Here is a 119,073-nt window from a genome sequence, read left to right as displayed (position 1 = left end):
GTGGTGATACTGTGCACATGACCGTGAATGATTAGCCCAGCATCTGCGTAACTTTGACGTGTGTGGACACCTGTGTGTGTTGTGGGCTCTTCCTCCTTGATTCGGTTATAATCCACCCACAGGAAGACCCAGTCTTCCGTCTTCTGCATGTGGCAGAGACCCAGCCAGTTGGCTGAATGCCCTTTTGTGACCCACCTTTTCCTTGGTGCAGAGTAGGAGTATTTGGGGTCCGGGCTCTCAAGAATCAACCTTAGTGGCACAGTATCTGGGTCTGGGCTGGGGCAGCTCTGGGGAAGTTGTCCCACCCCACATCTTAAGATAAGCTAAGTAGTTTCTCTAACCATTCCCAGCCCTCCAGCGAGATGGGGGACAATCTGATTTAATGTCACCTGAGATTTTAGATTTTAGATTTCTGCAGCTGTCATTATTGGGAGCCAGGGTATAATTACACAGGGTCAGCAGAAAAGAGTCAGGTGTTTGCAGGACAATGCTTTTCCCCATTGCCATCAAATAACTATCTCCTTTGTTCTGATCTTTAAAGTTCCCAGACTCCTCTGAATCACCCTGCTGGCCCCGTCGGCATATTAAAGGGCAATGGCTCTGATAAAGCTGAATGCTGCAGAATGTGGCTCGTCCTGTTTCCTGGGGAACAGGTGGCTCTGGAGAGCTTACTGAGTTTGTGGGTTCCTGGGGGAGAGCCCCCATCTCCTCTCACTCCCTTTCCTCCTAGGTCCCACACCCAGGGAGTCTGAATCAGTGGTTGCGAAGGGCTCTGCATCACAGACCACTGGCCCAGAAGGGACAAGAGAGGCCACTTGCTTCTACCTCCTCATTTTAGCCGAGCACATGCTTTAAACAGGAGGCACGGAATTATTTACTGGGCACATTTTTTTTAGATGAGGAGACTGAGTTGCAAGAGTGTTAAGGGCCTTGTTCAAGGTCATGCGGTGAGCTCGTGTCTGGACTGGTGGTGTCTGTATAAAAACATTTGGGAAACCACTCTGTTGGGGATTCGTTATCAACTTGTAGGAGGCAACAAAGACTAGTCATTAGATCTTAACAGTTTTGGGATGATGGAGAAATAGACATGTGTACATGCCTTCACCTTCAGGGGGTCCACGGCCCTCAGGGAAAAGACCACTGACACAGAGAATGGGGGGAAATGAGGTTCCCAAGCTGTTGGGGTTTGATGTTGGTCTTCAGCCCTTTTTCCTTTTGAGTCTGGGTCCTGGGTCATCTTAGCCTAAACCCAGGACTCTTCCAACAACCCACTCACTGTGACTTTGGTGAAGTTGTTTCCCCTCTGAAGCTTCATGACCTCACCTGAACACTGAGGGTCTCTTAAATGCCACATCTGGCTCTTGTATTCAGTGATGCAAAAGTCCCCTCTAGCTCCTACCGTAATTCGTGGTTGCTGGGGCCCCAGCTGGAGGATGGGCTTCAGAATCTTGCCGCCGAAGGTATTTGTCTTCCTCTCCTAACCCCCTCCCTCTCCCTCGGACTCGCTGCCTCACACAGCAGATGGCAAGCAGCTCTTGCCACAGCAGGTGCCGGCCTTGGTTCTTCCGCATCCTGGCTTTCTGAGGTCAGCTGCCCCCGCCGGGGGCTTTGCGTGTGTCGTTTCACTCAGTCACTCCTCTCCAAACCCTGGAAGGACTTTTCTTTTTAAGGTGAAGGGACTGAGCCCCCTTCTCCCATTGCAGTGACACAGCCTCCGGGGCTACGCAGCTGGGCGTGTGGCGCTCACTTCGGACCCACTCCTGTGGGTTGACGAGCCGCTCCCTTCACCACGCTGCCTTCCCAGGCGAGGCACCTGCTGGGAGGCAGGCTGCGCTTCCGGGCTGAGGCCCGGGGGGGGGGGGGGGGGCAGGGTCTGCATCTTGTGGCTTGAGGGAAAGTGACCAAGGCCTGCTGCCTTTCTCTCAGCCCCAGGCCACCCGCATTCAGCCTGTTCCCCTCTCCCCACCTCCGAATTCTGGGGAGGACGCCATGTGGCGAGGGGAGGGAGTACAGTCGACAGGGGCAATCCCCTCCTCTTTGGAAGGTGCCTCCAAAGCCGCTGAGCAGCCCCTCATTTACTATTATTGAATGTCTGCTCTGTGTGCCAGGCCGTCTCTATTCTATTTTCTTTCCCCTAAAGGAGGCACTGGGGATTGAACCAGGAACCCATGCACACCAAGCACAGGCTCAGCCGCTGAGCTGCGCCCCCCGCCCCGAGGCTGTCTCTGTTCTCAAAGAGCTTGCGGTCCCGTGTAAAGGGCTAACCAGCACATGGAGTGCTGAGTGACACAGGGGACGAAGGCATGGGAGCTCTAAGACCACAGAAAGGGGTGGAAGGTGAGGGGAGCTCCTCAGGGCAGGGGACCCCTGAGTTGGGCTCAGGGATGAGGACTTGCCCAAGTGGGTCATTCAGAGGAGGATCAAGGGAAGCAGGAAGGATGATGGAGGAGAAACAAGCCTAAAGTCACGAAGGCCGGAAGCTGTCTGCTGTGAGCCGGGGGACGCCGGCAGTTACAGCTGTGAAACTCTAGGAGGAGACAGAGAAGTGGTGAGGTAAAGCTGGAGGAGGAGGCAGGATCAGCTCCTGAAGAAGTTTATGTGACAGGTTAAGTCATTCGAGCTGTTCTCTAGGCAAAGAGGCGCCCTTAAGGGTTTTGGGTGAGAGAGTGACATGCTTAGATTTGAGTCTCAGTAAGACTTCCCTGGCCAGCTTCCTCTGGAGGGAGGAAGGGGAGCTTGAAGCTTCCGAAGCCGGTTAGGAGGTTCTGAGCAGTGAGGTGAGAGAGGATGAGGGCTTGTCTGCTGGAAAAACCATGAATCCTCAGTCTGAACAGAATTTCCTCTGGGCCTGGGAGACGGCAGGGAGCGCTGGAGGTGAGATGTCTGACATTTCCTGCACCTGGAAGACAGATGCATCTGAAAATACCCCACTAGGAATTTTACGATCAGTTTGGTTCTTAGAATCTGTCTATTTTTGGCAACTTACTTTCTGTATTTATTGATCCATCTGTGAGCAGCAGCAGATGTGACTTCACTCACAGAGCCTCCCAGGAGCTGCCTGTGCTCGTGTCCCTGGCTGGAATATGTGGTCACGTGGAAGCCGGACAGGAAATTAGCACAGGTTAACAGCTGGTTGTTTCCTGCCATCTCCCCGGTTCCACCCACGTTGGCGGGGGGAATTCACGGACATGATCTCTAAGATCTAGCTCCAGAGCCTCCCCTCGGAGCTTCGAAGCAAGACATCCCTGTGTGCTGCGCCTGACCTTTCAGAGCACTGGCCTGCTGTGCAGCCAGTTGCCTCCAGCCAGCCTCACTGGGGAGGGACAGAAGTCCTCTTCCAAGCTGTACGCTCCCTCATTCTCAAGAATGCACGATGCAAGGGGGTCTACGGTAGAGTGTCCTCTTGCTGCTGTCCTCATGGACCCTCAAAACGGCTTTCCCATGGAAGGAGAAGGCTTGAGGCTTGGCCCTGCCCCTCACGTTATCCGTGAGCCATCGCCTCGTGGTGCCACCCTCCAGATGTTGCTTATTTATTTACACACCCCTCTCCCTTCTGGGGCAGGGCCCTGCTGAGCGCCGCCGGGGCTGGCCAGGGGTAATTATGACATTCTGCAGGGAGGTGGCTTACTCATCACGTTCCAGCCATCTTCCCCCAAATTGCCTTTGATCCAGCTATTTGCTGGGCAGGTAGCCATTAAGAGATGTCTATCTTTGGTTTCATTTACATGGGAGAAAAGAACTAAATTGGCAAATGGATGGTCCCGTGTTCTCAGAGTTGGCCACCACTCAGTCTGTGCCGAGTCCTCGGCGCTTCCTGGGCGAGTGCCAGACCCTCACCCACCCGGCCGTGGAGCCGCTTGGTGGGGGGCCTACCCTACACCGGGAGGGCAGGTGCCCAAGGCGGGGTGCCTGCTACAGGCTCGTGCTCAGGTAGAGGAAGATGTTCTTCCTTCTTTTCCTTGTTTTTTTTTTTTGTTGTTGTTCATTGAACAAATGAAAGAACTTCTTGGGGGGGGGCTCTCTGTAATATTCATGATTATATCATTTTTTTTCCATTACGAAAGAAATAAGCCTATTAATAAAAATCCAGGAGATAAAAATTCTCCTCTTGTTATCTATAACTCCATTGTCCTAAAATGGCTGGAATGTTGACAGATTTCCTTCTATTGTTATTCATTATTATTCACAGAAGTTTTTGGTTAAACACAGTTGTTTATGCCACGCATTCAATTGGGGTCTTACTTTTTTATGTTTTAGTTACATTTAATACGTTTTAATGGTTATGTACTGTTGCATCAAATAGTAGGTCCAAATTTATTTAACCAAATATTCATGTTAGATATTTAAATTGTCTCTAAGTCACACTGTGATCATCAGCTTTGTTATAGCTTCTTTTCCTCTATTTTGGAATTATTTTTCTTTGCATAGATTCCAAGATGTGGAGCAGTTGGGTTAAAGGGTTGAATCATTTCACACTTTTGATACATATTTCCATGTTCCTCAAGTGATTTTCCAAAAGTGTTTTGTCTGTCTCTACTCTCACCAACAGTGGCACACTCTTAGCTCAGGTTCTGGGTTTGTTATTTAAAAGTGATCATTAAACAGATAAAAAAGGATGTCACATTATTTTTCTATCTTCTTTCTCTCTCCCCCCCTTTTTTTCCCATTTTTTTAAAATGGGGGCACTGGGGATTGAACCCAGGACCTCACACATGCTAAGCATGTGCTCTACCACTGAGCTATACCCTCCCCCCTCTTCTTTTTGATTCCTAGGGAGGTGGAGGAGTTTCCCACCTGCTATCAGCAGTTGACCACAGCTCCTGCATGTCTTAAAGCAGGCTTCCAGAGGTTCCCAGCATCCAGGAGACACCTCTCTGCAGGGCCCTAGAGTGTGGGTGCCAGGCTCTCATTCTTCCCAGGAGACCCTAAGACCCCCCAGGCTCCTCATGGCAGAGAAAGCAACCAGTAGTTTTCACATCTGGAAAATGAGGGGTTGCACCTCAAAGGCCATGTTTAGCTCTTGGGTCCTAAAAGCCCTTCTGCAACCAGCTGATTATATGACCTTGATCTGGTTGGGGGTGGGGGGGCTCCAGCTGTCTTTTCTTGGGCTTTTTTTGAACTGTCGGTATCTACTGTGTGCCCTTTGCTGTCCTGAACCATTTGCCAGACTCAGAAGGATGGGAAGCTGTTTATGGGCCATGAGTCCACAGGGACTCCCTCAGATGTGGCCTCTTTCATTACCTCTGTGACAGCAAAGCATCCTAAACCTACTTCTGTTTGAAGTTTGTGGGCTGTAATGCTGAGCTGGGTTTTCGGAAAGAACCAATCAAGTTTCTTTCCTGGAAATAACAGGCGTGCCTCGTGCTCAACTCATCCACAAGCTTAGCCTGCGCCCGGCCTAGGACCTGGCCACCTGGAGGGGACCCTCAGGGGCAGAGGGCCCCATCATGAAGAGGAGTGGAGACTGGGGAGACGAGGGAGACTGAAATGGTGGCAGTAAGCCCGCCCTCCCAGGCCCTGAAGGCTTGCTTCCTACGGTTGTCTCTTTAACTCTCCGTGCCCTCTCCGTATCCTAACATCCTGCCCAGCAGTATGAGCTAAGTTCCGCTTTGTGAATTAAGCCACCCTGACTCCCTGTAGCTACATGTAAATAACCCCCACTGACACATCCGCTGTGAATCCTTTTTCTGTTCATTTCTAATTAAGGTCCTCCCAGATTTATCCTTTTCTATTTTTTGTACTTCAGTATTTCTTTTGAAATTTTTTAGATTCGCAGAAGGTTGCAAAAACAGAGATCCCATGTCCCCTTCGCTGGAATTCCCTCAGTGGTGACATGCTGCATAACTTTAGTCCTGGATCAAAACCAGCCAGCTGACATTGGTATAATCCACAACTCCTCTTTTATTTTTTATTTTTTAAAAGGATGCCTAGCTGTGCTTACAGGTGTAAGATAGAACCTGACTATTGCACTCAGGAGATTTACAGCCTGACGAGGAATAGAAGAACAGGGCAATTAAGTTCAGGTGTGGTGTGCCACCCCTGGGCAGGTGCCGTGTGCTCCCCTCACTGAGCGCTATGTTCCAGCAAACCAGGTACTTGGCTTTTGTTAGCTCCTTAAGCCACACAACAACCAGATAACACCAGTGCAATGGGCATTTTCATTCCTTTTACAGAGAGAAGGAAACTAGGGCTCAGAGAAGTTAACCAACTTGCTTAAGGTCACAGTTTTTGGAAAGCAGAGCTAGAGTTTAAACCCAGGCAGCCTATGTTCAGGGTGTTCTGCCCAAGCATTATGCAGTGGGGCTAATAGCCAAGGGTAGAATTCTTTTCCTAAGCCTTCCTGGACCTTTCCCCAACATCCCCCTCTTCCCCCCCTCGAGCTCACTGGGTTCCTGGGGTTAGCCTCTTCAGCGGCCCCATTCCTGGCTCTCAGGCTGTGCTCTAGCAAGGGCGTGTTCCCTAGGTGCATCTTCAAGAGATGTCACATCTCTCTACGCAGCAGGGGTCAGAAGTGCAGCTGTCTTCCAAGGTTGTTGAGTGTGCAGGGCTGGGGTCCTAGCCTTACTCTCAGGGGATTGCTTCTTGGTGGTATAAAGCTGGAAAACAACAAACACACTGAAAACTGCCAAGAAACCAGGAGAAGAAAGTCTTGCACAGCAGAGGAACACGTTTACTTGTCAGTTCATGGCTTCAGTTCTCAGCCCCGTGCTGGTGAGCACGGCGGCGGTGGTGGGGTTAGCGGGCTGGGTGGCGTCTTCAGCGCCTCACTCTGGGGGAGGGCAGGGCGGCGGGCATTTAGGAGGACAGGGCTTGGCACATGGCTTGGGGGGAGAGGAAGCTGGGCACGGGCATGACGGCGGAGGGCATGGCGGGTGGCACGGCAGGGGGCAGGGCGGGGGGCAGGGCGGGGGGCACGGGGGGCACGGGGGGCACTTTGGTGGTGCTGGGCACTTTTCTCGTGGGCACTTTTCAGTGCACCGTTGCAGCAGCCTCTTTAAACAGCTGGGCTGGCATTTAGTCTCACACTTTTGTTCACACCTGGGGTCACAGTGCTTGGGCTCATTCTTGGGTTCACTAGGTTTATTTTTATCATCACTCGACATTCCTTCTTGATTTTCTGAGCCCTGCAAAGAAATACGTGACAGGTTGTATGTGGGAGACCACTCTGCAAAGTGGGAGAGGACCAGTACAGCCTCCCACTCACAGCCCCTGCCCTGCCCGTCCTTGTTCTTAAGAAAGCCCTTCCCGGGATGCGTTCAGGCCCTAGACCAAATTGTCACCTAAGGACTGTCCTCTCGTCCTTGCAGTGCATCAGTGACAGCATTTCCTGATCTTTCCACCCTTACTATGCTTCCTTTTTATTTACTCCTGTCCCCATCCCATAGCACCTAGCAGGAATTCTTAACCTAGGGTCCTGGGACCACCCCTCCACCCAGTCATAAGAACCATATTTAACCATATGTTTATCAAAATAGTTGGCATCTTCTGTAAGCTGATGTATTTTATTTCATTCATTTAAAAACATTATTCTGAAGAGTCCATAAGTTTGATCAGAGTTCTAAAGGCATCCATGGTGTGATAAAGGTTTTTTTTTTTTTTTTTTTTAAGGTTTATTTATTTATTTTTAGAGGAGGTGCTGGGGATTGAACCCAGGACCTCATGCATGTTAAGCATGTGCTCTACCACTTGATCTAATTACCCTCCCCCTTGATAAAGATTTTAAACAACTCCCGTAAAGCCACTTCCCCATCCCTCTGGAGATGGAATGGGAGGGCATATTAGTGAGCTTGGGGACCCAGGACACTATTGTCAATTTTGTGTCCTGCCTAAGCACTGAAAACCTTGAGAATTGCTTTCTTTACTCGAGGACTGAGGATGGGAAGAGCTGAATCCCCACCATGGCTGGGCTCCCATGGACCACTCTAGGAACTCCTGCCCCAGTGATCAGGGTAAGGGAGAAGACAGGAGAAGACGAGATGAACTGGAAAATTCTAACTTCTCTGAAAATATGAATATTGGAGCTACACAATATGAGTTTAAAGAGGAATTGTTTCTTCTGCTCTGTTGAGTTTTGCCTTCAGCTAGGTCTTTCTCTAGAGACAGTTTGACTTCTAGATACGGAGAGGGCTGTTTAGTCTCTGCCGGTACTTGCAAGTTGGATCTAACTGGTACATCTTTGATTTCCTTTAACAATATAAAATTTTATCTAATTTTGTTTTAAAATTAGTATAGCTCTCTGGAGAGACAGATCATTACACTGGACTCCAAAATGGTTAAGAGTCTGCACTGGAAAAGAGGGGTAGCCAATTCCTGTTACTAAAAATGAGAGGGAACTTTCACCCAAACAGAGCCATCATCTCAGCCCTACTCAATGCCTGGGGTGCTGTCGGTCACCCCCTGGAAAGCAGAGGTAAAAGAAGGGGCATTTCCATTTGTCCAAATGCAACTCACCCCTTTGTGTTGGTATTGAACTTGACAAGTAGTCGAGTGAGGTGGATGTTACGGCTGTGCTCGGGAAGGTGGATTCTCCTTCTGGTTCCTCTGTCCAGCTCTGAGGAAGCCCAGGTAAGGGGCGAAGGAGGAACCCCCTTGTGACCTCATCACTGCATCATCAAGTAGCGATTGTTGTGTGACTCCAGAGCTCCCAGCTCAGATCAAGCCCTTGAACATGAGAATAGGCTATGATTAGCATCCCCTTTGCTGTCTCGCCCTCTCCTTGGGTCCCTCAAAATTCATGCCAGTGAAATCAGGCTACAGTGAAGGGTTCTGAACTTTAAGGTTAGGGAGGCTCATTGCTGCTAGGAGCAGAAAAGCTCTGTTAACACGTGGCCTTTCTCTCCTCCCCCAGCCTCCCAAATTTTAATTCCTTTGAACTGGTCCCTTTTTCATCGTTCTTGGAGAGCTTGGGTTGATCACAGCCATTTTTGACTCTCTGGTCCTCTGTTTTTAACATGAGATTCTGAATCCTCTTTTCTGCACCTCACACTCTCTGGCCCAAGTCCAAGGATTATTTTGGCACCTTTTCTCAATGTCTCTGTCTGTAATTCACTGTTTGCTGGGCTCTGTGATTATATTTTCAATCAGGGAGTGGCCACCCCTTGATATCCAAGGTAAATGTTGCCTATAATAAAGAAATTGAGTTTGATGGTCCTGACCAGTCCTGACCTGTTGGGTTAAGCCCAGATCCTGTCTTAGAGTAAGAAAGATTTGCCTCTGAGAACGTTCCTTCCTTGGTTTTTCCAGCACCGGGCCAGTGGGTCTTTGTGATTGCAATAGGGGTGTTTCTGGGTGATACTATGAGTGGGAAAGGCAACTGGGGCACAGGGTGCCTTGAACTCTGGTCCAGGACATTCGTCTTGGCCATCATTCCCTGATGAACCATGAGTGACTTTGGTTAAAACTGTGATACGATCATGTCTAAGGTGTTGAAAGATATTTCTGACAGCAAAGTGTGGGATGGATCGGAGGAGGGAGTGGTGGAGTGAAAGTTGAACTTGTCTGTTTAAAAGAAATAAAAATCTCTAAGCGTGAAGGAAGGCGGTGGTGGTGGGAGAAAGAGGGTGCCAGAGAGGCAAATTTATGGGACTGGTTTGTGGAAAGTTAAGAAGAAAATTAAGAAAGAGGACTCCCACGTGCTATTGTGAATGGGCACTGAGGAGGCAGAACAGGTGTTAGGAGAAGATGAGTTTGAGTCTGAGCGTGTTGAATGTGTTTGCAGCGGGGCATCTTGAATGGTGACTGGAAAGACGGTTCTGGCCTTGGTGCCACTGGGCAGACCTGAGACCTTGAGTTCACTTCAGTCCAACACCCGTTCACTGAGTGGATGGGAATGAGCTGGTCCAGAGAGGGGGCTGGAGGAGAGAAGAGAGACAGTGCTGGGAGGATGGGGAGTCCCAAGGCATGGTTTATTTGTATTCCCAGTGGACAAAGAATACCATAGACAATTGAAACCCAAATGAACCTGAATAAAAGGGGAGGGTGGGCCAGAGGTGAGCCCCCTGCCCCAGGATTACTGGTGTTAGACCCATTGTCTTGGTGCAACCCATTCCTCTCATTTTCTTTCCTCCGTCTTTTTGTTCATGAGCTCCATCTCTTCAAAGGTGCTGAGAAGCAGTTCCCACACTCATCTCAGGAGTCCCAGCTCCACCTGCTGTTCACATCTGGACCGAAGCTAGCAATCTGGATATGGAGAAGGGAAGTCACTTGTGACAGTGATGTCAAAGGATGCAGTGATTTCCGCTGGCTGTTGTCTGGCTGTTGTCACCTTCCTCTCTCTCCTTTCTCCCCTCTCCTATTTCTTGCTTAAGAAATTCCCACTGAATAATGAAAGTATATCATTCATTGGACAGTCACCAGGACATTTGTCCATCATCTTCTCATTCCTTAACACCCTTCTTTAAAGGATTACATTTAGTATGACAGCTATCAGCGTACTTTTGGCTTAGGGTTTGGAGACAGTAATAGCAGGACTTAGAAAAAGAAGAAGTTGCCTTTGGCCCATTTCAGACTCTGAAATCAACCAGTGGGGACATTCCTGGGCACCAGGAATGGAATCTACAGCCTAGGAACCTACAGTCAACTGGGAGAAAGGGAGATGCGTGGTGTTTGGGGAAGTCCTGCCACCCTTCCTGGTCCTGCTGGAGGTAAAAATTAGTTCTTTCCTCTCTTCCATACCTACCCTTGGTTGTTCTTAAAATCTGTTACCCTTCAGGTATATTTTTCAGTTGACTATGGCTTGATTTTTACCTTCATGGAAGTAAGAGATTCTATTGCGTGGCTGGTGGGAAAATAAAAATTGAGGTATTTGTGGACTATGATTAGATTCAAAGTTCTGTAATCACAGAATATGATTTGCTCCTAAGGAAGGTCCTGCCTGTGTCATGTAGGAACTCGGGGATGGAGCCCAGATCAGAAATCACGGAATCGTCCTCCACTCTGCTTTGCTCTCTACCTTCCACGTTCTGTACATCACCCCAGCACGACCCCTGCCCTGTGATGCACGCTCTTGTCAGATGCAGTCTGGTGGCCTGTGTGGCACACGTCTGTCCCCACCACCCAGCAGACCGCTGGGGGGGCTTCTCTAGAGAACCTCAGTCTTCTCTTCATCTCCAGGTCTTATCAGTTCCGGATGCTTCACTGGTGCTAATCAGCGTCTGTTGAAAGCACAGAACTTGATTTAGCAGGGTAGCTTCACGACAGGCATACATAACGCCTCCGATAGGCTGAGGCTGAAGCCCGCGGAGGACTGCCTTTGCGTTTCCTTCCTGTGGTGCCATACTGCCCTTGGCTCAGGGACCCCGCAGGCCTGCCCCACTGTGACTCTCCAGACCAGTGGTTCCCAAAGGGTAGTGTGGAGATTCTGGGGGTTCCCGAGATGCTTTTAGTGGGGTCTGAGTGTCAAAAAAGTTTCATAATAATAACATGTTATTTGATTTTCTCACTCTCATTTCTCCACGAGTCTGCAGTAGAAATGACAGCAGAGACTGCATGGCATGTGATGCGGTGACATCGTCCATCTGACAGCTAGTCAGCGTCTCCTTGTGTATAACACGCGTTACAAAATTTCTCAGTTTTAAGTTTTAATGCAAGAAACATCAGTAGATAAAATCTACAAGAACAAAAGCTCTTTGGGCTCCTCGTTAACTTTAAGAGTGTAAATTCTTCCCAAGACCAAGCGGTGTGAGACCCGGGGCAGTGGATGCCTCCCTGGGGCCCCTCCCCTCCCTGACAGGCTCTGCACAGGCCAGGCTGGCAATTCTGGCCCCAGGTACCGATCCACACGTACCTCTCTGGACCTCGCAGAGCCCAGCTCATGCGCCACCCTGCCTGCGCCCGGCACTGACGGTGTCTCCCTTGTCGACAGTCTCCGCCTCCTCTGTGTGGCGAGTCCTTGTCAAGAAGGAGGCAGGCAATGCGAGTGGTTGTGGACCTGGGAGATGGCTGGCCCTTTGGGACATTGAGAATGGGTGACCGGAGAGGAAAAGGGGACCTGCTGGCTTGTGCAATGTCCCCTGTGTCCTCCTGTGGCCCCTGATCTCCAGGGTCCTCCCAACGACTTCCCACTCAGTCCCCACTTCCCCCCTCTGGCCCTGATTTGTCCCTCTGTGTCTTCTCTCCCAGCCCCAGCAAGAGAGCAGAGATGTGGCCAATCAGGAGAAAAGATTTTTTTTTTTTATTGAGAAGCAGGGAGGAAGGAACATTAAAGGGCTTGGAGTACTTTTAATGGGCTCAGAGTCTAGAGGGTGGGTGAACTTGGTTGGGAGTTGTGGAGAGTATTTGGGAAGAAATACAAACAGAAGAACTCACTGCCTTCACTGAGGAGCATGGAGCTGTGCTCTGAAGAACGCTGGAGAAATTTCTATCGGTTTAGCCAGTATTTTTTTGTTTGTTTTAATTTTTCAACTGCGTTTACTCCTCGAAACCTTCGTAAAGTTGTTGCATCCCAGGAAGGCCGACTGCTGAACAAGGAAATCTGTGTCCTTGTAATGATCTCATATGACCAGCAGGAGGCAGCATGGTAGAGGAGATAGCAGCTGGACAGTCTGGCCTCGTCCTGACCACAGCAGTGGCAGAGAAGGGCAAGAACTGGTCTGACCCTCAGGGAAGAGCTTGGGAACATACATGTCTGTCTACACCATGCAGTCTCCTGGGAGAGGAGCACGGAGGAGTCGTTGATTTGGGAGGAAAACCCAATATACTGTGATGATATCTTTCTTCTTGCGTCTGAAGAGAGGCAGCGGCTTCTAAGCTGTCTGTGTTCCCAGCAGGTGCAGGCAGAGAGGGGATGGCGGGGGGCAAGGGTGTGCGGTATCTTCATGATCAGGTGGTGGAGGGCACTTCGGAGGTGTCACTGCTGCTTCGGCAGGTACTCCTGCTGCCTGGGGGGGCACTTCACAGGGGGGCACTTCTGCTGGCTGGGCCCCCCCGGGGGACACGGCTTGGGAGGGCAGGGCTCAGGGACCTGGGGAGGGCAGGGCACAGGGACTTTGGGAGGGGGCGGGCAGGGGACTTTGCATTGCTGCTGCTGCTGCTGCTGAGACATTTTCCTTAGATTGACGATAAACTGAAAGAAGGAAAAAAACCCTTTAGAATGAGACAACATCAGTGGAGAAGGTTATTTCCAAGTTAACACGAGAGACAAGCACTGTCTCTCATTACTTATTTCTCTTTTTTTTTTAAACAATTTTTAATTGAGTTATGGTCATTTTACAATGTTGTGTCAAATTCCAGTGTAGAGCACAATTTTTCAGTTATACATGAACATACATACATTCATTGTCGCATTCTTTTTCGCTGTGAGCTACCACATGATCCTGTATATATTTCCCTGTGCTGTACAGTATAATCTTGTTTATCTATTCTACATTTTGAAATCTCAGTCTGTCCCTTCCTACCCCCCGCCCCCTTGGCAACCACAGTTTGTATTCTATGTTTGTGAGTCTGTTTCTGTTTTGTATTTATGTTCATTACTTATTTCCTTAATAGGAATGCTATGGCCATCTTATTTCACTCCCTCCTGAAACCACCCACCCTACAGAAGTCCCCATAGACCACAGTGGCCAAAAAAGAGAATTTTCTTAGGAGCTGCCCCACAGGTGCCAGTGCCTCTCTGTCTGCTCCACCTGGAAGTAGGTGCCTGGACTGTACCCTGTCCTTTAAATGGAGCATCTTTGCTCTGCTGGGAGTTGTGGGAAAGAATGAGTTTGGAAAGTGTGCTTGAAATAAAAGGTAAGATGCCTTTAGAGGAATCAGCTTGAAGAAAAGAAGTTTAGGGGGGACAATAAAGCATCTGCTAAATTTTATAAGACCAGTTGATGCAAAGAGACCAAACTGGAGAAGTTAGATGACATTTCTTCCAGGTATGATGGAACATTTTCTTGCCCTGAGACTGTCTGTATTGGTTGCTGAAGCATTTCTTCCCCTGACTTTGCCCTTTTTTGGCAATGTGTCTAGCCCTCCCGTATCATTCCTGACTATTTTAAACTTGACCCACTGCTTCTACAAGGAGAATTAATGTCCCTTTGTGTTGGCTGTCTTAAGAGTTAGAACCCAGAGCAGAGACAGAGTCGGTAGGAACCCCCAGCCAGGCACCCAGCTTAGACCCTCACTGCATAAATCCTCGTGCTCAGGCCTGTGGTAGAAAGCTTGACTTTAAAACAAGAGAAAGATTCAAGGAGGAGCATAAGAAAGAACAAAGACTGGGGATGTTGAGAGCTAAGTTCTGGCTTCAGCTTTGCCAACATCCATTAGGCCAAGCTGGAGCTTTTCCCTCTATACCTTCAATCACATAATCTCAAATTATTTCCTATTTTAGAACAACAAACTTTTCCTATAAAAGGCCAGAGAGTAAGTATTTTAGGCTTTTCAGGCCAGTCTTCGTCACAACTCTTCAACTCTGCCATTGCCGTGCAGAAGCAGGCATAGACAGTATGTAAACAGATGGGCCTGACTGTGTTCCAATAAAACTTTATTTACAAAGACAGGTGGGCTGAGCTCTGCCTGCGGGCTCTAGTTTGCTGACACCTGATTTAGACCCTGACTTTCTGCCTCGTGTTCCATCCCACTTCTCTCTGCTCATGGTCTCTCCCACCGGGTCTTTCTTTTCTGGTCTGTTTTATCTGTTCCCATTGCTGTTCCTGATCGTCTGTCTTTTCCTTCCCACCTCACCCCATAGCTCTCCACAATCTTCTCATTCCCTCCAATGGGAACCTATCGACGGCCTCCCTGAGGGCTTCCTCGCCCTCAGCACAGAGCCTCCCCACTCACCTGCCTCTCCGGGCTGTTGGGCTGTTCGAGGCCTCTGGGATTCAAGTGGTGTGGTGAAGCTCGGAGCAGGGTCCTTTTATCCTGGGCTCGGCTGGCAGCAGGAAACAAAGGGGTTTCCCCACCACTTCCTGATGTCCTGGTGTCTCACTCAGTTCTTGAAAACACTTGCCAAATCCCCTCTTTGCACTCAAAACTCTAGTTTGGCAGCTTTTGGGTGAATAAGAGCATTTCTATTTTCTCGGAAAGGATTTAGTATGTGAGTGTGATGGGTGGGGCAGAGGGATATAGGGATAAATGCGTTTCCTTCAAATGTACGTGCTACTTCAGTAGAGTTTGGGTGAACATGAGGAGACAAGAGGAAAGGAAACTCTGGGCTGGAACGCCCGGAGATAGAGTCCTAAGGACGCCAGGATTGGACACTAATGCACGTCATAATCCATCCTAGAGTCTCTGCCCCACCTTTCATACAAAGTAAATGAAGTTACATCCACACCACACACATCACCTCTATCACTGATGTTTGTGGTCAAATGAAGTTAAGATCATTTACCCAAAGACCACTGAGCACCTACCAGGGGCCAGGTCTGTGAGTAGGGAAGGATACAATAATGACTAAGACCCAGTGCAGGCCCAGGAAGAACTCAGTCCAGTGGGAGACAGATGTGAGCACGCGGAGAGAAGGGGCAGTGCAGGATGGCTGGTGTTGGATTAGCACACCACACATTTGCTCCCTGGGAGGTTCTGTGGAAGAGGAGTCTCCTGTACAGGAGATTCTTTCCCCTTCTAGAACTGTCCTGAGCTCTGGAGCGTGATTTATCCCTTCTTCACCTGCTTCATATCATCCTGCCTCCAATGATCATCCATGAATTCATATTGCACTCTCTTCTCCCCTTCATCAGGACCCTCCGTTATATCCCGTATTTCCAAAGAATGAAATGCGAACCTCTTGTTGGTCATTGACCTTCCTTATTGGTCCTAGGAGGCTCCTTCTCTGCAATAGCCAATGACCTCAGAGTCCTGGGCACCATCTTTCCCCACCTGGTAGCTCAGGATTTTTTTGTGGTAATGAGAAAATCTCAACAGTGTGGGCAGAAAAATGGGTGCCTCAAACAGAGTCTAAATCCTTAAGTAATTTAGCTTATTCTACACCCCAAATTTTAGCAAAGACCCCCTTGTTAATGGAAAATGTAATGAAAGTATTGTTAGAACAAGGCATGGGTCAGGTGGCAGGAAACTATACATCTTGTGAACAGCAGGAGTCCTAGGGGCAAGCAAAAAAAGCAGGAGCCTTCGGGCTGACAGGAACCCACACATCTTGTGAACGAGAGGGGTCTTAGAGGTAGACAAAGAAAGGTGGGAATCTCTGGCTTCTGAAAATAACCTTTTGCTCATTATGCCCTCCTTACAATAAAATTAGCCTTGCAGATAAGAAGTACCCACCACATACCAATGCCATGACACTTCCAGTCAAGACCAAGGAAGGACAAAAACTCCCCCTCTCCTCAGGAAGTTGAAGCTGGGTTGAAAATGAGGAAATATAATCCCAATCTCCTTCCTTCTCAATGAATATTCCACCCAGTCATTTTTGGGGGATCATTTATCTTTAAAATCTTTTATAATTGACGTCTAGTTGATTTACAATGTTAGTTTCAGGTGTACAGCAAAGTGATTCAGTTACACACATACATTCATATATATTTTTTCTTTTCAGATTCTTTTCCATTATGTATTATTACAAGAGATTTAATATAATTCCCTGTGCTATATAGTAGGTCCTAGTTTATCAGTTTTATATGTAATAGTGTGTGTCCATTAATCCCCAATTCTTAATTTATCCCTCCTATACCCAGTCATTTTTTTCACCCCAAATAACCAGCTTTCCAAAGAAACTGTCTACTCACCTAAGCTTGCCTGCTCTCCCCTTGAGAGTATACATCACTGAATAAATCCTCGCTTTGCTTTCTTGACCTCCATGTCTTGCCTCTGACTTATTTCTGTGACAAGACAAGAAGCTACTCTCTGGCAACCGTATGGACATTTTAACAGTATTAATTATTCCAACCCATGAACATAGAAGGTTTTCCACTTACTGGTACCCGAGTTTGCAGACAGAGCCAAAGCATAGGCAACCTAGTGCTCTTATTTTTGGTAGAATTTGACAAGCTTACTTAAAAATGAAATTTTAAAATTTGGTTCTATTGAATGCATTCAGGAATTTCAACACATTTTTGTTGGTGGCACTTGATGAGGTTACTTTAAAATTCATATAGAAAGACAAATGACTAAGACTATTCTAGAAGTTCTTAAAATATAACAAATTTAGCTACCAGATATCAATACCACAGTAATTAAGACAGTGTGGTATTACTGTAAGGACAGACACATGGACCAACGGAACAGGATGGAGACTCCAGAAACAGACTCACAGATACACAGCCACTTGGCTTATGACAGAGGGTGCTCTTCAGTGCAGTGGGGAAAGGGTGGTCCTTTCAACAAGTGGTACTCAGATCACTTTGCTATTCCTATGGGTCTAAAAAAATATATCTTGACTCCAAACAAAAATTAGTTCTGGGTGGATTATCTACATTTGAATGGTAAAATGACAGAACTTTAAAAAAAGGGAGAGCATATCTTCATAATCTTGTCAACAGCAAAAATTCCTCAAACAAGGGCTAAACAGCATAATTATAAGGAGGAAAATGACCAATTAGATTTCATTAAGATTAAGAATTTCTGGTTGTTAAAAGCCACCACTGTGATGGCAAAAAGGCAAGCCACAGAGGTGGAGAAGCTATTTGTGATACATATATCTCACAAAGGACTTGTATCCAGAACACACACACACACAGATAGACACAGACACATAGACACACAGACACACACACACACTGTTTCTCTTTCTCGTATAGATCAACAGGCAAACAAGAAACAAAAATAGAAAAATGTCCAAGCAACTTGAACAGGCAGTTGATGGAAGAGTATTTCCAAATTTCCAATACACATGTAATAAAGTGCTCAACCTAATCAGTCGCAAAAGAGATAAAAATTGAAATCACAATGTATTACCTACACATCACCACTGAAAAGGCTACTGTGTAAAGGACATCGACAAGATTGCTTAGAGTGTGGAACTATGAAAACTTTCATATACCGTTGGTTGGAGTAAACGTTGTATAGAGTTTTTGGAAAAACTACTAGTATCCACTAGAGCTGGACATTCTATCCTCCGATCCAGTCATTATGCTCCTAGGTGTGTGCCCAACGGAAGTATATACAGATAGTAACAATACATGAACACGGATGTTCACAGTAGCATCATTTAAAAAAACTTGGTTCTTGTTTCAGCAGCACATATACTAAAATTGGAAAGATGAAACAGGTTTAAATTGGAAACTTCTAAAATGCCAGCCAACAATCAAGTGGCTACATAAATAGTGGTGTATCCCGGCCAAGAAAGACTAGACAGCAATGACATGAATTACAACCACAATCTGCGGTTACGCCCTGGGAAGTGAAATGAATCTCACAAATACAGTTCTGAGGGGAGAAATTCAGGCAATAAAGAATTTCTACAGTGTGATTTCCTTTTTAATAATTTCAAAACAAGAAAATCAAATCTGTGGCGTTAGATGTCAGGACAGCGGTGGTATTTGGGGGTGGGTAGTGACCGGGAGGGGACACAGCAAGATGGGCTGCCGGGCTGCTGGTGACGTGCTATGTCTTCACCTGTATACTGGCTACATGGTGGTCCAGCTAGTGAAAGTTTATTGAGTTGTATACTTAAACTTTGTGGTATTTTGTGAATTCATCCTTCAAATTTAGTTCAAGTGAAAGGTTACTTTAAAGAAAAGGAGAGCAATGGAAATGCCAAGATCCCTGCAAGGTGGTCAATGAGGAAAGAGAGAGATGATGAGGACAGCAGGGTAGGCAGATATTGTAAATAACTTCACAACAATAAAGTCTACAACTTATAGGAAAAGCATAAATTCCTTGAAAATACAAGTAACAGAAACTGACACATAAAAAAATTTTGAATATCCTGCAAATGATCTTTCGATGTGTCACCTTGGCTAGGCTACCATCCCTAGTTATTCAAACTCTAATCCAGGTGTTGCTGTGAAGGTGGATGTGATTAATGTTCATAATTAATTGACTTTGAGTAAGGGAGAACACCCTAGATAATCTAGTTGGTCTGATTCAACAGCAGGAAGACCTGAAGAGTAAAGCTGGAGCATCTCTGAAGAAACTCTACGTGTGTACAGTAGCTTTGGCCCGTGACAGACAGTTCCAGCCTGCCATTCCCGGCAGCCAGCTCTATGGATTTTGGACTTGCCTAGCTGGGCCCCACAGTCATCATATAAACCAAGTCCTTGCAATATATCTCTTAATGTATATCTCCTACTGAATCTGTTCCTCTGGTTGAACCCTGATTAATACAATCCTTATAATCATTAGAGAAATTTAACTCATAGTTTAAAACCTCCCCATTTAGAAAATGGCAGGTTGAATTTGGTTAACTAGTGAATCATACCAAACACTTAAAGGAGAGAAATGTTAATCATACATCATATTTTCAGAAGACAGAGAAAGAAGGAGCAAATAGTCACCACGTCTTTTTGGTGGTAGCATAGCTCTGACACTGAAATTCGACAAGAACATTACACAGAGGAAAACGTTTCATGGGACTGGATATGTGTGGGCAGCCAGACATTGGTGGGAGTGCAAAATGGCACAGCCAACTCAGAAATCAATCTAGCAGTTTCTTGAAGTATTACACATCCATCTGTGCTATCACCAAGAAGCTTCATTTCTAAACATTTAAGAGAGCTAAAAACATGTGTCCACAAAAGGCCTGTACATAAATATTCATAGTTGCTTTGTTGAAGTAGAGCCAAACTGAAACAACCCAAAATGTTCAACATACAAATGGATGGGCAAATTGTAGATAATTCACACCGTGGAATACTGCCTAGCAATTGAAAAAAAAAAAACCCTAAAGAAACTACCAATAAAAGCAATAGCATGATGAATATCAAAACATCACGTTTAGCAAAAGAAGCCAAGCACAGAAGAGTGTAATCTGCACGATTCTGTTTGCATGAAGGTCCAGAATAAGCAGAGCTAACCCGCGGCGACAGAAATCTGGACGGTGGATGCCTTTGACAGGGGATTAAATAGGAAGGGGCACTGGAAGTGTTCTGTATCCTCTTTGTGCTTGGATGCTACAAGGGCTATCGGTTATGATAGGCTCATGGTATCTGTCTGCTTAACTCATTGCCTGAGTTCTGAAATTGTTCTCCTAGATGTCTGCATACTTGAATTTTGTCATCCACATTGGCCATAGTGAAAAGATGTGTGATTGCTTTACTTTTTCACTTTTCCTCGCAGTGGCCATAAGAACTGGCTGTATAAAATCTGAGTTGGCATCCTTGACCATCAGTAAGTGCTTTCTCAGAAGACTCCGGCGGTGCTGGAAAAAGCAGTCTCCTTATACTCATACAGACAAGGGTATGTTCTTTCTCCTTCACGGTTGTTCTTCCAGGTGAGGAGAAAAAAGTTAGTATCTGGATAGCCGCCAATGTGGAGTTTTCTTTGAAAGTCAGGAGTTAGTTTTTGGGAATTGATAGGAATCAGAATTGCTGGGAAAAGACTTGATATTTGCTCCAGACCCGCTGCCTCTGAGGCTGAGAGGTCTCAGGTCAGTCCTCGTCATGCCATTGGGATCTTCTGGGGACAAGAGCAGCTTGGACAGAAAGATGGATGGAGTGATTCTGTGTGGCCAGATGTGGAGATGGGCGATAGTTAAGACTGATAAGCAGACATAGATGGATAGATAAATGTATGTGTGGGTGATAAACTAACAGAGTACAGAGGACATTCAAGCAAGAATTTTAAGTTTGTGTATTCTTTGTTCCAACTGCTGAACTGAGGTCTAGAAATATAAAACACTGTGCCTTGGGGTCGCACAGTGGATGCTGGAACCCAGTAATCTGGTTGATAGTGCCCTAGCCTTTCTGTGACACTGTCAACTCTCATCTCATTGCATGGCCAAGTGTAAGTTTCCAGGGGGGAAGAGACGTGGAGAAGAGTCATTCCACAAATATTTATTGAGGGCCTCATATGTCCTGAGGACGGTTAGGTGCCGAGCATACAGCAGTGAGCAATACATGAAGCTTAAATCCATCAAGGGGAATAGACCTGAAGCAAACAGTTACATGAATAGTTCTTTAATTTCAATGATTATATGTGTTATGAAAGAATGGTTCAGGATCGTAAGAGCACAGAAAAGGAGGCGCCAACCTCATCTAAAATAATAAACCCGAGTTAGCCTGAACCCGATACAGTGTGTGAAAGTTAGCCAGGGAAAGGCAGCCCCTGGCGGAGAGACCAGCACGTGTGGTGGGTCGGAGGGAAGGAACCTGGCATACGAGGAGCAGACAGGCCAGTGTGACCGGAGCTAGGAAGCCAAGCCATGGGAGCATGCTGCAGGCCATGCTTCGTGGGACCAGATATGTGGGAGCAGCCAGGCAATCAAAGCCTTACAGGCCAGTGGGCACAAGGTCAGGTATTTTTAAGTGCAACAGGAAGCCACTGAAGGAGATCAAACAAACAGTACAGTCCCGTTTGTAGTTTTGAAAGACCGTTCTGGCTGCAGTGCTGTGAGTGGCTTCTAGGGCACCGGGAGTTGAAGACCAGCTGAGACGCTCTTACAGTTACAGGTGGAATTGTTAGGCTCACAGTATTAGCTCCCATCATTCTAATAATTCCCTGCATCTGGTACCCATAATAATGTCTCAGTAGTCAAAATTATACCACAGCTGATAAATACAGTTAGGTCTGCCTTTCTTGGATGTAGCCTCCTGAAATATTTAGTGTTTCATTTTTGTTTTTAAATAAGCATCCAGGTAATTTCCAGCTAGCAAAACTGAGCCTCCTGATAGATGTTTCAAACATGTCACTGATGTTGCCAGATGTCCTTTCAACTTGCCTGGATATAAATCCAATACTAATGTGGGCTTGTGGCAAATATATGCAATTTCCCCCCTTGCTTTCCAATACCCTCTAAATACCTTTACTATGTATGGGCTATTTTATGAATTTATGCATTCCTTCTCCCTGAAGTGGAACCCAGAAAATAAGTCTCACGGTCTCCTTGACAGCCAAGATGCAGTCATGTGACCTGGGCTCTACCAATCAGAACTTGCTCCAGAAAGAAGCAGTGGGAAGAGAGTCTCCTTGTAGAATACATTTTGCTGGCAAGGGTGGTGGCTTTCTTGCCTTTGGCTGAAGATGCAAGGGTGTGTTCCTGGCATAAATGTTGCATTGGTGGAGCCGTGGCGGTGGTGGCAGCAGCTTCCTCACCAGGCCGGTTCTGTGGTGTGGTTTTGGACACTGTTCCTTGATACTTAGCTTCAAACCTGGTTCTTTAGCCCTCCCAGCAGTTCTGCAGTCCACCCAATAGGCTTTTTTGGTAAGCTCTTTTTCTGCTTAGTTCACCAGAGTGAGCTTCTGTTGCTTCTAATTAATATCCTCAGCTGATATAAACCTAGAAGTTATTAATTACATAATGTAAAGCCTCTTTTAAATTTCCCTGAAATGACATCATGGAATCGAGGTTCTCAGAAGTATAGCTGAACAGGAAAAACAGGGCTGATCAAAGATTCTGTTTATTTTTAGCTTGCATAGGGTTATGACAAACATTTATCAACAAATAAGAAAAATGTATGTCTCTATAATAGTCCAAAGAAACTATTTCACAGGGCCATCACATAGGTGAATTTCTGAACCCATCAACTAAAAATCGAAATATAGCAAAATGAAAATCATACACAATCTGAATTACTGAGTGAATCTTTCCTGCCCCATTTGTGTATGTCAGTTTTTCAGGGATTCGGGATTCAGGAGAGTTCAGGACGATGTTGGTGTCTAGTCTGTTACCTGAAGCTGTAGCACATAGTCACGGGACAGACTTAAATACTGAGAGCTAGAACACAGGGCTGGAAAGTCGGGGGACCTGGGAAGGGAGAGGAGAGGGCACTGGGCAGATGTAGAGAGGGGAGTGGTGGTCCCTGGGTATTTCTCAGACCACCACTGTGCGCTGGGTGACATGTTTGCCTTGTTGCATTGTCTGGTAGGGAAAACTGCACTTAAAGACCATAAATGAGTGGAAGGAAATTACTACTTCACTCTGTGTGCCAGGGAGATGGGACGCCCACCTGTCGGTAACTGTGAAGTTGAGAAGTTGCTATTTAGCAGAAATCAATACAAAAGGATTTCCAGTTAATGTCCAGCATTTTGGTGCATGGTACTTGAGCCCTAGCCAGTGGAAAAAGTGAGCGATTACCCACTAAAGAAGTGTCCAGAGTGGTGGTAGGCTCAGTAGAGTGGGAGTGGCAGGTGGGATGAATGTTAGCATGTGTGGTGGAGTTTCAGGGACTGAGCAGGTGCTTGGTGTGATCGCTAAAGTCAGTGCACCCCAAGTTCCCCAGTGTCAGCCTGAGCTGTCACGGGGAGGTGAGTGGGTTCTAAAGGCACCTGTCCCCTGAGCCACACTGCCAGAGTATAAGAAAAAGTGGAACTAGAAACAGGTGATGATAAGTCTCTTTGAGAAATATGATCACTAGGAACAGTGTTGAAAGCCATAATAATTCATAACATTAATTTAGCAATAATTCATGGCAAAAATGTTCTCAAATAGAATGGTAGTTTATAATAATGACCAAATTATGAGTAACTTGACATAAACATTTTCCTGAACTTATGTCTGTTTCCCTGACACTCACATTGTCACTTAGCTACATAGATTAATTAAAATAACAGATATATTAGTCCTTTGAGTGGTTCTTTGGAGACTGGATATTTTCAGAAGTGGGACAGGGGTTCAAAATGTATGTTTGCTCTTCAAAAGTTGAAGAAGCAGAAGGAAGTCATTTGGGAGTAACTCTTGTGGGCGGGAGCAGCACAACATGATGGGAGAAATACGGGGACAGTTTACTCCTGGTGCCGGCCCGGAGGCTGTGGCTTACAGACCTGAAAGGCAGAAGGTCTTGGAGTTCCTGGTAAATTCCAAATAGCCACAGGGGTGCAGGCTTGCACCAAGCTTTTAGCTTGTCTGTGGTCTAGTTGGAGGAATGCAGAGTGAAAATAGGGCCCCAGGAGTCTCTGTTGGAGGAATATTCATGTCTCAATTACAATTAGTAAAAACAAATTAAGGAGAAAATTTTCAATGTCACAGAAACTCTTTAGTGATATTAAAATGAGCATTGAGACTAAAGGGGAGTAGACCAAAGAGGAATGTACCACAGGTGTGGCCTGGAGAAGTGTTTAGGATGGGGCCAGACGGCAAGATATACGGGCCAGGAGAGCTAAAAGGAGGCTTATGATGTGGACAGTCTGAGATGATGTGAGGAGGGTAACAGCCCCATTTAGTCAAGCACCCCATTAGTTGCCAGTTAGAGAACTTCTCTATCCTCAAACTAGGACAAGGTCCTGAGAGGGCCAGGTTGGGTAAGGGCCCCAGTTAAGGCGAATTTCTCACTAAGCTTGTGCCCCGGAGGAGGGGCTCTTGGTGCGGGGTGATTCCGGTAACAGCGTACATGTCAAGTCCTTTTCAGAGTTTCAGGTGAATTGATTTGAGTTGTGTGGTACTTGGAGCTGCCCCGACTTGGGCTGTTCTATTTTTCATTAGACTTCTCTGCAATGCAGCGTCCATCTCAGTTCCCCGTCAGCTTTGGGGAAGCCAGAATCTGATTGGTGGGATGTGGTGGTGGGGGGGGTCCTGTTGTGCTTCAGGTGCGCCAGAGTGTTTTGATTTAATCAGGAGGCCCAACTGTGTCTGAGGTCATTCCTTTGGTCACTGGAAGTTGCAGCGGATGATAATGTTTTTCCTTTTACTTCCTTTTTTGGGAGAATCGTATTAAAGTTCACAGGAGAAAAGAAATGAAAGGAAAAGGAAAATGAATGAGAGACAAAAGACTCTCCCCTTTCCCATGATATGATTTTAAAAACAAGTTGGGGTGTTTCCTTCACTTAAGGAGACACAGGAAGCTGACATTGTCTTCTCTTAGGACAGCTTCTCTCGTGTCAGTAGGCCTTTTTCTCCCACGTATGCTTGATGGCAACGTGTACAGAAGGACTGATTGCATCAGTTGCAGTGGAAGAGGCAACAACCCCAGACAATAAGATGACTGTAGAGGGACGCTCCTACGCACAGAGAAGCCAAAGCCCTTGTGACAAACTGTGTAATTACCCTTCTGATTTCCAAGGATCTGTTTTGATTTCTTAACACCTTCTTTATGGCTGTCCGGATTCCACACCCTCCCCCTGAGACACGGCAGTCCTGAGAACCACCGCCTGCCTTCTCCTCGAGAGTCCTGAACCATGCCCACCTCCCAGTGCCCAGCTGTGCGGTGCCAGCAGAAGGGCCCTTCTGTGCAGTGACCCTCGTCCTGCCGGAATAAAGGCCCACCAGGATCACATTCCGTCCTCCAGACTTTCAAGACCATGAAACAAGAACAAACGTGTCACACTCTATGGGTTCTGAATCCTTCCATTGTGTCTTTTTTATATTCTTACTAATCTTTACCCCTGCTCTGCCTGGAATAATATGTGACAAAACAGTGGCTTTTCTGAAGTGGGTGTGCTGGGTCTCTCTGGCCAAGAATGACCTTTGATTCCAAGCTTCCGAATGCCTCAGAAAGAGAAGCAAGATCAAACCCTACTGTGCGCCTTCTGTCTATGACATAGGCGGGATTTCCACTCCCTAAGCTGTGTGCATCATGAATAAAGGCTGTATTTCATGGTCAAATGTAAATTCAGTTTCTTTCTTTTTTGTCGTTTAAAAAAACTTGCTTTTGGTAACTGAAGTTGGTCAGTGTTTTTGTTGTGGGGGAGAGTGTAGGGGGTGTGTGTGTGTGTGTGTGTGTGTGAACCTTTTATCTCTCCCCATTTGACCCAGAGTTTTAGGCTTTTACAATAAATGTTACATGAATTTTGTTTAAACTAGATCTGATATAATGGATAAGAAGAATAAATTTTCATTGCTTTAGATTCACGTCCTACTACTTACATCCATTGTGACTCCCGTTGAAATATTTTAAACTGCTGTTTTGATTACTTTAAAAGTTATAAAGGTAATCAAGATTTTTGTTGCCTCTAGAAAAAGTTTTTTTTACAACAAATTTTGATTTTATTTAAAAATTATGGCTTAAGTAAAATCTGTAAAACCTGAGTAAGCTTCTGGAACAAAAATCATTAATGAAAAATTCTTAATGTTCTAGATCTCTTTTTTTCCCTCTCTACTCAGTTTAAAAAAACTTTATTCATTGTGTTTCTTTTTGATATTGAGTTCTATGAGCTTTTTATGTATTTTGGACATTAACCGCTTATCAGACATATCCTTTGCAAATATCTTCTTCCATTCAGTACGTTGTCTTTTCATTTTGTTGATGATTTCCTTCATTGTGCAAAAGCTTTTTTTTTTTTTTTTGTATTGAAGTACAGTCAACTACAATGTGTCAATCTCTGGTGTACAGCACAATGACCCAGTCATGCATATACATACATATATTCGTTTTCAAATTTTTTTCCAATAAAGATTATTATAAGATATTGAACATAGCTCCCTGTGCTATAGAAAAGAAACTTTTAAAAATCAATTTATATATATAGTAGCTAACATTTACAAATCTCAAACTCCCAAATTTATTCCTGCAAAAGCTTTTAAGTGTGATTAGGTCCCATTTGTTTATTTTTGCTTTTGTTTCACTTGCCTGAGGAGACAGATCCAAAAAATGTTGCTAAAACTATATTGTCTTCTAGGAGTTTTATGGTTTCCAGTCTTACATTTAGGTCTCTCATCCATTTTGAGTCAATTTTTGCATATGGTGTGAGGAAATGTTCTAATTTCATTCTTTTGAATGTAGCTGTCCAGTTTCCCCAACACCACTTATTGAAGAGACTGTCTTTTACCCACTGCATATTTTTGCCTCCTTTGCCATAGATTAATTGACCATATGTGCATGGGTTTATTTTTGGGGTCTCTATTCTGTTCCACTGATCTATGTGTCTCTTGTTGTGCCAGTACCACACTGTAGTTTTGTAGTATGACCTTAATAGCCAGGGAGCATGATGCCTCCAGCTTTGTTTTTTTCTCAAGATTGCTTTGTCTATTTGGTGTCTCTTGTGATTTAATACAAATTTGGGTTATTTGTTCCAGTTCAGTGAAAGCTGCCAAGAGTATTTTGATAGGGATAGCATTAAATCTGAAGATCACTATAAGTAGTGTGGGCATTTAAAGAATACTAATTCTCCTAATCCATGAACATGGGATATCTTTCCATTTCTTTGTATTGTCTTCAATTTCCTTCATCAATGTGTTACAATTTTCAGAGTACAGGTCTTTCACTACCTTGGTTAAGTTTATTCCTAGGCATTTTACTCTTTTTGATGCAGTTTTAAACAGCATTATTGATTGTTTCTCTTTCTGATAGTCCATTATTTGTCTATAGAAAAGCAAGATTTCTGTATATTCTTTTACTGAACTCATTTATTAGTTCTAATAGTTTTATAGTGGAGATTTTAGGGTTTTCTATGTATAGTATCCCATCATCTGCAAATAGAACAGTTTTACTTCTTCCCTTCCAATTTGGATGTTATTTGTTTGTTTGTTTGTTTGTTTGTCTGTTTACTTATTCATTCATTTATGTCTGATTGCAGTGGCTACAATTCCAATGCTATGCTAAATATAAATGGTGAGAGTCTTGTCTTGTTCCTGGTTTTAGAAGAAAAGTTTTCAGTTTTTCACCATTGACCGTGATGTTAGCTGTGGTTTTGTCATAAATGGCCTTTATTATGTTGAGATGTATTCCCTCTATACCACCTTTGTTGAGAATTTTTTTTCATGAATGTGTGTTGAATTTTGTCAAATCCTCTTTCTGCATCTATTGAGATGATCATGTGATTTTATCCTTCCTTTTGTTAATGTAGTGTATCATATTGATTGATTTGTGAATATTGAACCATCTTTGCATACTTGAAATAAATCTCACTTGACAATGTAGTATGATCCTTTTTATATACTTTTATTTCACTTTGGAAATATTTTGTTGAGGATTTTTACATCTATGTTCTTTAGTGATATTGGCCTGTAATTTTCCTTTTCTGTAGTGTCTTTGTCTGGTTTTAGGATCAGGGTAATGGTGGCCTCATAAAATGAGTTCGGAAATATTCCCTCCTCTTCAAATCTTGGAATAGTTTGAGAAGAATAGGTATTAACTCTTCTTTATATATTTGGTAGAACTCCCCTGTGAAGCTGTCTGATCCTGTTTTGTTTTGGGAGATTTTTTGATTACTGGTTCAATTTAAATACTAGTAAGTGGTCTGTAAAGATTATTCATTTCGTAGTGATTCAGTCTTGGAATATTGTATGCTTCTAGGGATTTATTCATTTATTCTAGATTGTCCAATTTGTTGGCATATACCTGTTCACAGTATTCTCTTATAATTGTTTGCATTTCCATGGTATTGATTGTTTATTGAAACTTTACACAATGCTTCTAAGTAGCATGATGGAAAGGCAGGTGAGAAGACCTGAAAATTTCCCTCAGTCCATTTTAGAAGAAGAAAGCAGACTTGGGTTAGCAAGCCACCGATCAAGGGGAAATGCATTATAAGAAGGATCCGCGATAAAGAGAAAGGTGTCACCAGGTAGCCAGGCTCTTTTCAACCCATTCTGTACAACAAAATGGCAATCAGCTCACGTGGACCAGGGCAGGTAGGCAATTCAAGGAAGGTGAGAACATCAGTCATCGTTCTTAATCAAGAAAGAGAGACTTTGACCACCACTTATAACAGCCCCCACCCCAATTCTCCCACTGCCGTAAGTCACTGAAACTGAGGGCTAAGGTAGGACTCTGTGAGTCAGGAGAACTTAATCCAGTGGGGAGATCCTGGAGCAGGGCATTTCCTGTTTTCAGAATCCCAGTCAAGCCAGGTGTGGATGGATTTGCATTTTGGTTGGGAAATTACTGGACCAGGCCAGCTTTAGTCAGCTCCACTTCCCCCTGGGCGGGGCAGCAAGCCCCAATAAAAAGGTCCTCTGCGCCACAGCTGCCATCCTCCTGGTGCTCCAGTCCCCGTCGACTTTGGAGAAACTGGTGAGTCTGACTCTTAAGTTCAGCTGTGTTCTTGTGCTCCTAAATGTTGAGTTCGATCTGAAGACAGCAAATTTGGTGGGTCCAAGGTCATGATCATGGGTTTGCTGCTACTTGGTTGATGGAAAACTGGAATCTGGGCACAGTGCTATGACTGGGATTCTGGTACAGAGTTCAACTTCCTTTATGGAAAAAAGAAGTTAGTAGGAAATCTTTGACATGATGAAGAGGTGAGAAAAAAACCCAAAGTATTTTTCTTCTATTTAATACCCCTCTGCTGTGATTTCAAAGGCTTATGCTGTAGAAGGTGTGAGGCCCGTGTATTCGTCCTGCTGGCCCTTTGCTCTGTGTGTGAGTCAGCCTGGTGGGACCTCAGGAGAGACAAGGATGACAGGAACTGCCTGTGGCTTGCCCAGGATTTCAGAACTTGTGATGGCCTTTCTTGAAGATTTTGTTTCATACAAATAATATTGCTTAACATTCTTTCACACAGAGGTATTTTCTTTGGAAAAATTGTGTGAGAAAAGAGAATGTTTTCTCTGGGCAGGTGAAACAATTTGCTAAAGAGGGAAAAGCCAGAAATTCACTAAAAGGGATTGAAGAGATTCAAGGAGAGTCTTAGAGAGTCGAGAGGAACTACCTCGGGGTGCTGATGAGCCTTAGCTTTGCTCTCCGTAGCAGTTCCTTCTGGTGAACACTGTCGTATAATTTCTTTCAGATTGGAAGACTCCAGAAAGATGTCTTACCAACAGCAGCAGTGCAAGCAGCCCTGCCAGCCACCTCCTGTGTGCCCGCCACCTAAGTGCCCAGAGCCCTGCCCGCCACCTAAGTGCCCAGAGCCCTGCCCGCCACCTAAGTGCCCTGAGCCCCGCCCGCCCCAGCCCTGCCAGCAGAAGTGCCCCCCGGTGCCGCCGCCCCAGCCCTGCCAGCAGAAGTGCCCACCCAAGAGCAAGTAGCGGCTTCAGCACTCACGGGATCAGGAAAGGAGAAGGCCGACCGGCCCATCCGGGTCCTTCCGCAGCTCCACCTTCGTCTTCCCTTCAAGGCCCATCGTGGATACAGAAGCAGCTTCTCCACCCTTCCCCTGGAATATGCCCGTGGTGATGCCTGACGGACGGAGGCGTCCCTCCGGGGCCTGCTGTCCTGCCGCCCCCCCCGGGAGGCAGCCGAGAGGGCGTCACAGCGCTGCAGGAGCAAGAGCGGCGGCTCCCTCCCGGGCGCCGGCAGAGGGTCCCGGCTGCCTCCTGTGTCCCTGCGTCCCCTGGGCCGTTGTTCCTTATCCTCCGCTTCCTGAATAAAGCACAGCTCTTCTCTGCGGTGGAATGAATGGTTCCTTCTTTTAAGACCTGCATTGAGCAATGTCATATCGTCATTTTGCTTTATTTCTATTTTTCTTTGATCCCAAGTTTCAGGCTCTCACGATCAGTGTTATCTGAATTTTGAATCATGTCAAAGATTATTTCTATGTAATTTTAAATCCATGTTGTTTTCCTTCATTACTGTCTGATTGATTAGAGGAAGAAATAATTTACCTCCTCAGGATTTCAGCCCTTCATGGCAATGGCGAAAACTGTATTACATTGAAAAATTGTCCTAGGAAAAAAAATTAAATGAATGTGTGTAAGGTAGTTGGCACGATGCCGCACACAAAATTGGCACTTGGTGAGACAGCAGACCATCACTGTCTCCACCCTCACCCCCGTCACCGCTACCACCATGGCTGCTCCGGCAGGAACCTGGCTCACACATAACCGTATAGGAAAGAAGACGATTCTTAAACTCTATGACCTTTTCATATCTCTTTCTTCTTTTTCTTTTCTAATTAACCTAGTTCTTAATGTGACGTTTTAGATGAAGAGCTTTTGGGAATTAGTGGAATACGCTGCATAAAATTGCAGTTGTTCTTAAAACGTGGATAGTAAGAAGGGAAATAAAATGGGTCCTTACAAGGCAAAGTGCTGCCTCCTCTCCATGTGAACCACCTGCTCTTCTTAAATCAGTCTTATTTTATTTTTCCACCTCTGAAGTTACTCTCTCGTTTGTTTTGGCCTCATATGAAGAGCACTGGGGTTTACAGTGTTTATGCAGATTCGCAAACTTACTGTTGCTCTGTGGCTTGTTTTCTAAGTGCTTAACCTGCCAGTCAAGTAAGCTGCTTAAAGAGGGATGTGTCCTTTAGGTCTATCTTGTGGTCCCAGGTGGCCACAAACAAAATAGTTAATTCAGATTCTGCACATACACGCACATACATACATAGATAAATATAACATTATTTTTAAAAGCAAGAAAGTCTTCATGCTAAATTGTGCTACACCAGAACACACAGAAGATTAAGATCTTTCTCTCAACATTCTTCGCTCACAAAGCTAGAAGTCAAGCTCTCCAAGATGATACAACTGCAGATGGAAAAATATTCCTTGATTACTGCTCAGCTTTTATCAGACTGTGACTCAAGTGAAAAATCATCTCTGATACTTGGGAGTTGCTTCGTAGTGTTATTTGAACTGATACAGAAATTAGTTCCTTGGGGCGGGGTGCTACTGTAACAAATCTTAAATACACAGGATTGGCTTAGGTGTCTGGAGGTGGTTGTCAAAAAAAAAAAAAAAACCTGAAATTGGAAATTTTAAATGTGGAAATTCAATGGCAAAATTTTGCTATAACAGTAATTTGGGAGGCAGACCAAATGTTGGTTATTTGTTGTATTCAACAGGGTATTTCAATAGACATATGTTCAAGAAGTAACTGGTTTGCAGGCCAGAAGTGAAACAAAATTGAGAAAGAAAAATATAGCCCAGAAATTCAAAACCTCCCCAATTAGAAAACTCCCCACTTGTAAACCCCAAAGAGCAAGGCATGAGATTTGACATGGTTTTGAACGACATTGGCAGTGGAGCCATCCATGCCTTGGCCTTTCTCTGAGGGAAATTTTTGTATTATTAATGCTATCTCTTTAATTATGAGAGGTATGCAAATTTCCTACTTATTCATGAACCCATTCCCATAATTTCCGAATGGGGATTTATACATTTCATCTGTGTTATCTAATTCGTTACTGTACAGAGTTGATGTTCACAGTATTCACTTATAATCCTTTTCAGTTTCTGTAAAGAGAGCAGTGATATCTCCTCTTCTTTGCTGATTTCAATGATTCGAGTCTTCTTTCTTTTTGTCTCGGTCAGTCTAGCTATAGGGTTGTCAGTTTTGCTGAGCTTTTCCAAGAACCAACTCTTGTTATTTGTATTCCTTCATTTGTTTTTCTATTTTTCAATTTGTTTATTTCTGCTCTAATGTATAATATATCCATTTTTCTCCTTGCTTTTCTTTGTCTTAAACGTCAATAAGTTTATTGATTTTAAATCTTTGATTTTGGGTGGGGTGGAGCAAGGAATCATGTCTTTATTAGGAAAGTCAGCAGATTGAGAAGATGGGAGACTAATGTCCTGAAGACCCATCCTCTCATCTCTTTTGATATAGATGTTTCCAGCCATGACTTTCTTTCTATGCTCTGCATTGCCTGTATCTCATAAGTTTTTGGATGTAGTGTTTTCATTTTCATTCCTCCCACAGTGTTTTCTAATTTTACTCGTTATTGCTTCTTTGAGCGACTGGTTATTTAGGAATGTGCTGTCAAACTCACAGAAACAGAGAGTAGAATGGTGGTTAGTAGGGGCTGAGGGCTGGGGCAAAGATGGAGATGCTGGTCAAAAGTGTACAAGCCTTCGGTTACAAGATGAATAAGCCCTGGGGACCTAACGTACAGCGCAGTGACTCTGGTGAATAACACTGTGTTGTGCGCTTGAAACACACTAAGAGAGCAAAACACAAGCATCATCACCACACACTACATGGTAACGATGTGAGGTGACTGATGCATTAATTAACCCGATTGTGGTCATCATTTCAAAAAGTATCCATATGTCAAACCATCACATTATACACCTTAAATATGCACAATTTTATTTGTCAGTTATACCTCAATAAAGCTGGAGGGGAAGAGATGAAAGAGAATAACCATCATACAAAAGAGTGACAGGGTTTGAGAATCTCTGTATGTCTTCTCCTCCTTGCATTTACTAGCTTCTGGTACTATACTCTGAGAGAGTCGCTTACCCGTTATTCTCTGTGTCCTTTGTATCCATCCCACAGAGGTTATTTCTTTTTAGTTACCTAGACTGACCACACTAAACTGATTAATGTGGAAAAGTGGGGAAATAAATCAGGAAAATTGTTTCTATTCTTGAAAACTCAGTAAGTCTTTTTAGTGTTGGTACTTAGTTTATTGAGTCATCAACTTCCCCCAAACTTATGAGGCACCTGATATATTTCATTTATGTGCTAGTAACCACAGGTCCTTTCCCAGAAGTAATTTTCAGGACTGATTTATTTTGATGTCTTTCCCTCTTAACAAAATAGTGATACCTTCAGGACTCAGGCACCATAGGTGGAATGACTACAACTTCTGTCTCTTTTCTATGTTATTACAGTCAACTGAAAGTGGACTTAAAGTTCAAAACCACTCAAAATAACATCCCTTGCTCTTTGGGGTTTGCAAGTGGTGAGTTTTCTAACCCAGTAAGGTTTTGAATTTCTAGGCTATATATTTTCTTTTTTTTTTTTTTTTTAACATTTTTTATTGGTTTATAATCATTTTATGATGTTGTGTCAAATTCCAGTGTTCAGCACAATTTTTCAGTTATTCATGGACATATACACACTCATTGTCACATTTTTTCTCTGTGAGTTATCATAACATTTTGTGTATATTTCCCTGTGCTATACAGTGTAGTCTATTCTACAATTTTGAAATCCCAGTCTATCCCTTCCCACCCTCCACCCCCCTGGTAACCACAAGTCTGTATTCTCTGTCTGTGAGTCTATTTCTGTCCTGTATTTACGCTTTGTTTTTGTTTGTTTGTTTGTTTTTGTTTTTGTTTTTTAGATTCCACATATGAGCGATCTCATATGGTATTTTTCTTTCTCTTTCTGGCTTACTTCACTTAGAATGACATTCTCCAGGAGCATCCATGTTGCTGCAAATGGCATTATGTTGTTGGTTTTTATGGCTGAGTAGTATTCCATTGTATAAATATACCACTTCTTCTTTATCCAGTCACCTGTTGATGGACATTTAGGCTGTTTCCATGTTTTGGCTATTATAAATAGTGCTGCTATGAACATTGGGGTGCAGGTGTCATCCTGAAGTAGATTTCCTTCTGGATACAAGCCCAGGAGTGGGATTCCTGGGTCATATGGTAAGTCTATTCCTAGTCTTTTGAGGAATCTCCACACTGTTTTCCATAGTGGCTGCACCAAACTGCATTCCCACCAGCAGTGTAGGTGGGTTCCCCTTTCTCCACAGCCTCTCCAGCATTTGTCATTTGTGGATTTTTGAATGACGGCCATTCTGACTGTTGTGAGGTGATACCTCATTGTAGTTTTGATTTGCATTTCTCTGATAATTAGTGATATGGAGCATTTTTTCATGTGTTTTTTGATCATTTGTATGTCTTCCTTGGAGAATTGCTTGTTTAGGTCTTCTGCCCATTTTTGGATTGGGTTGTTTATTTTTTTCTTATTGAGTCGTATGAGCTGCTTATATATTCTGGAGATCAAGCCTTTGTCGGTTTCACTTGCAAAAATTTTCTCCCATTCCGTAGGTTTTCTTCTTGTTTTATTTCTGGTTTCCTTTGCTGTGCAGAAGCTTGTAAGTTTCATTAGGTCCCATTTGTTTATTCTTGCTTTTATTTCTTCTAGGAGAAAATTTTTTAAATGTATGCCAGATAATGTTTTGCCTATGTTTTCCTCTAGGAGGTTTATTGTATCTTGTCTTATGTTTAAGTCTTTAATCCATTTTGAGTTGATTTTTGTATATGGTGTAAGGGAGTGTTCTAGCTTCATTGTTTTACATGCTGCTGTCCAGTTTTCCCAACACCATTTGCTGAAGAGACTGTCTTTATTCCAATGTATATTCTTGCCTCCTTTGTCAAAGATGAGTTGACCAAAAGTTTGTGGGTTCATTTCTGGGCTCTCTATTCTGTTCCATTGGTCTATATGTCTGTTTTGGTACCAATACCATGCTGTCTTGATGACTGTAGCTCTATAGTATTGTCTGAAGTCTGGGAGAGTTATTCCTCCAGCCTCTTTCTTTCTCTTCAGTAATGCTTTGGCAATTCTAGGTCTTTGATGGTTCCATATGAATTTTATTATGATTTTTTCTAGTTCTGTGAAATATGTCCTGGGTAATTGGATAGGGATTGCATTAAATCTGTAGATTGCCTTGGGCAGTGTGACCATTTTAACAATATTGATTCTTCCAATCCAAGAGCATGGAATATCTTTCCATTTTTTAAATTCTTCTTTAATTTCCTTCATCAATGGTTTATAGTTTTCTGTGTATAATTCTTTCACCTCCTTGGTTAGATTTATTCCCAGATATTTTATTACTTTGGGTGCTATTTTAAAGGGGATTGTTTCTTTACTTTCTTCTTCTGTTGATTTATCGTTAGTGTAAAGAAATGCAACTGATTTTTGAATGTTAATTTTGTAACCTGCTACCTTGCTGAATTCTTCAATCAGCTCTAGTAGCTTTTGTGTGGACCTTTTAGGGTTTTCTATATATAGTAACATGTCATCAGCATATAATGACACTTTTACCTCTTCTTTCCCAATTTGGATCCCTTTTATTTCTTTCTCTTGCCTGACTGCTGTGGCTAGAACTTCCAGGACTATGTTGAATAGGAGTGGTGATAGTGGGCATCCTTGTTTTGTCCCAGATTTTAGTGGGAAGCTTTTGAGTTTTTCACCATTGAGTACTATGCTGGCTGTAGGTTTGTCATATATAGCTTTTATTATGTTGAGATATGTTCCCTCTATACCCACTTTGGCGAGAGTTTTTATCATAAATGGGTGTTGAATAGGCTATATATTTTCTCCTCATTTTTTTTTCATTTATGGCCTGCAAATCAGAAAATTATTTCCAGAATATATGTCTATTGAAATACTCTGTTGAACACAACAAACAGCCAACATTTGGTCTTCCTCCCAAATTTCCATTAGAGCAAATGTTTTGTCATTGAAAAACATGTATTACCATGCTTACGATTTCCAGTATCAGTTTTTTCCAACCACTTCAAGACTCCTAAGCCAATGCTGCATATTTAAGATTTGTTCAGTAGCACCTCCCCTTGAGGAACTAATTTCTATATCCGGGCAAATAGCTCCAGCCACAGTAAAAGGCTCCCGAATACCAGTGCTTGTTTTCACACATGTCACAGTCTGATAAAAGCTGAGCAGTAATGGAGGAGTCATTTTCCACCTGCAGTTCTATCACTTTGGAATCCTTTACTCCTAGCTTTGGGAGTGAAGAATGCGGAAAGAAAAAGATCCTCTTAATTTTAAGTGGGTTAAGTGTAGTATGATTTAACATGAAGACTTTGTTGTTTTTTGAAATAATCTTATATTTTTGGGTGTGTGCGTTTGTGTGCTTGTGTGTGTGTATGTGTGTGTCTGTGCGGGATCTGAATTAACTATTTTGTTTGTGGCCACCTGGGACCACAAGATAGACCTAAAGGACACATCCCTCTTTAAGCAGCTTACTTGACTGGCAGGTTAAGCACTTAGAAAACAAGCCACAGAGCAACAGTAAGTTTGCGAATCTGCATAAACACTGTAAACCCCAGTGCTCTTCATATGAGGCCAAAACAAACGAGAGAGTAACTTCAGAGGTGGAAAAATAAAATAAGACTGATTTAAGAAGAGCAGGTGGTTCACATGGAGAGGAGGCAGCACTTTGCCTTGTAAGGACCCATTTTATTTCCCTTCTTACTATCCACGTTTTAAGAACAACTGCAATTTTATGCAGCGTATTCCACTAATTCCCAAAAGCTCTTCATCTAAAACGTCACATTAAGAACTAGGTTAATTAGAAAAGAAAAAGAAGAAAGAGATATGAAAAGGTCATAGAGTTTAAGAATCGTCTTCTTTCCTATACGGTTATGTGTGAGCCAGGTTCCTGCCGGAGCAGCCATGGTGGTAGCGGTGACGGGGGTGAGGGTGGAGACAGTGATGGTCTGCTGTCTCACCAAGTGCCAATTTTGTGTGCGGCATCGTGCCAACTACCTTACACACATTCATTTAATTTTTTTTCCTAGGACAATTTTTCAATGTAATACAGTTTTCGCCATTGCCATGAAGGGCTGAAATCCTGAGGAGGTAAATTATTTCTTCCTCTAATCAATCAGACAGTAATGAAGGAAAACAACATGGATTTAAAATTACATAGAAATAATCTTTGACATGATTCAAAATTCAGATAACACTGATCGTGAGAGCCTGAAACTTGGGATCAAAGAAAAATAGAAATAAAGCAAAATGACGATATGACATTGCTCAATGCAGGTCTTAAAAGAAGGAACCATTCATTCCACCGCAGAGAAGAGCTGTGCTTTATTCAGGAAGTGGAGGATAAGGAACAACGGCCCAGGGGACGCAGGGACACAGGAGGCAGCCGGGACCCTCTGCCGGCGCCCGGGAGGGAGCCGCCGCTCTTGCTCCTGCAGCGCTGTGACGCCCTCTCGGCTGCCTCCCGGGGGGGGGGGGGCGGCAGGACAGCAGGCCCCGGAGGGACGCCTCCGTCCGTCAGGCATCACCACGGGCATATTCCAGGGGAAGGGTGGAGAAGCTGCTTCTGTATCCACGATGGGCCTTGAAGGGAAGACGAAGGTGGAGCTGCGGAAGGACCCGGATGGGCCGGTCGGCCTTCTCCTTTCCTGATCCCGTGAGTGCTGAAGCCGCTACTTGCTCTTGGGTGGGCACTTCTGCTGGCAGGGCTGGGGCGGCGGCACCGGGGGGCACTTCTGCTGGCAGGGCTGGGGCGGGCGGGGCTCAGGGCACTTAGGTGGCGGGCAGGGCTCTGGGCACTTAGGTGGCGGGCAGGGCTCTGGGCACTTAGGTGGCGGGCACACAGGAGGTGGCTGGCAGGGCTGCTTGCACTGCTGCTGTTGGTAAGACATCTTTCTGGAGTCTTCCAATCTGAAAGAAATTATACGACAGTGTTCACCAGAAGGAACTGCTACGGAGAGCAAAGCTAAGGCTCATCAGCACCCCGAGGTAGTTCCTCTCGACTCTCTAAGACTCTCCTTGAATCTCTTCAATCCCTTTTAGTGAATTTCTGGCTTTTCCCTCTTTAGCAAATTGTTTCACCTGCCCAGAGAAAACATTCTCTTTTCTCACACAATTTTTCCAAAGAAAATACCTCTGTGTGAAAGAATGTTAAGCAATATTATTTGTATGAAACAAAATCTTCAAGAAAGGCCATCACAAGTTCTGAAATCCTGGGCAAGCCACAGGCAGTTCCTGTCATCCTTGTCTCTCCTGAGGTCCCACCAGGCTGACTCACACACAGAGCAAAGGGCCAGCAGGACGAATACACGGGCCTCACACCTTCTACAGCATAAGCCTTTGAAATCACAGCAGAGGGGTATTAAATAGAAGAAAAATACTTTGGGTTTTTTTCTCACCTCTTCATCATGTCAAAGATTTCCTACTAACTTCTTTTTTCCATAAAGGAAGTTGAACTCTGTACCAGAATCCCAGTCATAGCACTGTGCCCAGATTCCAGTTTTCCATCAACCAAGTAGCAGCAAACCCATGATCATGACCTTGGACCCACCAAATTTGCTGTCTTCAGATCGAACTCAACATTTAGGAGCACAAGAACACAGCTGAACTTAAGAGTCAGACTCACCAGTTTCTCCAAAGTCGACGGGGACTGGAGCACCAGGAGGATGGCAGCTGTGGCGCAGAGGACCTTTTTATTGGGGCTTGCTGCCCCGCCCAGGGGGAAGTGGAGCTGACTAAAGCTGGCCTGGTCCAGTAATTTCCCAACCAAAATGCAAATCCATCCACACCTGGCTTGACTGGGATTCTGAAAACAGGAAATGCCCTGCTCCAGGATCTCCCCACTGGATTAAGTTCTCCTGACTCACAGAGTCCTACCTTAGCCCTCAGTTTCAGTGACTTACGGCAGTGGGAGAATTGGGGTGGGGGCTGTTATAAGTGGTGGTCAAAGTCTCTCTTTCTTGATTAAGAACGATGACTGATGTTCTCACCTTCCTTGAATTGCCTACCTGCCCTGGTCCACGTGAGCTGATTGCCATTTTGTTGTACAGAATGGGTTGAAAAGAGCCTGGCTACCTGGTGACACCTTTCTCTTTATCGCGGATCCTTCTTATAATGCATTTCCCCTTGATCGGTGGCTTGCTAACCCAAGTCTGCTTTCTTCTTCTAAAATGGACTGAGGGAAATTTTCAGGTCTTCTCACCTGCCTTTCCATCATGATACTTAGAAACATTCTGTAAAACGGTGACCTCTAGGGCCGTCCTTTCACTGCTTTGCTCCTTCAAGTAAAGTAGATCCTTGTGGCCTTTATAAATCTGCTCCACCTCAGGCCAAGGGGCTCCATAGGAGCACAGCCTCACCTAGTGTAATTCCAGTGTTCTGGGAGCTCAAACATAGACCTGTAACGGAAAGTAAGCTTCTTGTTCACAACTCCCCAACATGACAAACTCCCTGCTCCTGCATAATTTCTCCCAACTGACTTCTTTCTATTCCTTCACCTTTTAAGAAATGTCAAGTTAAGATTGTTCAAATTTTCTGTCTTCCTGCACTTTTCAAATTATTGAGAAATCCAGTCTAAATAGCAATACCATTCAAACAATTTTCTAGGTATTTAATATTCATAAATTACTTAAAAACATTTTGACATAGAATCTAATGGTAAATTCAAGAGAAAGCTAAAAGTACTTAATTATTAATTCAGCCTTTGGAGTTAATTACCATTCATTTACAACATCTTAAACATTAATAATAATTTTTAATAATTTTAATTTATATTCAGGATTTTCCGTAATGGTCACAGAGGAATATAAGTCAAATAAACCTCTTTCTTATTTCACTTTCTTCATAAAATTTGTGGGTGTGCTGGCAGGAAGTTTTGATGGTTAACATGTGGGTCAACTTGACCGGCACATGTTGCCCAGATATTTGGTCAAACATTATTCTCGGGATTTATCTAAGGATGTTTTGGATGAGGTTAATATTGAAATCAGTAGACTGAGTAAAGGAGGTTGCTTTCTGTAAGGTGGATACACATCATCCTATCAGTTGAAGGCCTGGGTAGAACAAAAGGCTGGCCTTCCCCTTGGAAGAAATAATTGCCCTGCATGATGGCTTCCCAGCAGGATTTTAGCTCTGCAGATTTTGGACTTGCCAGCATTCACATTCTCTCTGTCTCTGTCTCTCTCTGTCTCTGTTTCTGTCTCTCTCTATGTATATATAATTTAAACATTTCATCTACCATTTCATGCCCATGATTGCTTATGGGCAATTAAATTAAAAATGGCAAAAGTTAGTATCAGGTGAATTTAAAGTAAAAAATATTAAGATTACATGATACAGGTGATGAGCAATTATGACAAATATAATGGGCCTTTTTGCAATAACTAAAGTTCAGGAAACAATGCCCTAGTATGTTCTCCAACCCTGGAGAAAGATTTTATTTCTGCCTTTTCAGAGATTCACCTTGCAAAATTTCTTCTACAGTTCCTCCATTCAGCCCTTGACCTGACCTATCCTCTTTTCTCTACTGTCCCCTTGGGCACTGAAGCTTTTCTTCATGGGCCCTGTCTGGTTTAGGAATAAAGCTAAAATGCTGGCTTTATGTGACTGTGGAACGTGGGGACACACTTTTAATGGAATCTGGATGTTGCATCTCATCTGACCCCAACACTCCCCTAAACTGCAGTTATGTGCTTGAAATTCCTTTATCAGGAAGTAAATCCTTTTTATTCATAAGTAAAAACCAGGTTTAAATTGCATGAAACCAAAAATAAATGTAAGATATCATTTAAGACTCACAGCATCACACATAAGTGATTGTGAGTAGTTTGGGGGAGGGGAGAGAGGATCAGAGCACTGAAGTTCTGGAATCTCGGTGAAAGATGAAGTTAGGGCTGATCTTATATATTTACTATCTTCTACTCTTTCCAAACATGCTTCGGTCTTTAAAAGACAGTAATTTTTAAAATTTATTTTCATGTTTATTCTCCATCTTCTCCTTCAGCTCCCACAATCTGCCATGTCGTCCTCTCACTCCCCAGTCTATATCTCTTAACTGTGCAGTTTGATTCATTGACATGATGCCAATACATTGAGTGACTAAGCCTTTCATATCTTGTCAAAGTCTTCGTGCAGCCAGTAGGGCTGATTAACTGTTATAAATTAAACCTTTAAAGTGATGTTATTAAAGCCTCCTCCCTTGTCTTGGCCCAATAATCAGGAAGCTTTCAAGATTGTGGTTTCATAAATGGGAAAGGAAGAGGAAGAGGAAAATGAGACGAGGAAGAGGAAGAGGGGACACTCAAAACCTCTGGAACAGTCACCAGCTCTGCTCCAGAGATGGAAGGATTACAGTGTCAACCTAGCATCACATTCTGCCAGTTAGACAAGCGGGGTTCCCAGCACTGTCATTGCCGCTGTCAGTAAGGAAGGGCTTTAGACCAGGATTACCACTTGCCTTGACCATCCCGGAACAGCCATCACTACAGCACCTCAGACCAGGTGTCTAAAGCAGTGTCATCACAAATGGCCCCTATAGACTATTTCAGTTGCCATTGTGTACTAATTATTTGAGTACGGTTAGAACACATGTTTTGTACCCAGTACGTGAGGACCCATATGGTAGTTATGGGGTTAGACAAGTAGCAGTCACACCTAGACGTGGTATCTCCTGAGTATTCCATGAGGACTTGCATAGGCGCTCTCCTCTCAAGGCGGGACCACTCCTCAGCGTAATTTAGATCCACCATGATATGCCTATGTCTTTAATCCCATCAAACCCATCATCTTTTCCTATTCTGTTTATTTGCTTTGCATCCATAACAAAAAAGATGATATTTATACTGCTACATGTTGTCCATTACAACTGAACATAATAGTCCAACATAACTGAAATCTCTAAGCATTCAGTCATCAAGATTTATAGTTATGTAGTGATCAGTCTGCAGGGAATTATATGCTACATTGTTAGATGGCCCCATAGGAGTAGTTCCTGGTAATTCCACCCCCAATAATATCTTTGGCAGTACGTGTATCCTGGAAAACAAGCGTCAGAAAACACTGGCACATTACTACAGTTCTGCTCGGTCGTTAATAATTGGTACAGCTCACCATCATACTGTGTAGTCAAAATATCTTCCAGATGATGCCACTCAGGTTTTAAAAATTCTGTTTAATTTTATAAAGTTCCAAAAGCAGGGGTAGTCTCAGCTAACACATGGTCGCACCCTCTCGAGCATCTGGTATAATTGCTAAGAGAAAATCACCTGTTTTTTTTTTTTTTTTGGTCTGAGCCTCTCTCAAGGAAGCAAGGTAATGTTGGATTTTCCTCTTTGCATAATATATTTATTCAGTCTTCTGTCCTCTGCTACTATTTCTCCTTCTGTCCTTCTGCCACTGATTTGAACCTAAACTTTTTCGCCTTTGGAAAGGGATATTAAGTTCAGCTGCTGTGCTGGTCCAGATTGCCAAGAGCAATACCAGTCTGGCAAGTGCCTTCCCCTCAGCCCATTCTCATTCACTCAGGGCAAGGTTACCTAGGTACAGGACGAGAGAACTAGTTCAAACAGCAGACAATGCAGCTGCACTCACTGTCAACCCCAGTTTTGCCAGATGGGTAGAGGCACAATCCATCTAAGACACTGGACAAAATATCTCTCCTGCAACAAACAATAGCTGTGAGTAGTCAGGCCAGAAGGATGCTGCTGCTTCCGGCAACTGTTACAGAACCCTGTACAACTCTGAATTTGGCCTTGGATAACATTACAAATGAAATGTCCCTTAATTCCTGGAACTCATTTGTGAAGCTTCAGCCCTAATGGAAAGTGACATCCAAATGGCCAGTGTTCGGGTAGAATGCCCAAGGAGGAACTTTATGAAAGGCTGGAGAAGTGGCTCAGCAGACAAGGTAGCATGCCACAATCAGCACCCTTCCTAAAGCTTTGGAAGCACCAGGAGAAAGAAACACAAAGGAGACAACTGGGCCCTAACTTATAGCCTCGGGCGTGTGTATGTATCAAGAACGCGGGTCAGGGAGCCTTGACTAAGTGCGTCAAAATAGAAGCGTCACTTCAGGACACTAGGACCCCTCTGATGATCACTGCTCTTTGTGGTTAGAAGTGGGAAGGCTAGGAAGGACTTGAGTAGAAGTGTTAATTATATGAGGCCCATGGGTCAAATCATGAGTGTGTGCCTGTTTACAATGGATATGTCTCCTTGTGTGCGGGTGTCTCTATGTGTTGGGTATCTGTAAGGTAAAAATGAGAGAATAAAACCAGAATAACGGGTTCAAGTATGTAGGAGTGATGTTTTCGCGTTTTTTTTTTTTTTTTTTTTTTTGATGTTGTTGTTGAATAACAGGAGCCTTGGGGACAGGGTTCTCAGGATGAGAGGTGGCTTGGAGCAGGCATAACTGAGTCCAGGGCCAGAGAAGAGCCCTGCTCCAGGCATGGCTGCCCAAAGTGACAGGCTCTGGCCTCTACTGCACAACAGCTGCTGGCGTTCCAGGGGAGGCCCTAGATGCAATCACACCCTGATGGAAGCACAGGGTACCAGCAGGAGACAGAGGACATCTACACCAACTTCTCTCTGTCTCCAGGTCCCACTCATGAAGGGATAGCAGGGAATGGGGCACAGTCACCCAATGACACAAACAGCCAGGAGTGTGCTTAACAGTGTTTTAGTAGTGGCAGAAAAGGAGACATACATTTCTTTCCATCCAGGTTCCCCCTTCAGATGAACCCTGAGCAACTGAGGACCAGCAAAGCTGCTAAGGTCTTCTGCATAATTCAGAGCTCAGAGGTCTCTTCAGAGTGTGTAAGGAAAACCTTATAGCACATATTTTTAGGATGCAGGTAAGAGAGAGGCTGTGACTGAGGGTGAGAAAATACTGAAGACAAGGTCTACACAATGAAGACACAGAATCAGAAGGGAAGAAGGTATTCGGCATCTGGCGGGGGCTCCTGAAGAGCAAGGATGTGGACCACGTTACTTCTGGCCGGTCTTCTTCTGGGTTGTGTCTGGAATGACTGGTGGGGGGCATGGCTCTGCTACATCGGGTTTTCCAGGCTGAGGAACCGTGGGGTAGACTGGCTTAGGATTTTTGGTGTCATATGGCTCAACTATGGTGAGATGGCTTGGCTCTGGAACCTTGGTGCTGCCCGGCTGTGGAGCTTTGGGGCGGCATGGCTCCTCGGTTATGGGGACAAATGGTTCTTGAGGAGGAGGCGGCTGGCAGGGCTGCTTCACCTGCTGCTCCTGAGGCTGAGGGGGTGGGTTGCAGGGCTGCTTCTGCTGGTAGGAACTCATGCTTCCAAGGAGGCTGGACCTGGAGACAGAAAAGCTGACTCAGTGTTTTGGTAAAACAAGGAGGAAGCCAAGTCTAATGACAAATGTCTTGTTTCATGCACCTTCAGAAATAAGAGCTTCTCTTCTCTTTATTTTTGTTTCCCTGAATTTGAGATCAAAGGAAACTTGGGGGGTTCCTGTCCACTTTCAAGAGGAGGAGCGGCACGCTGCCTTATTCTGCTCCAGGGGCGGGGAGCCTCTCTCCCTGTGCTTCCTCTCCTCCTGGTGACTCTGAAGACCTACATTAGCAACATCACGCCAGGCTGCTAGGATTGGTCCAAGTCCCAGGTTTTCAATCATTTGAAAGGGGGATCAGGTTCAAAGCCTGGAGTCTACCCTCTGATGTCCACCATGCAGAGTGCCTCAGCTCCCGCAGGAAAACCCCTGAGCCCATGTGCTTCCACCTAAGAGCCTCTGTTCACATCGTCTTCTCTGTGCACACTTTCTGGAAGGCTTTCCATTTTGTTACTGCTTGTCCACACATGCTCACCCCTCATGGCTCTCCTCCCAGAGGCTCTCTGCCAGATTCTAAGTCATTTTCTCATCTTGTCACAGCACAGTACCTGCCTCGCCCTCTCCACTAATTACTTTACATGTAGCATGTTTGCAAATTTCACCTATGTATCATGTTCTCTGATGGATTGTAGGTTCCTGGAGTAAAGAAAAACATATCTTTTGAATCTGCATTGCCAATGCAGTGCCTTCAACATTGCATATTCTCAATATTAATTAGAGAGGGTACTAAAGTGTCACCGAAAGTGCCCTGGACATGGGCTGTAGTCTATATCCTCCTGCTAACTGAAAAGATGATCAACAGAAACCACTCCCCTTTTCTGACCCCAAGTCCCACAGCTGTAATCTAAAGTGAGAAGTCAAAAAGAGCTGTCGTCACCTTAAACACAAATTATTTCGCATTTGAAATAAATATACCGCAGCATGGCAAAGAGATCCCAACCAAAATAAAACGCCCTTGGGCAAATATTAAGAAAATCCCAGTGGGGAGTCTCACCTGGTATGCAGAGCAGTTCGAGCTGTCTGGCCTCTCGGGTCTGGTTAGGCGTCTCTGGCCAGCTGGCGTTTTATGCAGAATAAGAGGAAGCGGGATTTGGGGGCGGCTAATCTATCTTCATTCCAGCTTTTGTAATGAAAACCTCTGGCTTAACTGGTTTTTGGTTTTTTTTTTGCTATTTATTGTTTGACAATGATGTCATTTGTGTCTGTCCTCACTGTCTACCCTTTGTGGTGTGGTTGCTACGGGCAACAGGATTCTTGGGTGGCAATGAGTTAACTCAGGGAGAAGTTCCAGGCTTCTGGGACCAGAAATAACCATGCTTCTTGGACAGGACCCTAATGTTTAGCTCCAAGTAAGTGTGTTGAGCATTTTTGTTTCCTCAGTGGGTGAGGAGATGAACACTAGGTATTACTGGTCCTACTGGAGGCCCCGGGGATGGAGGCAATATGTGAGTCGCTGATACCCCATCTCTCAGTGGACTCAGGCCTGGAAGAGGAAAGGAGAGGACCAGCTGCCTCCTTTGGAAGCGCATCACTCTGGAGAGACCCTTGATGTGCGATGTTCGCCACAGCGAGCAGATGCTACTGGGGAGGACAGGCAGGATTGGCTGCATCTGTCCAACATGATGGCACAGCCCTGAAGATCCTGCTTCTCATGGAATCTCTCTTCTCTGGAGTGACAAAGAACAAGAAAGCTCTCCTTCTCTGAGTTCACACTCCAGTCACATCCTCTGATTAGGATAAGATGAAACAGAGGTCACCAACCCAAAACTGACCTCAATGCACAGTCTCTTATTAGGTGTGGCCCCTGGGAAATCCAAACACCCTTAGAACTCAGGAATGTGAACAGCTCCTCCCTTCCCACTGCTCTACCTCTGTTTCCTCCCATGAACCCGAATCCCAGGCACAGCCACCACCAGGATCCCCTTGCACCAGTTCTCCAAAGCCCTGGTTGCCCTGTAACCTCACGCAATGTCTATTAGATGCTCAGGTAATGAGCAATGATCATTTTCCCTGCTAGATGTATAGATGCAGACAGGGGAGGGCGAAAGGAAAGGATGAAGGAAGGAGGGAAAGAGGAAGGGAGGGAAAGAAGGAAGAAATGAAGGGAGGAAATAAGGAAGGAAGGAAGTGGGGAGAGAGAGAGAAGAATAGCATTATTTTAGAAAGATGTCCATAAACGGCTTTGACAACCATAAAGTGACTTCTTGGAAATGATTCACTATCTCATGACAGGCTTCACAGTCTGAGCTGAGAAGGTGAAGGTTCGTCATGCTCTTCCCCTGCTCCCTTCCCCACCCATCTTCTTCCCTCCCTGCTACTGTTTGACCAGCCACATCCCTCTGGGGTGGGGCCAGTGCCACTGTCACACCTAAGCTCTAGCTTCCAGCATCACATTGGCTGTCCTCTCAGGTTGGTCAGGGTCCCTCCCTTTCTTGAAACTACCTCTCAAGGCCCCTGACACAGGGATGTTCGACCCCCGGTCCTGCTGCTCCTCCGGGGATTCTAATCTCCAGAGAAACCTGCTTCCTGCTCCTCTGTATGAATCCGTGTCTTTCTTGCGTCCTAAACTGACTATGGACCTGTGTTCCAGAAGAAATCTCTTTCTCACTGCCTGTCTCCCTTCTTTGGTGGGCTCTCCTTTGCTCTGTCTTAACCTTTGTTTATTCACCCTAACAAAATACTCTCTTCAGCCACCAGAACTTCTGGTTTACCCCAGCGCCGCTGCTCCAGTCTGGACGAGCACACGCACTGGCTGGGTGCTGAGCCTCTTTCTGTCCTTCGGAGAAGCTTGGTTTCTTCACCAGCGCTGTGTGCACTGCGGAAACTGACTCTTAGACAGGACGCGAGTCACATCGCTTCTGATGGAGACGCCCACCTCCAGAGGTATCTCGATCTTTTCTGCTGGACCCCTTTCCAGGTGGCAGGAGGCTGCTACTCTTCCCACATCAATGGCCTGGACCTTGCTTGGGGCCTGTCTATGGGTGGTTGTTGGTGCTCTAAACCCTCTCCAAGTCTCCTGGTCTTGCTCTTTTGCCAGCCACGATTATATGGAATTCCCACACAGTCCCTTGGACTCTGCCTTTCCTTCCTTGATCCTCGGTTCCAGGATGCAACAGCATGAGGGTGTCTGTGGAAATTTTGAGTTTATTTGTAGATATGCAGACTCGGATAGTTAATGCTTGACAGCCACGCCTCACCACTGGAGTATGTGAGTTGACAGATAATGCTTCCCTCATTCATCTGCAGAGGAAATCTTTCTGAAATCCATTTTTTTCATATTTAATATGTATAATTAGGTGAGCTTGGACATATGCAAACACCCATGACATCATCTCCATAATAAAAAGATAAACATACCCAATAGCTCCCAGCATCTCCTTCTCTCTCTCTCTCCCTCTCGTGGTGAGAACACTTACCTGTTCTCCTAAATTTTAAATACACTAACCATATTGTTAACTATAGGCATAATGTTGCACAGATGATTTGTAGAATTTATTGCTCTAGCATAACTGTAACTTTATATCCATTGACTAACGACTTTCCATTTCCCCCACCCACACCCATGAAAACCACCATTGCGTTGTCTGCTTCTATGAGTTTGACTCTTTTATATGCCTTCTATAAATGGAGTCATACAGTATTTGTCCTCATGTGACTGGCTTATTTCACTTAGCATAATGTTCTCCAGTTTCACCCATATTGTTGCAAATGGCAAGATTTCCTTCATTTTAAAGGCCAAATAGTATGCCATTTTGTTTAGATTCTGTATTTTCTTTGTCCATTAATCTGCTAACGGACACTTGTGTTGTTTCCATATCTTGCTACTATGAATAGTGCTGCAATGGACATGGGAGTGCCACTGTCTCCTAGAGATGTGGATCTAAAGTCTTTGGGATAAATACCCACAAACGGGAAGGCTGGATCATATGGTAGTTGTATTTATTTTTTTGAGGAATCTCCATACTTTTAAACAGCTGCTCATTTCCCCCCCAACAGTGTACGAGGGTTCCAATTTCTCCATAACCTTATCAATATATATCCTTTGTTCTTTTAATAATAAGCATATAGAACCACAAAGGAGCCAGGATTGCCAAAATGATCTTGAGAAAGAAGAACAAAGGTGAAGGCATCACACCTCCTGATTCCAAAGTATGTTACAAAGCAACAATAATGAAAACAGTATGGCACTGGCATAAATACAGATGTACAAACCAATGGAACAAAATAGAGAGCCCAGAAATAAATCCATACATATACAGTCAACTGATCTTTGACCAGCATGCTAAGAACACATACGTAGAAAAAATAGTCTCATCAACAAACAACTTTGGGAAAACTGGTTATCCACATGCAAAAAAAAAAATAAAATTGGACATCTACCTTTTACCATTTATAAAAATCAACTCAAAATTGATTAAAGACTTACATGAGACCTGAAACTATAAAACTCCTATAAAAAACATAGAAGGAAACATTTGTGACACTGGTATTGACAATGATTTCATGGATATGAAACCAAAAGCACAGGCAACAAAAGCAAAAGTCATCATGCAAGGCTACACCAAACTAAAAAGCTTCTGCACAGCAAAGAAAGCAATCAACAGAGTGAAAAGGCAGCCTACAGAATAGAAACCATATATCTGATAATGGGTTAATTTCCTAAACATATAAGGAGCTCCTACAATTCAACAGCCAAAAAATAACCCAATTAAAAAGTAAGCAAAGGGCTTGAACAGACATTTCTCTGAAGAAGACATACAAATGGCCAACAGGTCTGTGAAAAGACACTCAACATCATTAATTATCAGGCAAATGCAAATCAAAAAATTACTATTCACAAAAATGCCCTTGGTGGTTGTCTACTCTGTAACATATTCATTGTAACAGATTGTCGTTCCTTTTGCCTGCTTTCATCCCTCCTTGATCCTTTCTTCTTTCTCCCTAGGATTACATTTGCAAAGAAGGAATTAGTTGCATGTGACTTTGCTGTAGACTCTGTTCTAGGGGGATCCAGGCTGGGATGTGCCATGAAACATATACTCTATCTGAGTTGCAGAAAGAGAAACACAACTGCCCAGTGATGTAAACCAGTGCTTAGGTCAGAGAAATCATGTGATAGGTCAGCATAGGAAACTCAGAATTGATCTAAGGCCCATTTTTGAAGGCTCTGGAAGTAACTCTGAAACTAGGCTGCTCAGTAGAGGAGCCACTAACCAGATGTGGCTGTTTAAATTTATATGTAGGCATTTGGGCTCCGGATTGTGGAACAGCAAATGTCGATTGAATGCAATAAATAACCCCAGGATTCAAATTCTAAGTTGTGTTCAGAAGGATGTATCACTATGGCACACAGTGAAACTAAAGTGCTTTAGAAAGTGATCCGATACTGTGCTGGGAGAACATAACCTGACATCTGCCGTGGGTTTTCTTGGTGGAAAAGAAAAAGACTTGAATATCAAGAATTCCAACTCACCCAATCATCCAACACAGATTGAGTTTAAAATTTCAAAAGGGTGGCAGTTATGAAGAATAGCCTTTTATAGGGTCGGGCAGCCCCAGTCATAGGGAAGTGGGACGGCTGGGCTGTTATTTCCCAACTAACACACAAGCCGTCTGAAATTCCCAAAAGGACTGGGCAGCCACGCTGCTACGTGGGGCAGAGGCTCAGAACTGGGGGCCCTGCTGCACCTGGCAGTTAGAATGGCAGTGGCAACTGAGTGTCCACAGAGTGAGGTTCAGAATATTCCCTTCAAATCCACAGCATCATCCCCTGATGAGGGTAGAACCCGCTCAGCATCTCAGCAGACATCAAATAAGCTCCTCCCATTTGGCAGGCACTTGTCTCTGCAGAGGTGTGGGCGTGACCAGAACGGAAGAGTGTTGAACATACAGCAGAAAAGAGACAAAAGGTGAAACGAGACTGGGAAGGGCAACAATGCAGAGAATCCAGTGCATTATGTAGGGAGCCGCCGGGAGCTGCTGGCAAAGTGGCTGCCATAGACTTTCAGGAAAGAGGCTCTTCTGAGTCAAAAATGGGAGGAAACAGCCGGCACTCCAGTGGGAACTCCCTTATCACACAGCCCTCATCTAAACCAGCCCTCTTTTTCCTTCAGCACTCGTGGAGCTGCTAGTACAGGGGAACGTCAGGAAACCAAGATACACCCAGGAAGAGAGCCAGGTGTGCATTTCTTTATCTGCACAGGTGAGAGCTGCACCCGGGCTGTGAACCTGCAGTTAACCGACCTGGGTCTAGTCTGTGCCCCAAGTTCCTCACGCAAAAGCACAGCCTGCCTTCTAGTGCCGTCTGGCGTCCTTGGGCTGGGTGGGTGGCGTCGTGCCTACAAAGAGGAAAGGGGCGGGAGGAAGAGGAGGCACTGAGACTGGGAGAACTCCTTCTCCGCCAGGTAACCTATTTAACCCTTGGTGGTCGTAGGTTCAAAGTGAGTGGACAAGACTGGAATCGTTGGTTGTCAGCGGCGTGGATGGAGTGGTGCTCTGGGGGGCGGGGGTTCCCCCAAAGATTTCGAATTCTGTGGGGGTTTATGTGTGAGATCATTAAAGAAAAAAGATGTTTAACTACACCTTCTTTCCCCTGTTTTTGGGCTGCTGGCCCAGAAACTGCTGCAGGGTTTTAGGAAGGTTCTGGAGAAAAATGTTTCCTCTAGCTCATCAATATCTTCGTGTGCTTCAGTTTTTCTAAACATGTAAAATAAGTGTTAAAAATAAATATAACTTCAATTTATGGTTTAGAAAATGTTTAAAAATTTTCGGGGGACTCGGTTGACTTTTTTTGATTGAAGTACAGTTGACATGCAGTGTTAGCTTCAGGTGTACAGCGATTCAGCTTTTGTGTGTATGTTACAAATTGATCACTACAGTAAGTCTAGTCACCACCGTCACCATGAGGAGTTGTTGCAATATTACCGGCTACATTCGCCCTGCTGTTCATTCCATCCCTGTGATTTATTTTATACCTGGCAGTTTGTATCTTTTAATTCCCTTCACCTATTTTGCCCATCCCCCAAACCCTCCCCTCTGGTGACCACCAACTTGTTCTCTGTATTTAGGAATCTGGTTCTGTTTTCTTGTTTGTTTTGTTTCTGCTTTTTTTTTTTTTTCTTTCAGATTCCACATATAAGTGAAACCACATGGTATTTGTCTTTCTCTGTCTGACGTATCTCACTTTGCATAATGCCCTCTATGTCCATCCATGTTGTTGCAAATGGCAAGATTTCATTCTTAGTATGGCTGAGTAACATTCCATTGTATACATACATCTTCTCTATCTTTTCATCTGTCGATGGACATTTAGGTTGCATTTTATATCTTAATGACCTGCTCTCCCTCAGCTTCATGCTGATTTTTTTTGGTCTCATCAATATTAATCTCTTTTCCTTCTGTTATCTACCTAAAGTTTTCTTTTTTGTTTGTTACATTTGCTTTTATGTTCTGCTCCAAGAGGTACCCCGTATGTGTGTGTGGAGAGAAACGGAGGGAGAGAGAGAGAATAAGTGCGTGTGTGCTTTTGTGTCTGTGTATTTGTGTGAATGTATGTTTATATGGGAAAGAGGGTGAAGATCGCTTCTCTCAGGCTCCTTCTAGGGCAGACACTGTAGATGCTATTCCATTCCTGCTACCGCGTTGGAGTCTTCACATTGGGGATTCAGTGAAAGAAAGAAAGAAAGAAAGAGAGAGAGAAAAAAAAAAAAAAGACTTGGTTGATTAAGACAGTGTGTGTGTGTCTATGTGTTGTGTGATTTGGAGATCTGTGTGTGTGTGTGTAGGAGGGGGTAGGTGGGTATGTGTAGACGTGGATGTGTGTGTGTGAGTGTTTAAGTCCTTGGCTGGGGCATCAGGAAGGATGAGAGAAGAACAGATAATCATATTGGAACATGTTCAAGCTCTATTTCTTTGTAATAATAATAAAGAAATAAACTGAACAGAATAAAGGTGATTTGGGGGCAAAGGCTCAGAGTCAGAGGTGGCATGAAGCAGACACCACCTATACCCAGATAAGAATAATTTACTCAAGGGCAAAAAGAAAGCCCCGCTCTGGCTCAGGCTGCCCGAGGTAACAGGCCCTGGTGGCCTTGCCTGCTGTCCCATTGCCAGCCCAGCGATGCCTGTGAGCACAGCTTGCACACGCACGCACACACACACGTTCCCAGTGCCCAGGTCAGGCACTTTCTGACTACAGCCCTCGCTGTGCGCAGTTCCTGCTTCACGTGAAAGAACCACAAAGAAAGCTGAGTTGGCCAATGACACACACAGCCAGGTATGAGTTAAAAGTGATTTAATGAGGGCGGAGCAGGGAAGATTCACTTGACTCCCCCAACCCCAACCTCCCTCCTTAGATGAGCCCTGAGCAGCCACAACGCTAGCTCAGCCAGTGAGACTTGCAGCCTTATCCAGAGGCTCAGGAGCCCTCCAGACTGAGTTAAAGGGCACAAAGAGGGAAAGATTATGACTCAGGGTGACAGCAGGCTAATTGCGAATGGGACGCATAAGCAGGATGGGAGGAGGGACGATGTGTCAGGTGGTGGGCTCCTCAAGGGCTTGGCTGTGGACCACGTTACTTCTGCTTGGTCTTCTGCTGAGCTGGCCCCGGAATGACCGTTGGGGGACATGGCTCTGGAGTTATGGGGTGGCAGGGCCCCGGAGCTATGGGTTGGCAGGGCTCCGGAACCTTGGGATGGCAGGGCTCCGGAACCTTGGGGTGGCAGGGCTCCGGAACCGTGGGGTGGCATGGCTCCTTGGTTTTGGGGACACATGGTTCCTGGGGTGGAGGCTGGCAGGGCTGCTTCACCTGCTGCTGCTGAAGCTGGGGGGGTGGGATGCAGGGCTGCTTCTGCTGGTGGGAACTCATGCTTCCAAGGAGGCTGGACCTGGAGACAGAAAAGCTGACTCAGTGATTTGATCCAACAGAGAAGAAACCAAGTTAAATGCCAGATAGATTTCATTTCAGGCCCATTTAGATAAGATGGTCTCTCCTCTCCCCTAGCTGTTTCCCACTACATGAGAGTAAAATATGCCTTGATATTTCTGGGTCTTTCAAGAGGAGGAACTTAAAGGCAATTCGTTCTGCTCCATTTCAGTGGGGTTGGTTCCTTGGCTCTCTCCTATCCCCAGACCTGTCACATCCCTCACTGACAAGGACCCAAGAACACATATTAAGTCTTTTGGAAAGTGATATTGTAGAGACAACTGCCTTGTACACACCCTTACAGGATGCCTCTGTTTGAATCTAAGCTCCTACGACTTCACTCTGGCCTTTGTTCACACAGTCCTCTCCAAAATGCTTTCCTTCCCACCTCTGCTTGTCCGAATAGCCTTCCACCATAGCTCGCAATGTGCGCGGTCCCTGGGAGCTCCCCAAACTGCCCCCGCCCTTCCCCGCCCCCCTCTCTCTCACCAGTCACTGTCCACCTTGCATTTCATCTGTGTGTGTTCATGCATTAGCTTGCCCGCTAGGTTGTAAGTTTATTCAGTAAGTTCTGTAACCATCTAAGGTGCCTACCATGCCTAGCAGAGAGCTTTAAATATAATAAATATTCAGAAAAGTCCATCTTATGAATTAAAAATTTTATAAGCATCATAAGCCGAGAGAACAGTGGTGTTGCTGAGTGTGCCCTGGGCCCGGGGTCTAGTTGCAACTCTGCTACTCACTTACTGTGGGAACTCGCACAGGTCTGTCCCCTTCCCCGACCCCCAGTTCCACAGCTGTCCACTGAGGTCACCAACTTCACCAGCTCTAAGCTCCTTTCAAACCCAAACCATGTTAAATTTAAAATAAGGCTACCCCTGTATCCTCTCCCTCCAATTAATACCCTGCTTCAGCCCTCTTACGCGTATTTGTCCATTTTCCCAAAACTGAAAACACGAAGAATTTCAAATTGATTCCAATCAGAGACTCACCTGGTACACAGAGAACGGGTTGTCTAGCTGCTCCGGTCTGATGTGAAGTCCACGGCCAGCTGGCTTTTTATACAATGAATGAGCCCTGCCTCAAGGAAATGCAATCACCCTGGGCCCCTCTGTTTTCATTCCTTACCTGTCAGACATGATTCACCCCACTCCCCTCAATTACCCGTTGGCTCAGCTTTTGTGATGAAAACCACCCACTTGATATTTTTTGGCACCGGCTGTCTGACAATGATGTCATCTGGGCCCAGTTCCCACTGCCACCCTTCCCCTTAGACGCAGGTGTAGAGCTTGCTTTGGGGGAGGGGTGAGCCACAGGCTTGCTTCCTGGGGGGTTTAAAGGGTTCACCCCGGAGGGAGAGCTGAGTCCTTCGGTGGTCTTGCTACCTTTCTGCTCTTTTTCCTTGAGATGGTCATTCTTTGTGTCCTGTGGGATAGAATACGTTTGGGCATGTGAGCTAGTGGGAAGGGAAGGGATGCAGAGGAGCCGAGCTGGGCATGAGTTGTCAGGTAGATGCTATGGGATAACAGAACTGACTGATTATAGACTCCTGGTGTGCGACATCCTAGCCCCTTACACCCAAGTCCCCCATCTTTCTCCTAACTCCGCGGAACGACGTACATTCGGAATTACTTAATTATCACCCCCCAACCCCACCCTTCCCCGACTGCTTGTTAATCTGGGTAAACCTGCTTTGCTTTCACCAACCACACCTTCACCCCTCTCCTACTTCAGAGACTTTTCAAAAGCTAATTCCATTTCTGGGATAACCTTTTCCCTCCACTCCACCCAGCCTCCTGGCTGTGGCCCTTCCTCCTTTCCTAACCCGACTGTGTACCACCCGCACCTGAAAACCTGGGAGCTTTTCTAACCACCATCACCCCAGGCCCACCCCGTGGGGCCCTCAGGGATGAATCGTCCCCAACCTCTTGCCCACTTCCAACTCCAGACCCAGCTCCTGAGGGTTTTCTTCCTCTCTCTGGCTCCCTGTCTTTTGGGGGCTTTCTGAGCATCAGAGCTGCACCTGTTCAAAACAACACTTACTGTGGGGACTTACTGTGCTCCTGTGGTAATATTTGTATCCTCATTCATTCAACAAACATTCATGACGTCCTTAATACATGCCAGTCATGTCTCATGCTAGGAGCCATCCCAATATGAAGACCACTTCCACTCAACAGAGCCGGAACTCCCCAGGGTGAGGAACACAGCCGAACTCAGAGACACTAGTTTAATGGCTCAGAAACCCTCACTCATTCCAGGGTCTTCAAGAGACAACTGAGGAGTTTGAGGCCACGAGAGGTGAAATAACGCACCCAGGATCCAACAGCAACGCACCCACCAGCGTGAAGAGGAATTCCACACAGAAATCCTCCGTTCACCTTTGTCTGAACCTCCCCCTCCTCCTGACGCCTACAGAGGAAATTGAGCCCCGGCAGGAGAGAGATTAAAGGTGGAGAGCGGAGCTCAGCCTCCCTGGGTGAGGGCTCGGGGCACTCACAGTCTTGGGGAAGCTTTCCGTGAGTGGTGATGTGAGAAGCCAGAGAAAGCCTTGCCTTTTGGGTAAAACCTTAATATTTGCTAAGATAACTCCTCTTAAGTAGGAATAAAGCTGCTGAATGTTTCAGATGGCTCTGGGGGTAGACAGAAGGTATCTCCAGCACCGCTAAAAATAGGAAGGGGCTTGGGTTAGTGTAGGTGAAGTAAGGGACTCATTCAGTTTAGGGTCACTCCCTGGACCAGGCTCTGAGAGAGGAAGGGAAAGGCTGATGTGCTAAGATGCCTGTTTTGAACCAGAGTTGCTTTCTCTTTGGAGGAGGTCCCAGGGTGGCATGGTGACAAGCCTGGGTCCCCTGAGCCGTGATGGCGTTATGGATGGCAGAACGTGAGCATCCTCTGAGCATCTGCCCAGGTACGCCTTTCCTCCATCATGGTTGGAACCGTGAGAGTCTCCTTGCCATGGGCTTCCCTTTCCTGGGGACAGAAGAACAGGGATTCCCTGAGTCCTTAACACCAGCAATTTCCTCTAATCAACATAACATGAACCTGAAGTCACTGTTTCAGAGCTGCCCTTCAAACACAATGTGCTACTAGGTGTGGCCTTTGGAAGATCTCAATCACCCTTGCGCCCAGGTGTGTGGAGAATTCCTCTTTCCCTGGCCCCTCAGCACACACCTAAATGTTTGCAGAGCACTTGCTGGTGCCACAGGTGGTCACCTCGTATGACCTTGAGTCCTGGATGAACCTCCCACCGTGTCACCAGAGCCATTGGTCCACATCCATCCTTACACAGTGCCTGATATGTAATAGCTGCTCGTTGAGTTGCTAATTATAGAATGAATGAATGAATGCATGGGTGAATGAATGAATGAATGGCATTATTTGTAAAGAGAAGCCCAGAGATTTCTGGGAAGTGTTGTCTTTCGGGATAAGTTGAGAGGAGGAGTGAGGGTTCAGCAAAGGACAGATGTCTTCCCCATCCCTCTGCTTCACGGTCGGCCAGTTTAATGACCTGCCTCCCTCTGGGCTGCTGGCCGCGCCATCACCACAGCCGAGCTCCAAGCTTCCCGCCTCACGTTAGCTCCCCTCTAGGCTTGGGACCAGGACCCTTTCTTCACCCAAACTCACTCCTGAGAGCCCCGGACAGAGGGAGCTCCAGGCAGAACCTGAGGCTGCATCTGGCAGGATTCTCAGCCCCGAGGAAACTGCTTCCTGCTCCCTGCCGTGGGGTGTCACCCAGCCTGTCCCTAGCCCTGGAGAATCTGAGCCCAGCTCTGAAGCTGGGGTACTTGTGCCCTCCATGGGCCTTGGCCCTGCATGTAAAGGAATTTTATGTCCTGGCACCCAGTACCCCACCCTGGCTGGACTCACCTGCCTGCCTTCACCTGTACCTCCTGACTCCACCCAACCCCGCTCTGGTTCCTGACTCCAGAACTTTCCCTCGATCCCTGACATCCACATCCTTCTCCTGGTTTGTTTCTCTGAAGCTCACTCAGCGGTTGGTGTTAAGTCTGTTCTTTGCTTCAGAGAAGCTCTGTTTCTTCACCGTCAGGGTTGGGTTAGCCCGTGAGTCTGGCCCCACAAACTCCCCACACAAAGAAAGGGGAAGCCAGGTGGCTTCTGACGGTAGGTACATTTCCCAGAATTTCTCAGTCTGTCATAGTAGCCCCTCCTTAAAACACAAGCGGCTGCTGCTTTTCCCAAGTCAAGGCCTGGCTCCCTCTGGACCGACTGTGGATCCTCCACTCGCTCTGAGCGGGCCTCTGTGCATCCCTCACGTGCAGAACGGGGAAGAGGACAGCGCTGAGCCTACTTCCTGACTGAGGTCACTCCCTCCCCCTTTACTTCCCCAAGGCCCAGAGCTTGCAGAGACTGTCATGCCGAATTCAAATTCCAGTCATTTTGCCATAGGAACCAATATATAAAATATGGTAACATGTGAAAACAAGCAGTATTAAGTTTTGCTGTCGCCATCCCCCAATCACCACGAGGATCCTCAGAGACCAGAATTTTGGCTGCTGCCCATTTCAGGTCACAATGGTTAAAGGAAAACAAAATCTCTATAACACAGTGTCCCCTATCTGAAAAAGAAGACGAGAAGGACCAGATCCCAGGGTTTAGAAGCCTCCCGAACATTTTGGTCCAGTAGGCAGGAGAAGAGATGGTTACACGCAGGGATGCAGAGGTGGAGAGAGCACAAACGTCCTAGCGCTGGAGAACCTCTACCCAACCCTGTCCCGCTGAAGGCAAGAGACAGATGGGGTTGTTGCAGCGAAGTGTGTTACAGCTCAGTTGTGACAGCTCAGTTGTGACAGCAACCTGGATCCAGGCGAGAGACCAAGCAGCACTTGCAGGGTTAGAAAACTCAAGTTTATTACGCCAGCAAGCCCAGAGGAGTTAACACTCCAAGCTCTGGACCCTGTCTGTAGGTTTACACAGGCTTTTATAGGCTGCCAGTCTAGACTTTGCAACATTTTGTAACATCATATGCAAATAAGATATAACAAAGATGACTAATTAGGAACAAGCTTGCTAGAAATGGACCAATCAGGAGTGAGCTCCATGCAAATGAAGCACTACAAATGGATCAATGAGGAATTAGCTCAGGGAACAAATAGAATCTTAGGGGTAAGTTTTGCTTTCCTAGAAGCAAGCCATTTCAGAGTTTAAAAAGCGAAATAATGCTGCAGGGCCAGGGAACCAAATGGTGCTGGCAGGAGGGTAGTGGCCCTGCCTGGGGGTCCTGCCGTCTTTTTTCATGGGGCTTCCCACCTCAGGATGGGGAAGGGACTCAGTCCAGTCTTCACAGCCTCGTTAGCAGCAGAATCAGACAGAAGCCTTTCTTCCTAAGAAGAAAGCATGTCCCTTGGCCTCCCTCTTTTCTTTTCCCAGTCCCTGATGGGATGGACGAAAATTTAAATCTGGCTTCTCTTACTTGGATCATGTAGAAAAGAAAGGACCTAGGCTTAGAGTCCCGCACAGTTGTAAAGCCTTTTCACCCATATTAGTTGGATGACCTTGAGCGAGTTACCTAAACTTTCTGCACTTTAATGTCCTATTTTTTTTAAATTTAAGTATAGTTGATTTACAATGTTGTGTTAGTTTCTGGTGTACAGCATAGTGACTCAGTTATATATATGTATATATACATTCTTTTTCATTATATGTTATTGCAAGTTATTGAATATAGCTCCCTGTGCTGTACAGTAGGACCTTGTTGTTTATCTACTTTATATGTAGCAGTGTGTATCTGCTAATCACAAACTCCTAATTTATCCTTCCCCTGCTTTCCCCTTTGGTATCCATAAATTTGTTTCCTATGTCTGAGTTACTTTCTGTTTTGTAAGTAAGTTCATTTGTGTCATTTTTTTTAGATTCCACATATAAGTGATGTCATATGATATTTGTCTTTCTCTGTCTGACTTACTTCACTTAGTATGACCGTCTAGGTCCATCCATGTTGTTATAAATGGCATAATTTCATTAAATGTCCTATTCTTTAAAATAGGAACTTTAAGTTGTATGTCACAAGATTGTTGTAAAGATGAGATGAAAATATTCTTCAAACACTTTTAGAATGAATGGGCTAAAAATATTATTCATAATCAGTCTTACTAATTTGTCTCATTCTTTCCTCCCCCTTTGAGTCTGATGAATCTTTTTTGTATTGTCTGTGTGTTTCCCTTTTGCTGCTCACAGCGTGTGTGTGTGCGTGTGTGTGTGTCTGTTTGCCTGCGTGTGTATGGACCCAAGGGCAGGGTGCCCTTCTCGAGGGAGCAATGTGCTTGGGTTTTACGATTGCTTTATCCCTCCTCATTTTTTCCTCTACACTGTCAGATGTTCATGTTTGTCAGATAATACCTCGAGTTACTGGGCATTAGCAATGACTTCATGGTCCATGCTTTATATGAGTCGGATGGCAGCGGGTGACTAAAGTTGCTGGTGATCAGGCAATGACCAGGGCATGCCCTAGATAAGGAAACTGAAGCAGAAAAATGTTAAGTAACTCTCTCAAGAGGTCATAAAGTTAGGATGTGCTGGGATACAGTCCCTTAACAACTTTGCCATATTGCTTGTCAATACTAGTGGGGGGTTCCATATGCTGGTCTACTCTTAGAAGGAGGAGAGGGAGGAGGAGGAAGAGAAGGAAGAGGAGGAGGGGAGAGAGGAGGAGGAGAGGAGAAGGAAGAGGAGGAGGAGAGGGAGGTGAAGGAGTCCCAGCTGGGTCCTGACATTCTCACACAGCTGAACTGATCAATTGGAGATAGAGTTCTTCTGGGTATGGATGATCAAAGACACACACACACACACACACACATATATTTTTTAATTGAGGGTATTGAATTTCAAAATGGAATCTCAGATGGTTCAGACTACTGTCCTAGATAAATGCTCCCTCACTGATCGCTCATTGCCCCTCGGGCTGTTGAAGGGGCAGAGCGATAACCACATGACTAAACATACTTGGACAGAGAGTCCAAAACCCCATCGCGGGTGGCTGCTATTTGTAGTTGTTGGTCCCCTCTTGTTTATTCAGCTATGCCTGCTTCATCACTGACCCACTTCTTAAAGCAAGTGCCTCCAGAGTGCAGGGTGACCTTTATAGATTTTGGAAACATGAAGTCCCAGGTTCACATTCTAGCTCTGCTCCTTACCGGCTGTGTGTGTGTGTGTGATATTGAGAAAGTTTCTTAATAATAATTGCTTCCATTTGATTAGCACCACAAAGTGTTAGACTTTGTTCTATGCACTTGACGCTAATCTGCACACTATCACTGCAAGGAACGGGTCCTTAAATCCATTCTACAGACATGGAAGCTGAAGCACAAAGACTGTCATCTGACCAAGTTTATGTGGCAAATAGGTGGTGGGGCAAAGAGGCAAATCCAGCATTTGACTCTGAGACCTTAAGAATCTGTTTATCTTACCTGTGAGTTAGGAATGATAAGATGGGCTGCCAGGGCTGCTATTAAACGTGATTACCTATGCAAAACAACTACTGTAGTGACGAGGGCACTGCAGATGGATGCGAGATATCCAGGACCGTGCTTCTCCTGAGGGTCTGAAGCACATCTATTATTAGACTCATCTCCAGTGACTCAGAACATTCCATAATCTTCTTGATTTGTGAAGTAGTCAGTCAGTCATTTATTTAACACATATTTGCTGAATGACAACCACATGTCAAGCATGAAGTCCTAGCCTTGCCAAAGTCTGGTGGAGAAACAGGCATTGTTCTGTGAGCTTCTGGGACTCAATACCCATCAATGAGGAGTGCTCCCCTGATGGAGGCTGACTTGAGCATAAGACACGGAAGAAACCTAAACGTTCATTGACAGATGACTGGGTAAAGAAGTTGTGGTATATATATATATATATATATACAATGGAATATTTCTCTGCCATAAAAAAGAATAAAATAATGCCACTTGCAGCAACATGGATGGACCTAGAGATCATCATTCTAAGTGAAGTAAGCCAGAAAGAGTAAGAAAAGTACCATAGGATATCACTCATATGTGGAATTTAAAAAAAGAAAAAAGAAGACACTAATGAACTCATCTGCAAAACAGAAACAGACTTTCAGACATAGTAAACAGTCTTATGGTTACCGGGGGAAAGAGGGTGGGAAGGGATAAATTTGGGAGTCTGAGATTTGCAAGTGTTAACCACTATATATAAAAATAGATAAAAAACAAATTTCTCCTGTAGAGCACAGGGAACTATATTCAATGTCTTGTGATAACTTTTAATGAAAAAGAATATGAATATATGTATGTATATGAAATGAAATACATGTATGAATAGGAAAACGAATATATGTATGTGTGTGCGTGACTGGGAAATTGTGCTGTACACCAGCAATTGACACATTGTAACTGACTATACTTCAATTAAAAATAAATAGATAAATTAAGACAGTGGGTAAAAAAGAATCACTTGGGATGCTTGTTAAAGATACAGTGACAACTCCTTCATCCTACTATAATAGAAACAGATAGGGGAGGCCTGAGGCTCTGTGTCTCTAAAGTGTTCACCAAGTGCTTTTTATGATCAGGTAAGTTGGGAAACACTAGATTGTAAACCCAGTGGCTTTTCTACCTTGATTGCAACTTACAGACAGAATCTGGTATCTTAAAAAAAAAAATCCCCAAGTGGGCTCCACTCGAGATTTATTTAATCAGTTGATTTTTGATTTTTTAAAAAGTCCTCAGATACCACCAGGTTTGAAAGTCACTGCTCCAGCAGGTTGTCTCAACTAGAACCTGAATCCAGACAAGGAGCCTCAGTCCCATGACCCCTCCAGGTGGAAGGAGGTTCAGGTGGGCGCTGATTTGCCTGGGCACGTGTTCATGTTGATGCAGCTGGATGCCCATGGAGGTGAGTGTTTGGCCTGAGGATACTGGGAACCTTGGGAAGCAATTAAGTCCCATCCCAGGAAGGCTAACTACTTCCACATACCCTTGAATTCCCACCCTCCCTCCAGGGAATCATCAGAAGACAGACCCAGGCGGGCTTATCTGGGCTGATCCTGGAGCCAGCGGCCTCAAGCCAGGAGCTGGTCCTGTGTCACCTGCCTGGACACCGCCACCTGCATGGTATAGAGACTTTTTGGTGGTGTAAGAAAAGCAAAACTCTGCCACCACTCATGTTTTTAGCTGGGACTCAAAAAAAAAAAAAAAAAAAAGACAGATGAACAAAAGGAAATCAAACCATTTATTAATGCCCGTAGCACACATCCGAGGAGAGAAACCTAAAAAAAGAGCTCAAAGCAGGACTGCGGTTTACACAGCATCTTCCACAAGGAACAAGACATTTGTAGAGAAATGACAGGACAGAGGAAAGCAGCTTTAGGCTTCCAAGGGCAGCAAACTGTGGGAAGGTAAATATGTGGGTGGGAACTGATGGAGGAAGCTTGGTTTGCAGATGCCTCTGGTGCCATCCCAGTCTGATAAGATTCTAGCTCTAGCAGAGGAATTTATATCCTGCTTTTAGGCAGAAAGGGGGGATTTTTTTTTTCCTGTTTGCTGTTTCTTAATCGCCTTCAGCTCAAAATAATTTTTATGTCAAAGAAGCATATTTTGGGGTGACATATTCTGATTTCCTTCAGTGGATTAGAGGTCCATGCTTCCTACCTCCAAGGAGCCTCTGGCAGGGCCAAATTATGACCTTTGGAGTCCCAAAGTGCTAAAAATGATGGGTTTCTGTCCTCCCTCTCCTGCTCACTAGAAATAAACCTTTATTTTTCAAAATCACCTAAAATGCACAGTTGTCACTTCTTTTTACATTCTCTGATTACCACAGTCTGAAATGGTTTATGAAATCTGACCTTTCATTTGTTTGTTCTTTCATTTATCCATTCTGTCATTTTCTGGGCATCTCTGCCGCCCGGATCACATGGACTCCGCTTACTAATGTTGTGGGACAGTGTGTGTGTGGGGGTGCTGTGACATGGTGACATGCAGGTTGGTAAAAGAATTTACCAGAGATAAAGTATGGGAGTAGAAAGGAGTTTATTAGGGGTGCACTGCCATGGACCACAGCGGGCCACACAGACGAGAGGTGCCTGCTGAGCCCAGAGGGCCGGTTCCTAGGCGTTTGTAAAGTCAGGTGGCAGGGCGCCTGACCGGCTTGTGTACAAGGCTCTGACTGGCTGTAGGTGAGGTAAGAGGTTTAGGGTCTGTGAGGGGTGGTGGGGTTTATGACTCTGGTAAGGTGGGCTGAAGCAAGCCAGCCTGAGCTGTTGTGAGATTTGGCATTACCTAGGGCTGTTTGTTTGTTGGGGAAACATGCCCAGTAGAAAAAGTACTTTGTGTTTTAAGGATCAGAGGCAGACGTCTGAGAGCCCAGGAATGGGGTCGCTGGACTGTGAAGGACGTCGGCCGGCCCCACACTCCCCACTCCACTTGCCCAGAACACTCTCTCCGCCCCAGAGGCAGAACAGTGTGGTCACAAACTGGGGCAGCTCTTTCCCCTGCCACCTCCTCTTCAGGCCAGGAGCCCCTTGGAAGCGAAGTGCCCAGTCCTGGGTGTCTGCATGGGAGCTGTTCTGACACTCAGTTCCTTTGGAGAAAGGGACAGGGCTTCTGTAGTCAGACTGGACCACACTGAACCTCAGCATCTCCATGTCCTGGCTGTATGACTGCATCCAGTCAATTAGGTCCCAAGCCTTGGTTTTCTCATATGTGAAATGCTGTGATGGCTTAATAACAATCATCTGCAGAATGTCTTTGAGAATTGGTGACAATGTCCACAAGTGTCTGTGTATATTATATGCTCAATAAATGCTTGGTCTTGTCATCATCGTTTACCACTGGGGGGTTAACTGCCAAAACATTCGTCTCAGGACCCTCCTCTGCCTAGAGAGGGGCCAGATGGAAGTCTTTTTACTGCCTCAGAAATCTATGCTAATTGTAAACTGCCTCTTTCCTGGCCTGGTGAGCTCTCTGGACTGGGAAAGCAGAGACGTGGGTTCCACTTCTGGCTCCACAGCAAAATAAACCTGTGACTTCGAGCAAGTCCCTTCACCTCAGTCCTTTGTCCATAAAATGAGAAGTTGGGTTGGATTCCTTCTTCCTTCACCCTGTGACGCGACCTTATAAAAGCCCCCAACAGCTGGCCCTTGGGGCTCATGCGGGCACCTCTCGTCTGTGTGGCCCGCTGTGGGCTATGGCAGTGCACCCCTAATAAACTCCTTTTCTACTGTCATACTTTGTCTCTGGGGAATTCTTTTACCAATCCGCATGTCACCATGCCACCGACCCGCCCCCCTTCTGTCCCACAACAGTGAGGAGGGACAGAGAGGAGAGATGGCGGTGAGCCCTCCCTCCCCTCCTGCAGCATTTAGAGTCCTTGTAAGTATACTTTCTTGTCCTCAGAAGAACAGAAATATGATTTGGATCTTAGTGACTTGCTGTGAAAGGTGTACATAGCAAACTGTCTTCCCTGATGCGAAACTACTCGCTGATTCATTCTTTACTGAGAATAACTTTAACACAGAGGCTGTGCTCCAGGAAGGAGGTAATAGGCTGATAATCTCAGAAGAGTGGACAGACCTCCGAGTTCCTCCTTAAGATTCATGGAGGTTAAGAGGACGTAGCCCCTGTAAAATGCCCTGATTATCACCTTTTCTGTTCCATCCAATTTTTTTTATAAAACCTTAAGATACCAAACCCCAAGACAGGCTCACAGTCTTTAAGGCATGAGCTGGCTGGGACTCCCTTTGCCGGGCAAAGCAGTAAGGCTGCTTTGTCCTTTGTTCCCAAGACTCTGCCTCCGAGTTTGAATTTGCTTTTCGGGGTGCAGAGGCCGATTTCTCGGTAACATTGTGGACGGAGTTTGAAGACATGATAGGGTAGGAAATCTATGAAGTCTAGGAAGGATCAGAAAAATCATTTGTCAAGTCGATTAGGGAGGAAACATAACTTAAAGAATTTGGAAGTGTATTTTACTGGAAAGTTCAGGCAGCTCAATGAATTTTCACAAAGTGGCAGCATCCGTTTCCATAGGACCCAGACAAAGACACAGAACCCGACAAGCCCCCTGCTGCAGCCTTCATCTCACGTCCAGGCACTCTGACTCTGTATAAATGGTACAATTCAGTACATGCTTTTAACGTCTACTTTCTTCCCCTTAAGACTGTGTGTATGAGATTTGCCCAAGCCATGTAATGCAGCGTGTCTAATCTCATGGTCGCGGGGTATCTCATTGTATGAATGTACTACAGTTAATTTCTCCGTTCTGCTGTTAATGGGATTTAGGATATTGTCGACACGGACTTAATACAAATCCTGCTGCCATGAACCTTTTCGTATGTGTGTCTCAGCAGCACATGCACACGTTTCTGTTGTGCACACGCCGAAGGGTGAGCCTGCTGGGATGGCGATGCGAATGCTCAGCTTTAGAAAATACCGTCCGGCAGTTTCCCAAAGTGGCTGCCCAGTTTATTCTCCCGTCAGCAGGGAAGGAGGGTTCCTGCTTATCCACGTCCTCACCAGAACCTGGTATTGTCCGTGTCTTTGATTTTAGCCAGTGTGTTGCACTGTGTAGTGGCATCACATTTTCATTCTAATTTGAATTTCCCTGATAACTAGTGTTCAGTGCCTTTTTAAATGTTTATTGGTCATTTGAACATTCTCGTTCATGAAGTACCTGCTTGAGTCTTTGCCCATTTTTCTAGTAGGTTGTCTGTAGTTTTTACTGGTTTGAGGAGTCCTTTATATATTCTGAATATAATGCTTTATCTATTAAATATATGTGTATGTATGTGTATATATGTGTATAAAATTTTCCCAGTCTGTGTCTTTTAATAGTCTCCTTGGGTGAATTGAAGTCCTTAGTTTTAATGTAACCCAATTTATTAACTTTTTTTTATAGGTGACACTTTTGTGCTGTTTAGGAAATCTTTGCTTACTCCAAGGTTTGGTGTTTTCTTCTAAAATCATGTATTTTCTAACTTTCAAATTCAGATCTACAATTTATCAGGGACTATTTTTGTGAATGCATAACGTGGGTTAACATGTACTGGTTCTGTGAGAATGTCCGTTTGACCCATCACCATTTATTTGCTAAATATTATGGGTGAGTGATAAGTGAGTGAGTGAGTGTGAGTTAATGAATAAATAATAAATACATGAAAATTCCATTTGTACATGTTTGCAGAAGTGCTTTGTAGCACTCGCACGTCATTTATGTATGTTTTGTCTGCTTTTTCAGTATGACAACTTCCAATAGGCAAAATCGCATCCAGCAAGTAGGCTAGGGATTTCTAGTGGTAGGAGCTCAACTTTTCCACACTTCATCCTTCCTTAGACACAGTTAGCTGGCAGGAGGCTTCCAGACTCTTGTCAGCTAGTCAGGCTTTCTCTCCCCTCCTTTACCCAAGATGTCAGGGTCTGACAACCCCCATCATTAATTGCTGGAGACCAGTGAAGTCCCTGGGGATGACTCCTGGGCATGTGTGTACTCGCAAACCCGCTCCCCCAAACATCCCCTCAGAACCAATGAATGCATCCCAGACTGGGGCCAGGACACAGACAATGATGTGAAGCACAGATTCATTAGGGGAGGACACAGGAAAGAAGCTCGGGGAGGGAATCCTAGCTGTGACCAAAGGGGAGGCTGGCGAGGATGAGGCCTCGCTCATGTCCACCCAGGAGAGCATCAGAGTGGGACAGAGAAGAAGACAGGGCACAAGGGGGTGCATGTGATGAGGGGCTCAGTGGGAGGAAATCCTGACAGTGCTTCGTTGGGCAGGAGGAGGCAGGAGAGGAGGGCAAATCCTGGGGCTGGGGGAGGAGAAGCAGGAGGAGGAGGAGCTACATCTGGTAGCCCGGATGGTGGGCCTGTGGTATCTCAGTCCATCCTTACTTCTGTTTACTCTTGGGGGCCTGCTGGGCTGAGGGACACTTCGGCTGGGCTGGGATGGCTGCGCCCTTGGGTGGGCATTGCTTCTTGGCCTTGGGAGCACACGGGTTCTTGGTTTGGGGTGCACATGTCTCCTGACATTTGACAGGGGGTGGCTGACAGGGCTGCTTCACCTGCTGCTGCTGGGCCGTCTGGGGCGGGCGCCGGCGCTGCTCTTGCCACTGGGAAGACGTGGCGGCAGGACAGCTGAGCCTAGAAGAAGCCTGGGCACAGACACCATGAGAAGGGTTTTCTCCGTCTCCTCTCCCTCCTGACTCCTAAAGAGTGTTTTCTCCAGCAGCCAAGGATGTGCTAAGTGGTTAGCAGCCCTGAGCTGATTAATGGGTGGATTCACATGCACTTACTGGGATCTTTCTTTCTCTTTCCTCCTTTACCTCGGCTGCTCTGATTTCCTAGCTTCCTTCACCCTCGCACGGACTCCTGACCCAACTGAATGCATCATTTTTTTAATCTTAGTCTTAACAGGAAATAAGATGAGGTTCTGAGTCAAGGTGACCCAGATATTTTACCAGATCAAGGCATGAGATCTTGGCTGATGGGTTGGCAATGCCAACTGTCTACCTTGGGAAGGGCACACAATGGGCGTGGGAAAAGGTGGAAAGGCACGAGGAAGGGGGAAGGAGCAGTCTGTATTAGAGAGAAGCATCGTGGTGTAGAAGTGATGGGGCTGGGGAGAGCTGGTCCTGGGACCCCAGAGGCCTGAGTTCTAATCCTGGTGCTATCCCTGACTTAACCTTGGGGTGCTAGGGCAACTCCTTTTTTTCCTTTTTTTAAATGGTAAGGCAGGTTATTTACTGTAGCTGTGGGATAGTGGTTCTAACCCTCCAAGGAGAACTGGGGAACTGAAGGCCAACTAGATCACTGGAGGCCAGGGATGGCAGGAGGATGGTTTACCAAGAGGCAGCTTGGTTCAGAGGAAAGAGCACTGGCCAGGGAGGCACAGGTGTGGGTTCCAGAGCCAAACCTGCCGCCCACCTGCCAGGCACACCCCTGGGCCACCTGACATCTCTGGACCTCCATGCCTTTATTTGGAGGATGTTGATCTGGAAAGTCTCTGAGGCCTTCCCGGCTCTGACGTGTGTCTCTGGTTTTCTTTGTAGGCATCATTCCTGGTCTTCTAAGCTTGTACTTATAAATGGCAAGTACAGGCCCCAGCTGGCAGTTCTGACAGTGAGGCTGCACAGTGTAAAACACAATATTCATTGTACCCGTTTCTGTAAAGCTAAAAGCAGAGGTTGAGAAAGCTCGCTGGCAGGGCTGACAAGGCAGGAAGGGTGCAAAAGGCTTCGGAGGAGGCACAGGATTGCTATAAAATGCTACAGCTCTAAATGTCTCCCCTCAGTGAGAAAACCCCTCAAACCCAGAGTCAGGAAATTAGTCACACGTAGCATTGGTGCGGAATGGAGACTGAGTTTCCTGAGTAACAATTAGTGTGACATTTCCTTAATTGTCACGAGGCTTATGTCGTTTCTCTGATCACCCAGAGAGGATCTTGGCCTAGCGGCTCAAGGCAGATCAAAGAGCAGGAGAGGGCCCAGCAGATCCCAGGAGGACAAATGAATTACCACTTACCGGAGGCGCAAACCAGACCCTAGAAGAGGAGGCTGAACATAGGTCCATGTCAGCTACTCCTGGCCACCTTATCAGGGCCCCTAACCTGCCCCAGGCGCTTGGCACAGCCCTGATCACCACCTCCCAGGGGACTCCTCACCCACGTCTCCCACCGGCTCTTCCTCCGGAGACTCGCCTCACTGGCCTGTTTTGAAGAAAACCACCCACCAGCTATCCCAGCATTGCAGGTCCCAGTCTTCCGGAGCTGACTCCATCCACCTAAGGCGTTTGCTCAAGAGCTTGAAAGCTTTTCAAAACAGAACAAATCTGAAGCTCTGTTTGCAGACTTGGAGTTATCAGAGACATTGAGGAAGGAAGAAGAGGAGGGGGAATGTGGGCTTGGGGCACTTCCAACAAAAGCAGGAACATCACCTTTTCTGCTACTGCTGCGGTTTCCTGAGCGATCACGGTGCCCTGAGGTCAGCCTCGAGCCCATTGTTTCAGTTTCCCATTGTAGCTCCTATAAGGTGATGCCATGGTTACAGGTAGAAGGATGGGAATGGCGCCCCCAGGCTCAATCTCTGTGGCGGTGTTGTGTCCCACCTGCCCACCGGGAGTCAGACTGCCGTGGGTATTAGTGGTGGTGAAAGAGGGTTGGGTAGAATTTGGCCTCTGGGGTAGAGTTTCCAGATAATAAAAGACACCCAGTTAAATTTGAATTTAAGATAAACAGAATTTTTTCAGTATTAAGTATGTCCCCAGTATCGCATGAGACATACTACAAAATTCCTTGTTGCTTATCTGAAATTTAAATATAACTAGGTAGGCTGAATTTATTTGCTAAATCTGGCAACTTGACTCCAGGACTTATTCAGTTGGGAGGGAGGAGCCCTGGTCCTGCACTCGGCCTCCTAGCCCCTGGGATGGGGAAACACAGGATTTGGGGGCCACTGCCTCAAACCTCAGGATCCTGTCAACTAAAGTCCATTGATGTGTTTATTTCTGTCATTATCAGAGCAAAGCATAAGGCTGCCTGAAAAGTGATGGAAATATCTAAAAGTCCCTTCAAAAGCATTTTTCAGACCCCTTGCCTTATTTAAGCGTCATGGCAATTCTGTTGGGTAGGGCAAATCTGATTTTATAGTTTAAACAAGTAGATCTAAAGAAGTTAACTGACTTGCTCAACAGCACGCAGCGAGTAGGGGTGGAGCTGGGTGGGGGCCCTGGCCCAGGGCTCGTTTCTCCTGCATTACAGTGGCTGGCGTCTCCTCTGTGGACAAGTGACTGTCGCTGGGTGGGGGCCATGACTAATGATCTTTTCTGAGTTTCCTGTCATATATAGGCCGAACATTGATCATTTTAGGGGGTCAGCCTTGCTTAAAAATTAACTCTTTCTTGAATTTCCTGTCCAGGCCAGACCTCCTTCTCCACCCTCTCCCAAGCTTAACAACTTTAAGAATGAAACACTCTGGGTTCCAGATTCCAGGATTTGCATTCCACCTTCGAGATGAACACCACCGCTGCCTACACCCACCTCTTCCCTGTTTCCACACCATTATCTCCATTCTGATGCAAACCTTCTAAAAGGGAAACCTGCAGCAGGATGGACTGGATGTGGACACAGGTCAAGATGTTCTCACAATCACCTAGAAGGCGTCAGTGTATGTGTGACTGCTCAGGAAGGGGTGGATTGAGCCCGCCCTACTGTCTCGATCACCCATGTATCTTCTCTACAATAAACCTTACTTCTTATTTTCCTGGTCTGCTCATTGGCCTCTTACTTTGTTTGTCAACAACTCCTGCTCAGTTCTGAGGATTCTATCTAGTGATAAACCTCAGCTTATAACACAACTATCACCTCACAGGATGCTTCGAGGTGGGGTGTGGGTTATGGATACCTAAACAAGACTGGCCTCGAGATGGCCGTATCCTCTGGGTCATTAATATCCAAGAGTCAATCAAACTTAGATGCATCTAACATGTTAGACTTTTCTAAACCCTGGCACTCAACTTCCTTGGTGGCCGCATTATCCCTGCTTTATAGAGGGAGAAGCTGAGACTTGGAATGAAGACATGCTTGACCCAAGGTCACACAAGATTAATGTCAAAGCTGGGGTTGGATCACAGGTTTCCTGACTTCACAGCAATTTTTAGTCTGTTGTAGTGCTCACAGCACTGGGCCACTTCCTGGCAAAGTTAGGAAGCTTGTTCTGGTGGTCTCCACCTCTTGCACCAGTCCCCCATTCTCTTTCCTCTCTGGCATGCAGGCACTATCTTTCCCACCAAGCCTGTCACCCTCCTTTCTCTTAAAGACCCTAACTGATCCCTCTCCCCTATGGTCCAGGCAAGGTGCATTTTTATTAATCATTAAACCTTAGAAAGCACCTCTATATAACATTTTCACAACCCTCTATGACAAAAGCTAATTGTATTATAAATTTTATAGATGGAAAAATTGTGGCTTTGATGGCGGCTGGATCTGGAATCCAGAAATGAGAGCCCACCCAAGTCTCTTAAATCTGTAATGGCTCCTTTCCAGACAACCTGACTGGCTAGGGGAGTGGATTCTTTCAAAGGAGGAGAGGAGACTTCCTGGCACCCCTCAAACCACCCCATGTAGACAACTCCTCCAGGCGAGGTGGGTCCAAGAAGCTATGCAGAATGATGGCTCTGTAGTGCCCGCTCGCACCCCCACTGCCCCAGCCTGGCCGGACACCAGACTGTCATCTGGCCCTTTGTGAGTCCTGCAACTGCTCTCCCATCCTCAGAGGACCATACTTTATTGAAATCAGGAAGCCAGGCTGTGCATCTTGCCTCTCTAGGGAGAAGACACCTGAGAGCAGGTGTGTGCCCATGACTCCATCAGGGAGGGGAGGGCACAGGCAAGACTCATTTCCAAAGGTGAGTCAAAGCTTGAGAAATCCCAGCCCCACCCTGCAGACAAACAATGGGGTGACCAGGCAGCAGAGACCTGACACTGGGAGGGGACTCTGCCAGGGACAATGCTAATCACCTAATTCTCCCTTTGGATTCATATTCACCCAGGCACCTTTGTCTCTAGGCTTTGGGGGAAAAGAAGGGTTGTTGATGGCGCCATCTGGAGATGCATAGAACCTATTTATCATGCTATTTCCAAGACTGAAACAAAGTAAGACACAAAGGAGAGCTGTGGATTACTCATGAGAGGCTTTTAGGAGGGGAGGACTGTGCTTGGTAGAGAGAACAGTGGAGGTTTGGGGCTGCCAGCATTCCTATGTTTAAGCTGTTTATCCAGCAAAATAGATATGGAGACAACCTAAATGTCCACCAACAGATGACTGGATAAAGAAGATGTGATACACACACACACACCCTCACACACACAATGGAATATCACTCAGCCATAAAAAAGAATGAAATACTGCCATTTGTAGCAACATGGATGGACCTGGAGATAATCATATTAAGCGAAGAAAGTCAGAGAGAGAAAGACAAACATCATATGATGTTGCTTATATGTGGAATCTAACTGAGCAAACTGCAAATATCATCTCACTTGAAAAATTATAATCATGTGACATTTGCTTTATCTTAATTTCTGGTTGATACTTAACCAGCGGTCATGGCTTAGAACATTTTAGTTTCGACTTAACCTCCACTGATTACTTAACAATCTGTCAACAAATGTTCTAGAAGATGCCACTTAAAGAGAACTTTTTTTCATCTGGGAAATCCATTTTAAACATGACTCATTTCACCCTCTGATTTATCTATTTGCAAATTAGATGCTCCGATACTAATATTAGGTATTCTGCATCGTAGTATTAAAAGAAGTCCCATGGAGAGGAAACAGTGAGGGGGTGAGTCTCCAGAAATGTGTGATTAATTTATCTATCTCCTCCCTCCACCCTTCATCCCCCTAGGATACCTTTCTGGAAGACCCTCCACAGCCCTAGGCGTTACATAAAGAGGGAAATAAAGTCCTGGACCTGGTGAGAGGTTCGTTCCAACAGAACACCCATAGACTCACGTGTGGAAGTCAAAGACTGGCGGTGGAAGGGGAGAGGGTGAGCAAAGCATCCATCTCTGGGTAGAGTGCCAAGGTCGGCCTCTTGGAAGTCAGGTGGTGCTGACACACTAATCACCCTCTCCTTGGACATGACACTGTCCTTAGAGACAGAGGGAAGGAGCCAAGGGAGCAGAGAAATAGCCCTACTGACACTCACCCCTCACTGCCTGTGAGATCTCGGGCACACCCTTTAACTTTTCTGGGCCTCTATTTTTCTGTTCTCCAAGATGAGGAGATGGGCTAAAATTTCCTCTGAGATCCCACTGAGGGCTAACATTCTGTAAACATATGGTTAAGTCTGGGAGGGCAACTGTGTTTCATCCCAGTGAAATCGGTAGTGAATTGAGAAGACTGAGTTCAGGCTCCACCGGCAAGAGTGCTGATATCGATTAGAGATGTCTGCCCTGAGAGGCAGACGGAGGCATCCCTGGCTTAGCCTAAAGCAGGGAGTGATCTGCTAGGATTTATCAGTGAGAATTATTGAGGGACTTGAAGGAGGAGAGAAGATACACATTGTTTAAATATCCTGCACAAGCTGATCCCACCTAGAATTCCCATCTGAGCTCCCACCTTTCCTTAACACAGCTGTTAGCGTGATTGCTGTTTCCAAAACTCTCCTCATGCTTTCTTGCCTCAAACCATTTGCTCTGTGACGGCACTCTACTACCAAATTTCCCAGTGAGATTCAAGGTCACCTTTAAGTACCATTTAAAATATTGCTGAAACCGAGCAGGACCCTATGGGGTCCTCTGAGGGACCAAAGCCCTTCAATGTCGACCATTTCTTGTTTGCAGAAAAAGGCTTTATTCTCCCAGAGGCCTCCCGTGAGTCACAAATGCCTGGCTTAAGAATTAATGATTGAAAGGATGTAGACATGCAGTGACACAAAAAGTAGTTAGGCCTGGAGAACTGGTAGCAGTTGAAACAGTAAATCAGCCGTATTGTAGTCACAGAATCCCTAGTTCCTTCCTGAAGGACATAACTGTCTGAGACACATTCCTGATTTGTTGTGCAGCTACTAAAATCACCACCAGAGGGAGAAGGCTCACCGCATGGCAACCAGACTGTAGCCAGGACACAAGCTGCTCCATCTTGAGCAGCACTGAATCCATGACCTGGACAATAACTCCAGGAGCTGGCCTCAAGAAAATGGGAACAAACTGACTCTGGAGTTGAAGATTAGCTGTGCTTAAAAAGATCAAGATGACGCTGACCAGACTAGTTTCAAGAAGACTGTTGGAGCTGACTGTGCTGTTCTGCACATCGCGTCCCTGTGCATCCGTGAAGCTTTCCTTTAAAACCTCTTGCGCTCTGATCAACAACTCAGAGATGGGCTTTGGGATGCTGCTCCATCACCTTCTCAGGTTTCGGGCTCCCTGAAAAAAGCATCTTTCTCTTTTCACCAACTCTTGTCTCTCAAACATTGTCTCTCAATGAAAAAGCTCATTGCTTTCGAGCGATCAACAGCTGATCTTGAGTTCGGCTCTGGCTCTGGCCGGCAACATCGCTTTCTCCGTGACCTCTTTCCTTATTCTCTCCCAAAAGAAGTGTTTTCCTCTTCTGCTCAACTCCCACAGCTTTTTAAAAAATTGAAGTGTAGTTGATTTACAATGTTGTGTTCGTTTCTGGTATACAGCATGGTGATTCAGTTATACATACATATATATGTATATATGTTCTTTTTCATTATATGTTATTACAAGATATTGAATATAGTTCCCTGTGCTATACAGCAGGACCTTATTGCTTATCTATTTTATATACAGTAATGTGTATCTGCTAATCCCAAACTCCTAATTTTTCCCTCCCCACCCTTTCCCCTTTGGTAATCATAAGTTTATTTTCTATGTCTGTGAGTCTCTTTTTGTTTTGTAAATAAGTTCATTTGTATCATTTTTTAAAAATGTATACCTATTTAAAGCTCTTTTCATCTAATTTTTGACTTGATATACATATAAATTATAACACTGTGTATTTACCTTGGCATCAAATACAAGTTCCTTGATGGTAGGAGCTGTCCCATCCTTACCGTATATTCATGTGTTTATCTTCTACCCCTCTTACTAGCTAAACACCTATTATATTCACTCCACAAATATGAACAAAACTGAATTCATAAATGAAGAGGTGAATGATTTATAAGTAAATGAACTGAATGGGAAACACAACGTTAGACATACTCGTTGGCAGAACCAGTGAAGTGCCAAGATGCTCTGTGGACTAATCCAGCTTTTCAGGTTCGGGTTGATGCTTGCCCTCTCTAAGTCGCTCTCCCTGTTTATCTCAGCCACGCACATTGTCTTTATATCCCCCAGACTTGAAGATCGATGTTCAAATCATCCATCACCATAAGAGGCCAGGATGTTTATGTTTGTGTGTGTGTTTCTTTATATCCAACCAAATTGCAAGCTTCCTAAAAGCAGGAAAGATGTTTAGGACAGAACTTACACTCGGTAAAAATTGGTACCTGGATAGACTAGCTAGTTGGTGAGTGGGTGGCCCGATGACTAAAGGATGCTGTTGAGTGAGTGAGTCAGTGAGTGAGTGAAAGACGGAGGGAGGAAGTGAGTAAGTAAGTGTATAAACAAGAAATGAGCTGACAAACTAGCTGACTGCCTAGCTCACTGAACAACTGATCAGCTGACTGATTGAGTGGTCAACCAACTGATTTGCTGACTGGCTGGCTGGTTTGTAAGTTGATGGCTAAATTTGAAAAACAAATCCTGTTAGAGCAGAGCAAAGGAAGCCCCTTTGGGAACATGGGACTAATAGCACAAAACAAAAGAGGATGCTTTTACAGGAGCCCCCACCTAAGGAGTGTATCTTGTGAGCTGGACGACTATTTCTTAATTTTATTTCTTTTTCTTGTTGGTACTATGTGATTTCCGTTCCTGGTCAACTGAGCTAGTGGATGTAACTTTAAGCAAAGACCAGCCAGAGGCAGCCGTGGTGGGTCAGTGGCTCTCTTCCTGTAAGAAGATGTTTGGGGCAAGAGGACATTTGCCCACTGGGGAGCCTGACTGTTCCTGAGCCTTGGGCCCTGGGGCTGAGATTGTCCCTCAGGTCAGAGAGAGGGGCCTGTGTGATGGTGGTTGAGATAAGGGACCCAATCAAACAGATAAAATAGCAGATACCACAAGATGGGCCAGTCTGTCCGGTCAGTGCCCTGCTCTCTGACCACGGAGACTTTCCTTGGGAAGTGACTGCAGAAGGCAGTGAGCAAAGGGGCGGCCAGACTCAGCCTCAGACAGCGCCGGTGATGCCTGAAAGCCCCAGGTCTGCTCAGGGCTCTCAGTGCTGGGCTGTGATCGGCCCTGCAGGCATTCAGCTGACTGACATGCAGATACACCAGCCTTCCACAGCCACCCCTCCTGACCTGGATGAGAAGGGAAGGGGCAGGACAATACCTTGTATCTATAGTAACCACGCCCCTCGGTGCCCAAACCCTCCATCATTGCCTGCAGGTCTCGGGATAAAGTCTACAGTTGCCAACACGGGTTAGAAGTCCCTTCATGCTCTGACCCCTCTCTGAGAAGGTTTCTAATCTCTCTCCCCAGTCATCCCGCCTTCCTCTTTCTCTCTGCACAAATACTCTACTGTTTTATTTACAGATGTTTTTAAAAAATAAATTTCTGTCTTTTTCATTCTCCTTCTGCCAGGAAGCCAGTCCATTTGCCTGGAGTACCTGTCCCTCGTCTGTGCCAGACTCACCTTAGAACTCCAGGGACTTGTCCATCTCTTCCCTCACTCCCCTCATTCCGTGCTGCTCTGGCAACATTTTATTCCTGTGTTCGCTCAGGAAGCACCCGTCCTAGTGCCCAGTCTGCTGTTTTGGGAGAGACTGTGTTCCGGTCTGTCCCTTTGTTATCTGTGAGCTCCTGGAGGACAGAAACATCCCCTGCTCTCCTTTGACTCCTATGTGGTACTTCGTCCAGAATAGACACACAATGAACATGTGTCCAAACAAACCAGATGTGCGGTCATTCCAGAGTGTGTGGCTGCAAAAGGACACGTATGTCCACTGCCTGATGCAGCGGGGCCCCGTGTCCTCCCCATCCCTGGGGCTCTCCCTTCCTGGTGCTTTTTGTCTTTCTAGGCTGGCCCATGTCAAGCATGCTTTCCACGTGCTTCGTGTTCAGCCCGTGCTTTCCTTCCTGGCTGGATATTTTGAGCCTGTGAAGAGCAGGGACCTATCTTTCTTGAGCTTGGCCCTGCTTCCTATTCAGGGCCTTAGCAGACTTTTACATCCAGGAGAACATAATAAATGTTTTTTTTAACAGTATTATTTTATTTTATTTGAAAAAAAATTTTTGGGGGGGAGGAGGTAATTAGGCTTGCTTGCTTATTTATTTATTTATTTATTTATTTATTTATTTATTTATTTATCTTAATGGCACTATTGGGGTTTGAACCCAGGACCCTGTGCAGGCTAAGCACGCACTCTGCCTCCCCCTACCCTTAATAAATGTTGGTTGGGTTTTCTAGGACAATACTCACTGTTCAAAAGAAGATAACAATGGTATCAATAATTCCAAAGGGCAGATATCCCGGAATCTCTTGACATGGGCGAGGTAGACTGTGCTGTGTTTATAAGTGTTTTGCTCCTTGTGTCCCTCCTCCGGGGGAGTATCCTTCCCTGCCCCGCGGAAGGTGGCAGCCCTGGCCACGGGATCTGCGCTGGCCGTAAAATGTAAACCTTAAGAGCCATGGTTCAGAAAGAGCCTCTTTTCTCTCTGCCATGAGGACTGACCATGTTCCAGACTGAGGCTGCCCTGTAAGCCTGCATCCCAAAGTCAAGTCACTGTGTAGAAAGCCCGCAGCTAACCCTCAGCGGATGCGTAAGGTGAGCAAGAAATAAGCCTTTGTTGTTTTAAGGCGCTGAATGCGGGGCTCACTGGTTACCGCAGCTTGCCTTAGCCGATCCTGACTGATACACTGAGACACGCCGGAGTTAACTCCTTCCTTCCGAGGAGATTGCTCTCCTAGTTCTGCTGGACTCTGCCTGAAGGGAAAGTGCATGCTTAAGTACAGCGCATACTCAGGTGTGTGTGCACGTGCCATGTGTGTGGTGTGTGTGGATATGTGTGCACACGCGTGTGAATATGTGACTGCACGCAGAGGTGGGATGTAGGGGTGGGGGAAGGGGAATGGAGGAGCTGGCCTGGGCTTACACGGTACACGGCGAGGACAACCAGCTTGCGGGAAACAGATATTTTCCTACAAATGACTTTCTGTCTGCAGTTGCGAAGCTAAATAAATCTGTTTCTTCCTACTCTGGCCACAGGACCTTGTGCCAAACTACAGCCTCTGTCAGCCCTGGGCCGTTAGGGCAGAGTGCCACCTGCTGGGCCTGCTAAGCCAGTGCAACTGTTTTGCAATTTCAGCAGAGCTCCTCCTCCCTCAGGGGGCTGGTTCAGACCCACAGGGTAGAGGCCTCGGATGGGAGGAGACTCTGGTGATCACTTCACCTCACTTTACAGGCAGAGAAACTGAGGACCTCAGCCGGTGCTCTCCTCTCCAACGGCCTCTCAAGCTGGGCCACTCTGCCCTGACACGGAGGGCTAGCTACTTCTCCACTGGAGCCAGTGCCTCCCAAGTTCCCCTTGCTGGTTAAAGACGGCAGTGGGGTTCCAAGCAGGGAGGCTGGCTTGGGTCAGGGCAAGGGTGGGGAATGAGGAGGGACTTGGTGGAATTCAGGAAAGCCGACGTGGACGGAGGGTGAGAGCAGCTTCCTTGCAATGGCTTCCACTTACCGAGCAGTGACTTCTAGTTCTCTACACAGTTGCTCTCAGTCCCTGCAGGAGAAGCACTACCTCCTTTTAGCAAACGAGGCAATTGAAACCTGGAGAGGTTAAGTAACTTGTCCAGAGTCATGCAGTTGGTAAACGGTTGGACCAGAATTCAAGCCCATGTCAGTTTGGTTCTAAGACTGAACCCTGCCCTGCATGACGCTGCTTCACCCCCAGACTACACTCTCTCTGCCTCTTGACGGCAGCCTTCCCCCACAGGGCGTGTGGACAGGCAGGGCTCAGGATGCCCAGGTCACTTGGTGTGGTTCTTTCAGGGAGTCAGTCGACTGCAAGGTGAGGGCTTGCTGAGCAGACACGTGGTGTGTGCGGGGAGCAAGCCTCGACTAGAGGGGGCCCAGCAGAGCATGAAAGCACTGCCTCATATCCCCCAGCAGGACCTTCCGCGATCCAGCCATGGGTTTACCGTTTACCGAGGAGGAGCTGTCTGTGCCAAGTCTTGTGTTTGGTGAACGGACAGGCAGTGAGCGGACTAGGAAGACAAGTGACCGAGTGATTACAAGACAGCGTGATCATCTCCAGGCCAGCGAAGGGCACACATGAGGGAAGCCGTGGGACATTGAAACCTCCCCTGGGGGGTCAGGAAGGCTTCTGGACAAGGTGATATCGGAGCGTAGATATCACCCTGCCATCTTTCCCCTTTAAGAATCACTGTTCTCACAAACCACTGCTGCCGAGAGAGCAGGAAAGGCGTTATGAAGCCCAGGTCCAGCTCCAAGCGCTGGGCGTGCCCCTGGACCGGGAGGACGTGGGGCCTCTGCGTATGACGGCAGGACGGGAGCGGGCTGGGAAGGACCCTGGCCTCGGAGCTGCGCTGGGATGAGTGAGGCAGCTTTATCGACCAGATGGTCTGGTTACATGTGTCCGCTCCCTCTTGGTTGTCACTGGGCCTTTAGCACACTGTTGTTTAAAGGCTGCTCTGGCTTCATTTTAATTCTGATTCAAGGGCTTAAAAAGAGGAAGCCATATTTAGCAAGAGATCTCCAATTAGGAGGTGAATCTTGAGGAGGGAGAATTGGGCTGAAGGTCCAGACATCCCGTCTCAGGGGTTGTCCCCATGGGTGGTCTCAGAGGGACCGGCTCTAATTTCAGGTGATGAGATTTCTCACAGTGGCTGCTTTAATTACTGCTCAGCTCCCACTCTTCTTCCCGCAAAAAAACTTCTTCTGGCTCCCAGCTCTGGGGCAGACAGCCCCTCTTGGCCAAGTCTAGAGCAGAAGGAGCTTGTGATCAGCCCCAGCTTGAGCTGTGTGTGGTCCTTTGTTGGCACCTGCGGGCAGCCGGAGCCCACGCCTGGCCTCGCTCACCTCTTTCCCGGGTTGCCAGTCCCCGCTGTCTATCCTGGCTCTGCTGCTTTCCCTCTTTTCACGGCATCCACCCTGCAGCCCCAGGTCACCTGCTGCCTGGGGTAGCGCAGCCAACATCATTTTATTAACTTCCCCAAGTCTGTTCTAAGAAGCAGCAAAGTGAGCCTCTTTAGAACTGGGATTTGGAATTTACAACTGTCCCCACAGGGGCCCAGTTGTAATACCAGGTATGATGGGAAACCGGCTGAAAATTTTACTAAAGTTATGGCACTATGGTAGCTAGTGGCACTTTCCTGAGCATCCATAAAGAGAATAGCACGCATGCATGTACACACACGTGCACACACGCACTCACACACTTTGTCTGCAGGGAGCCAAGGCACAGGCCACCACGCTGACCCACTCGCGCGCAGAGAATGCAGTAGGGACAGTCAGTGAAGACCTGAACAGAAACCACAAGGTAATCTGTCACCTGTTCCAACAGCAATGCCGGGTGCTTATTTGTCTTCCCATTCACTCTGTTTCCCTAAGGCCTTTATGAACAAGAAACAGGGCTCCTGGCCAGGTCCATGGAGGCCAGAAAGGAAGGTCTAAGCCATCAACCAGAGCGTTCTCTCTCCCAAGAACTGTATGAAATGAAAATGGGGACAGCTCAGCCCACACTTCCACTGGGAAAGTTCAGCCTGCCCGTCAGGAGAGAGTAGAATTAGTCTAAAGGATGAGCTTGCGTGAAAGAAAGACTTAGATTTTTAAAAAAATACCTTCATTGTGGTGTGATCCCTGCACAGTAAACTGCACATATTTCAGAGGTACAATTTGATGACTTTTGATAGATGTGTCCACCCATGGAACCACCACCACGATCAGGGTAGCTAACATTTCCATCACTCCCCAACAGGTGCAGGGTTCAGATTCCCAGTTTATCCCCTCCCAGCCCCTTTACCTCCTGGTAACCACATGTTTGTTCTCTATGGACAGACTTAGGTCTGAATCTCAGTTCTTCAGCTGCTAGCTGTGTGGTCCTGGGCAAAGTTTGTTACCTCCTTGGGTCTGATTTTCCTCATTTGCAAAATAAGAAATTTTATCCTTTATGGTAGTAATGAATATTATATAGGATAAGAGTGTTCAAACCCTAGTATAGTGCCCTGCTTATAGCAGTAACTTGGTGCTTTTATGTATGTGTGTATAAATCGGGAACTGGCCCCAGACTGTGTGTGCGCTGGTTCTCTGAAGGGAGGCAAGTTAGTCCCAAGGCTGAGGAATCTTCCAAGATGGATGCAGGTTTTAGCTAAGCCTGTTCTGGGCCTCTGGGAGGAAGCCATACAGAATGCCGTGTCACTTGGGTGGCCCCACCCCATCTTTACTTCTTTAAGGGTTTTCTGTGACTGTGACTACTTAGGAGAAGAAGAGATTAAATAAAGATTAGAGGGAGTCACCGTCCATTTAGTCAGCTTGGGAAGGGAGCTGAGAAAGACTCCGGTGAGCCTGCCGTCGTCATGTGCAGGCAAGGAAACCAGGCGGGGAAAGGAGATGATGAGCCGTCAGGATCACACAGGCTGCCGGGGCAGGGCCACGGCGACAGCTCAGGTCTCCTGACTCTCTGTCCAGTGCTCTTTATTGGGGGCTGTATTTAGTGCCTCCTCAGCTCCCGTGGAAGTGAACCTCTGTCCCATCAGACCCTGGGGACAGAGGAGACTCAAGCCTGAGGGCTGACCATCTGGAGAGCTGAGGACAGAGAGGGGGAATGGCTTCCTTTTGATGTTGTTGGAGAGTGAGCTGGAAGCAGCAGTCATCTGAAATCTGATAACTGGCGTACAAATTCCAGAAGGCAGAGGACTGAATCCTAGGAGCCAGCAATGGCTATTCTCTGCCCCTGGACCACCCCGACAACAAGAGACAACAACTCACACACACACACACACACACACACACACACACACACACACACACAGAATTCAAAAGGCACCACAGAGACCCAGGAGGTCTCAGCAGACCTGGGGACAGGCCAAGCCCGCTACATCTTCAGTGCCGGGAGTCTGCAATTCCTAGGGGCACCAGGCAGCCGGGGACCATGCAGGGGAAGGCAGGGCGGACCCCATCTGGCTGCACCCACAGACAGGGCTCCCGACAAAGGATGCCCGGTGGCTAGAGCTGCAGCCTCTCTGCTGAAATCCAGTGCCAGCCAGGGATCCCCTGGGGCCCCACAGGGTGTGTGCCCAGCAGCTGGTAACTGAGATGCCCTCACTTTCCCAGGGGCCATGTAGAGGAGGGCAGAGGGAAGGACAGGCCACTACCACCTGTGAGCAACTCCCTTTGAGTTTCTAGTGCAGGCCTGGAAGTCTGAGTTAGTCTCATTTTACAGCTTAGAAAGGTGAGGCTGGCCAAGGTTACTCAATAAAAAAGAAGGGAAGAGAGGGTTCGAGTCCAGGTCTGTCAGGCCCCAGGGTGAGTGTGTCCTTTTCTGCACCGTACCACTTCCCAGGGAATTTACTGGAATATATACCCGTACTCCTCCCGGAGGGAGGCACAGGTGGCTGTGTAACCTGACAGGGAAAAGTCACTGTGGGCCAGAGCAGGATCCGTCAGACTACGACGAGGTATCCCCTCACACTGGGCAGAAAGGCCATCACTAAAAAGTCCATGAACAATAAATGCTGGAGAGGCTGTGGAGAAAAGGGAGCCCTCCTGCAGTGTTGGTGGCAATGTAGTCTGGTGCAGCCGTTATGGAAAACAGTATGGAGATGCCTCAAAAGACTGAAAATAGACTTACCATATGATCCATCAATCCCACTCCTGAGTATAAATCCGAAGGGAACTCCAATTCAAAAAGATTTATATCTTTTGTAATGTTCACAGCAGCACTATTTACAACAGCCAAGACATAGAAACAACCTAAATGTCTATCGACAGATGACTGGATAAAGAAGCTGTGGTATATTTACACAATAGAATACTACTCAATTATAAAAAATAATAAAATGATGCTATTTGCAGCAACATGGATGGACCTAGAGATCATCATTCTAAGTGAAGTAAGTCAGAAAGAGAAAGAAAAATACTGTATGCTATCACTCATATGTTGAATCTAAAAAAAAAAAAATACAAATGAACTTATTTATAAAACAGAAACAGACTCACAGACAGAAATAACCTTAGGTGGGGAAGGAGGTGGGAAGGGCTAAATTGGGAGCTGGAGATTTGCAGATACTGACTACTGTACATAAAATAGATAAACAACAATTTTCTACTGTGCAGCACAGGGAACCTTATTTAATGTCTTGTACTATAACCTATAATGAAAAAGAATATGAAAAGGAATATGTGTGTGTATATGTAAGACTGAAATACGATGCTGTGCACCAGAAATTGACACAACATTGTAAACTACTTCAGTTTAAAAAAAGGGAAGATTCTGGAAGAAAAGGGCAACCACCAAATGGGGTGATTATGCCCTAGACAAGATCTCGTTTCCCCCGTGAACCCCTCTCAGACCCTTCACTCTACGCAGTCGGTCTTTGCTCTTGTCCCCAAGGTGTGTCCTGTCCTTCACGCCCTTGTCTCACTAAAGGCCTAAAGCTCAGGTCCTCTAGTTGGCAGGAATAAGCGGTGGGTCCTGCCTCTAAGCTTGCTGCTCTGGCAGAAAGTGGAGAATCGGAGAAAAAGCAGCAGCTAGCATTCAGCGCTTACTACGGGTGACGCGATGCCTTCTATTTATTTACAGTCTCGTTGAGCACCCCTCTCCTTCAGCCCCAGCAGCCAGCTATTACTCTCCCCACTCCACAGATGAGAAAAGTGAGACCTGGGGAAGCTTTGTGACTCGCCGCAGCATCAGGGTGGTTCCAGGATCCAAGCCCAGTGCGACGGGAATAAAAGAAAAATCAGCAAGCTGGTCTGCACACGAGCATATGTGCATACGTGCTAATTATGATAATCAGTGGAGGAGAAAATTAAATGAAGCCCAGAGAGGTAGGATTAAACCTCATGTCAAGCGGTTAAGTGAGGGAGGGTAAGAACCCAAATGAGAGATCTGAGGGGAGAGAGCGTATGGGAGTCAAGAGAGGAGACATTCAGAGACTTGGCTGAAGGAGACCTCTGAGTGTGCGGGAAGCTCGGCGTGGTCTCTTCGTTTTCAGGGGGTTCAGTTAAGGTTGATACAGCTTCTCAACGCTTCTTGTATGTCATACCTGAGCTTCTGTTGAATGCAACACTCCAGGGGAGGTGTTTATGAGACACAGATCACAAGACTGGAGCCACCCTCCAGCTTTCTGCGGTTTTCAGTGGGTGAGGGTGGCTGCAGAGGCCTCACTGTCCCCACTACAGACCGGGGCTGGGACGCGGGAGGGCTGGCCCTCCTGGGTCCGCCGGGCATGAACAGCCCTGGCTCAGGCTGCACCCAGTCCTGGAACGTCGTCCTCCCTGCCTACCCGAATCCCACTGTCCTTCTATTTGGAATCCATCTTCTCCAGGTGTTCCTCATGGAGCAGACATTTTTGGGGAGCCCCAGAGCAGCTGCCGTGATGACAAAGGTGGCCAAGTTCTCCTCCAGCACCTAAGCAGCCCTCATGGTTCTCTCTCTGTCTGTCTCCTCTGAATTCTGAGAGCATGAAGGAGGTACCCATGGTTCCCAAGTCATCCTTTAATTAGACGCCATCTCACTAATTGTTCTTTGTTATCTTGGGGGCTCTCAGCTCGGTCTTCTTGTGGGGATTGTTCAACCAAGAGGCCCAGAGCCCCATGTTTGCGTCTGTGTTTTCTCAGCATCCAACGCATTCTAAGCAAATGGGCGGGGGAGGTGCTAACAAACGATGCCCTGATGGACTGATGGATGCAATAGATGGATTGGTGACGGATAAACAGATGGATGGAGCATAGCTGAAAGGCATGAAAGAGGTAGGATGGAGGAAGAAGAGATGAGCCAAGCGGGGAAGCTCTGCTAAAGCTTCAGTCTGGAACGGATTCTGCATTCGGCGGGGGCTGTGGCACAGGCTGGGGGTAATCCAGATGTTTAGCTTATGTTTTCCTATGGCTTCTTTTAGGTACTTCTGCTGGTTCTCAGTGGCTCCTCTGTAGCCCAGAGGCACGAAAGGGGGGGCAGGTGTACGAGAGGAGGTTCTGATACCTCAGTCTGTGGACTATTTTGTAAGGGAAGTGTTCGGTAGAAAGGGCTGGGGTAGTGGAAGCAATAGTAACAAGAAGTCTGGATTCGTTATGGGTCTGACTTATCTGGTTACCTTGACATCCCAGGGATTTAGGGAACTGGAAGCAGGAGGGCAGTGAGAGGAAAAATAGCCCAGGAGAATCACAAGCTGGAGAAATAACAGGGGCTGTGATTTGATAAAATATTGGCAGTGGATGTGTGTGTTGGATATATGATGCTCGCAGAGACTGTCCCCTAATTACACATTTAGTTAGCTTGAAGAAACTTTGGCCTTTTCTTTCACTTATGGGAGAGTTTTTAAGGCCCTATCCTGAATTCCTTTTGACCCATAAACGCTTGGAGTGTGTTCTCTGAATTATAATTTATTTGCCTCAATCCTCTTCTTTGTATGTAGCTCTTGTAGCTCTTGGCTGGGGCAGTCCCTTACTCTTTCTGGGCCTATGAGGATAAGGATGATTTTTGGGGGGGCGGTTTGGGCATGTGTTTCTAGATGGGCATCCTCTCCCCTGGTCCCATGTGGCGTTCTCATTTCCCATGGATGTAGGCTGTGTCTCCAGGCCGCAGAGATGCCCATCTCTCCTCCCTGCCCCAGCAGGACCCGTGTAAATGTCCTTCAGCTCCAGAGTGCCACTGCCCCACGTCTCCTCCTCAGCCTGCCCACACGCCCAGCTCTCCCAGGGCTCTGGGCTGGGGAGTGGGGTACAAAACCTGCAGGAATTTTAAATTGCCAGACAACAAAATAATCAAACTGAGACATGAATGCCAGAGGGATTGTGTTTAATTGTTTGGAAAACAGGAGCAGAATTGAAGGTTGACAGGAAAGGGTGTCCAGGCACAGGGCCAAGTTTCCAAGAAGTCAACAGGGTAATGTAGATACACGTCAGCAAAGATAATTAGGTAGCTTAGAATGAGATCTTTGTCTGAGATGGGAATTGCAGCTGCTGATGAACAAGAGGGAGCAATCCAGGAAGCTGCCGTCTGGGTGCTGCCTTTCCCCGGAGTGCGGCCGCACGCGGAAGCCGGTGGTGAGTGGGGCCCACGGCTGCATAGAGAGGGGAGGGGGCTCTACGCGCTGTGACCCCCCGGGGGCTTGGCCTCTGGTCACAGGCCCGGGGCTTACTTCTGCTTGGACTTCTGGCACTGCTGAGGGGGTGGGCACTTCGGCTGGCACTTGGGGGCACAGGGCTCCTTGCACTTGGGTGGAGGCTGGCAAGCCTGCTTGGTCTGCTGAGGCGGGGGGCAGCACTGCTGGGGCGGGGGGCAGCACTGCTGGGGGGGAGCACACTGCTTCTGCTTCTGCTGAGACATTCTGGGCTGGGTGTGCACTGGAAGCAGAAAGACACGGGAGTGAGGCACGCTGGAGCCTTAGGGAGACCTGAGCTGGGAGAACCCCCTGCCTCATTCACACCTGCGCCACTTTTCCTTTGTCCTGGTGGCTTCACCGATGTGAAGTGTGTGTGTGTAAATGTGTGTGCATGTGTGCTTGAGTATAAGTTGTAGCTACAAGGCTATAAGCTATTCCAAAATTTTTGAGACAAAGAAACATGAAAGGAAGGAGAGAAAGAAGGGAGGAAGAAGGGAGAAGAGAAGGGGAGAGAGGCAGAAGAAAACAAAGAAAAATGTAAAAAGAGAGAGGAGAGAAAGAGAGAAAGAAGGAAAGATGGAGAGAAAGAGAACAAAAAGTAAGGTACTGTTATGGCAAAAACTATGGAATCTGAAACAGGATTTCCTGGGATCTGAGTCCTGGCTAAACCATTAACCAGCTGTGTGACCGAGCAAGTTACAGAAATCCTCTGTACTTATTTTTCTTAAAGTTGTTGTAAGAATTAAATGAATACGTAAAAATCCGTCCATACAAACACACACACATAAATATGTACACCCGCCAATATGTGTGTGTATGTGCGCACACACACTCGCACACCCACCCACCCACGAGTACCAGTGCATGATGAGCACCGTGTAAGGGTTTCGACTTAGTAAATCAATTCCTAGCAATTTTAAAAGGGTAGCAAGGAGCATCTTAACCACTCTCTAAGAAAATTCACAGAAAAGAGGAATCTGGAGACAAAATGGACCTTTTAGCTCACCTCTTAATTACAGTTGAGGAAAGCAAAACTCAGAGAGGGAAGTAGTCATTCCCCAGGCACTCAGCACAGGGCAGTGGGAACAGTGGTCCCCAACTCCCGGAGCAGGACCTTGCCCCTGCGCCAGTCGTCTTGCTGCTGCTGCTCTGAGCTCCCTGGGGCCTCTGCACTCCCGCTCCCTGGGGAGCTCCCCTCTCTCCCTGTGCTCGTCTTTCCCTTAAAGGCAGCTCTGCCTGTTCCGCCCCTGAGCCGGTGCCTCCCTATCCTCCTCCTGAGCCCCTCTCAGCACCGGGAGACACACAACACCGGCACCACACATGCCAGCAGGAGCCTCAGACGTGGCCTCTTGGCAGACCTTCCCGTCCCATCTCAGCCTGCCTTCCCACACCTTTCAGCGGTTGACTTGCCCCTCACGATCGGGTGGTCCCAGATGATGAGGAAGAGAGAGATGCCCAAACGAGGACTTTCTTTCTGACCAACCACCCAGAGCTTCAGCCCAGCTCCCAGTCAGAGTTTGGGACCATGTGGAGCAAGGCTGCAAGGAGGGGGGCTCCTTTGCCAGACTTACCCAAGTTCACCAGCGGCTGGAGTGTGGAGATGCCGAGGGGTTTGGAACGCTCTGAGCCTGCCCACCTTTTATACATCTTGTATCCTTGCCTGAGGCCATGAGCTGGCCTAGGATTGGGGCATCCTAATTAGGCCCTAGTCACAAGAGGATGCACCTGTCCTTCCTCAAATTTCAGCCTTTACTCACCCCCTGGGCTGGCAGCCTCCCTCTTTGCTTGGGGATGATGGTGCCTTAACTCTGGCCCCAGCCCCACCTCCCCATCACTTTACGAGACCTGGCTGCCTTGGATTTCCAAACCCACTCATGACTTTTGACTTAGAACTTTGGCATCTGGGATCGTCCCAAGCAAGCATTCAGGCCAGTGCAGGGTGTGGGGGGTGTGAGGGCAGTGTTCCGGGATGTTCCGGTTGGTGGGGGAAGGGGGAGGCTGGGCGGGGTACCCAGAGAGCATTGTTTTAAGGGAAACTTAACAAATGATGGGTGAGTGGCTTTCTGGGAAGCCCATTAAACTCAGCACAGGTTTAACTTTAACCTAGACCTGGAGCCACATTCAGCCTGAACTGGTGAGAAGCAGGGCAAGCAGCTTTGGTTTTACATCTCTTGCCGTTTAAACAATAAATGGGGGCTGCCGCCTTCTGTCCTGCATGTTACTGAGAAAACCATTAGGCTTCATGAAGAGATACTGGGTGGTTACAGTAGACAGTACCTATCTCTCTATCTCTCTACATGTGTGTAAGTCACCCGGACTCCAGGCTTCCCAGGGAAATGATTATCATAAAGTGGAGGTGGAAGGGCTGAGAAACGCTGAACTGGAATGAGCTCCCGGAGGAGTCAGCTGGGCCGGGTCCTAGGTTCTGAGCTCCCAGAGCCTCAGTCCTAATTCCTCCTCCCCATTCTGGTTAGAGATTCCAGGACAAAGAGGGACGGCCCAGGGCACGGACTTGGATGCTCCCCGTGTCTGACGATGACGATGATTGGAACGTGCCTTTTAAAAAACCCCCAAGTAATGTAGAGACTGGGGCTCTGACCTTCACCGTTTGGGTGGCCTGGGGCACGTGGTGTCTTTGAGCCTCACGTTCCTCATCTGCTGAAGAGGGTAACACCGCTCTGCAGGTGGGTGGTAAGGGCTACAGTGGACAGCGTATGTGAAGTATGTGCATAGTGTTTGGCACAGAAGAAGAGCTTAACAACCGTTGGGTGTTCCACTGAGCAGGGCTCGGAAGACCAGAGCAAAGCGCTCTCGGAGTCCGGAGCTGATCGTTGCAACACTTGAAGGCAAGTAGCAGCACTCCCTGTGGGTATTATAAGCCCTTGACTGAAAGAGATGCAAATAGATAAGCTAGCCCTGAGGGTGGCCGGCTTTACAGCTCAGACCCGGAATTTAGCCACAGTTCTACTGAAAGCCTCACAGCTTCCCTAGATCGCGGGGAGTCACACCGCGGCTCTAGGGGACACGGGCTTGGAAATCAGTCGTCTCTCCCGCTGGAACTATTAGGATCGCAGGCCATGCACGGGCAAGTAACTGAGAGAGACCCAGAGGAATCCAGGCCTTCCTGGGAGAGGATTTCTTGGACCTGGAATCACTGTGACAACAGCAACCCCAGGAAGAGTTGGAAAGGGATTTCAATGCAGGTCCCTAGCAGGAGCGAGGACAGGCGGTGCGGTGCAGTTACCCTAGGACAACCGTGAGTTCATCAAGAAGTCGTGCACTCAGACCACGCTCAGGGCAAGACGACTGAGCAGAGCGGGGTTCGGGGCGTCAGGGCTGCCTCTGCGACCTGGGCCTGTGTAAGGGGGACGGGGGATAAAACGCTTCACGTCTCCTCCTCCTTCCAGATGCTTTAGATATTTTTCAGTGATTGGACTCGGATTCGCTGAAGAACTCAAAAGCCCAAGTGTCCTGGTAGCGAGGCCCTCACACTCGAGAAAGTGTGACCTCAGCTGATCCATGAGCTTTGGATGTTAGATTCCGTGCACCTTTTCTCACAGGGGCCCCCACGACCCAGAACAGACTTGTGGTGGAGTCAGAGACCTCAAGACAAATTTGGGAGTCTGAGATTTACAAATGTTAGCCACTATGTATAAAAGTAAAAATTTTAAAAATTTCTTCTGTATAGCACAGGGAACTATGTTCAATATCTTATAATAATCTTTAATGAAAAAGAACATAAATATATGTATGCATACAAAAGCAAGTACATGTATGCGTATGCATGACTGGGACATTGTGTTGTACACCAGAAACTGACACATTGTAACCGACTGTACTTTAACTTAAAAAAAAAAGAAAAAGAATGATTGGTCAGTATGGCTTCTACTGCAGAGGACAGAAGGCACGGGTGATTTAGATGTTACCAATAAAACCAAATGCTTATCCTGGACATTTCGAATGGTATTATTCACTGACTTTCATTAGCTTCACTCTGTCTTTCTCTTTCTCCAAACTTCTGCCTCTCTGATGCTCACACACACACATGCGTGCACGCGCACATACATGCATACTCACATACGCACGTGTGAGTCTCTCCTGTCCTCCAGCACTCAGTGTTTGTGGGGGATAAAGCCAGTTCTCAGTGCAGCTGATGGAATGGGAGATGGTATTTTCTCCCAGTTTCCAAAACCTCCGCACATCTCACTACTGACCACTGGTCCGTGTCCAGTAGGCACAGGACCCCGCTTCTTCCGCGTGGTTCCTGTACCCTAAGGCTCCATATGGCTCTTGAGAACGTTTCTGCGCCTTCAGGTTTTCTTAGTATCCGTCTCATCCTCGTTTCCCTCGCATGAGTGTGAACATGATGGTGAGGCCGTGGGGACGGGAGGTGCACACTGAGCTTTGTAAAAGTGATCCAGTCAGACACCAGGCCCAGTACTCTGGACACTGGGGAACCGAGTGACACACAGGCCCAGCCCTCGAGGAGTGGATGACCTTCTTGGGGAGATAAAGCCAGTCTAGTGTGACAGAGGATCTGGGAGGCAGACACCGTGAGTCAGGACCTGAGGGACGACATGGGACAAGGGAGGTACAGAACTCAGAGGAGTGGTCCCTCCTCTGGGCTGGGATGGGCTGGTGGGGACAGTGAAGCTTCAGGGCGGGCAGGAAAAGCTCCCGGACCGTGGGCTCCTTCAAGGCAGAAACCCTGACTTTATCTTTATATCCTGATACCCAGCAAGGGTTCTGGCTCAGATTCAGAGCTAAATACATTCCTGTGAAATGAATGAGGACATTCCAGGCAAGGGAATATGGACTGAGACTACATTTGAAGGTGGGAAGAACCTATGTGTGTTTGGGGGAAAAAAAGAGACCACACTCACTGGAGTGGATGGTCAGTGCTAGTGAGCAGTGGGCGGTGGAAGTGGGACCAGAACCCCGGGCCGGCAGAGCTGGAATGCAGGGCGGAAGGCACACTAAGGGGGCCTCAGCTTTGACTCTTAAGTCCTGCAGAGATGCCCTGTGATTGTATGCCGGATATTTTGTAAAATTCTATTGATTAGCATAAAGAGGCAGATGGGCACTGGCTTCTATTTAGAAAGCCCAGGTGTATTTCTGGCTCTCACAACAATTAACTGTGTGCTTTTGGACAACGAGCTTCCCCTCTCTGGGGTTCCGATTTTCTACTCTGCAAAATGTGATAATCCCTAACGCTCTTTCCAGGTGTAAACACAGTGTGATTTTTCCATAGCGAATAGGAGCCAAAGGAGGGACGTGACTGAAAGGGTGTTTTTGGAGGTGAGTCTGGCTGCGGTGCACATGGTGAGGTGGGATCAGGGGTGAGGTGGATGAGATGCAGGCGGGGGACCTGACCTAAGAGGCAGCGGCAGAAGTGGAAAGGGGAAGACAGGTTTAAGAATGTTCTTGAATTGAGAACAGGACTGGAGGACGGAGAGGATGGAGGGAGTGGAAGAGGGGGAGTCAAGGGAACCCTTATGATTCTAAGTGACAAAACTGGGCTGAGATCGGGGCTGGGAGGACGGAAAATAAGGACCAGATGCCTGTTCATACACCTCGCGTCTGGTCTGGCGGGACACCCAGCGAGTCGCAGGTGCCACACGCCATGTACACACGCTGCGTGTTGTATGTGCACTGCATGTAACCAGCCAGTACACTGCGCTGGGCAGCAGTAGAGGAGGGTGTGAGGAGGCCACAGGAGGGGGAATTCACCTGCCGGGAGCCAGGTTTGTGCTGAGCACTAGAAAGAAATACAGGAAGCCAAGCAGGGAAGTGTTAGTTCCCAGAATTTCGGTCCTTCTTCCTGGTAGCAGCGCTTGGTCAGGGACAGGAAAGCATTCTAGACTAGCAGGTGCCGGAGCTGGGAGGAGCCCAGGAGTCACACAAAATGCTCCCAATTAATTCCTGGCCTGACGATTAGGTCAACACTTGATGATCTTCTCAGCAAGTCACTGAGAAATGAGAAATGTTATGGTTGTTTTGTAGAGGTTGGTATAAGGTTGCTGATTTTATTTCTTTGGAAGGTCTTCTTTTTTGTTTTCTTTTTGGGACTATGCTTTTTCCAGAGTTATTGGTTTTAGAATCACCTTTATTTACAGAAGTGATAGTAATTATAAAGGATTTTTGCCCAAACTTGGACAAATAAAGAGATGGCCCTCTTTCCTGAAAGCGTTGTTTTTAAAAATATAATTTTAAATTTTAGTGAAATCCAAAAGCTTGGGTATTGTTAATGTGGTCCATCCTATCTTTTCACTAGCAAATACGGAAAAGATGAGGTAGGCGAGGGAAGTGACTTATGCGGGGTCACAATTTTCAAATGCTAGAGAGGAGACTTGAACTTGGTATCTGACCCCAAACCAGACCAAAGCAAGGTAAAAACAACCAAAGAAACAAATGAAACAGGACTTTGGTTGACGTCAAACTCTTAGGAATTCTCCTCGCCTCCTGTCTGCCCCCACCCCCGCAAAGCCAGGCCTTTGCAGCCATGGCAGGACCAGGCTTGTGGGGCGCCCACACCCCACGCGTCTGCTGCCAGGCTCTCCAGGTCACAGCGCGGGGCTCCGGCTTGCCCCTCTCGGCCTGACCCTCTCCTCGGGGACACGTTGTGGCCTGCACTCTGACCTCATTAAGCAAGAACCCATTCTCTCTTGCTTTTATCCAGCCTTTCAGAGCAAAGGGATTAACCCCTTCAAGTCACCTCTCCCCTTCCTGACTCTTAGGAAGCCCCCAGCTGTGAGACGTGAGCTATTCACCTCCAAGCCCCCCGCAGCCGGCTCCCCAGCCACTGGCTTCTCCAGGCCCACAGCCAGCGGTTTCCCTGTCATGACAGCGATGTCCTGGGAAACTTGGCTGCCGCAGGGAATGAAGCCTTGACTTTGTTCTGCACGGCCCTAAGATATGGAATGAGGTCCCTAAGAGGCTGAGTTTCCACAGGGATCTGCCTCCAGGCTCCCCGTTTCTCTTGGTGACCTCACTCACTCCTCAGCTGCTAATTACCACCTTTAAACTTGCGAATGACTCGCGAATCTCCGTTTCCAGCCCAGGCCTCTACCTGGTGCTTCAGCTCCGTAGTACATCCAGCATCCTCCTCAGTATCTCCATCTGGATGTTTCAAAGGCACACTGGTCACAACATGCCCAGAACAGAACTTATCACCCCTCCCTTGCTCCCCATTTCAGTGAACTGCACCGCAACCTACCATCTACCCAGCAGACCCGACCAGAAACAAGGCAGCGCCTGGAACTTCATCTCACCGCCTACCAGTCCCATCAGTCTATCGCCTAGACACGTAAGGTGTACCACACAGAACTCGTGTGGTTTTAAGAAGCGCCTACCCTGGTCTGGCCTTCATCAGCTCTTGCCTTGACCGCCAACGAGATTTCTTTACCCATTTCCCTATCTGGGTCTCTCTAGAGGCAAACCATTTTCTACACAGGCGCCAAAGTAATAATTTTGAAAGCAAGAGTAAGAGAGTTTCTTGTTTTTAAGAACTAGACACTGAAGTATTTAGGGGCAAAGGGGCATATCATCTGCATTTTACCCTCCAAATGTTCAGGAAAAAGAAAACAAAACAGATAAATACAGATACACAGACACAGACACACACAGACACACAGACACACACACACACACACACACACACACACACACACACACACACACACACACAGAGATATGCCCCAGCTTAGTATCTGTTTATGCATATATAGATATAAATATAGATACATACATCTCTTTCTCTCTCTCTCTCTCCCTATATATATATATATATATTTGTCTTGTTTCCTTTTTTCTGAATCTGTCTGTATATATCTATATGTCTATACCTGTACCTGTATAAGTAAATAAAGAGAGAGAGAGAAAGAGAGAGGGAGAGAGAGGAAGATCAACACTTGAAATCTAGGTGAATCTGCTTGAAGGTTATCTAGGGATTTTTTGTACTGTTCTTGACACTTTTCTATAAGTCTGAAGCCATGTTAAAATGAACACATTTTAAATAAACACATTTTAAATGTAAGTGGGCCCATGTCATTCTCCTACACAGAATCCCTCAAGGGCCCCTCATGCCCCGTCTCTACAGGATAAAGCCTAAATTCTGGGCTGGTATGGCCCTGCCTGCCCCCCCAGCTTTGTCTCACCACTCCCCGGTTGATGTTCTGCCCCATCAGTGAGGACCCGTTTGTAGTTCCTGGCAGATAACCTGCTGTCTCTCACTGCAAGGTCTTTGCTCACATAGTCTTTCTGTCGGGAATCCCTGACACCCACCTGGCACTGGATAAGAGAATAAGGTAGAGGAACAATTCACACACACAGCGAGGTGGATGGAGCTAGGCAAGCTTCCTGTCCCTGCATAATCTTTCCCTCCAGGTAGCTGTGGCTGCTTCCTCTCTTCCAGCAATATACACACACGGGTTTCTGAGCAACAGCCTATGATTCTGAGTGGGTTAGAGACAGATGCGGAGAACTTGGGCAGTGTCTTTAGTGAGATCAAAGTCTCCCAAAGGGTCCCTGGATCTTGGGTTTTATGTCTTGTCACTGAGGGAGAGGACACTTGTCACTTTGTCTGGCTCTGCCTCCTTCCTGATTCTCTTAAAAGAGACAACCAAACCCCCAGGACTCCAGGGAGTCCCATCTAGAATGTATCAGGTAAGTTTAAGCTGGAGGCCAGGGCGTTTGTGTGCTCACACCTGTGTGCGTACACGGGTCGGGGGATGGAGGGGGAGAAGACAGACAAGGTGGCTCCTTTTCTCTTGGTAGAAGTATCCCACTCTGCACCCCAGCTTCAGGGCTGCCAAGCAGCGAGTGTGCCTAATCTTAAAAAGTAGTTATGAGACATTCCCTCCCCAACCAAGAGGATCTTCTGCTAAGCTCACACGACTGGGGAGGAAGGACATCAGCCGGCCTGAAAAGCCCAGATCTGTAGGATGCTGCGTCTGCTCGTGCATCCTCCAACCTGGGAGGGATGAGTTGCGCGGCAGACCTCTGCTCCCTCAGTAGCATTTGGAGAACCACGAATTCTCTTGCTAGATTTAGTTTTGATGCAGATTAAAAGGACAGTATGAAAAGTGGCTTCACACTAGCTTGTCCCTCCAAATGGAGAGCTCTTTTTTGTCTTTCTTTGTTGTTCAGAATCTGGGAAATGGGCAAGGAGGGTAAATTAACACTAAACTGAAGAAAATCAAAAGGCTAAGTTGATCTTCATATTAAAGAACTGAGACATAAAAGAGACAGGAAGAGATGCAAGAGAGAGTGTGTACACATGCTGAGTGTCTGCTGTCTGCACAGTTTCTTTGCAATTTTAGAAAGGAAGGGGAGAGAATTTTTTGAAGGGGGGTGATTTCTGTCAGTAGTATCTATATCAATCTGACTGTCTGTATCCAGATAGGGTGGTAAGAAATGTAATTTTGAGAAATTTTGCTCTGAGTGTTATTGGAAACTTTCCTTGGCATTCCTCTAATGCCCTAAATTAAAATACATAATTGCTTTTGGAAGTACTTCTTTGAATGTGACAGCTCTCTTAAACCTGGCCACAAAACTGTCCAATTATATGTAAGTTTCAAAAAAAAAGATTATATTTCAAATGCGATGCAGAGTGTTCTAAAGTTGGCCTAACATGATTTAGCTACAGATACATGGACTTCTATAAATACATTACTGTTTATCTTATGTAAAATGCATCCTTACAATATTAAAATGTAGGCTCGCTCCTTCATTCTTAACAAAAGCCCTTAAAGAGAAATGCATTAAAAAATCAGTTTAAAATATAGTTCTATTTTAGGCAGCAAAGAATCAGGGAAAAGGGCTGGGACCTGGTATCTCAACACTTATGGGCATGAGACAAGGCAGCGCCACAGAGCGTGAAAGAGAAGATCCCGAGTGCGGGTCCCGGGAGCCTCAGGTCCGACCACCCTGGCCTCTGTTCCCTGGCTGACTTCCTTCCACTCTCAGCAGTGAGGCCGGGGTGGGGAGATGAAGGTAGTGGGGGAAGTCCCTCCTGCCTCCTCCTCCTTTTCCATGCACACCTTTCATCCGGGATGATACTGGCAAGTGGGTGTGTGGAACCCAGACAAGCAGGTCTTGTATTTGCTTCCAGGTAGAGAGATCAGGCGCTTTCTGTCTGAAGTTCTGAGTCATACCAAGGTTCCGTGGGGTTGGGTCTCTCTATACGCCGTGCTACATGCACGCACGCACAACTCACATCCTCAGCTGCCCCCACTGTGTGTGAGGTACTCTCTCTGTGTGCAGTGTCCTTTGCTGGGCACTGAGGGAAGTACATGTAAATGAGATGCATCTCCAGGTGTCTGGTGTGCACCTGCCATGCAGCTAAGCACAGGGCTGGGTAACCATCGAGAATGAAAGCAGTGGAAAATTTAGATCTTCAAGTTGCTTAGAGTCTAGCCGGAGAAAATAAAAGTGAACAAGAAAGGAGCTCAATTTTTATGTCAATACAGAGTCCCAAGTTTCGACTGAGAATCAGGCTATGGACAGAGGAATAAGACTCTCTGAGGAGAGGACGAGACCTTAAGAATCTGCTCCAGAGAGAATAGTATTGTGGCGAGTGGGGGTGAATGGACTGGGGTGGCCAGGGCTGCAGCTATGCGTTTCCCATCACCACTGTGGGTCCAGAAAGACTAGCAGCAGGATCACGGTTGAGGGCTGACCTAGAGCTGTGGACCACCTGGGGGCCAATAAGAAGGTCACACTAGTGATGGGAACCTTGGGGGATGGGGTGGTTCAGACTGCGGTCCAGCCTGGGGAAGGAGGCAAGTGGTGGAAACACAGAAGTTACAACAGGGATGTGATTGGTGATTCTCAGAGACTGGATTCCAGAGCTGTCATGGCAGAGAAGGGAAGCACTGTTTGGCATGGAGGTCAAAGCAAACCAAGAAGCAAGTTAGTGTTCTTAAGAATGAAGCCAGACAACCCCAGAAGGAGGTGCAAAGATGTAGTGAGAAGTCAACTATCTCCACGTTAAATGAATAGAGCCTGATATTTTGAGTTTCCCATAGAGTATACAAAATACCCTTGTAATATAAAATTCAAATGGTAGCTTCTTCATGAAGTCTTTTGCATCCCCAAGAAATATATCTTCTCTAAGGAAACACTCTCTTACTTCCATAGTCTCTCCTACGTCTACTAGGAAATGTAGAATGTTCTTCTTGGGTCTTGAGATATTTGGGTATATGATTTGATAAAATGTTAAACTCTGGAGGACAAAGCAACACATGTCCTCCCCAAACACCAGCACAGAGCCAAGCACATAACGAGATCCCAGTAAATCAAATGTTCCAGGAATTGAAGTCATGCTGTGTCACAGAGGAGACCAGTAGTTGAGGGAGCTTTTGCTTTTGGGGAGATTAAATATCAGTCTCAAGGAACAAAGGTTCCCACGGTTGCCTACTCGCAAGAACAAACGAATGTGGAGCTAAACAATAAGTATCTGTTGAATGACTGGTCCAAACAGAAGGTTATGGGAGGCTGAGCTGAGGGAGGTAGTCAAGTAGGCAGCTTCTTCACCCCCATCCCAAGAGATGCACGCGACACACATATGTCCCCACCCTCCAACACGCATGCTTAGGCGTGTTGAAATCTTTTATGTTTATAGAAATGTCTGTTTCCCTTGGGGAAGGTATAAATAGAACGGTGTCCTCATGACGCAAGTCCCAGATTTGCCTCTCGGCTCCTCCTTTTGTCGTGAGGCTGCTCAGGAATCTGTGCTCACCGCCCGTGGGCCTGAGCTGGGGTGCAGTGCTGGGTGCTGCGACAGTGAGCGGCTGTTTGCATGGAAAGTCTGCCTCAGGACTACAGGCAAGGAGTGGCACAGAAATAGAGAACTCACCCCGGCACGCCGCAGAAGCACACTCACTCCACGTTCAGTGCGCACCGACCACGTGCCAGGCCCAGAACTAGGCGCTGAGAATCCAGAGATAAGTAAGATGTTGTTCCCGCTCTGTAAGTCCTCACAGCCTCGAGCAGGCAGGTAGCCGACTATACGCATGGCTTCAGCAGTGGACGGTAAGTGCTCTGTTAGGGTTATTTGGAGGTTGCTGTAGCTGGTAGAGGAGGACTTAACCAGCCAGGAGGCTTTGCCGAAGGCTTCCCAGAGGACGGACACCACCCTCAGTATTGTCTCCTCAGTGCATGGGGGCAAGTTACGGTCAAGGACACTCTGTTTTCTCCTAGAGGTTTCCTGATCTGGGAGATAACTTTACCCATCCCTCTGGCTCAGAGAGTTCTTCCTTCCCTACCCCTTCCCCTCTACGCCTACCTACCTCTCTGCCAAACCATTCCATCACACCGCTATTACTCCAACAAAAGAGCAAAAAAGTCTGGGGACTGGGCGTCTGGAGGGAGAGTCCAGAAGTTGGACCAGTTTCTAGGCTCATGAGCCATAGGATAGGGTCCTGTTCTTGCTACACCTGAAGGTCTCTGTGAGGCCTCAGCAGGTGGGGAAGGGTGGGAATGACCAAGAATACCCCATTCGTGGAAAACTCGGTTTACAGAGAGCCAGTGTGTCCCCAGCAACAAATACTAACTGAGGGCCGGCCACGCACTGGCCACCTTCTAGGCAGAGAATGAACAGCGCACACGGCAAGGCCCACGCAGGTTGCTCCCCCTCGGCACCTACATCCTCGCAGGGAACGAGAGGCGGTAAGCACATGTACCACCGAGAAACAAGTAAATAGCACAATCTCAGGTAAGTCATGGGGGCTGTGAAGAAACTACAGCATGGTAAGTTTTAACTAGGGTGGTTAGGGAAGGCCTCTCTGGGGCAGAAACGTTGGAGCTGGGCCTGGATGATGGCAAGATGATCATACAGAGGTCTGTGGATAGAGGCAGAGCAAGAGCAAGTGCAAAGGCCCTGAGACAGGGATGGCCTTAATGGGTTCAGTGAGCATCATGTGACCTGAGGACAGTGAACGAGGAGCAGGTGAGTTCAGGGAGTCGGGCGGGGACTGAGTTCCTGGGGCGTGGAGGCTCTAGAAGGGTCGGAGCTGGTAGTGACTTGACCTAAGTTTTGCTGGAGAAAGGTCACCCTGACTGCTCTCAGAAAGTGGTCTAAGCCAAGGCACGAATCAAGGCTCCTGTCTTCTCCCTTATGTTGGATCCTTATCAGAACCCAGAGAGCATATATTTTTTCTAATTTTAAAAAATTAAAAAAATTTTGGAGGGGTAGGTAATTGGGTTTTTATTTATTTATTTAATGGAGGTACTGGGGACTGAATCCAGGACATCGTGCATGCTAGGCATGCACTCTACCACTGAGCTGTATCCTTCACCCCCCCCAACCCCAGAGAGCATATTTCTATTCTAAAGTTTTATTTTTAATTTAGCCAGGAATAAGCCAACCTTTAGCGACGTAGCGGTGACACAATAACTCATGCCGAGTGTGGGTCTCTTTGCGTTGTATTCTATGTCATGACTTTTCTGGAAACATGCCTCAATTGGAAAAGTGTATTCTTTGTCCATCTGAGTGCATTTGACCTTGCTGGACCACACACGGCCATTTGGGGTCCAGAGGAGAGAGTCACCGTACCAAGTGGCCTCTCGCGGAAGGAATCCTCTCCTCTTCTCCTTCTCCCAGGCACAGCCACCGTCTCAGACCAGCCCTGCCATGCTTGTTAACTTGGCCTTCATCCATTCGTCCCGTTTCTGCCCCTCAGAGTACCTGACGGCACTGGGGCATCCCTGCTGCTCGGTAAGAGTCACAAGGGGCCAGTGGGTTCTGTCCTTCCACACGGATTGGAAACCACGCCTCTTACTTCATTTTCAGCTGCCTCGTGCCTCTAGCAGGGGTCTTAAGAACACAGAACACAGTACCAAGGCCGGCTGGCATTTCCATTTTATTTCCCTCTGCTTCCCACAATCCAGCCAAGCTGAACCACTCATTTCATTCACAGTCACAGTGTTTTCCCTGTTGACGCCTGAACTCAGGTTTTTCCCTCTGGGACCCTGCTCTATCCCATTTTGGAATCCATTCCCTGGTGCTCATTCAAAGCCCCAATCATATGTCATCTCCTTCAGGCACTGGCTCTGAGAGTTCGCTCACCCGTCTGAGACTTCCCGCGCTGAGTCTCCGAAGCGTGTGCACAGGCTCCAGATTCAGACGCAATCTGAGCTTGGATCTCGGTGACCAGCTGAGTGACGCTGGGGTGCATGCCTTGTCCTCTCTGAGCCTCAGTCTCCTTAACTCTAGGGTAAAGGGGGTAACCACACCCACATGGTGGTGTTGATGGCGGTGGTGTGCCGGGAAGATGAGATCACGCGTGTGAAGCTTTTGACGCTGTGGCGGATGTATGGCCGACGCTCAGTAAAGGGCGGCAGTTACTATTAGCAAAGTCACCTGTGCACGTGCCTTCTGCCCCTGCTCGCTCTGAACCCTTCAGGGCGCAACCTGTCCTATTCATCACCATTTCCTTGGAGGTGTCTCCCTGGAGCCTGGATACCCAAGCTTTGTTTTTTGGACTCTTCCTTGGGTGGGGCCCTTGCACTTCTGCATCACGACACTAGGGGGAGCAGGAGACCACGGGCATTTTGGAAGACTGGCCTGCGTCTGGATCGCCCTTCTTTTAGCCTCTACCAGTGGTGGCCCCCACCCCGTTGTAGTTCCTTCTTGCTTGAACTGTACTCTTATTCCTTTATGCTAGGAACATTTCAAAAACACCAAAGCCAAGAGCCATTCATTCCTTTTGGGAAGGCTTCCTCACTCCCCAAGTCTGCCCTCGCTGAGGGGTTCATCAAAACTGGCCAAGATTTCCTGACACTTTCATGTGTCTTTTACTATGTTTTCTGTTTCAAGGATAATGGGTTCAAGAACGTACTATCTTTTATGGTGAAGTAGGGCAAGGACAGCAGACGGTGCCGCACTGGCTGGTGCAGCGTCTGATGTTTGAGATCCATGGAGGGAGCGGTGCCCATTAAGGACAGTGGACGTGGTTGATTGTTGCTGGATGCTGTTGATACTTTAAAGAGAAAAAAACAGCAGACTCAGGCCATCCATTTACTGCCTTTTGACTGGCCCAAAGTCAGAAGGCCTGCATAGTAGTATTTAAAGTCCCTCATCTCCCACAGAGGGCAGATGATGCTACACACCAGGCCGAGAACCTCGTAGTAACCTTCACAGAAAGCTGAATTTGCAGCATCCACACGTTTCTTATGCCAAGGGCAGGGCCCTCATAGAGAAGCAGTGGAATCTCAAAATGTGGGATGGGAACATGTTCGTGGATGTGCTTGGTAACACTGAACTTCCAAGTCCCCTGAATTTTCTCGGCCTACAAGAGTGGGCCATTCTCCTTGGATAGAAGATGCCAGTCGCCACATTGCCATTGGCTGGAGACTACGAAGAGGCCTCGCTGAAGCAGATGCCTTGTAAGACATCATCATCTAACTCAAGATCTCCCCGCCCCTTCTCTCCTGGCCGTTGGTGAAGCCCACTGGGTTAGTGCTGGTCTTGCTAAGGGAGGGCAGAATTATTCGCTGATGGATCTGCAGGTAATGTGTACCAGTACATGGGAATCCTTTCCTGGGGGAGTATCTTGAGGCTGTTAGGCAGTGAGGAGCGGGCTATGAAACTGATGAGGGGGATGTTATTGATATGAGGGCAACACTTATGACTCGGTCCTCCACGGACAGTCCTGACACACTGCTGGGAAGCCTTTTGGGCCCTGGGAAAAGTTATGGCACACGCTGAGAGAGGTAGAGATTCCAGAACCACCTTCACAGAGTATTGAGAAAAGGGTAAAAAGTCTGAGAGGTGAGTGTGCTTGATGAAGAAGGTCATGGGGAATGAGTGTTGAACGGGTCCAGAGCTACAGTTCTGCAGGACGGACGGCGGTGACGGTTGCACAGCAACGTGCATGTGCACGTTGGTGCAAGTACTTAATACCTCTGAAGTGTGCAGTGATTACGATAGTAAGTTTTCTGTGATGTGTGCTTTACCACAATAAAAAAGAAAATAAATAAAGCACTATTGGGTCATAGCCCAAAGTATAAAATAAGTATTCATGAGTACACGCTGATGTAAATAAGCGATTAAATGCATACATACATACATACATACATACATACATACATACATACATACGTAAGCAGAGGGAAGAGAGACATTTCCTGTACAGAAAACTCAGAATACTTCATGTTCATACTCCACCCTCAGTGGCGGGGAGCCTAACTCCCAACTTCTTAATTGTGGGCTTTGCATAGTGTCTTCCTTCCAAAGATACATCATAGAAAGATGGGATGTTGGAGGGCGATGGGAGTAACCTTCCAGTGGGGAAGGCTGACACACGCTACCTCAGCCAGGTGGTCAAGGTGATAAATCATGTTAATTGTATGTACTCTTTATATGAAAATGGCACCTGACCTCTGTGGTCTTCCTCTTCAAAACCCATAACTTCAGTCTGATCATGAGAAAAATATCAGACAAACCCAGACTGTGGGATAGTCTGCAAAATACCTGACCAGGCATGTTCTAGTTCTTGGATTAGGTGGTCAGTTGATGAGTGTTTATTGGATGACTAATGCTATAATTTATATCCGTGTAACATTTATGCTTTTCATGTATCAAATTTTGTTTAAAATATAATTTTTTAAAGTATTCATGCACATACACTGACCCAGCAATTATACTTGTAGAATTGTATCTCAATATACACATATGGGCATGAAATAATATAAGAAGAAGGAAAAAAAAAAAAAAACAAGGTAAGTCTGAGAAACCATCACAGTCAAGAGGACCCTAGAGAAACAAGACAGCTGAATGTGTGATAGTCTAGATGAGATCCTCAAACAGAAAAAGACACTAGGTAAAATCTAAAGAAACTGGAAAAAACCATGAAGTTCAGTTAATAACCACGTACCAACCGTCTTTTGTTAATTATAATAATGAATACACCATACTAAAGCAAGATGTTAGCAATAAGGAAACCTGAGTGTGAAATGTATGGTAACTCTGTACTATCTTCTTGACTTTTCTGTAAATTAAAAACCATTCTTAAAAAAATAAGGTCTATTAAAAAATTCAAAACCTAAGACTTCACTAATTACCTCCTCCTCTAAAAACAAATAGGGGGCAAAACTTAAGATTTCAAAAAAAAACTATGCACATATTTTGGGTGTTTCTAATTACTTCTCCCTGTGTTCCCAACCTTCCCAGTCAGTCCCACCCAGACTTCCCCTTAACTCTTGTCCCGTTAGGAGGACTCTATTCCCTTCTCTCATCCTCTAAGTAATGAGAGCCACTGACAAGTGTTAACCCAAGGAGTAATGTGGTTAAGTCAGAACGGTAACACCCTGACCGCTGTGTGATGGGTGGATTGCAGGGTGTGTGGAGACGGGAAGCAAGAGAGACCAGCTTGAGGGCTGTTGCAATAGTTCAGGTGAGAAATGATCTCAGTCCAAGCTTGGGAGGTGCAGGTAGAGGTAGTGAGGACTTGGTCTCTGTGGTGGGTGGGGAAGAAGAGGAGAGGAGTGAGGAATGCGATGGTGTCTCTGGCTTAAGTGAATGCACAGATGGTGCTATCAGTACTCAAGAGAGGATACCTAAGGAGGAATGAGAGTGAGTGTTGCTGGAGTTGGGTGGGGGACTGACGGATGTTAAGTGCTGTTCAGGACTATTGAGTTTGGCTTCTATGGCAGTCTCAAAAAGGATGTCCCTAGATGGGGAGGGTATAGCTCAGTGGTAGAGCGCATGCCTAGTATGCACAGGGTCCTGGGTTCAGTCCCCAGTACTGCCATTAAAATCAATCATTCAGCCAATCAATCAATCAACCTAATTACCTCCCCCACCAAAAAAAAAAAAAAAAAGAATGTCCCTGACATGCTTATGACTGTGATAAGACAGTTTTGGGTAACTTGAGACCCCCTGCCTGAGATCACGTAAATAATTAAAGCAAGGTGATTCCCAGAAAAGCGAGCCCCCCACGTGCTGACGTGATCAAGGGCAGTGAGAGCTGCAGAAATGTCAAGGCGGGAACCGCTGCAGTGACCTTGGGTCTGTATTTCTGCAGGCTATTCAGCATTTTTGGCTTCCGTGATTTCAGCTAGACCAACTTTTACTTCTTTTAGTGACACTGTCACTTTCCCCATCAGAGACCAGTCCCAGGAGTCTCTCCTCTCACCATCTTGCCCAGTTCTGCTTCTTCGCTTCCCTAAAGTCTCCTTTATAACCGTGTAGGCGGTCTGCAAGGCTCTTGGAAACCATGTGGACAATCTACACAGAGAAAACCTGGGCAGGCACCAGAATGCAGGTGGAGTCCCCACTCCCTCCCCATCGCTTTGGCCACCCTTTGGCCCCATCCCCTTTGGGTTAGGATTGGGTTTGGTGGTTATACTGTAAGGCGGTGCTGAACTGAGATAACCAGATCCTCTTCCCCTCAACCAGACTAACCCATGCCCTCTTCAAGACTGCCAAGTGCTGCTTTCAGGTGTGTGAGTGAAGCGGCCCTGCTTTGTTTTGGTGTTGTTTTGATTTCATTTTTAGCAGTGGTGGAATGTATTGAGTGCTTTGGGGAGCAGAATTCAAGAGGGGTCAAATGTCTGTCCTCCTTTGGGAGCTGGCCAAGAGAGGCAGTTGCAACCGTTGACCCCCACACAGGTTTTTATACGGTGAGCAATAGAGGATAAAAAGCCAAACAACACAGGACCCCAGGACTTCTAGGATTTATTCTGTATCATTGTGCACACTCACAGATTCAGCTATCACACTGAGGGGATGCAGTCAGAGTTGCTGTAGTAACTGTCCTCAGGCAGAGGCTCTGGCCACCGGAGGTTGGGGCTGGGCTCAGGGTGATGGGCGCTGGGTGGCAACGTCCCCTCCCCCCAGCCCTACCAAAGGACGTGCAGAAGGACAGGGTCGGGCAGGTTCACAGACAAGGCGGGCCACCAGGCAGAGGACCTGAGGTAAGCGAGGCCACTGGTGCTCTCTTCACTTGTGCGGGATTGCCGGGGGCCTCTGGGCCCCTGGGGGTGGTGATTTATGTTTGGGGGGGGGCACTACACCTGCTGCTGCTGCTGCTGCTCTTCAGGGAGCAAGACGTCTCCCTTCAGCGGCTGGGCGGGGTGGGTCTCCTGGTCCTGGCCAGGGGCTGGGGTAAACACAGGCTGTTTCAGCTGCCCCCCCTGCTGCGCTGCTGGGTCCTGCTGCTTCTCCCGCTGCTCCAGGTGTTCCAGCAGCTGCTCCTCTTTCCTTTCCAGTTGCTCATCTTTCTTTGCTCGCTCTTGGTCCAGCTGCTGGTCCAGGAGATTGTTCTCCTGTTCCAGCTCTCCCTTTAGCGGCTGCTGCCTTTGTGCCTTCTCCTGCTCCAGCTGCTGCTCCGGGTCTTCTGCTTCCTGATGTTCCCCACACTCTGCTTGTTGCTGCTGCTGCTGCACTTCCTGCTCCTGTAGCTCCTGCTGCTGCTGCTCCACATGCTGTTCCAGATGCAGTTCCTGCTCCTGTGACTCTTGCTTCTGCTGTTCCACATGCTGTTCCTGCTCCTGTGACTCTTGCTGCTGCTGTTCCACGTGCTGTTCTTGCTCCTGTGACTCTTGCTGCTGCTGTTGCACGTGCTGTTCCTGCTCCTGTGACTCTTGCTGCTGCTGTTCCACGTGCTGTTCCTGCTCCTGTGACTCTTGCTGCTGCTGTTGCACGTGCTGTTCCTGCTCCTGTGACTCTTGCTGCTGCTGTTCCACGTGCTGTTCCTGCTCCTGTGACTCTTGTTGTTGCTGCTGCTCATGATGCTGTTCCGGCTGCTGTGGCTCCTTCTGCTGCAGCTCACACTCTTGCTCGGGTACCTCCTTCACAAGAGTTGTGTGTTTCTCCCCGTGCTCCAAAGGGGTCTCCCCTGGGAGCTCAGAGGGTACCTCCAGGCATGGGACAGGCAGAGGAGTTGGCTGCTTCACTTGTTCCTGCTGGATATCAGTGGGAGGAGGAACAGACTTGAGGGGCTCCTGACTGAGGGCAGGGGGCAGGGTCACTGGCAGAGTGTATTGCTGCGACATCTTGGAAGTTGCTTTAGGTCAACCTGAAAAGCCCAAAAGGAATAAGAGGGGTCACTGAAGGCAAGGAAGGAGACGAAGCCCTGGAAATGCAGCAGCACCTGGTTCCTCCACTTCCCCTCTTCTCTTGGGACACTCTGCCGCCCACCCTGGGCTGTCATTCCCCAGAAGCAGCAGAGTGAAGGATAGAACTCGGGAGGGGCAGGAAGGACCTCCAGAGACCCCCTCGTTCCCAAGAGCCACCAAAGAGGGCTCTCTCCAGGGCTGCTCTGCTGGGTGGGCTGAATGCCCCCTCACCTCCCGCCGCTGCCCGTCCTTGTCTCTCCCCTGCTGCTGACCTCCACTGGCAGAGAGGAGAGACGGCTTCTGGGATTATGCCGGGAAGAGGTAAGGTGCCAGGAGTAGAAAGGTCTCCTGGAGGACTCCTGAGTCCTGGGAAGCCAGCGGCCCATGCCGACAGGGCACAAGCCCTGAGCTGGAGTCACATGACTTGTTCTCAGCTTAAACCTCCCAGTGAAATACAATGTGCTTCTAGAAAAGTCACAGCCCCTCTGGGCCTCAGATTTCTCCTCTGTGAAATGAACAGACTGGCCTACTCGCCCCCAGAGCTGCTTCCTCGCATGACCCCTGAGCTTCAGCTGCAGCCCCAGGGCTTTGGGTGAGGAGGTGGTGGGAGGCGGCTGGAAACGGCTGCCCCCACTCCCAAGCTGGGTTCTCCTGCCTCTGCTCTGCCCGGGTTCTCCAAATATACCAGTGCTCCCCACCCTGCATTTCTCCCTTCTGTAGCACAGCCAAGAGTTACAAGTATTTCCCTGGACCTTCTGTTCCCATAAAGAAGGCAAAATCACAGTCAGCCCAAATCAAGCAGTTTTAGGACAAAAATTGGCCATATTCTCCCCGCCTCCCTAATCCCCATCTCAGCCCTCTCTCTCTCTCCCCACCCCTGGCCCCCATATGCTCTAAAATATGGTCCCAAGAACACATGAGACAGGAGGGGACTGCTGTCCATTCTGTTTTCATGCCATGCCACCCCGCCCCCAGCACAGTGCCCTGAGTCTTCCTAGAAGGACAGGTAGGCCAGTTGAACCAGCACACGAGTGACACCGCTCTCTGGCCTGCGGGAAGCCCCGGCCCATACCCTGGCTCTGCTGGCTAACACTCACCAGACTCACAGGAAGGATGGCCAGAGAAGCGTCCAGTGGAGTGCTGAGCTGAGCAGGGGCCAGGCTGCCCTTTATACAGTTCCCCAGCCTGGCCTCCTTCCCGAGTTGAAGGAGATAGACTGGTTTCACCACTCAACTTCCTCTAGCCCCTTCCTGACTCATCACCAGCACCTTGAGCAGAAAACCCCTCAGGGCCCCTTTTCACAGAGACACACAGCTCCTGCCCGGCCAGAGGGCTTGGGGGTTCAGTCACTCCTGTGGTTCTCACGACCTGGGCACTGGGAGGTAAAGGGGGCATCTCAGGAACCTGGTCCCCTTTTCCTCTTGTTCTGTGATCTCAGTCAAGTTTTCTCTCCAGATCTCAATTTGTCCCCCTGTAAAATGGGTTTATCCTCATTATTAGGCTGTAGGGTTTGTTTCCAAGGGCACCGAATAGAGAGTCATGCATCTGTCTGGGATGTCCAGCCTGGAGATGGGGTGGAAAGGCGGAGGAATCACTTTCCCTGAAGGGGTGGGGCTGCTGGGGGATTCTCTTGGCTACTAGCCCACAACCCATCTGCTCTCAAGGCATTTCTATAACTCCATTCTGCATGGAAATAAACTCTGTCCTGGGAAGGGGAGGGTTGAGGCTGACTTTAGCCCAATATGGTCACATAGAAGCTTGTCAGGGTCTGCTGCTGGGTACCAGGGGCTACCCAGGCCCTGCGCTGAAGGCTGTAGTTACAGAAGTTCCCAAGAATCATGCTCCAAAAACTCCAAGTCACGGACAACTCTAGGCAAGGAAACAGGCACTAAGGATATAATGCATGAAATAATAAGGATTGCTTTTTATGATGATAGAACAAATGTTCTGTATAATGTTTGGGGGAAATGCATGAAGGTATAAAGATCCATACAAGTGGGTCATCCATTGCCGTCTCTGAACTACTCTCCAAAAAATAGCTTAAGCAGTCTTTCAGAGTGAGGACTGGAACTTGTCCCCGCTCAGTGCTGACGGTGACCCCACGCTCCTGGAGTGAAATCTAAACTCATTGCCACGGTTTCACAGACCCTTGGATGAGGCCGGTGCCCCCCACCTCGGGGCTCGGGGCTGCCCGGGCCCCTGACACTTCGTGTCCTTCGGCCTGACCGTGAACGCGGGGGCCCGCCAGAGAGCCTCCCCGCGGCCCCGCTGCATTTCGCTAGTGGCAGTTAAAGGATCTTTTATCTGCTGTGTTCACTTGTTTATTTTCCACCCCTCCCACAGGAAAGCAAAGCTCCGTAAGGCCAGAGTTTTCCCTGGTGTGTTTTCCACTCTGTCCCCAGCACCTGCCGCAGCCACTGAATGCAATCCGCGCCCGATAAATCCGCGCTGAAGGAATGCAGGAACCCGGAGGGAGCGACTGCCGAGCGCCTCAGCGTTGCGTCTGTGTGTGCATGTGAACAAGCCCGGCTGTGACTGGCCTTCCTTTTAATGATTGGTGGATAGTTTATTTTAGGGACTTCATTTGAACTCTCTTCCTCACAACCCATGCAGAAAACAAATATTAGAATAATATGAAGACAAAGACTAATAATTCTGAGAAGCATTCCGACTGCCCCATGGTTGTCCTGACAGTCCCCTCCCTCCCAGCCCCCGGGGAGATCTATTTATGTGCGATTTTGCCATGCTCCTGGGGCCTCGTGTGTAAAGACGGATGGAAGGCCTCCTGCCTCTGTTCACGCCCCCTCCGTTCCCCAGGCGCCTCGCAACATCCCCTCCTCAGCCGAGGGAGGTGCTGTCTTCAGGGGCGGGGAACGCTTCCTCCACCCCGCCCCCTGCCGTCCCGCTCCCCCCGCAGAGAACTAACCGAGCATCCTCGCACCGGGCACACATGCCTCGCACTCGGCTGCTGACCTCACATGGGAGGAATCTGCCTCTCCCCAACCCGTGACAGTCAGTCCCAGGGCAGCAGACCCAGCTGGAGGAAGTCACACCGGTCTTATGGGTTTCCAGGGGCCAATATCTGCCAGATCTGCCTCCCGCCCTCTGATTCACAGACTGATGAGAGCTTTGTGGGGAAGACAGTGTGTGTGAGCCTTTGGCCACGGGGCCAAGCTAGGGAGTGGTGAGGAGAGTGAAGACCGGAGCTGAGGGAGGGCGTGTGAGCAGGGGAGGAGCGGAGGGGCCCCAGCCTTCTAGGGGCTCAGGGCCCCACGCCCTGCCCTCAGGTTGCGCCATGTTGGGGGCAGACGTGTACACGGATGGGAGATCCTCTCAGTGTCTGCCTGAGTGACCTCATAGGCCCCGGGGTCCACATGCGGAGGCCGGGTAACTGTCCTGACCCCACCCAGTGTAACGAGGATGAGCTCACATCCCGTGACACACACAGGGGCCCCGACCCCGGCTGGTCCCCAGCCCAGGGAGGCCCCGGCTGCTTCTCTCGCAGAGGCAGAAACTGGCTGGTTTCTCCTTCTCTCTAAGTGAAACAACCTTCTTGAACTGTAGCTTAGCTGGGGGTGGGGGCAAGGGGGAGGAATGAGTCCCGCATTTCGCTGCCCTCGGGGAGGGGTGTTGAGGACAGCTCTTAGTAAGTCGTGGGGATGGAGTGATGGTAGAGAGTCCTGGGGAGCTGACCTGGACCAGGAGGTCTCACGTTCCCATCTTGGTCCCCATGCCTAGGCTGCTTCCCCAAGAGGCAATACCTCCATTCTCTGGGGCCACTACCTTCCTCTCCATTCCCACAGGCCTCCTGCTCTGCCCAGGGCGCTGTTGCCTACATCACCCTACAATGTGCAACCCACACTGGTCACCGTCCCGCAGACCTGGAAACCTCACCGTCCTCCTCCGTGGTCTCCCAAACCTGACCTCCCTCCACGCCTCATCTGCCTGTTGGGCCTCTCTGAGCCCCAGGAAGGGACAAGCAAGGAAGGGAGATGAGACCCAGAAGGGGCCAAGAGGCTCATCCTCCTCTCCGGGCTTCTGGACTGGTCTGTCTGATGTGCCCCGTTTGCCTCTCCTCCGCTTTCCTCTGCCTTCCCCTTCTTGGCCTGTGGGATTGCTGGTTCCTGCTCTCAGTCCCCAGGGTTAGCTCTTGCTTGTGAAGCTGATGGCTGTGGAGGGACGGTCACACTTCTGCCCCTCATGCAGTAAGAGGCATGAAGGCATGAAAGGCTATCAGTAGTGGAGAAAAGATGTTCAGTGCCTTCTCCCCAAGCTGGCAGGATGCCCCCCCTCCTAAGCTCACTGGGAAATCACATTCTTTGCAGCTGATTCTCTGCACCTGATTGCAACAGTGTGTCTGAGCTGGAGGGGCCTTGGAACACAGTGGGCACGGGAGGGCACCCAGTCCCCTCCGCTGGGGCCAGTCCTCTCTTGTGACAGGTGGGCACTGAAGTCTGGAGAGGGGCAGTGAGAAACCCAAGGCCTTACAGAGGGTCTGTGATAGAGCTGGGCTGGAACCCCCATGTCCTGATCTCCACCCAGTGAGCTCTCTTCCCACCAGGCTGCCCTCTCCAGTGCCCGAGCATCTGATGTTGGCACCACGTTGCACTAGGCAACCTTGGACATTTTCCAACTCTGTGAGTCAGACATTTACTGATTGACTCCAATGTGGTCAATTCTGGGCTTTTTGGAGGAAGGGCCAGTCTTCTTTGGCTCAGATTCAGCCAAATGCCCTCAGGATGACCCTCGCTGGTCCGGGGAACAGAGAGCTCTGTGTCCTGGCTGCTGCTGGTGTTTATTTTAGCCTAATCCAATCTGGAGGAGCGTTGTTTTTCCAGGATAGACACTGGCTTTACAGTCAGACAGGCCTAGGTTCGAATCCCACCGAATTTCTTGTTACCTGGACAAGTTGCTTTACCTCTGTGACCCTCAGTTTCTTGGCCTATAAATGGGTACATGCACCTCCTTTGACCTCTGTGAGGATTTGGTGGGGTGATACATGTCGTTAGCACATAGATGGTACTCTGACTATGTTATTGTTGGGAGTCATGGCCAGTGTTTGCTGGTGGGATGCTCTGTGTTACCTGCCTAAATATGGAGTTATAATAACACCAGATTTAATGTTCTCATTTTGCAAGTGAAAACCCTGAAGCGCCAAAGTCACACAGCGTGTGGAGGAGAGTGGGGAGAGCAGCCACGTCTCCTGACTGCCCATTTGCCCCCCTGCTAATCTGCCTGCTGCCGGGCCTCAGGTGATGCTCCAGCTCAGCCCACAGAACTGTCCTCCTCAGGCACTCATGAGGCCCCACAGGAAAGGATGGTGTTCCCGTGCGTGGGGTGGGCTCGCTGGGGAATCCAGGTGGGTTTGCTGTCCTGCAGCCTGATGGTCCATGGAGGAGCCTGGGGGGCCGTGTGGGCAGAAGAGAGGTAGCAGTTTGGGTCTAGCTTTGATGTGGACAGAGGAAGCCAGGTAAGAGAGTGCAGAGTGCACAGACAGCCACATGGAGCTGGAGACGGATGGTAAGGGCTCTGCCTGCTGCATGGAACGGGGGAGGACTGGGGAAGAACCCGAAGGTGAGCCTTCCCAGGGATGTGCACAGGAGAGGGAGGCAGTCGGGGGAGGGACACAGCCTGGAGGAGGGCAGATGGAAAGGGTGGCAGGGCTCTGGTTGGAGGGACAAGGTGGGGGTGATGTCACAGAGGAGAGAGAGGAGGCAGGTGCAGAGCAACAGGGTAAGAGGGACCTAGACCAGCTGTGCAGGCTCCCCCTGGAAGTGTCATCCTCAGTCGGACCACAAGTCAAAGGAGGCAAGGATGCCCCAGGGTCTTGGCTGACTGCCTGGTTTATCAGTCTCCATCCTCTTCCTCCCCTGCAAATTAGGGAGTGCTGGGGGACACCTGAGCCTGCATCAGCTGCCACCTGAGAGGACTAATTGCTCTTAAGGTTACTACTGAAAGTGGTTACAGAGGCCACTCAGATACGTGTGGAGTTTGTGCACGCACGTGTGTGTGAGTGTGTGTAGTGGGGGGATCAGGGCAACATGCCTTCTCCTGGGGGAGAGGCTTCCACCAAGAGGAGTTAGTTGCCCACATCTTTTGCCTTGCTGGGGTCCCACTGAGCCCGGGTGAGCAGCCCCAGCGTGGCTCCTTTCTAACCTCATCCATTCTCTGTATTTGTGGACTATTTGTCATAACGCTGTCCAGCTGCTCCAGGCCTCCAGATGGGTGGATCCAGTGCAGAGTGTAAAACAGGGCCTATTCCTTCTTCCCCCAAATATGCCTCCCTGCCTGCTAACTCCATCAGACCAGGCCACAGTGCAGCGTCAGGGCAAGTGCTGGCCTCTGGGGCCCCAGATGGACCAGTGTATGGGGAAGGGCCTTGGCTGCCACCCTAACCTCCCAGTCTGAGCGGAGATACAACTCCTGACCTCAGAAAGCCCCAGATTTAGGATTTAGGGGGACGCTGCTTCTGCTCCCAGGAAATTCCCATCGGATGAGAAGACGGGTACAGAAACCGAGCAATGGGTACAATTCATGCTGTGCCCTGTGACCACTCAACTAACTGGCCTGTGCATGGATGCAGGTGTGAACAGACTGGGGCTGCAAGGGTCCCTGGGGAGGAGAAGGTGAAGGAGACAAACCTTCAAAGCCTGCTGTTTACCAGACACGACACTAAACACGCCTCACTCACTCTCTCATTTAACCTTCGGCACTTCGCGGAGGAGCAGCTGGGGCCCAGAACAGCCGTCCCCCAGCCAGCAGGGGGATCAAGCACGGGTGTGTCTGCCCCCGGGCCGGCCCCTCCACCACGGGAGGCAGGGATGTCCATCACGTGTGCTACCAGACACCGGAGAGACAGAGTCCAGGGCAGCCACAGAGGAGGCTTGGAGAGCAGCAGATCCGGAGACAGCCGAGCTGGAAACCGTTGGGGTGGCTAGAAAGTTATGTTCCTGACACTCAGGTTTTACTAGAAAGCCTGCTTGGAGTGGGAAGGGGCGGGAGCAGGAAGGGGAGAGAGAGAGATCAGAGGGTTCTGGGAGAGGAACGAGAGCCCCAGGCTTCCTCTTGCAGGCAAGTCCTCGCGTGCTCAGCCTTAGCCTCACCCTCTTCTCGCCTGCAGTCCAGCTTCTGGTGCTTCTCCTGGGGGCCTCAGGCCCCAGCCACCCCCAAACCACCTCCCTCCCTGCCGAGAAAGCCGGTGCTGGAGGGGCTTCCACGGCCCCCGAGTCCAAACTTGGCTTTCCAGAGGATGACCCCATCGAAATGGGGAAGAAGGGCCTGGGCTCACACAGGGGGCTGTGGCAGGTCCCGCCCGGGGCCAGGTCTCCTGAGCTCGCGTTTGCTCACCTCTGAGCCTTTGTGCATTCCCTTCTCTCTGCTGGAAGTGCCTTTTTCACCTTCTGCCTTATTGATTTTTTGTCCATTGAGAGTTTGTTGAGAGCGTCCCATGTGCCTGCGCTCCAGGCCCTTAGGGATAAAGCATTGAACAAAACATGTGCAAGTCCTCACCCTGTTAAAACTTTCATTCCAGGGTGTGAGGTGAGTGGCAAGTAAAATAAACACGCACTTGGAACACAAATCGTGTTAGAAATACTGTGTAGAAAAACAGGGCAAGAAAGAGGTCTGTGGAGTGCCGGGGGAGGGACGCTGTTTCATTTAAACGGAGTAGGCTGGAAAGGCCGCAGTAAGAACGGAGGGTAGCGAGGTCAGCGTGAGGGTGAGCGGGGGAGAGGGAACAGCAGGGCCGCGTCCCAAAGGCAGGCATCTGCCTGGCGTCGTGATCTGGAACCAGCCAGGAGGCGGTGCAGCTGGGCACGTGTGAACAAGGGAGAGAGCTGTGAGCGGAGGGTGGAGGAGTGGGAGAAGACGGGCAGCGAGAGAAATCGTGCAGCAACTTCGGCTTTCACGGTGAATGAGATGAGAAGCCACCGAAGAGTACTGTACAGAGGATCGGCATCATCTGACTGACTTTTAAAAGAATCTCCGGCCAGGATGGAAGGACGCAGAACTGTAAGAGGCAACCACAGTCACGTAGCAATGGCTGAGAGCTAGGGTGACAGCAGTTGAGGCAGGGAGAAGAGGTCCGATTACAGATATGCTTTGACAACAGAATCAGTAAGAGTCACTCACAGATTAGATGTAAGATACAGGTGAGAGCAAACAATGACTCAGAAGCTCTTGGCTTGAGTGACTGTAAGGATGGAGCTGCCATTAACAGAGATCGAGAAGACCGTGGGAGGGGCTGGTTCTGTGGGAAAAATCAACAGTGAGCTTTGGGACATGTTAAGTCTGAGATGACCATTAGATACACCCAAGTAGAACTGTCAAGTATTCAATGAGACACACTAGCAGAGTTCAGAAGAAGGTTCAGGCTGTAGACATAAATTTGGAAATCATCAGCGTATAAATGGCACTTGAAGTCATGAGCCAGGATGAGGTCACCCAGGGGATGAACAGAGGTGGTAAGGAGGAGGTGTTCAAGGGCCATCTCCTGAATCACTCTCGTGTGAAGGGGTCAGATGAGAAGGAAAAGTCAAGAAAACTGGGGCAAACTGAGAAGGAGCAGACGGTGAGGTAAGAAACTCACAAGGGGAAGGGGGTACCCTGGACACGTGCAGACACTGTTGACGAGAAAGGATGACAATTGGGAGAAATGCTGTAAAGATGGGGACCGAGAATGCCCGCTGGGTTGGGCAACACAGAGTCCATTGGTGACCTAGGCAGAGGCAGCCAGTGGCAGTGGTGAGGATGAGAGCCAGACTGGACTGGCTTCAAGGGCGAATGAGAAGAGAGGGCTTGGGAACTGTGAGGATAGATGGCATTTTCCAAAAAATCTTGTAGGGAAGAGAAGCAGATAAATGGTAGAATAGCTGGTGCTGCTTCCTTCCTCCAGCATCTTCTAAACTCTGCTCATGACTCTTCCCTTCCTCTGCTGGGAGGCCGGCACGGGCAGACCAAAGTCCACGGGCCCCTGACTGCTCTCCAGCCCATGCTCGTTTCACCCTGTCTCCCCTCTCCTCAGCTCCTACCTGTGGAGCTTTGGATCCAGTCTGGGACATTTCCACTTATTCTCTGTTCCTGGAGAGCTTTCTGCAAATACCTCCATAACTTAGTTCTGCAAAACATCCAGATCTCTACTCAAAATGTCACTTCCCTGAGGTGGCTTCTCTAGCCTCCCTACCTAAAGGAGATCACTCAGTCCACCACACTGTTTATACCATGATGGCGCTCACGGCGATTTGAACCTATGGAATTTGTTTGTGTTCTTGCTTCACTGGAATGCGAGGTCACGAGAGTAGGGCTCTTGACTGTGTCAGTTCCTCCACGTGCCTGATGCTTAAGACCGTATTTGGTACATAGGCGCTATGTCCAATATGTCTGCCACCTACCTAAATACTTCTTGAAGGAATGTCTACTCATGTTAAAAAGACGCAGTGTGCTTTTCCACAAATAAATCTAACCTCTATCTGGTCACTATTCCTGATGACAGAAACGTAATGCGTTCAAATCCGTACTGACCCAGTCAACGCCGGCTTAACCTCAGGCAGCGGAGGGTCTCCTCTCCCTTCTCCTCTTACTCTTCAGATTATTTTAAGCCTGCTTCCTGGAAGGTATACCCTTAGATCTCTGCCATGAATCCCCAAACCTGCTTAGAAATTTAAGAATTTTTGTCTTGAAGATTCAGCCCTAGACCCTCCTCTGGGGTCCGTGCTGTTGACCAAATAGAGGACAGCTCCTCGGGGAGACTGTGTGATAGAAGGGATGGGATCAGAATATCCCGACTTCACACCCCACCCCGCCATGCAGTCTTTCCGTTTTTGTGGCAGTGATGATCGCGTGACTTTGTGAGCGCTTCATCCTCTTCATTAAGTCTCAAGCTTTTGAGAGCAAAACTCGTTTTTCCTCCCGTGTTGGCCCTGGCACTTGTCCGGTGGGATTTTTTGTGTTTAGAGTTTCACCCTTTCACTCCCTGCCTCCAGCCCTGGCAATAGCGGGAATCCCAGTCGCTGTCTGCCCCGTCTCTAGTTCGCTCCAGGCAGCAGAAGAAGCTAAACGGAACCATGAAGTCTGCATTCAGGGATGAGGCGAGGAGGGACGGTCCCGGCATCCGTGGAGGAGCGGCATGGCCGATGGAGCCAGGCCAGCCCCAGCCCTCCCGGGGGTGCCCGTGCTGTGCCACCTCCTGGAGGCAGGAAAGAAGAGGAGGCCGGAGCCAGGGTAGGTGAGGTGTGGTTTACCTGGGGAAGGAGGAGCACTCAGTCTGGCCGAGGCTCAAGGAACCCAGTCTTCTGTGCTAAACCTGTCACTGCAGCTTCCTGGGCCCCACATTGTTTCTCTGGTATATGCAACATATCATCAGTTTAAAATTGTACTTTGTCACTTTTGTCCATGACTCTGAAATGCAGCTCAACCACTTCATCCCCTGCTTAACGAAGCAAATAGCAATTGATCCAGGGTTGGGTGGGGCGGAGAGGAAACGAGCCTGTGTTAGACTTCCCAAGACACATTAATTCTCTCGCCACTGTCCTACCTGAGTTTTCTGTCATTGAAATGATTCCTCTTCTCTTTTTCAGGTTTATTGAAATATGATTGACATATATCATGTATGTTTAAGGTGTGCAGTGTGATGCTTTGAGACATGTATGTATCGTGGTGATCATTTTTGCACATTTGACACTCAGCCCATGACTAGATTCATATCTAAATTGCAGCCTCAGCAAAGAGCACCTGCCTTTGCTTTTCACTCCATGAAGCTGTGCTCAGGGAGAAACCCACGGAAACGTCAGGAGAAGGGATGTATTACCAGCAAGGACGAGGTGGTTGGAGTGAAGAAAATGCTTTCTACCCTCATAACATTTATATCTGTTGTACCTGTGAACCTGTCTTGCTCTTTAAACAGTAGCACCATGAAACAGGCTTGATTGATTTCTGTTTCTGGAGGGTATCACGTAGAACCTGGCACGCACTTTGTGCTCAAACAAATGACTGGCAAAAACAGAGTGCGCTGTTTTGGTGAACATAGAGGAACAGGGACCAGATTTACTCTTCTGCCTTAGAAAAAGAGTTTAAAAAAGAAAAAGGACACAATACATGAGATGATGGTGTTCCTGAAACCTGGCCTCCGTAACCAATAGACGAATGGAAACTCGGAGACAGGGTTTTGGGTGAAGTAGAAAAGACAAGTTTATTTCTTTGCCAGGCAAAGGAGGTCACAGCAGGCTAGTGCCCTCAGGCTGTGAGACTATCGTGGGGACAGGTAGGAAGGAGTTTTGTAGGGAGAGTCCTGGGAAGCAGCTTCTGGTAAGCGCCTGTGGATGCACACGGGCCGCAGTCCCTCCTCCCTGACACGGCTGCACGGGCGTCAGGAAACCTGGTCCCCGACCTCCCGTCCCGGGGGTTGTCGGGCTGTGTCCTCCTCCTCCAGTGGGCCTTGGTCTGGTGTTTCTCTTCTGCCCCAGGAGTTAAGGAGTCACATCTCCTGACATTCCTGTGCTTGGAGCAAAGGGTGCTCAGGGAGGGGTCTGCGGGCTCATGTTCTAGGGAAAAGAAAAATACATGCGGTTTCAAATCAAGCTAGTGTGTGCTTTAGTGCAAGGGAGGCCGTTCTAGGTGACTGCTCTGCAGTCACAAATGCTGTGCAGTCACAAATTCCCCACCATTAAAAACAGATACAAATGGATGAATTTTCTAAACGACAAAAACTAACAAAGTTTATTAAAAGGAAATAGATAATCTGGAAAACTAAATCAGTTAAGGAAATTATATTTTAAATTCAAAACTTTCCCGCAAAGAAACGCACAGGCACAGATGGCCACACTGGTGAATTCTATCAGACATCTAAGGAAAAGAAATTCTCCACAAGCTGCTCCAGAAAATGGAAAAGTTTCCTCATTTTATAAGGGCAACATTTCCTTGATACCAAAACCAGACGACGGCATTATAAGAAAATTGTAGACCAATCCCTCATTCACATAGAGGCAAAACTTCTTAACAAAATTTTAGCAAATCAAATCTGAACACATGTAAAAGGATTAAACAACCAGTCAAAAAGGGTTTATCTCAGGAATGTAAGGTTGTTTATAACATTCTAAAACCGATCAGTGTAAGTCACCATATAACAGACTAAAAGAGACAAATTATATGATCATCTCAATAGAGGTAGAAAAAATTTTTTTCAAAATTCAACATCCATTTTTATTAAAAACTCTTAGAAAAATAGAAAGAGAAGGAACATTCTCAAGAGACAGGGGGAAAAGAAGATGAAACAGGCACTCAGATTCGAAAGGAAAAAGTAAAACACTCTTTATGCTCAGATGACCTGATCATACATGTTGAAAATCCTATGGAATTTATATAAAGCTATTAAAGCTAATAAACAGTACATACAATTGTTAAGCAAAAATAATTGTACTTTTATATACTAACAGCGCATAACAAACTGAAGTTAAAAGTACCATTTATAGTATGATTAAAGCATACGAAATACTCAGGGAAAATACAACAAAATACATGCAAAGCTTGTTCACTGAACGTGATAAAATTAAAAAAAAGAAAGATAACCTAAATAAATGGAGAGAGAGTCCTTGTTTATTACTCCATGTTGTTAAGGTGTCCATCCCTCTCCAATTTAGCCCACAGATTTAATTCAAGTCAAGTCAAAATCTCAGGAGGCTTTTTTTTTTTGGTAGAAAATGACAAGTTTATTCTGAAATCCACATAGCAGTAAAATGACCTAGAATAACTAAAGCAACTTTGAAAAAGAGCAAAATTAAAGGGCTTCAAGACTCATCATAAAGTTACAGTAA

General features: G+C 47.3%; 5 protein-coding genes and 2 long non-coding RNA genes across 7 annotated transcripts; 1 reads left to right on the top strand and 6 right to left on the bottom strand.

The window, feature by feature from the left end:
* Window positions 1–6,764: 6,764 nt before the first annotated feature.
* Window positions 6,765–7,103, bottom strand: LELP1 (late cornified envelope like proline rich 1). The gene has a single exon (XM_031436761.2). The coding sequence runs from the start codon at window positions 7,101–7,103 to the stop codon at window positions 6,765–6,767; it is 339 nt and encodes a 112-aa protein (XP_031292621.2).
* A 36,924-nt stretch (window positions 7,104–44,027) lies between these two features.
* LOC105093916 (cornifin) lies at window positions 44,028–44,348 on the bottom strand. Its single transcript, XM_031436762.1, has one exon. It carries the CDS (start codon window positions 44,346–44,348, stop codon window positions 44,028–44,030), a length of 321 nt encoding a protein of 106 aa, XP_031292622.1.
* Window positions 44,349–52,696: 8,348 nt separating this feature from the next.
* LOC105093906 (cornifin-B-like) lies at window positions 52,697–54,424 on the bottom strand. The gene is made up of 2 exons (XM_010985835.3): window positions 54,318–54,424; window positions 52,697–53,287 (listed from the first exon to the last, which is right to left on the bottom strand). Exon 2 carries the CDS (start codon window positions 53,266–53,268, stop codon window positions 52,975–52,977), a length of 294 nt encoding a protein of 97 aa, XP_010984137.1. The 5' UTR covers window positions 53,269–53,287; window positions 54,318–54,424; the 3' UTR covers window positions 52,697–52,974.
* A 12,766-nt stretch (window positions 54,425–67,190) lies between these two features.
* Window positions 67,191–73,962, bottom strand: LOC135319038 (small proline-rich protein 4-like). The gene is made up of 2 exons (XM_064478142.1): window positions 73,900–73,962; window positions 67,191–67,412 (listed from the first exon to the last, which is right to left on the bottom strand). Exons 1-2 carry the CDS (start codon window positions 73,960–73,962, stop codon window positions 67,191–67,193), a joined length of 285 nt encoding a protein of 94 aa, XP_064334212.1.
* Window positions 73,963–85,884: 11,922 nt separating this feature from the next.
* LOC116148137 (uncharacterized) lies at window positions 85,885–87,811 on the bottom strand. Its single transcript, XR_010377463.1, has 2 exons — window positions 87,778–87,811; window positions 85,885–86,447 (listed from the first exon to the last, which is right to left on the bottom strand). It is a non-coding gene; the product is annotated as an uncharacterized LOC116148137 (long non-coding RNA).
* LOC135318973 (uncharacterized) lies at window positions 85,934–89,780 on the top strand. The gene is made up of 2 exons (XR_010377462.1): window positions 85,934–86,147; window positions 88,681–89,780. It is a non-coding gene; the product is annotated as an uncharacterized LOC135318973 (long non-coding RNA).
* Window positions 89,781–104,882: 15,102 nt separating this feature from the next.
* IVL (involucrin) lies at window positions 104,883–107,405 on the bottom strand. Its single transcript, XM_010985834.3, has 2 exons — window positions 107,365–107,405; window positions 104,883–106,227 (listed from the first exon to the last, which is right to left on the bottom strand). Exon 2 carries the CDS (start codon window positions 106,202–106,204, stop codon window positions 105,218–105,220), a length of 987 nt encoding a protein of 328 aa, XP_010984136.3. The 5' UTR covers window positions 106,205–106,227; window positions 107,365–107,405; the 3' UTR covers window positions 104,883–105,217.
* Window positions 107,406–119,073: the final 11,668 nt, after the last annotated feature.

This window comes from Camelus dromedarius, chromosome 23 (genome assembly GCF_036321535.1).
Source record: "Camelus dromedarius isolate mCamDro1 chromosome 23, mCamDro1.pat, whole genome shotgun sequence".
NCBI lineage: Eukaryota > Metazoa > Chordata > Mammalia > Artiodactyla > Camelidae > Camelus > Camelus dromedarius.
This window is presented reverse-complemented; position numbering and strand designations above follow the sequence as displayed.

Bases quoted from the DNA above. Each gene is read 5' to 3' on its own strand.
- LELP1 (XM_031436761.2), bottom strand. From the start codon at position 7,103: ATGTCGAGTGATGATAAAAATAAACCTAGTGAACCCAAGAATGAGCCC.
- LOC105093916 (XM_031436762.1), bottom strand. From the start codon at position 44,348: ATGAGTTCCTACCAGCAGAAGCAGCCCTGCAACCCACCCCCTCAGCCT.
- LOC105093906 (XM_010985835.3), bottom strand. From the start codon at position 53,268: ATGAGTTCCCACCAGCAGAAGCAGCCCTGCATCCCACCCCCCCAGCTT.
- LOC135319038 (XM_064478142.1), bottom strand. From the start codon at position 73,962: ATGGATTCAGTGCTGCTCAAGATGGAGCAGCTTGTGTCCTGGCTACAG. The intron at 67,413-73,899 runs GTGAGCCTTCTC...ACGTCTTCCCAG, and splicing joins TACAGTCTGGTTGCCATGCG to TGGCAAGAGCAGCGCCGGCG.
- IVL (XM_010985834.3), bottom strand. From the start codon at position 106,204: ATGTCGCAGCAATACACTCTGCCAGTGACCCTGCCCCCTGCCCTCAGT.